This window comes from Drosophila serrata, unplaced genomic scaffold, assembly GCF_035046125.1.
Source record: "Drosophila serrata isolate PLE 108 unplaced genomic scaffold, ASM3504612v1 contig_382, whole genome shotgun sequence".
In the NCBI taxonomy this organism is placed as follows: Eukaryota; Metazoa; Arthropoda; class Insecta; order Diptera; family Drosophilidae; genus Drosophila; species Drosophila serrata.
This window is the reverse complement of record NW_028257280.1, coordinates 2,640,410-2,770,708: the sequence shown is the minus strand read 5'-3', so window position 1 is coordinate 2,770,708 and position 130,299 is coordinate 2,640,410. Positions and strand designations below refer to the sequence as shown.

Below are 130,299 nucleotides of genomic sequence, written 5' to 3'. Positions count from 1 at the left end.
TCCTCGTCCACGTCCACATCCTGGGATTGAATGGCAAATGGAGAATTCAAACGAAGAAAATTATAATGAGTTCTTTCTCGCCGACAAGCAGCAAGTTTTCGTATTCGTTTTCGTTTTTTGGATGGGAATTTCGAATTTCCAGTGCCAATCGCATTCGCATTCGGATTCGCATTCCGCAGTGTGCCTTGGCAGGACTACAGCCATCAGGATATCTGTCTGTTGAGCTGTCGCCATGATGTTAATTGCATGTACATACATCCCCCCGATGTCGAAGCCGCTGCAATGGCGATGTTGGTGCGCTTTTCTTTCGCTGGGACTCAACTCGACCCTTGCCTCGTATGCGAATTGGTATCGACATACACACAATTTGCATAATTGAAGTGAGCGAGAAATTGCAGCGCATGTAAAATGAGAATTTTCCCTTTTAAGCGAGACAAGAAAAACATCATTTTCATACGAGCCGTCGAGGTGTTATGTTAATGCTTCTTCGTCTTGTTGTTGTTGATGATGATGATGATGTCCTGGCACAAAGACATTCAGCAATTGCATCCGCATCCATATTCGCAGCACATTCCATGTCCTGGGGAATCACAAGGTAACACACGTCTGTCAGGGATTGCAGTGAAAATTGATTTTCTGGTAACCAAGTAGAGCCTCACACATTCCGTTAATAACCAAATTATGTGTAAACAATATTAACAGACAGCAGACAGAAGCTCGAGTGGATTTCAGAGTCAGAGCTGAGACCATCATTGTTGCACAGCTGGCAATCGCGTCTTAAAATTGCTTTAATTAATTTCAGGCAACCGCTAGGCTATCAGCTTGCGGTCAGGCGATGGAGCTTTCCACCATCAAATATTGATAGGAGGAAAACTCTTGCCAGGCAGCTCAATTTCAAGCAGCTAGTCAAATATTTCACACTCCAGGGGTCACCCGAGGGGTAAAAGTTTGGTGATTCTAGAGGAAAACGGGGGGCTTAAATTCGGTACAGGGGAAAACTGGGGAAAAACAGCTCCTCTATTGTTGTGTGTGTGTATGCTTTTATTGCAGTTTGGCAAACTTTTATCCTATCAAATATTAACAAGTTTTGGATATTTGCATATCTCACATCTAACAGCAGCAGGGAGATGCTTCCGGCCTGTGAGAACACGAGGGGAAAATATCATCAAGTTTTTAGACAATTTAGAAATATTTAAACTATGTTTCAGGGTTCTATATAGGTTTCAGTCGGTTGAAATCATTTTAAAGAGCATCTGAAAGTAAATACTTTAAGTTGCATCTCATAAACAACTTACTAAAAAGGTTTACATTATAATTATTTCTGTAAAAACTCTCCTTACACCTTTCTTTGTGCTCTTAACTTATTTAACTTCGCCGTATTTTTCCCAGTGCACCCTTCAACCTCTTCTTTCCACCATCTCCTACCTTCAATAACAAGACATGCGCATGAGTTGAGACCATTTGTGGCCATTTGTAGGAATGCTTTTACGCCACTTTAACGCCAAATTCGATTGAAACTTTCACGCCAGCTGTCGCACGAAAAAAAGGGAGAGACAAGCTTCGCATTTTGTGTCGACTTTCAATTTGTCGATTATAATTTAATACTGATGATCGGCGATGCTGCAGCACACGGGTCGTATGCGCAACGTGATGCTTTGTAACTGCCGTTGTTGCTGCGGTTGCAATTGTGTTGCATTCATTGCTTGTTGCTGCGCGATCTGGTTCTGGCCACATAAATCACTTGCAGGCAAACAAGCGCGCAACTTGGTTGCATTAAATTTGCATAAACTTTCCACTGTTGCTTCAACCCAGCCCAACTCAGCCCTACCCGTTTTAAACTTGGCCAACTTTTATAGCATTCGTTAGTTGGCCAACTTTATGGGAAGCATACACCAGGAATATCAAATTTTGCTGACTTTAAATAAATATATAGAAAACGGAAAACGAAATAGTATTAAAAACAGTATACAAAATATTCGTATCTTAATTTAGTGTACTTAAAAGTATATATCTTGCTGAATACTAAAACTAAACTCTCCTAAACAAATTTTTTTGAGTACATCACTCTCTTACCTCCGGTCGCTGACAAGCAACAAATGTTTGCGGAAATCTGTGGAAATCTAAGGGAAATCTGGGGGAAATGCACTTGCCATTAAGAACTGCCATGGGAAGACAAGTTTAATTTGAATTTTGCCACCCACTTTTATTGGCAAACTTCAATAAATTACACTACCATTAATCCTGGCTGGCTGACTTGCTGGCGGAACGTGACGCAGGAAGCGAGCGATTCCTTAGCCAAATGACTTCAATTTCCATGTGTGTGTTTTGTTTGTTTGTTTGCATTTTCAATGTAACCGTCACAAAAAGGGGATGTGGATTGGGTAAACAATTTTGCACAGCAGAACGAATTTCGCAAATTGATAATCATCAGAGAAGCACACACACATGCCAGTTAGTTCATTTGGATTGCTTGCTGGAATTGGTAATGGCCTTTTCTGGACCCTAAAAAAAACTGCGGAATCCAGTCCTTGTCCTTGGTTAAAACTGCATCATCTGCATAATGAAGCCCATCCCCCCGTTGATGGTAATGATAAGCAAGTAAAAACAAAGCAGCGGAAAAGCGCATTAAAATTAATTATGCTTTTTCATTCATTTTGAAAAGCGCAAAGCTCACTGAGAAACGAAAGAGAAATTAACACTTTTTGCTGTATTTTACTATCTATTGTTGTGACAGCAGCAGCAGCAGCAAATGAATGCCATAAATATATCACAAAGCTTTGAGCTCACAAAAAATGAAAGTACATATCTTATTGCATAAATTAATAGACAAAAACCGGCAGAAATTATGACATAAATTCAATTAGTGATTGTTGAGAACGTTCTCAGGTTAATGAAATAACAACGTTGGCAATAGAAGAGGCGGCAATTAATAGCGAACGTGTCCTGGCATTAGTCCTAACTGCCACAAAAGCCGCTCCATGCACGAGTTGATCAAGAAATACAAGCGGAAATAACTACTCATTAAGCGCGATGGCCACGTAAACGGCCAACAGTCCATTGGGAGCTGGAGTTGGCAACTGCAGCTGCAGCAAACTATGGTGTGTGTGGTAATAGAAATCATTACAATAAAACTAAATGGGCCCAAAGCAACAGCCAAACGAGGCAATGGCCAAGAAAAGAAAGTCATTTGGCTACCCCCCCCAAAAGCCTGAGCCTCAAACTCGGCCAAAATGAAGGCGCAGACAAATGGCAGACACGTAGCGGGCATCACGAATCCCAAGGATACCCAACTCCAGGACCAAGTCCAAGTCCAAAGGAGACCAAGGCGGCAGACAATCAAAATCCATTTGAGTCGGAAATGAGCGAAATCAACAACGCCTTTGCCTTATCCTTATGCGGATACTCTCTATCCTTACACTTGAAGAACTTTCACAGCTCTTTTTAAGACAGGAAATTCTCAATACTTATACCTTGAAGTACTCCTTAAGTTATACAATTCCATTCAGTTTAAATTATTTTTCCCTCTGTATAAACGAGCAGCAGTCACTGCAGCATGCCATACCATAACTTCACATAAGAAGACAGCGCATTTTTGTGGCTGAAGCTGAATTATTTTTGGGAAAATGTCAAGGCGCCTTGTCGGTGGCTTTAAAATAATTACGATATGGCCAGGAGGCAACCAGAGGGACAGGCAGAGATTGAGGGGGAAGTTATATAGTGGGACAAAAACAGGGTGGAGCTCATGGAGATAGGGGACAAGATGAACGCTTCATCGCCTCCATTCGACTTGCTTGCTTCTCTTAAGCTTTTGAGCGCATTCCTCAGCTTCTTCGGCATGCAAGTAAAATATGTTTTGATATTAAATTATTGTCGGCACGCCCCAGCAGCCACAGCAACAGACCCAACACCCAACACCCAAGATATACACACCCTGGAAACACACACACCCCGATTATATGGGGCACGTGCAGTTCAGGACGCATAATAATTGCCGGTTGATAGCTCGAGCAGCCCGCTTGGGATGCTGCGTATCCCATCGTATCCTGCCGTATCCTTTCGCCATCCTCGGCTTTCCTTTTGCCGGAAAAGCCGCAAGGCCACAAGCCAGAGCTGTGCTGTAGCTGGTGTAGCTTAGCCTGGAGAACTGAATTCCGAAAAGCAAAACTGGAATTTTTATTGCAAATTGCGAAATTGTTAACTAAAAAAACAGAACGCAGCCAGCGAAAGCGATGGCCATCGTCATAGTCCCAGCACCCCATTGTTTGGCAAAATGTCTCACAAAATGTTCAATGTCACTGCACGAAATTGCTACTCATGGCTTTTTAGATCAATGCACATCAAGAAAAAGTTTATTAAAACGTATATTTCATATTATCTTGGCTGGGATGTCCTGCTCTCTATGGAACTTTTTGATAAAAGAAAGTTTTATCTGAATTTTAACACCGATATATGTGATTATATCAGGAATATTCTAAAGTTCCTATTATATTACATATCTTTTAACGATTTCCGTCATTAGATAAAGGTCAATCATAGAAGAAATCCTTTATGTTATGTATTGTCAGCGTCAAAACTTTATAAACAATGTTTTATAAACAAAAATACTAACTTTTCCTGAGGATATCTATTTAAAACTATAATCCGTAGGTCAGTAAAACCAATACAAATAAAGTTTCATTATAAATCATATTCAACCAATTCTAGATACCAGAATTAAATAACATAGAATTTATAAAAACTCACTTATATACCTTATTAATAAATTATAATGCAACAAAAATAACATCCTTCCCTGGCAAATACAGATTAAATTGTTGCATTATCATAACTCTAAGCTATACATTTTTGATATTAGAGAATACAAACTAATAAGAATTGTTATGTGAATGTTCATAAATAGCCACAAATGGCCTCAATAATTCCGAATATATAACAATAATAATAAAAAACATAATAATGCAACATTCCCTGAGGATAATAAACTAAAACTGTGGTGAAATTGTTGTCCGTGTGCTATGGAAACCAATAATAATATCTCCCCAAGCACTTTCTTGTGCATTTCATGCTGCAGATCAAAGTTGTAATTTGAATAATTTATTAAGGTTGAACTTTTTGTGTGACGGTCAAGAAGTTGGGCAAAGCGCCTTAAAGGTAATAAACAAAACTCTTTTCGTTTTATTCTTTTCTTTTTTGCTCGTTTTGTTTATGAATCGCTGCACGAAGGGCGGCGCAAAAGGAAAAGCCGGAAGCAAATCATTGAAATGTTTCATTTCCTCAATTTGAGGTTGGCCAAAGCAGAGGGAAAATCTTTTTTCCTTCGAGCCAAAGAGACGGAAAGCGGATTGAGCACAAAAATATATATAATTCCAAAGTAGCGCAGCAGGAGGGCGGGAGGAAAGGCAGGGAAGGGAAGGGATGGCAGGTGCATCAACAAAAGGTAAAATCTATGCAAAGAATATTCTCAATATACGTGAATCGTCAGCGTTTTTCACTCAATTTCGTATTGCAGCATCATGCCTCGCTTTCCTCCATCTCCTGCGGATTCTTTCCATTTCCATCTTTCGATTCGCTTTGTCCTTCGGCACGTTCAAGTGCAGCCATTAAATAATTTTTACTTGAGTGCGTCCAAAAATTGTGTGGAAATTAAAGACGACAAATCACAAAATCGCCAAATTGGTCAAAACAAGTGGAACACGAAAAACAAAATCACAAATTGTGGTCGCAACAACCGAAACGTGGCCAAGAGGATAAACTCGTTGGAGCGCAGAGTATTTTTATATATATATATTTCTCGCATCCTGGCATTGCTTTTTTTAATCTCCTTTTTTTTTGGGCTGACATCCCGATCCCGATTGATTAGGATGCCACACATTTGAGTATTGATTTCCCCTGCGTTGATATATCACGTATACGCAGTGTGGCCTAATCTGGAGTGTGTTACATCGACGACAACTTCATCAGCTCTTCCACTTGACTTGGCCTGCTATATATTATATATACCTGCTACCGTTTTTAGTTAAGACTTCCGATTTGTGTTTCAAACACATCCTCTGCGAAGTTTTAGTCTTCCGTTTGGTGTAATTTTCATGATTTCCCCCTTGATGGGTTTTGAATTTTCGTGCAAAAGGGTTTTTATACAACATTTTTGGAAAAGCTGAGATTAAAATGTGAGGGAAAAATGAAATTTCATACAAGTAGCTAGGTGTTTTGTGATTTGTTGTTGCCAGTATGGATTGCTTAGAATATTGTAATAAATTGCTTAGAATATAGTTAAGAAATTCTTTTAGTAGAGATTTCTTGTATTAGGAATTGAATTTTGAGTAAAATTATGAATAGATTGTGATTTAAAACGTGATTAAAAGAGTGTTTATTAAATACTTTAAAGACAAATAAAACCTAATTGGAAATGTGTGTTTAAAATACTAAATATATTAATATAAGTAAATTTATTTTGTGCGGAGTGCGGAATACTTACCAGATTTAATGATAATTTTACCTAAGTTTTTTACAATATACACTTTATTGTATTTTTAATATGCAAAACCTATAAAAATGACAATACCAATTCCAATTATTGTGTTAGAATTAATATTCATTAGTCACCGCTTGACTTGCCTTCCAGTTTTTAATTTCTTTGGCAATTGTGAATTTCCCAGAGTTTTCCCCTTTTCCCTTTGCTAACCCTCAAAAAGGAGTGGGAGGCTGGCTGTCTAATGCCATTCGCGCCATATGACACCATTTCGCGAATTCTCTTTGATGCGTCAGAGTGTCCAAAGTGTGTCCAAAAGATATACAAAACAATTCTTTTTTTAATTCTCTCCCGGCGAATCCAATACGCTTGATGACCGACCCAACTTCTTTTATGCACGCAGCGCATTAAATTGAATTTTAAATGAAGATTGATTTTTGCGCTCGTCTCGCAATAAAAAACAAAAACAACAATGGCCAGAAAACCAGGCCGGCCGAAAAGGAAAAATGCGAAGAAAAAAGGCGAGAATGCCGATGCCAAAGCCACTTGCCAAGAAACCAAAAATGAAAAAAAAGAGAAAAGAAGAAAACCATTTTAAAGAGGAGTAAAACCCAAAACAAATGCCGCCCATTGTAATTAGAGACAATGGAAGAGGGATCCCCTGTGACTGCAGCGGGCGACCCGGACCCTTTTCGCCCTTTTTGCCCTGCTCTCTTATCTAAATTAATTCAAATGCCTGAAAGAAACACAAATAATTAAAATTAATTATGTGGAAAATATTCAATAAGTTGAAAATTATGCAAACGAGCGCAAAGTAAACGCCCCAAAGATAAAACTAAGTGCAATTTCGTTTCGTCTTTCGCCGGGGAAGCATCAAACATTTTGTTGACCAAAAATATCTTCTCCTACTTAGCATTGATGGACACGGGCCGTTGAATGAATGGATGGATGGATGGATGGATAAATGGAGGGATGGACCAATGGATGGATATGCGTATTAGAAATAACATACCAGATTGTCAAGCTGACAATGCTCAATATATGCATATATATTCGCTTGAATTTTCGAAGAGAAAGAAAACTATCTGGCGAATGGGGAACGTTCGTTCGTGTTCGAGTTAGCAACAATTTCCGGCATTTTCGTATAGACGAACTGAACCCAAGTGAGTGAGAGTGAGTGTGTTCCCAACCGAAAGTAGCGCAAATTACTTAAAAATACCAAACCAAAAAAATCGAAATTGGAACAAAGATTTTTCAGAGCCGATCCCAGTACAGATTCTCCCGACTCGGCGGCGGCGGCAGCAGCATTTTCCGTTCGCATCGCATCGCATTGGATCGCATCTGTTCCTCATTCCGCATCTGTCCGTCGCGCGAAAAACATGAAATTGAAAATCAATCTGACGTTGCTCTGTGCGACACTCGTCGGCCTCCTGTCCATCATCCTATTGACACAGACAACGGGCATCGAGGCCTTTGGCGGGGCTGGGAGCAGTTCCTCAGGGAATGGGGCCACGTCATGCAAAGAGCTGAGTAAGTTTTGCAGAAAAAAATCCATTACAATTGTTCTAAAAAAAAGTGTAATTGCAATTCAGGATAGTCCACAGATTCAATATAAAAGTGAAACTTGGCTTTACAAACTTTAATCTTTCAATTAATAATGAGCAAATGATATTGTTGTATGAGAAAATGTTTAGTAAAGTGTGTTCTGTTCAATTTCAACTTTGTAATTCAAAGAAATCTCACTTATGTTCCATAAAAGCTGTCACATTACTTTGTTATTAATTTATAGCTACGGTAAATAGCAATTACAGCATTCGGCATATTTAATAATGAGATATCTCAGTACTTGCCAAGTTTTTTCCCGCTCGTCTTTTCTTTCTTTCTTTTTTGTTGTGTCTGGGAAATTGTTCTATTTTCCCGCTTATGACTACAGCAGCGTGGCCAGCGGGAAATTATGAAATATCTGTCGCATGGCTGCTCGAGGCCCATATAAACAAACAAAATGTAATTGCATTTAATGAGGCCAGACGAAGCGATCTCAACGGAAATGAACCCATTCCAGGCAGCAATTAATCAAGGAATATTTTATAATATATACAAATCTTCTCCAGACAATGTCAACTGCTATGTGGGACGCAACGAGGGAAACTTCTGTAATAGCAAGGATCAGACCAAGTCTGTCACCCGTTGGTACTATGACAAGGGTCTGTGCAAACCCTTCAACTACAAGGGTTGCAATGGCAATCGTAATCGATTCTGCACACAGGAGAGCTGTGAATCGCGGTGTGGCGACGATTGATTGGCATTAACCCATTGGATATATATATATGTGTATATATATACAGAAAATATATCCCTCCGTACTTAGCTGATAAGTTTGTACGTGTATGTTTAGGCTAAGAGCAAATAGAGATCACCATGCACACTCAACAAAATCATACATATATTTCAGTTAATTGGGATTTTTTATTATGGATTTTAGTTTAGCATTTTTTTTTATTTGTTTTGAAATGTCTGTCGTAAATTTATTGGTAATTTAAACATTTTTATCTGACATTTATAGCAAGTAAGTGCTAAATAATAAATCACAATGCTTTACAAATGAATTTTTTTTAGTATTTTGGGAATTGGGAACATAATTGTATAATGTGTCTTTGTGTTTTTATGATTTTTATTATTCTTATTATTATTTTGTGTTGGATAGTTTTTAAACTTATTCATTTATTTAACCTAAGATTGATTATTAATATTGTTTTCATTAATAGTTTTTATATTTCATTTCCTCACATTTCCTTTAAAATATTTTATTATTCAACAGAAGTCTCACCTAATTAGTAAGCCTTTAAATTGGTATTAATTATTGCCAATCGATTCAAAAGGAAGAATAGTTTATGAAATATTTTGGGAAATATTTCTTATCTATAAAAGAATTCTTTAGTCTTTAGTTGCATACATTGTACCCCATTCTCCAAAGATATTCTTCAAGTGCAAAGACTCACCAAGCCCCAGACTTTAAGTGTTTTTACCTTTGATCAAACAGTTTTTGACTAAATGCCGCCCAAAAATAGACACTCAAATGTTGTAAGCTGTCAGCGGTGGATCGGCACTTTGTTCACTGTCAGGGCTGTATAAAAAGCCAAAAAAAAAGAATATAAATAAGTAGAGGGGAAAAAATCGAGTGCCTGGGGAAAAAATGCGCCAAATGTGCTAACTGTCAGTGGCATATCAAATGGCCCCTTGACATGGCACTGACAGTGTCGCCAAGATTGTGACTGCCACCCATTCCGCCGGCTTTTAATGCTCATCTCCCATCGCAATCACCATGATGCTGACGTACTCCGCCTGGACTTTGTCAGGGAGACAGAGAGCAGAGGTGGGATCAGGGTAACATCCGAGGAGATCCACCACCAGCAGCAGCAGCTGGCCATTGTCAGGGGGCATCAAAGAGCTGTCATCAGTGGCCCTTTTTTGCTGCTATCGACTTACAGCTAATTAAAATGGTCTACATTTGCATTTACCTTTTGCCATTTACCTGTTGACTCACCCGGGCAGGTGAAACGAACGGCATTAATCGCGATGCCGGCATGCTTCGGTTTTGACAGGCCTTTGTTTTAGACGAGAGATCGCTTGATTGCTGTGCACAAACAAATGCCAATCAAATGCATAATAGCATCGACACACCCAGCAAACGAGATGGGAACATGACATGCCAATAATGGCAGCACATTAATCTGTTTAAATGACAGCTCTTAGAGCGTCGAGAAAAACAAAAACTGGATGAAAAGCGTTGGAATTTTCCTCCCCCTGAGAAAACCATGCGAGTCATGTGCCAAAACTTCGCTTTCGATGTCGGCAATTTTCACTCAAAATACTAATGAGTTTGAAGTCGACAGCACCGACCATTAAATACCCAACTTTTGCTTTTTATAGCCCACCATTATTGCGAATATTTTACTGAAAGTTTTCTTTTCTGGCATTTTAGACTAAAGGAAAAATAAGCAAGGAAAATAATAAGTCAATAGATGGTACCGACCATGAAATACCTCGAGTATTTTTTTGTTTAATAAAAGGAAAGGTAAAAATAATTATATTATAAATAGGACTATTATTTCTATAGTTTTATAGTTTTGCTTTCAAAGCCTTCATAGTCTATACCTTTGCCTTTAATGAATTAGTAAATTATATGTTTATAGGAACTGTTATGTGACAATTTTTTCTACAAATCAACAACGCATAACTAAGCCAAAAATGGGTTCATTTTAATTCAGAAAGCTTTTCTATGTTAGTTTTTCCTAGGTTAATAACTCTGCATACTCAATTTAATATGTAAAAAATTTTAATTTTTTGTCATATTTTTTGACAATTTTAAGCCGTTAAAATTTTATTAAAAAAAAAAAAAAAAATTTCCTAAAACATGGCTAGATCGACTCGGCTTTTGATGCTGATCAATAATATATATGATTTATAGGGTCGGAAATGACTCCTTCACTGCGATACAAGCTGCTGAATACAATTATATTACCACTTTTTAGTAGATTTTTATCTATAATTTTATATACCAAATTTAAAGTTTAAATAACGTATAACTAAGCCAAAAATTGGTTAATTTTCATTCGGAAAGCTTTCCTATGTTAGTTTTTCTTAGGATTATAAATCTGCATACTCAATTTAAAATGTAAAAAAAATATTTTTTTTTCATATTTTTTTGGCAATTTTAAGCCATAAAAAATTTTTTTTTAAAATTAAAAAAAAAATTCTTTAAAACATGGCTAGATCGACTCGGATTTTGATGCTGATCAAGAATATATATGATTTATAGGGTCGGAAATGACTCCTTCACTGCGTTACAACCTGCAAAGGGGGTAATAATATAAAGTTACTCATTATGATATTCACTATACTTTATAGTATTTTCCACAATGCTAATCACAAAAGGCGCATAGTTTTTCCAACTACCCAACTCATATTTTTCGACAGGTAAAAAATTCGCAGAGCACAAAAGAAAAGCCAGCCAAGTTTGGCGTTCGGGGATCTAATTGGAAATTTAAAACGAGAACTCACGCACACGGCAATGAAGGCGAATTGCCGGTTAGATGGACAAAGGCAGGCCACTTTCCACTTTCGTGCTATAATTGAAAAATGGGAAATCCACTAGGCATTAGAGATGCAAGGCGAATAATCAGCGATGGCGGCATAAATGATGCATGAGACGGCAAAAAAGATGAATGAAAAATCATGAAAATCACGCAGAAGCAAAAAGCATCGTAAAAACGTTAAAGCCCACAAATCTGGGACCGCGACATTAAATGCATGTAATTTGATTATTTATCACATTTTTGTACATTTAACGACTCAATTGAGTTTTATGTGACCCAAAGAAGTGGGCCATTTTCCCGTTTTTGGATGATGATGAGATGGAAATTTCGGTTTGTGTCTGTTTTGGTTTCATTTCCCATGCCTCGTTTGTCTCCTGGACGTTCCTGGTCTCTCCTGTAACGTTGCAATTTTGTAAAAATCGGAAAAGTTTCGTACAGCAAACGAACTTTGACAATGCTCGCAAAAGTATGCTATGCTAAATGTTTTGCTTAGATGGAAAACTGAAATGTTTCTCCTGATGCCGCACAGGAGCTCCTCCTGTTTGTTTGTTTGCTCACTCGTTTTCGTACGGCATAAATGGAAGTATGCCATAAAGCAGGCTAAAGCCATGAACCAAAGGAATTTATAAAACGCAAAAATTGCTTTTGTTTGCCCCCAGTCAGAGTCCACAAAAGAGTCCGCACACAGGGCAGAGGTAAGGCCAAAGCCGGAGGGATTCAGAAAGGGGAATTTGGTTGTCCACCCCAGGGACCACTTTCGCTCCATTCCTAATCTGTCTTGCATGTGTTCATATAAATTGTGTGTTTATTCGAGTGCATTTCCACTGCATCGCACCCTCAGCAGCCGCATTCGGGCCACGTTTAGTGGCCATGCTGCCAGGCCAGGCCAGAAGCACACAAACATTCGACACACACACACTTTTAGACTCCGGGCTTTGCCCTTTTCCACTGGCTTCATTTATATGTGTGAGTAGAGGAGATTCTGGCCCGAACTTTAACTATATTCCAGTTTAAACAATTCTAAGGTGCCTCTTAGTGGTTAAGTCTTAGTTATGTTCTCGACCCTTTCCCTTCAATTGAATTAAAATACCTTCTGAACCGAAAAAAAGAAAGTTACCCATGAAATTTATTGCCATTGACTTGCCAGCGACTTATAGAAAAAGTTTTCACTGCTTTTAGCTGTGTTTTCGACTGACTTCACCTTCAAAATGCGCGGACTTTTTATATATTTTTGGAAGCTGTGGAAAAAGTTAAACCCTTTGGCCAATTTAATTTCGTTGCTGCGGTTCTCGTTGTTGTTGTTGCTATTGGTGCCTTTGTGTTTTCCACACAAATTGGTTTCTCATTCTGCTTGATTTCATGCACAATCTGGAGACGAGTTTCTTCAGGTGCCACACACACACCAAACACACACACACTAGGTACAGTACATAAACCGGGAGAAATATTATGAGTAAATAACTCAAAATTCAATTTTAAACTATTGAAGTTGTGGTCTTTAAGCTTAAATAAAATAACTTGTATTTATTTAAGACTTTAGCTTAGGAAGCTGAAGGCAACTTTCTACTTTTCTTGTATAAATACATTTAGAAATTTCTTGATTTTTTTCTGTGTCCCTCGCAGTTGAAGCAGCCAGCACCTTGACTGGCACCTGCTCTCGGTCTCACTCTCGGCCCACTTGACTTGTTATCTGCACTTGGCCGATCAGCCCACTTACACTTGTTGCCACTCGAGCTTCTCGTTTCGTGTGGGCGTGGCCTTATCTAGTCCTTTTCGTGGCTATATGCACACGTCTTCATATGTATTTACTATATATGGGTACATATATAGCCCCATGGCGCGCATTTATTTATCTAGAAATTTTTGCTCTCCTGATGCGTGTTCACGCATTGGAAGTGTGTGACAGGAGCAAACAAAACTGGTGCAACAGCAACTGCAGCACCATTATCCTGGAGCCACGTTTGCTATCCACCGAAATGCATCCAGCAGGATTGTCTTTCGTCCTTTCCTGCTCGACATGTTGGCAGTGGAGCTTACATGGGAGTGCCAAGTCAGGGGATTCGGATCTTAATGGGCGAGCAAGCAGCTCTCAACGGTAGCTTAAAGGTTTACGTCACCAATCGTAAGGACTTTTTTAATATCCTTTTTCTGAAATGCGCTAAAGTTTCTCACATAAATGGGCTTACAGTTTCCTGACCATTTTACTTTTCAAGCCCCCATTTGATTGGCACAGATTGCTGTGTCAATTCTTTCGTTTTTTAAGGACAAAACGAAAAGTTTTCTAATAGTTATACTGCTTAAAATTTTTATTGACTTTATAAGAAGTTATTTCAATTATTATTCTTTTAAGTAGTTACTGAAACAGCCCAAAAGTTTTTAATGGGGTTTTTTGATGGCCATTTAGTAATAAATACAAATATTTTAGTTAAACAAACTTATTCAATTGAAAATTGAAAAAAATAAATAGTGTTTAATTTATTTCTAAGGATTTTGAGGTATTAAATTTATATATTTAATTAATTAAATACTATTACCCATGAATTTTGATTTCCTTTTCTCTTAATTGTATTATTTTTTTAACACATGAATAATGCCAGTTACTTAGTTCAGTTACCCCTCTTTCTGCTCTGCCAACAAATTAAAATATTTATAGACTTACACTCTCTGAAAGCAACGAACCAAAGGCAGAGACTCGCATATTAAATTAAATATGAACCTACTCCAAATAACATCAACATGCTATTTCTATTTAAATTTCGCCTTGGGTCCATTGCTGCACGTAGAAGATAAAAATATATGTATGTATGTATTAAGTAAGTACGAAAAAAGCACGAAGGGAAGGATGTGATGTGATGGTGAAGTACGTGTGGGTGGCGTTGGGATTTGGGGCGTGGCAACAAACATATTGCTGACAGAGTTAAGCAACAGCTCGGTCTCAGAGTGAATGAATGAGCGAACGAGTGTGTGTGTGTGTGTGTGTGTGTGTGTGTGTGTGTGTGTGTTGACTGGCTGTGCGTGTGAGTTAGTGTCAAGTCAGGGACATTTAGTAATTCCGCAGGCATATCAAGGACAACGTACTCATAAATACCAAAGGCAAATGCCACAGCAGCAGCGGCAGTGGCAGCAACAAAAACAACTGCATCCTTGTCCCTGTAGGACCCTGTAGTTCCCCCTTCTCCTGTCTGTTTGTATTTGTATGTATGGAATTTTTAACTTCATTATCGAACCCGTCTGCCATTTCCCCCGTTTTCGCGTTTCCTTTTACAGGGAAAGAAAAATGTTCAGGCCAAGTGGTACTTAAATATATATTCCTCATAATATCTAGCGATTAAAAGTTAAGGAAAGTATGTAAAGTACATATTTAGTTCGTCAATTTTTGCCTCAAAATTTTAAATAAGGTTATTTCTCAATTTTCCAATTATTTCCAATTATATATTATTGTTAAGAAACATTTTGTTAACATATTGTGATTGCTTTTAAGACTATCAATAATGGGAGCTAGGATTTTGCAAGATTATAGTTAAGGGAAGTGCTTACTTTTGATATTTAATATTTAATAACTTTATTTAATTTCTTTTAATCTTTTACTAAAGATTGCTAGCAAATTTCTTGCCGTGTAGCCATTGTCTCTAGTCGCATTGCTCAACATCTTTCGCATTGCGAGGCACAACGGCATGCATACCTAATGCCCAATGATGTGCACACGGGACTCGACCCTCGACTCCAAGCGAAAGGCCTGACTTCTTTCCATCATTGTCGCTGCCAGTTGTCAGTTCTCAGAGGGAAAGGAAGAAAGCTCCGGCGGACTCCTTTGAATTCCCCGAGCGGCTTCGGCTTCGCCTTGGCAAGACATTTAAAAAATCATTAATCTCATTTCTGGACCAGAGGCAGTGCGAATCGAGTGGCGGAACGGAGACTTGGTTGGGAGATCTCTGTCTATCATCCACACTGGCCTTTTCCTAATCCAATTGCTTGAAAATTTTTCACTTTTTTGTGTGTTCACCGGGCCCATAAATTCATTTGCTGTCCGCCAATGTTTTGTTATTTATTTGACTTTAGCACGTTTTCCTGCGTGGCACTTTCTTTGCCCTTTTCTGTTATTTCTGTTTCTTTTTTGCGAACCTGAAACCTGAATCGAAACCTTAAAATGATATGATGCCACGCCCGGAACGGAGGACTCAGAACTCAGAAGTCGGGAACTCGGAACAGCTGTACGGTGTGTCAGCAGTCGAGCGGCACAGAAACTGAAGGAGCACGCGATTTATAGCACACCTAAGCGAAAGTTTTGCATGGCAGGAGCATGTATTTCGAGCACGTTTGCTCAATGAGCAAACAAATAGGGGATTGGGATTGGGAAATGGGATTGGGATTGCAGACGTTGAGAATTCTCGACCGCGAGAATGGGAATTGAATTTATAGCGTCTATTTATTTGTGCGTATGTCAATGCCAAGTGTCGGTTCGGTTCGGTTCGTTTTGGTGGTGGCGCCACGTCTACGCTCAAGGACGTCGACCACAGTGCGTATGAGTGATATTTTGCTAGGGATGCCGGCTGTAAAAGTGAAATTTAATTAATTATGTGCCGCTGGCTGGAAAATTGTGTGCTATGCTCTGTATGTCAGAGTCTCTGCTTGGCTTCGAAATGTATGCAATGATTTATGGACATTCCCCCTGGGATCGTTTCGCTATTTTCATGTCTGTTTTGCTTTCGCTTCTGTGTTTTGTATTCTGCTTTCACTTTCTGCCTGTGCAATTTTGACGACGACGACGACTACGACTCAAAAGCGCAACATGAGAATTTATTTGGCTCACATTTGTCTTCCGGCGGCATCTCGCATGCACTCACTCACATTTCACCCACACATACCCTAAGCTCCTCCTGCCCACATGGCACATTATTAATAGTTCTGGTGGCGCCTGCAATATCCTGTCAAATTAATTTCAATTTAATTAAATTTTTTCACAACCCAACGAAAAAAAAGAAATGAAAATTTCTGTCAAATAAATGTTAAAAAATTGACTCATTGCAAGGCATTTCGCGTTGCTTCCTTCGGGTGAAAAAGTCAGGGTAAAGGAATCACAGCTGCAGAAATATTTACCAGCATTTGTTTTGCACCCCTGACGCGACTCGGTGCGTGTGTGTGCGAAGTTGGGAATTTCTCACGCTTGGCACTGAAGCCATTTTTCGCCGGAAAACCCGCCATTTCCCGCCGTTCGCTCTCTCTCTCTCTCTGTGTTCACCCGAAACTTTGACTTGAGCCATTTGCCAAACGGAATAGTTCAGCTTGCCGCCTGCTGCCTTTGCTGCTGCTATCCCGCTGCTGGTTCAGCGCTTTGAAAATGCTCTCATTTATCAATATGTCAGCTGTTGTATAACTATTAATGTTGCCAGTGCCCCTGAAACCCTCCACAAATGCTCCGCGGCCACGTGTATATGGATGCACTGAGAAAATTAGGTTTTATTAGCAAATAGTTTCTAAATAATGAAAAAAGGAGAAGTGATAAAGAGTATTGATATCGATACAAGTTCGATATTCGACACGACGACCGATATATAAATCGATATTCGACACGACGACCGATATATAAATCGATATTTGACACGAAGACCGATATATAAATCGATATTTGACATGACGACCGATGTATAAATCGATATATTACTCGAAGACCGATATATAAATCGATATTTGACTCAAAGGTCTATATAACAATCAATATTTTAACATTGTCATTTAAGAATAGTTAAATCAACAAGAGCTAACACTGTTTAAATAAAAACAAACCATTAAGGCTTTATATATGTATTTAGAGATCAGTTAAAGTAAACTCTAAACCCTCGTTAAGACATGCTTTATATAAACCATAAATCTTAATTATTGATATTAATTAACTATACTAGATTTTCCCGAGTGCCTAGCCCATTGAGCTAGCTAAAGCTCTAAAGGCATCAAATGCGTTTGAACTAATTTTCAGCAATTTATTTTCATTCCGCCAGCCGCCCGATGCATCAAGTTGGTTTTTCGAGACATATCTCGGGATTAATGGGAAATGCATTAGCATTAATAAATGATTGCGCTCTGGCTTTGGCTTGAATGATTGGCTGCTCCATTCCACTGCCTTTTGGCCTATTAATCATGCAGAGGGACCGCCGAGTCGGACCCGGGGACCAATTTGAATCGAATGTCAACGCTGCGTATGAGTGACGCGGTACAAAGGACTCACGTGATTGAATTGCGCATTTGCCTTGATTCATTTAACAAAACACTCGATGCAAAATGAATGCGCCCAAAGTGCAAATAAATGCATTCACCTTTAAACGGATTACCAGCTTAATAGACCAGACTGCCATGGAAATTAAAAATGCTTTTTCATAAATGCAGCTGGGGTAACAAGGGGTGTCTGTCAATTCTCCAGCTGCCTGGCATTTCATTTGATTGCAACAAATGGTGCTTCTGGGACCAGGACCCACCCATATACTACATATCTATATATATACAAATATGTGCTCTATATGGCCGACTCTTTTGTGTTTATTTTATTTTCGCTACACCCGCCGACCGGCATTCTTGCCATCTTATTTGCTTGTCAAACTCATCTGCGGCCCCCGAGTATGGGGCTCGTTGTCATTCGGCATGTGGGTAGGAAAAATAAAAAGAGAATAATACAAATTATGGCAAATGGGAGAAAATTTTAATAAAATTCAGCAACAACAAATAACAGTGAAAAATGAAAGCAGACAGGACAGAAAACGAGGAAAATGTCAACAACGAATTGTGGAAAAATCGGCAATGGTAAATCTCAGCAATATTTGTTAAAAAAATAAAAGAAGATGCTGTTCTTATAGGCTTTCAGGAAAATGGTCTTCTCTTTAAAACTGTTTCCAAGTCCTTTATCAGCAATTGATTTGTTATTGAATATTAATTATTTATGAACTGTTGCTGATACGATAAGAGGGTAAAACATCTCAACAAAACGTAAATGAAATAATAACATATCACGTATCAGATTCGTGACCAGCAAAGCACATCAGAAACGGAGCCAAACAGGCGGTGGCATTAATTCATGAGGTTGCTGTCAATGGGATTTCCGGTTTGCAACTTCCGCTTTTCACGCTCTCCACCTGACAGGCAGCGGCACGCACACACACGCACACGCACTGTAAGGCCATCTCTCATTCACTATTAATGCAAAAATGTGTATTGGTAAAGGCAAATTGAAAATTTAAATGAAAATTCCATTGTCAACATGTCACAGCAAATTAATGCGGCCAAGCCAAATCCGCAGATTTCTGGTCGCAACCTTGTGAATTATTTAAAATTAAAAGTCAAACAGGGTTTTGACTTCAGTTACACAGTATCATTCGATGCTAATAATATGATTTTTTCACAAAATGTGGTCATCATTCACAAAGGGATCCAATTAACTTTGGTTAATCAATGATTTATTTGCATTAGTTAACACGATAAAGCTAACGCATTTAATATTAAACGAGTCAAGCCTCGTTGACAGAGATTGTTTTTCTTGCATAAATTAAGGCAATTACAATTGCCTCTTTTAATTAATTTTTAAAGATGATCAGGCAATAGGAGCGAATATGCCTTCCCCACCGTATATCGTTCGACATTTTGTTATCCTTCTTATAATGGTAAAATGCAAGTAACCGGGAATTAAAAGCAAATATTTTGCCACCCACGAAATTACAAAAACAAAACAGAAACACAAGGCAGCGAAACACATTTCAAAAACCAAGCGAGCAAAAAGCCATACATACTCCGGAAAGCTAAAATATTTGCTTAAACGCATATTTACTTGCCAAAAAAAAAAGCGAAGGAAAAAGGAAAACCGAGGAAAATTGGTTTGCAAACAGAGGCGGAACAAAAACACATCAGCAACGCCAGCATCATTTGGCGAAATCAATTTTCCTTCCAACCAACCAGGGAAAAAGTATAAAGTGCAGCAAACAAATCAAAATTACCAAATACAAATGTGGGGGGCGGAGGCAGGCGTGGCACACACACCCCCCCTGAGTCACATGTGCAGTAAAAACAGTAAAAACACACCAACCAAATAAACACAACTCTGGCTTCATGTGGCGAGAGCGGAAATTGCAAGTGATTGCTTAAGCCTGCGTTAAAGCCCCAGCGAAAATGGAAATTTAACCCAAACGCTTAATCAGTAAAAGGGGGGTGGGGATGGGGCCCTCCAGCTGCATCGCCACAGGGTGCATCTGCGATTGCTTGTAAGCTTAGTCAGTCATTCAGTCAGCTCTCCTCCTCCACCTCCACCTCCTTCTCTTCCCCTAAACCATGTTGCATCCTCACTGCATTATGTTTCCCCTTAGCCGCGGGCAATCCAAAATTTTGAAGCATGTCATGCATTTTAAATTGCGCAATCGGGGTCACAATTAAATCCTGCAGCAAAATGCATTTTAATTAACCAATAAGCACTTGGAAAAATGTACAAAGTTTAAAGGTTTATTATGAAATTAAATGTTAAATTAAATTATAAGAAATATGATCTTGATTGAAATTGCAAATAACTATATAAAGTCCGAGGATTATAATTATAATTAATATGTCAAGAAAAATTGCACTTTAAATAGGACTATATTGTAAGACGTTTAAGATATTTAATCAGTTGATAAATAACAAGCTTAAGCTTCATTTGTATTATTTATTTAAGCATATATAAGCACGATCTTTAGCTCATTTTCTATATATGTAGATATAATTTATCCCAGTGCCCAACAGTGCGTATGTTTGATTGGACAAGCAATTCAATTATATATCCAACCATGCAGCTCCTTTTGGCGATGACCTGCCCGATACAGGGTGGTTCATGGTGCAGAAGTGAAGAGAACGTTGCTGCGGGCCAAAGGTCAACGCTTGGCTGGCTCCGCACCTGGAGTGGCTGCTATTACCGTGGCCGCTGCTGTGGTCAGCCGACCGCAATGCAAATAATTCACGTTAAGTCCGTGCAGTGCATCAAAAGGGGGCTCCAACCCATTCCCAATCCCATTCCCAATCCCTTTTCCATCCCCAAACTCCCAGTCAACCCTCTCGATGGCCGTCAGTGGGATATCGCGTATACGCCTGCGAAGGGCGACCGCATGTGGTCTCGGTCGTAATTTATGATTATAGGCACCTCAGAGCCATGCCAGCGTGATTCCCACTCGAATGTGAATGTGGGAGTGGGAGTCCAGAGTGGTTTTCCGATGCTGTCACACACCGCCGAGAAGGGTGGCGGTGGTCGTCGTCGTCGTCAACACTTTACGGCTATTAAAGGACTCGGCTTAGGCCTGAATTAATGGCGGCGCATTAAAATCACAGATTAATGCCGGGCCCAGCGATTTGTTTCACGGCTCCTTAACGATTTCAATAAAACACAACAAAACTCAAATAGAAATGGAATAACAACTGCGAAAGTTTCCTCCCCTCCAAAAACAAAACAGCACAAAAAACCCTCCGAGAGAAAGTATAAAACTTTTGCCAACCTCATCGATGAGCTGATAAGTGGCAATTGAGACGACACGCGTGTGTATCTGTGTATCTGTGTTGGGGGCGCGGGCGCCAAGTGCCAAAGTTGAAAAAGTTATTTGCATGTAAATTTGTTGTTAAGATCACAAATGTAATACAAATAGCGGCAAAAAAAGCTCGAAGAAAACGAGGAAACTTTACACAAAAGTCAAATGATTAGAAAAGGCGGGGTGCCGAAGATAAAGGAGACGGGTTCAAAGGGGAAAAGTTTTAAGAAAAAGAGTTTCATTAGCAATTGCTACGTGGAAAACCCTTCACACTCGCTTGCACCCTTTCAATGTGTTTTGTTTTTGCCGCGCCCACACATCGCGAAATAGGCGCTGTATTTCCGTTTCCGCTCAACTGGGAAAATTCATTAAGCCCGGCCAAGTGGCCGCCCCCAAGGATCACTCCATCACTCCATCACCCATTCAATTCCCTTTCCCCACGATGGCTCAATCAATGCCGTGTGCTCAATAAACTTTCATTAACTTCATTCGTCAGTCATTCAGCCAGTTTTGTTCGTCTCCCAGTCCGGGGTGCTGCCTGCGATTTGTAAGTGTTTTGTAAACATGACTTATACAATTGCCTGCCAATATTTTTGCAGCAAATGCATTGGCCCAGGGTCTACACATCAATAAACTATAAGTTTTCCCACCCAACAGTAATAGGATCAGTGCACATAAAGAATATTAAGAGTATCAGTAAATATTTAACTATTAGAATGATCTATATTATTAAACAATAAAATAGCAACCTACAGATCATTAGGCGAATCTTTTAAACCTTATTATCTTGGTATTGATATTTTATTTTCTATACTTAAAGAAAATCTACTATTTATTAAAAAACTTTTCATAAAATATAACAACAAGCACAATTGAAATTTCTCTTAGTGCCTGAGGCCCAGTTAAAGTGAATAATTCATGAGGTGCCAGCAATAAACTTACTCCAACAGCGGATTGCTGGTGGGTCAAAAAGCGTCTGTCAAGTGGCAAAAGGCAAATGCAAAAATCCCAATTACAATCCGATTTCGTGGGATCCTGACCCCGGTCCCGGTCCCGATCCCATTCCCGGGCTCAAAGCGAATCAGTCGAAAATTTAATTGAGCATTCAAAGACGCATTGACACGTGCGACAGACGAAATGCGGCGCCAGGAGTTGCAGGACTCCCAGCCCCAAAAGGACTCGGCTCTAAGCAGGAGTGGCAGTGGTATGGATGATGGTAGGGCATCAGGTTCAATCCCAATGGCAGAACTCGAATTGCTGCTCCAGCTCTTGTTGCTGCTGTCAAATGGGGGAATGAGAATGGGAAACGTTTCCAGGGAAAATTTATCCCACAGTTTGTGTTTGTCACTCTATTCCTGGTTGAACTCCGGATTCTGGCTGATGCTGCTCCTCCCGGGCGTCGGAGGTCCTTGTGTTTTTGCCAGCGGACATCTTGTTATCGAAGCTGTCTGCACGAGCTCTCGGTTTGGGACTCCGTCTGAATGATTGGCAGTTCGGATTCAGGTTCAGGCTTAGCCTCCAGTAGCCCAACCCCCTTCCCAGAATGTCCGAAATGCAACCATGTACCGGTAACTTGACAATTTCACTCGTCTAAAACTGGCACCCTGAATTTCCCCATTTCCTTTTAAAAAGATGTCAGCTCACTGTCAACAAGGGCACTGGAAAAAAGCGTAATCATTCCTTAAGTGTTTAGGTCATCAAATTTGTTGGATTTGTAAACAATCTAAGGAAATATTTGGTGTCACTCCTGAACAGGTGTCACTATATCTTATAAATCATATAGATAGCTGCCATAGGAACGATCGTTAAATGTGTTGATAACTCTCTCTTATATCTCTAAAGATCTCTTACTCTCTTTAGCTTTCTCTGCCTATTGAGGTAGCCCTTACTCTCTACCTCTCTCTATCTATCTCACTTTCTCAGTCATTCTCTTTCCTCGGAGAGAATAAATACAGGCACTCCATTCCCGCTGACCTCATTCTGTCCGCGGCCTTCCCAGTGTTAACATCTATGGTGATCGTGATAGTTAATAGTGATTACCCTCCGATCTTAATAATATCACCTGACCAATGCAATCAGGAAGAAGTCAAGTCTTAGCCATGACAATTATATCAAGTGTTTATTTTCCAATTAATTCAACACACACATGTACATGTGTCAAATATTTATATGCAACTATAGTAATTTAAGCTAATTTGCATTTGCAATTATTTATTCAAATAGGAAAACAAATTTTATGCAAGCTTAAAATACCCTTTTACATTATTAAGGTGTGTTATGTCTAGTAATCAAATTTACTTCTAATTAGTTTAATCTCTGAATAAATAAAGGATAAAGGATTTTAATTAGGTACTAATTATGCTTACTTAAAGCTATATGCATTTAACTTACATCTTATTTGTTCATTGAAGTAATTTTCTTAGAGCTATTTTCTTTGGCACCTTCCCTAGATTAATGGCAAATGATTTACTTGGTTGAATGAGAATTTCATGTTCATATAATTAAGTAATTATATTAATAGATTATGAATACTAAACACATGTAAGCAATAAGGGTTCTGTTGTCTATTCATTGCTTTTTAACATTCTTATGTAATAATTTATTAACAGGAGTTAACTAAAATTCCTCAAACACTACAAAAGGAAATCATCATTTTAATAGATATATTATTAGCAATAAATCGAATCAGATAGAAATAAGATGTGCCTTTAATTCATTAGTTGTATTTGTAATATAATGATACAAATTACATTTAAAATCTAGATATCTTTAGACTTTTTCGCTGACTTCAAATATTTTTCTTTCCGTGTTATTCCCCAACTCCTCTGGGGGAAAAAGATCAACGCTCGAAACGGCCAAGTTTCGTTGGCCAATTCCAGGCCGCCGAGGGCAGCTTCAAAGCCGTCACGTCGCCAACTAATTATCAACATAATTAAAAGGTGCCGTGACAATCCCCGGCGGGGCCACTGACTGATTATTGGCAGAAAGTGTTTAAGTATATTTCATTTTATTTTCTGCAGCATGGTATTTTTCTTTTCTAATTGAATCACGTTCGTCAGTGGACTGGGACTTTGCGCCAAAATTGGTAGCCGTCGCCTATATTTTCTTATTTTCCTTATTTTTTTCTTGATAGTTGCTTTGACGCAGGCACGCCCACATCAGTGCTCAATCAACACGCCCCCCAATGGGGAAGGGTCCTAGGGAGACGAACAACTTAATCATCATCAAGTCAACATTAGTCACACTCCTCGCAGCGCGTTATCCTTCGGCCTCGGAGTCGACATCGGCATCGGAATGAGAGCTCAAATGTCATTGCGAATGCCATTTGCAAGTCTCTTTGATGGCCACGACAATGAAGACATTTGGCCAAGAAAGCCCAGCCTTGTGGCCGTGGCAGCGATACTTGCATTAAACTGATAATTATGCTTAATGCCATTTGTTCATAGTTCAGGGGAGAGTCAGTGGAGTCTATTGTGTGGCATTTAGATTAGCGCCATCAGAGGACGGCGGCGGCGCCAATTTCCCTTCGAACGTGCAGCATTTGTGGCCCCTCGCTTGGGAAATATATGGGCATATGTATAAATACACTGAAAAGTTATAAAAACGCACAAATAATTTACAGAAATATTATGAAATATATTTTAGGAAAATATTTCACTGAAAGCTAATCATAATGTTTAAAGAACTTGCTGCTTTAGTCTTATTAGAAACAATCTAAAGTAAGGTAATGTTTTTTATTTGAAAAATTTTAAAATGTTTGATTTAATATTGGATTGATATTATAATTATATTAAACAAATTGCAGTTTAGCTCTTGAAGTATTTAAATAACTGAAATAACTCATTTAAGATTGATATTTCTTATAAAATGATTTTCTTGAATTTTTCACTGTACTTTAATACACCTGCAATCGGTAAAGCTACTTTTCAGTGGGGTATATCTCTTACCTGGGCGCCTATTTCAAAAGGTTAATTACGCACGTTTGCATATCACGCGCCACATGCTGCCGCCATTGTTTATCTAAATTGTTATTGCCTCCGGCATCGGTACAATATCAAGGGAGAAGGGTGGAGAAGTAAAAGGATAATGCCGCGTCTCCCTTCGATAACATTGCAATTTAATTAAGTCACGCAGCATTTCGATTTGAGCTTTAAATTAAACATGCAACCAGAATGTGATTTCCCCCTAATGAGGCCGAACATGGTTGGACATTCGATTGGATTCCATGACAAAATTTTGTCATTAAATTGGCAACTTTTTGGCGAGACACATGTGCAAACAAATGTGGACAGTAGGGGCAGTAATTGATTCACGGAATCAAATCAGATATATGCTATTTTCGGACTGACTTTAGATTGGTTTGGATTTAGACATTAATACTTGATGAGCTTAAGGTTTGTGGTTTGTCTACACTATACTATTTGGAAAATTCTTTTGGAAACTATGGTATTCTTTTCATGTCTTTAACTCCCCTCTTACCTCGTTTCTTTGTTGCCCTGGCACCTCAACCAACATAGGCAACAAACAGAGGAGCTCAAATATGCAAACAAGGGCCAAATTTTGCATGCCTCAATGTTGCTGCTGTCGTTGGTGTTGCTGATGTTGCTGATGTTGTTGCTGCTGCTGCTGTTGCTGCTGCTGCTGCTGCTGTTACTGTTGCTGCCACTGTGTCGGGTGCCTTGGTTTTGCCTTGTTAACCTGGTTGTCTGCCTCTGAGTGTCGTCGTTGCCACGTTTGTTAGACGAGGCAGGCGAGCGTAAGGCATTTGCCTCCTTGACTTTGGCACGTGCATCCAAACTCGCTCGTTTTTGTTCCAGCTCCTGCTCCCGGCTCCAACTCCTGTGCCTTTGCCTTTGCTCCTTCTGATGCAATTTGCTTGCACAGACAACTCGTTATTTTATTGTTTGCCAGCATTTGCAGCATAAATTTCCGCTGCAGCAGGTTTCCAGCTTTGCCATTTTCCATTGACTGCCTCGTAGAAGTGCCGCCCCAAAGAAGTGACTAATTTCGCTGCTGTTTTTGTTGATTGCTTATTTGCCATTACCGCGCAAATAACAATTTGTTACACCTGTCCTGGGAAGGCAAGTGCCCCTCATTTTATGCCCGTCCAATGCAAATTTCCTGAGTTTTCTTTGTTCAATTATGGGAGCGACTACTGCCGCTGACTGCATTTCAAACTGCAAAATCCTTTTAGCGGAAAACAGCTCAGCACATTAGAGACATTTTATTTTCCGACAGTCCGGGAGTGTTGTGTACATGGCTGAAACTGAAAATGAAAATGAAAAACGGGGGCCAAGCAGTGCTAAAAGTGTGGCAATTGAAGCGGCTGCTTTGGGTTAAGGTTTTCTTTTTTCCTCTCGTTTTGCTGTTGACTGCTTAAGAGCTTAAGTGATATTACACTTGAAGCGCAGCAATTTCATTCGCCAAATGACGCAGAGTGGGTATGAGATTGAGATGGAGGCGGAGACGAAGACGAAGACGGAGGACAAGTGCCAGGGCGAAGGCTAAAAGCTTTTCCGCCCCGAAAATGAGGAAATTTTTGCGAAAAAAAGCTAAAGTGACATTGCGATAATCGCGTAATCGATGAAGTCTGTCATTATCACGAACCAGGCGACATTGGGTGTCAATAAATGAAACATACAATGGCTGAAAAGTCAGCGAAGGCAATAACATCACTCATGTGAGAGGTCGGCCATTTCTAAAAACATTTATTGTCCTTAAGTTTTGCCCATAAAATAACAGATTAAAAATATTCTGGGTGTGGCTTTTAAGGCAAAAATAAATAATAAATAATAATAATAAACAAGATTCATAGTAATAACAAGTGTATTTCAAGTATTTTGTATACACTTTATATCTTAATTGAGATATAGCATATTATATTATTCTAGAAGTTCGATTTAAATTTTAAGAAAATCTGATTAAAATATCATGTGTTGCCATAGAAACGTTCCGGAAATTAAAACAGCAAAAATTATAACTTCGATTGTTTTTTTACATATTTTTATCTCCTCTGAGAAAAAGCAATTTTTTATTTATTCAGAATATCGGTTTGAGGTTTATGAAAATCGAGCCATATATATAGCTGCCATAGAAACGTCCGTTAATAAATGTGTAACTCTCTCTGTGTATCTCTAGAGATGTGTTCCTCTTTATAGCGCTCTCTGCCTATTGAGGTAACTCTTACTCTCTATCTATCTCTGGCGGTACCTCTTTCTCTATTGCTCTCTCGGTTTCACTTTCTCAGTTCCTCTCAGTACTCGGAGAGTATAAATACAGGCATTAGGATCCCGCTGAACTCATTCTGTCCGCGGCCTCCGCAGTGTTAACATCTATAGTGATCGTGGTAGTGATAGTGATTGCCAAAATACATCACCTGAGAAAGGCAATACATCTGGTTAATCAGGAAGAAGCTTACGAGTGGCCCCTACTGAGGTAAGTACAATGACAATTAGTATTTATTAATTTATTTAATTACATAATAATATAAAATTATGTATACCCCTGACAATTATTTATTAATTTATTTATTTACATAATTATCTAAAATAATATATATAGACAAAATTTTCATATAAAAATATATATATTATCATTTTAGTCAGAACCATGTAACGCAGTGAAGGAGTCGTCTTCGACCCTATAAATCATATATATTCTTGCTCAGCATCAACAGGTGAGTTGATCCAGACATGTTATAGCAAAAAAAATTGTATAATTTTATAGTTGTAAAATTGTCAAAAATTTGAAACAAAAAGTTTATTATTTTTTAATTTTAAATTGAGCACTCACATTTATAACCCCAATAAAAACTAACATAGGACAGCTTTCCGAACTAAAATCAATTTATTTTGGCAGAGTTATGGTGTTATAAAATTTGATTTGTTGGAAAAAATTTCATATAATATTAATGTCTATAAGTATTGGTTTAAAGAGCATGAATATATTAAACTTAGTTATGATAGATTTTTGATTCGATACCATAACTCAATTGCAAAATACGATTTGGCTTCCCGAAGATTGTTTCCTTTTCTGTTTAGTTGATACAAATATTCTAGTTTTAATATTTTAAAATATGTTTTTTTTTAACCAAGTTTCAAACAGAAAAATAAAGTACTCCTCTACGGCTTATTTCCCTTTAGCCAGATAAGTTCAAGTTTTGATTCCACGACTGGATTCGGGGCAGGCTCGCAGGCAAATTCAATTTGACAGTTGCAAGAATTCAATTTTCTTGTCGTCATGTTGCGGATTAGTTTCGTGCTCGTCCAAGGGTCGGCACCACAGTTGGACATCGTGGCAAAGGGTGTGGCACAAAGGGACAGCAGAGGATGATGGTGGTGGTGGTGGTGTGTTGCAACTTACCAATGCACACGCACAAATGAGAAAAGTTGCAAGTTCCGAAAAGTGCAGGGAAACTTTAGCCAACGGCTGCTGCCGCTTCAGATTCAGATTTTAGATGTGCTTGCCATGGTTTTGTGGCTGCTGGCCTGGCCCTCGACTCGTGGCAAATAGCAAAGTTTGCGGCCAAGTCATGTGCGTGCGGCATTGAAATTGACGCGGCAACAATAAGAACAATAAAAAGATAACACCACCAGAAGCAGTCTCAGCTGCAATCAAAATGGGAAGATTGACAACTTTGATGGTGAAAGACATGATGCAGCTTGCAGCAGTCCAAAGAGAGACAAAGAAATCCTCAAACTAATGGAAACTATGTTAATTAAGCCACATGCTTTGGCCAAGTACTCTGGCCTCAAACAGTGCTGATCCAGTTACTTAAAAAATATCTCACCTAATTTCATAATTATTAAAAATCTTGATAGCTAATGGTGTTGTGATTTTTTTTCGATATTTTCCAAAGATTAAGTATACTTATTAAACCCGTCAGCACCAGCACAGCCACCGCTCCAAAACTGAAACAAAAGCCTGTGCCTCGGCTTGGGGGCTTAATTTGTCACATGTACCGCATTGAATTCATTTCAGCCACAAAGGCTTTCGACTGACCGGAGAATCGGAGTGGGGAAACGGAACTGAACTGATGATGAAATGACAACCGAAATGAGTGATAGAAGCTCAGCAGAGTGACTAAATGCTTAAATGCCTAAAACACCGAACGGAAGCTGGGAACAACACGCACCAGCAGGCCACAATCCGGAGAATGGAAAACAATTTGCCGGCGTCGTTTTGGTCCCTTTGTGGACCCGTCCAGGCCTACAGCATCTCCATCTCCATCTTCAGTTCAGCTCCTCCTCTGAAAAAGGAAACCCTTTTTCGGTAGAAGCCACCTCTGCCGTTTGTTTGCTGTATTTGTTGTGACAGTGGCCCGAATCAAAACCGAAGCTGGTTGATGGATTACAACCAAAAGGCGGCAGCCTTCCCAAATCCGCTCCCCCTGTATTCTTTTGGAGGCGTAACTGGGAAAATGAGTGGAGGTGGAGCTGGAGCTGGGGGATAAAACAGAGCCAGCTGCACGATTAGGCTTTTGTTTGGCTATATGTCGAATTTCTATGGCCACACCCAATCCAATCCTAGCCAGCCTTTTGTATCTGTGGCCAAAGTGATTTGTGTGCCCTTGGGGTATCGGCAAGTACGTTTAATGAAGTGAAGGGTTAAATTTGCCAGGAACTCGTCCAGGGACCAGGGCATCGAAGACGAAGCAATAGAAAATGCCAAGTGGAAGCCGCTTACAAATACACAAAAGCCCTGCCCTGCCCTGCCAGCAAACGAAATCAAGACGGTAAAATCTCATCCCACTCGAGGTACTCAATTGAAGAAAGTGTCGGCTCTTAAAGTGAGATGTCAATACTTAAAGGCTAAGCGATGAGGCTGTATAATTGCTTCAGGCGAAAAGTGCTTCCAAGTTCTTGGAAAAAAATATGTACTTGATTTTGGTACTCAAGTTTTAATAATTCGTATCCTCCAAAGATTATGTCACTTTTGCTGAACTCTATTAATAAGAGTAGCGGGATATTGTGTAAAACAATTGCTTAAGTCTTACCAGTTTCCGAATAAGGGAAGTATACTGAATACTTATTGTGAGTTCATGACTTTTACAAGAGCTTATTATATTTAATGTTTTATGACACTAAAATAAGGTTTTTAATTTCCTTGGATTTGTATATGATGCTGAAGAAAAACTTTCCTTATATAAACTGTTGCATTATTTTATTAAATGGTTCAAACATATTTGCTTCAGACTCAACTGCTCTAAATATCTGCTACCATACTTATATGCATTTGTATTTTTTAAAAAACTATACTTAGTTTATGAGGTTATGACACTGTAGCAAAAGTATCTTTAATAAGAGCTGCCAGATGATCTTGTATAATGTTTAAATACTTAATGGTGAAGCTTGGGTTGTGCAATACTAGTCCTTAGCAGGTTTTAAAGCAGGTTGAGTTGATTTCTCTGTCCCTTTAGGGTCACTTTAAGTTGTTTTTTTGTACCCAATTACCCAGTATATGACTTTCAATGTGACCTTCACACACACACACACTATTGATGTGGAGTGGGAACATGCATTTCAGATGGCTGCCGACAAAATCATTTATCATAACGAAAGCGGCCGCAGCGCATTTCTCTCAAGTGGCGTATGTGATTGCGGCAAAAGGCCTGGCCAGGCCAAAACCATGACTGGCCGTCGAAGTTGAGCCCCCCTCCCCTCTCTCTGATGGCCATAAATCTGCGGACTGGCCCAAAGTTGCGGATATGCGAAACGGCAAACGGCAATGGCAACCATTTGTCTAATTTTAATGGGCATGCTAATAGAGCCATTGCCTGGTCAGCCGTCGGACACCTGACCCTGACCCCAGATGGGATTCCCCCTTGGGAGCTGAGGCACTGCTCCTCAGGTTGCCTGATGCCGGCTGCCTGATGCCAGTCGACTTTTAATTTATGTGCGGCCAAAAGTTTTTGGCTCATTAAATACCTCAAAATGTTAAATGACTTACGAGCTCCAGATTCGGGCCGGAGCCGTAGCCAGAAGATGAAGATGCCGCTCCAGACGATTGACTTGACTTGGCCATGGAACGTGCTCCGTGCCCCTCTTCCTGTCCTGTCCTGCATCATTTGCTGAATTGCCGCTACGTGCGGCATTATCGGCCACAAAAAATCTCGGCCAGACGACTTTGCAACCCGGCTGGCATTTGCTGTTGCTATTGATGAGGTCGAATTTAAGGTTGAGGAAATTGCAGAGACGACCGACCATATTTGCCTTTGGCTTTTTAATGAGACCCTCGGTTCGTTTGGGTTTCTTTCGGTCGGATCCGCCTATCTTAGGTCAGTTTCCGCTTTTCCACGCTGCCCGCCGCATCATTTGTTAATGTTTTCCCCCAAGACATTTAGCAAAGGGGCCCCCATTTGAAACCCCAAAAGTATACAGCACGATATGATTGTTATTTATCTATTTAAAAAAAATTATTCCACAGATAAGATAACGCACTCAAAAGGAAATACATTTCTGATACCCTTGAGATTATCGTAGGAGAAAAATATGTTTTCATTTTAAATAAAATAGCATGTTCAACAATTTTACATCAGTAATAAACCATACTTTCTGTTAGAACATGTTATATGATATTGTATAATAAAAATTTTCTTTATTTTGTTATATAAACATTTAATAAAAAAGTAAACCAGCTTCGGGAATCTTTAGTTTATATAATTTTGCAGATTACAATCGAATAATAATATCGATTTCGAAATCGATCATTTCTAAGCTTATAATATTCGAATTTAATTTATATTTTTAAAATTATTTAATTTACAAAAAAATTAAAGTAAAATCCACTTATAAAAAGCTAATTTCAATTTAGAAAACTTTACTATGTATTTTTTCATGAAGTTAAGAAAATTGCATACTCTACTTTAAGTTTAAAAACTTTCGAAATTTTTGAAATTTTTTTTGACAATTTTGACAATGTAAACTTAAAAATTTTTTGGAAAAAACATTTATTTTAATTTCTTGTCTAACATGGCTGATCAAGAATATATTATTTATAGGGTCGGAAATGATTCCTTCACTGAGTTTTAAGCTTTTGACTTAAGATTAAATACCCCTGCAAAGGAATACAAATATAATCTATAATTTTCTGTCAGTGCATACAATCTTAAGGCTTTCAACTCGTAATCTTTAAATGATAGAGTTTAATCTTTCCCCTTGTTTGACCTGCAATTCTGCTTTTGTCTGATGAAAACGTTATAATTGAAAGCCGCTTGTTTTCTTAGTGCCAACAATTAATATTTATTGAGGCTGCCCACAGCCAAAACACATATGAAATTATCCTGCAAATCGGCCACGCCCATTTCTGGCGGACATTCTAATTTATTTATAACACCTCAGGAAAACACACACCGAAAAGCGCGCCTCACAAAAAGGTTTATTTAGGAGAAAGCAACTGCTCGAGGCAATTGCATATTCTGACAAATTTAAAGCAAATTTAATTTTAAAAAGCAATACAGAAATTACACACATTTAGGTACGCTGAACCTGAATCAGCGGAAAAATGGCCACAAACACACAGCGAACAGTACACCTGACACACACCTGTCTGCCCATTGAGTGTGTGCCTAATTGCATGTACTTGTGTTTGGCGAAAACTATGAGGATGCTGCTGATGTGTGTGCTGCGTTGCATTGCTGCTTTTGTTGCAGCAATTGTTGCTCCTGGTCAGTTAGTTTAAAAACATATTTCCTGCTTCCCTGTTTTATTAGTTTCTTCTTGACCGCCTGCGTTCCACCACCGATTGTGTGGGGCCTGTGAATTGCATTTGTGGTCAACACAAAAAGCATTCTGCTAGCCTTAGTTTTATTTTCATTTAAATTTCCATTAGGTGTGGCTTTGGCTGGACTCATAGTTTAATTTGGGCGAATTGCCACAGCATTACGATGGCAGCCACACCTACTTATTTCCCATTTGTACATATGTATCTGTAAGATAGTCGCACATTTCCGTCTGCCCGTTGGGTTTTCTTTGCGGGGATGTTGCCAACCACCCATTTTTCCTATTTTTTCTGTTTTTCCTCAGCTTTGCACTAAATATGCAGCACTACAGACACACCCCAGCCTGCCTCTCAGGTTGCTCACTTTGGCTTTAGTTTTCTTCCTTTTTTTTGTTGCTACTGCTGCTCCCGGTTGCCGTTGGTGCTGTTTTTGTCGGGCCAACAGCTCGGGAGGTTTGTTTTTAATTAAAACAACAATGCAGTGCCAGAGCCACACTTCCGTCCGTCCGGCATCTAACCCGCTTTTCCACATATTATTTCCCGCTCGCCCGGTGACTGACTGACTTGTTGCTGTTGCTGTTTTTCCTGCTGTTTGCTGCTCGTGTGTTTTACTTTTGCGCTTACAATTTCATTTTGCCCCGTTTTTTTTGTCCCTTTCTCTGACCCTCTGCAACAGCATCCCTCTTTGTTTTGGCCTGCCCCTGTGTGTGTGTGTGTGTGTGTGTGTGTTTTTGTGTGAAAAGTGATAAGTGAAATATGCTTTTTCAGTTGCATTTTCAATTTAGTCGTTCAATGCAATTCGAATTGGATATTGCCAATGGCCAAGTTACAACGGGGCCAACTCTCAGCTCGCCATGGAAAATGGAAAAAAAGAAAATAAAAAGAACTGTGGCTCCTCGATGGTGGCTAGCTGTTTGCCCCACTGAAATGTTCAAAATTGATCCGTTCACACAGAACTCGTTTAATTGAGACTGAAATAAAATGAATTCCCGCTGCATTGTGTGGCTTGCACCTTTATGACATGACAACTGCATAAAAGGGACTTTCATCAATCACGATTACACAGGGAGAAATACGAATTAAAGTTGCCTAAGAGCTGCCTAAGAGACCTAAGATGGAAAGAGATAGAGAGTTAGGACACCATGTAGAATTAAGGGAGCAAAAACTGCTTTCGCACTTAAAACATTTAAGGATTGAAATAGGAAATTCCTAAACTAATTTGTTATTTTTATTCCCTTGTTAATTATCCCAGTTTTTAGGAGATATTTTACAAAGATTCTCAGACTTATTAGCCCCATATACTTAGAAGTTTAATTAAATCCATAACCCAATGAATCAATATATTCAGACAAAGAGACAAGACCCGAGTCTTATATTAAGACCAGAAACAGGGACTTGAAGCTTTCATATCTATGTTGATTTGTGTCTCAAACACAGTGCATGTTTCCAAGAAATTTACCATATGAGGGTGGGATTGGCACTCGCCTCATCCAATTGCAATTCCAATTTCCCCCTGCCACAAGCAAGTTCGCTGAACTTGTTGGCTAATTTCGAATGCAGCTCGCGACACGACGTGGCCAACACCAGCACCTGACAGCCACGTGACACTATCTGGTGCTCTAGCAGCTCCTCCTCCTCCTCCACCTGCTCCTTGACTGCAGGACTCCAATCTAGTGGGTGGCCAAGTGCTGTAAAAAGTGCATTAGTGCGGATAATAATCTGGGGAAATGATCATTTACTGTCATTTTGAATTCGGACGGAAACAAAGTAGCCTTGCAGTTTAAGGATTTCGAGTCGACATGTAGATTCGATAGAAATAGGTGGTCGTCATTCAAAAATAGCTTAAACCAGGAACGGAAGCTTACAAAATTTTACAAGTTTTATTACATGATAGGAAAATAACCGAAATAAACGAAACAAGCCCGTATACGCTAAGAAACGCTAAGATGTCTTTCAAGAAGCTTCTATTCGTGTGCATGGGTAGGTCTCTATCGCATTGTGACTTTGTGGGAATCTAATAATGTCCTTCCGGTGAACCAGGCAACTCCTGTAGCTCGCCCATGGCCGAGGCCATCATGCAGAATCTGATGGTTAAGACCAGCATCTACTGGGAGGTGGACAGCGCCGGCCTGAGGACTTGGAACACTGGACGCAGACCGGACCAGCGCTGCCTGCGAGTGCTGCGCGAGCACGGTCTGCGTTCGGATCACTTCTGCCGACAGGTGGGTTCAAATTTCTATATACATTATATTATAGATGATACATGTTTCCTTCTTTAGTTCTCTACCGATGACTTTGAGTACTTCGATTACGTGGTGGCCTTGGACGAGGCCGTGTTTAAGGAACTGCAGCATTGGTCTACTGCTACCTCTAGGTCGAACTGTGAGTTGCTCCTGCTTAGTTCCTTTGGACGGGATGGCAAGCCGGCCTTTATTCACAACCTAACTCCAGTGAGTTCGAATCCTTATTCTTATCCCTATCCAATTGGGATCCTAATTCCTCTTGGTTATGCAGACCTCCAAGCAAAGATTGTTCAGAGCCGCCTACTACCAGATCAAGGAGTGTTGCAAGCAGCTCATCCTCCTCCAAAAGGTGGACATTGTTAAGTACGAGTTGCCCAGCTCCGATGAGGATGCGTACTATGCCAACCAGACCGGGATTGCTGAGGGTATCCGATCCACTGGCGGGCAAAGGACACCATCTAATGTGGAGCTCAACTACTCGAAGTCCACGCTAAAAACACTGCACTGTCCACCTTCTATGACCGAGATGAGTTGCTGCCAAGAGGAGGGGACACGACGAAAGCTGTGCCAGAAATGTGGCCAGAAATTCCTCGCGACGCTATAATTTTCAGCTGGGAATGCTTTCAAAACCCGGACAAGCCACCACCCCCAATTTAGATCGATTCAGAGGCTTTTCTGAACTTGGACATTGATTGTTTAGCGTATGCAACTCAGACTGAGGCTGGCAATGAGTTTATACCAAAAAAGAAATATAAAAATTAACTTTTATCTGGCAGCTGTCGGCCGTCGTATTAGTCTTTTGCACCACCACCTTCCGTCTGGATAAATGTATGCCTAATTGGCTTAAAAACCCGCCTATAAAGGGCTGCATTTTGAGAAGTCCGTCTCAGATAGAATTCGATGAGCATTCGAGTAGCCAAAGGGGCTGCGGGCAGCTGAGCATGGAGCGCAGTCATTTCCCAGAGACGACATTGGCCGTGGCCCTATCTGGCCCACGGTTTGAGGCCCAGTCGGGTAGCAATGGTTCCGTGCTGGATAATGTGCGTATAGACCAAGATGCTAGTGTATCTGCAAGATATATTTTATTTTCCCTCTTTCCTTTCCAGGTGCTGCCCGACATGGCGCACCTCGTGAACCCTTATTGGAGCCGCTTCTCCCCCATGGATCCCATGATGAGCAAGATCCTTGGCCTGTTTACCTTGATCATCCTGATCATATCCTGCTGCGGCAATGGAGTGGTTGTCTACATTTTCGGAGGAACCAAGTCGCTGCGCACGCCGGCTAACCTTCTCGTCCTTAACCTGGCCTTCTCGGACTTTTGCATGATGGCCTCCCAGTCGCCGGTGATGATCATTAACTTTTACTACGAAACCTGGGTCCTGGGACCTTTGTGGTGTGACATTTACGCGGCCTGCGGTTCCCTTTTTGGATGCGTCTCCATCTGGTCGATGTGCATGATCGCCTTCGATCGCTACAATGTGATTGTGAAGGGAATTAATGGTACTCCAATGACCATCAAGACATCGATAATGAAAATCCTCTTCATCTGGCTGATGGCTGTCTTCTGGACCGTCATGCCTCTGGTGGGATGGAGCAGCTATGTGCCGGAGGGGAATCTTACCGCCTGCAGCATTGACTACATGACGCGCCTGTGGAATCCTAGATCCTATCTGATAACCTACTCCCTGTTCGTTTACTACACGCCGCTCTTCCTTATTTGCTACTCCTACTGGTTCATCATCGCCGCCGTTGCTGCCCACGAGAAGGCGATGCGAGAGCAGGCCAAGAAGATGAATGTCAAGTCGCTGCGGAGCTCTGAGGATTGTGACAAGAGTGCCGAGGGCAAGCTGGCCAAGGTGGCCTTAACCACCATCTCTTTGTGGTTTATGGCCTGGACCCCGTACCTGGTTATCTGCTATTTTGGCCTCTTCAAGATCGATGGCCTGACTCCGCTGACCACCATTTGGGGAGCAACCTTTGCCAAGACGAGTGCGGTATACAATCCCATTGTGTATGGCATTAGGTGAGATATTATATAATGATCAACGCATAATTTTACCAAACTTTTTTGGTTTGCCTTTAGCCATCCCAAATACCGAATAGTTCTCAAGGAAAAGGTAAGACCTGCAAGTCTTGTATTGTTCATATTTTACACTAATTATTTATCCTTCTTGCAGTGTCCCATGTGTGTGTGCGGCAACACTGATGAACCCAAACCGGATGCTCCTGCTTCTGATACGGAAACCACATCTGAGGCTGAGTCCAAGGCTTAGGGCCTCAAGAAAGTTATATGCAATTGCCTAAAATAGGCACGAAAATGTAAAAAAAAAAAGCAAGTGAAATGCAAGTATCATAAAATGGTACAAAAATGTAAAAAAAAAAAGTGTATTAAAATTAAGTGAAAGAAAGATATATAGATAGAAATCGATCAATCCTATAACAAACTGCAAGGTTATTCCAACTTTGGCATGCCAAAGTAAGCTTCCTTTCTCGTTAGGTTTGAAATTAAAGTAGAACAAATAATTGAACACCGAAATGGGAATTCCCACACACACACATAAGCAGATAGCTACGCGATGCATGGCACTCTCATTAGGGCCTGCCTGGGGATTCAAGCTTTCCGAGGAGTGCCCTCCAATGTCACGAGGAGCAGTGCAGAGCCAGTCGTGGGTCTAAAGGCCCCACGATTCTGGCGTCTCAAGCAGATTCATCTTCATTGACACACATTTCCACGCAGCTAATGTCGCTATTTGCTTTGTGCGGGTTTTGTCTCGCGTCTAATGATTATAATTACGAAACGCTGCTCCCAGCTCCCGCACATTTACATAATGAGCACTAGACATGCCAGGACACAGACCAAGCCAAAGCCCTTCAAAGCTACCCCAGCCCAGGGACTTGGCCCACAAGAGTTGTCTGTCTAATTAAAGTACAAGACAGGCGATGCAGAGAGGTCACAAAGAAAAGAGACTCAGACTTAATGACAGCCAGCGATCGGATGTGGATCGGGAACAGTGTTAAGTTTTCTCACCTTCGTTTTTAAGCCTTTCGAATCATCAATCTTCATAAACCAAGAAGTTTCTTGAGCTTAGCATATAATTTTCCAACTATTCACTTTATTTTCTGTATGTTTTTCATAAACTTAAACCAATAACAATTAGTATTCCTTTTATATATTTATATATTTAGTTTCAATTAGCTTCCTAGAATCCCTTGTGATTACCAGAACAAGCGGATACGCGATGCCCCAGAGGTGGCTCCATGGATGGCCCACAGTTCACCGGCCAATTGACCCAAAGAGGCGTAATAGCCAGCTGTCAAGGCATTGACACACGTCTTGTGCTGGTCCACATTCCTGGTGGTCTTTAGCTCAGTCTCGCAATGGGTTAGGCCCAATTTGAAGGTATCCAGCATATCCTGGCCCTCCTTTTGAGCCTCAGTCGAAACAGGTAGTTTCTCTCTGGTCACAACGGCAACGGTTTGGTAAACATTGTTGGCCCAGGCAATGGCCTGATCTACGGCCTCATATTGAGCCCAGACTTGACCGCTCTTTAATAAGACTTTTGTATTAATTTAAATGGAAATTATATATTATATCTTAACCCACCAGGGAGAGCAAAACACAAACTACAATCAGCGTAACTCTCGACATCTTTGGGAAACCTTCAATTAACAACTGAGATACAATTTCTCAAAAAACTGTAGATGCCTTTTGCTATCTTTATCTGTATTTATCTCTTGTTTACTTCTTGATAGTTTTTTACTACATCTCTTATCTTTTTGTGTTTGATAACTAGATAGCCTCAACCCCATTATGTTGTATATGCTGGGAATTAGATCATATATCTTGGGATAACTTCGTGTAATTAGATTGCTTTATCAGTGGCCAACGGAAGTGACAGTAGCAGGTGGCAAGAGTAAACACCGAATGGCTAAACACTATTAAAGCCAGGGATCATTCCATTCGGACATTGGTCGAAGGGGAGATTTAAGAGATTTACTAATTTTGCAACCTACGCACCCCTTCCCCCGCCCGACATTATGGCGAACTAACGAACTCTGACAGAGGCCAAAAGCCGCAGAAATTTTTGTTGCCTACTTTGGGGGCGGCGTCCAACTTTTGCATCAAAACAAAAGCCACAAAACCCAAAACAAATTTACATACATGCACTTTCCAAAGAGTGTGTCCTGTGTGTGTGCGTGTGTGTGTCAACCCTCCCCTCCTCCTTTTTTGTTTTTGCTAACCAATTTTGGCATATATATGTATATATTTAGTTGGGCAGCCCCGAATGCGGCTGGATTTTATTTTGTGCCTCGAATTACCATTTTTTGCTGCTGTTGCGTGAATTTCAAATGCCGCAACTTTTGCATTACCAAAACAGAGCTTAGGTTTCAGTTTTGGGTTTCCTACACCCCCTCCCCCCACGAGTGGGGTGTTCGAGGAGTTCCACAACTACACAAAACTTTGCCAAGTTGCGGCGGCTGCTGCTGCTGCTGCTCATCGCCGTTGTTGTAATGACAATGGTCGTAGCCAAGTTTCAATCTTGAAATATTTCAATTAAGTGGCTCAAACTTTGCACTCCCCTTTATTTAGAGGGGTGTGTGTGCCTGTGTTTGGAAATTTACATTTAATTACACATTTCAAGTGGAATTTGAATTTAAATTCATCCTTCCTGCGGGGCTTAAGGTCGTTAAGCGAAGCCAAGTCCTTACACTGGGACCTCTTTGAATTCATATGCAAATGCTTGGAATCGAAGGACATGGCAGGATAATTGAAGCTGCATTGGCACATAAATCAACATTTGCCGCTGCAACTCAACTCTAGCCAAGCGAACTGAACTCCTGGCCCCCCAAAAATGAGGACCAATTGAGAGCCAAATCATGCACTGGAAACAATTTGGCAGCGTCAATTGATAAATGCATAAAAGGGCTGTCATAACCCGTCGTCACAAAGGAGACTAGGAAGGGGAAGGGAGGGCAGACTGCCAAAGGAGGGAAAACCCAGTTCAAATATTTGGCCAAAATGCGTCAAGTTCCAGCGATGGTCTGGACTTAAGTGTGCGTGACAGTGCTGGCCTTTTGGCCAACTAAAACCTATCAGAATATTGGAAATTAAAGGGGTTTTCAAATAGAATCCTTTAAAGAACTCTATACTCTTCTTATTTAAACAAAATACTCCTGTTTCTTTGACTTTAAAAAACATTTTATACTTAAATTAATAAAGTTTAGATTCCTCAAACTGATGACATCTCTCTTGCCACCATATTAGCATCCCTTTTGGTGACGTTATCAGCCAAGTATTTTCCTCCCGAAAAGAGTTAAAGGAGGAAAAGGAAGCAATGTTGAAGTTCGTAATTCCCGATGGGAAATTTAATAAAGCGCCGGAATGCAGAACCAAGCCGGCCAGCCACATCAAAGCGCGGCCTAGGTCAGGACCTAAGAGTCCTGTCAAGGAGTCCCCCTATTCCCCCAATGTATAAGATTCGAGAATTCCTGCGTTGAGCTTATTTAAATTTTATTGCATCTATGTTGGTCGATTGCTAAGGATTAAGGGTTATTAAATAAGGAAGCTGGGAGCAGGAAAATTGGATACTATTGGCATCGTTTTTAGGCAGGAGCCACTGTGCTGGAGGCGGCGGCCAAGCGTGCCTGCCACTCATCATCGATGGCCTTCAGCTGGTTCTTGGATGTGGTCAGCAGGGGCTTCACACAGCGGATCTGCAGCCAGGGCAAGGTGGCGTTGTTGCAGCTGCTGATCGCCTCCTCGGAGTTGGCCACCACATCCTGGACACGCTCGGCCAGATCGGCAGGGAAACCAGGCTGGGACAGCAGGCGTTCGGCCTCACGCTGCAGGACAATCGATTGGAAGAAGCTGGAAATGGAGGCGCCTCCAAAGGGAGCCGAGGGTCCAACGGGAGCGGCAACTCCAGCGGCAGCTCCAGTGCCGGCACCACCGAAAATTCCGTTCAGGAAGGGATTGAAGGCGGCGGCATAGGGATTGGCAGCGGCAAAGGGATTTCCGGTGAGGGGATTTCCAGCAGGGACAGCAGGTGGATACTTGAAAATAAAATGGAGGAAATCTTGTTACAAAATAATCCTTGCGACAGATAGAGGCACAGAGAGAGAAGGAGTGGATAATCCTCACCTGGGCACTGGCACAGGCAATGCTGGCGGCCAATAGAACAATTGCGAATTTCATGTTTCTATTTTTTTTCTGAGCTCTTTGTGGATTCTCAGTCGTTGTGGTTTTGTCGAGACTAATTGCCACCTCCTCTGAGGTGCTGGGCTTTTATATGCCATGGCAAACACGCCCAGACTTTGCTATCTCTCAGACTATATCTAAACTATATCTTTCTGCCGTGCGATTGAACTGATTTACATTGTTATTTGTTCGGCGCTGCTGCTAAGTCGCCTTCGGGGGTTATCTTTAAAGATAAATTCAAATAATATAAAGTAGTGTGTGGGGTATGTCGAAAAGTTGCTGCCTCATGCTGTGACGTCGCCGCTGTTTACGATCTCTAGAGGTTTATCTAGCACTTTCCGGTTGAAAATCGGTAGCACCTTTCGTACAGATAAGCTTAATTACCATTTTCGCATACTCTGCGGGAATGCTGATGCATAATTGCACAAAGTGACAATTATTTTTGAAATCCACATTGAGTCATCGTGGACTTATGCATCTTGCTTGGGGTATTTTTTTTACTCTTCCAGGGTATAATAATTTCAGTCATAACCTTGAAAAATAGTGAAGGTGTCATTTCCGACCCTATAAATCATATATATTATTGATCAGCATCAAAAACTGAATCGATTTAGCCATGTCCGGTGTAAAAATAAATTTTCAAAACATTTTATAATTTCATAAGGGGTTACATCGTTAAAATTGTCAAAATTTGACCAAAAAAATTAATATTTTTAAATCTAAAAGGTCATAATGCAGATTTGTTAGCTATTTAAAAACTAGCATAGAAAAGCTTTCCGAATTCAAATTAATTGATTTTTGGCTTAGTTATGATATTTGAAAAACTTTGATTAACCCAAAAAATTAGCATATAAAAATATCAATCAAAATCTTAATCAATTAAGAATGAAAAAAAAATGAATGAAAATACTAAATATTTAACTACGTTTTTATAATCTCCATTAAAACTTAGAAAATACCATACAAATTAAGATTTTTTAATATTTAGTCCAACTACAAGAACATACACACTTCGCCATCTCATAGTTAGCTTCCTTACTTGTTTTTATTATTTCCTGCGACTGAAATATATTTTTCATAATAAGCCAATAAAACTATGACTATACGCGATAGAAGTAAACCGGAAAACGTTAATAGAGAGCGCATATAATTTCCCCTTTTCACTGAAAAAATCCTTTCAAATTGGCGCCAAAAGCTATCGATTGGATTAAAATGCTATCGTTATATTCAAATGCAGTGTGGTATATTTGGTATTTTTCCGTTGAATTACCATCAAAGACCATACCATAATTTTCCGGTATATTTTCCAGTGGCCGCCACGGTCACATCGAAATTGTTGTACCCAACCGAGATATTGATTTTTTGGCAGAGGAAAAACGCGACCCCAAAAACGCCCCCGCCCCCGCCGCGCGCACGACGTGTAGTAGTAGTAACGAAGCGACGACACACCACACACACGGTCCTTCAAACATTACGCAGCCCCAAGGTCCGCGGTCCGTTACGTTCTGGAAAAAAAAATCGAATCGAAGAAAGCAGCGGGCAGAACGTGCCGAGCAAGCGAAGCGAGTGAAAGTGCCAGCGGAGAAGTAGAACTCGATTTTAACAATCGTTCCCGAAACTCTAATCAGCATTTGCGCCACAGCTTCCACGAAGGCATCGCGGGGGAGAAAGGAAGACCAAGCAAAAAAGGTACTAGAAGGCAGCAGCACCACCCGCGCAGCTCAGCAGCAGAAACGGCAGCAGCGGCAGCGGCAGCGCAGCAGGAGGAAAAGCGAGGAGAGGAAAAGTGCACGACGCGTAAGTCTTCCAAACGTTAAAAATAGCAACAACGCAGCCAGCAAGCGGCTCTGCTGATCAATTGATATTGACATTGAGGCGAATTCGAAATCGAAAACGAAATCAAAACTCGAGTCTCGACTAACCCAACCAACCCGTTCACAGCCACCGCGTCTTTTGCCCCACTGGAAAGCCAGTGATTGCAACACCAATAACACCACATCCCCCCGGCGAGCAGGAAAAACCAGCATCACCATGGCTTTCGCCGGACTAAAGAAGCAAATCAACAAGGCCAACCAGTACATGACCGAGAAGATGGGTGGCGCCGAGGGCACCAAACTGGACATGGACTTCATGGAGATGGAACGCAAGACGGACGTCACCGTGGAGCTGGTTGAGGAGCTGCAGCTGAAGACGAAGGAGTTCCTGCAACCGAATCCGACGGCGCGGGCTAAGATGGCCGCCGTGAAGGGCATCTCGAAGCTGTCCGGGCAGGCAAAGTCTAACACGTACCCGCAGCCGGAGGGGCTGCTCGCGGAATGCATGCTGACTTATGGGAAGAAGCTCGGCGAGGACAACAGCGTGTTCGCGCAGGCGCTCGTCGAATTCGGCGAGGCGCTGAAACAGATGGCCGACGTCAAGTATTCGCTGGACGACAACATCAAGCAGAACTTTTTGGAGCCACTGCACCATATGCAGACCAAAGACCTCAAGGAGGTAATGCACCATCGCAAGAAGCTGCAGGGCCGGCGGCTGGACTTTGACTGCAAGCGTCGCCGGCAGGCCAAGGACGATGAGATTCGGGGTGCCGAGGACAAGTTTGGTGAGTCGCTCCAGCTGGCGCAGGTTGGCATGTTCAATCTGCTCGAGAACGACACAGAGCATGTGTCCCAGCTGGTCACCTTCGCCGAGGCACTCTACGACTTTCACTCGCAGTGCGCCGACGTACTACGCGGCCTGCAGGAGACGCTGCAGGAGAAGCGCTCCGAGGCGGAGAGCCGGCCACGCAATGAGTTTGTGCCCAAGACGCTGCTCGATCTGAACTTGGACGGCGGTGGCGGCGGCCTCAACGAAGATGGCACGCCGTCTCACATTAGTTCGAGCGCCTCGCCGTTGCCCTCGCCGATGCGCTCGCCCGCCAAGTCGATGGCCGTAACGCCGCAGCGCCAGCAGCAGCCCTGCTGCCAGGCCCTCTACGATTTCGAGCCGGAGAATCCCGGTGAGCTGGGCTTCAAGGAGAACGACATCATAACCCTGTTGAATCGCGTCGACGATAACTGGTACGAGGGTGCGGTAAATGGCCGTACCGGCTACTTCCCGCAGTCCTACGTCCAGGTCCAGGTCCCGCTGCCCAATGGCAACTAAAGCGGAGGATCCTGTCTCCCTGCAACCGCTACTCCCATCCCAATTATCCTCCCATATCCTATCAAAACTGAGCTGAAAACGTACGTAGAGATCGTGGAAGGGATTGGAGAACAATAATGTTGGTTTCGCCGCCATCAGAGGCGCAGCAGCGGCGCACATGCAAGCAAATATATAGTATATATATACATATATACACAGATAGTTGAATTAGAAGAGCGGGTTACTACGGATTACGGATTACGATATTACGAAATACGGCTTAGCTAGCACACAGAGCAGCACGTTGCGGCTAAATATTCTTGGTGGCCATACAGCAAGCTAACTAAATTTTATGTGCGACAAATTTTACCAGTTGGCAACACAATAATTAACAAATTAATTACGAGTTAAATTAATGTACTATACGTATGTATAACTAACTAAATTTACGAGAAATGTTACGCGCCCCATAAGCGACTTCCTTGCGTTTTCAATTTTGATTCTCAAACAGAAGCAGCAACGTCTTAGTGCTAACTAACTACACACAATAGATCAGCCGCCGTTCTATTAGCACACGTATTAGAACAGCTGGTCGAAAGCAAAGCAACCACTTAGCCAATTAACTAACTACCCATACTTTATCTTATCGATCATGCGTCTCCGTTTTTCGATCTTATTATGCCCTATGTTGTTCCTTCCGGTCTCATTGTTGTAATTTAAGCCCAACTTACCCTACCTACGACTACACCAAAGCGCTCTCTATGCTGGGTCCCATTGAAGACCTTGTAATGTTCAAGATGCGTAGCGCTCTCTTAGGCAAATTTGAGATCCTTTAAAGAAAGCCTTGAGCTGAGCGCGACGCATCTTGAAGCTTATACTGTCTTTGCTAATAAGGCTATAATGCTACCTATCCACATCATACGCCCCGCATATAAATATATATTTATTGTATACCCAAGAATACCTATACCTACTCTACCTACGTATATATATTTGTGCGAAAACAATACTCCCCACACTCTATTCAAACGTTCTCTCGATGTTCGTTGTAAAATTGTAAAGAATAATTCAGAAATTCTTCTTCAAAGGATGGAGACAAGCGAGAAATTTGTATCCTACTTTTTGCTCCTTTTTATGTGTGTTGTTTTTTTTGTTAATTATATACATAACAACTATATATTAAAATGAAATCAAATATATATAAATATATATATTTATTAAGCGTATTATCTACATGTATATTTATTATTATGTATTTATTATAAATTATACTGAGCAGCAAAATAATGAAGTAAATACGAAACCAATATTAAAGTATATGAAAGCAAAGTAATGATGTAACAGAATCCTCCTAAACAATACCAACAAGCAGCATAACTCTAGTTAAACGATTTCCAGACAAAATGTTGATAATAATAAATGTAAACGTAAGCGAAACCAGTCAAGTCAATCGAAGAAGCATAGCAACACTTACAAAAACCTACTAACTAAAGCGTTTACTAACCGCAACTCTAGATCAAATATTTATGTATTTAAAGAGGAACCCAAAAAAAAAAACGAAATAAACAAAACAGACAAGAATGCTATAAAAATATTAAAATAGTCTCATGTTGGCATATAAACGAAACAAGCAAGTGTGCATATATCACCGATGTTCCCGTTTTCGATTCCGATCAAATGATGTGAAATCGGTTTTCATTCATTCGAGACATCTATTGATATTTATCTAAATCGTTAATCCAATTTAAATACTCCGGATTTAAAAATAAGAATACAAAAAACAATTAAGGATTATTGCAAAAACTAAACTTGTTACAAGCAAAGACCTCATAGTAACACGATGCATAACGCCCATTATTATAAGGTCTTTCTTATAACTTCCGATTCCGCCTAATTGGATTGGAACGTCAGCGGGAACAGGGCCGTATAAAAATAATAATATATACAAAGATATACACAGAAAGCGAAATTGAATTGAAATCCATGCAACTTGTGTTGATAATAAATTAGTTAAAATGCCGAAAAGGCGACGAAAACAATTTAACAGAATTATATTTGAGAGCGAAGATGAAACATTTGCCCCAAGCCAGACCGAACATTTCCAGAGGGGCTCCATCTGGGGACCCTCAGCATCGGACTTATCTGGACAATATCGACGCAGTGACGAGGGCCAGAAGAAGTGTAAACAATAATAATTGTAATTATGCATTTTGTGTGGGCGGAACCTTAATAATATACATTATAAACTATATAATAATTACGCTAAAAACTGATGACCTAATTTATGCAAACCAAAATTAATAAAATTTAATTTTTAATGTGTCTTTCGTTCAAAGTCATAAATGCGAAAAAGAGCCAAACCATCGTGTGTGTGTTTCCTTTTATACTCTTTGATATTTACGAGCTGACCTTAAAGCACGTCCGTTCCGCCCATTTCCCGCCCAATTAACAGCCTTGGCCCAGACATTCGGTCTTGTTGTGTAACACTGACTCGGATTTCGGATGCTGCAGGGTCATAAGGAGGAGGGGAGGATAACAGCGGCGCCACCAATAAACCCGAGCAGCATTGAAATTTTCGATTTTTCACACAGACACACAAGTACGAGCCACCTCCCCCAAGGCGAGAGCAGCAACAGCCTCCATCTCTTCCAACCCCCCTGCATCCCCAAAGGCTTCCCAATGGGCATGACATTGAAACGTGACGCATCCACCCCATGAATCTCCCGACGCCACCCCAAAGTGGCTGAGGTCATGCCGCCAGGATACGAGTGTTTGTCAGTCTGGGACTGATGCAACCTCTCGGATGCTAGCTGAAAAATTTGCCCTTTTCCGAGAACTAGATGTGTGACGAGTGCTGTGGCCACTTGGGAAATGGAAAATCAAGGGAAAACGGCGCCAGGAGGGCAAACCTTTAAAGAGGTAATTGAATTTTAAAATTATGGTAAACAAAGTTTATTTGAAATAATATTACTTCAAGGCTCTTTCTTTCTTAATTCTTGGTAAAAAGTCAAATTGTTTACACTTACACTTTTTCTGGTTAAACAGTGTACCTAAAAGTAGTATTAGAAGAGACATTAGAATTCATTTTATAAAATTTTTATAATTATGATCATTTACATCAATAGGCAAGACGATCTAGACAAATCTGACCTTTGGCTGTCTTTAGAAAATATAAAGCTATAGTAAAATGTAATACTAAATTTTAAAATCTATAGAAATATTTAATAGTTACCTTGCATTCCTCTTACATTTGAAATACTTATTTCAACAGGGCGTATACGTAATTTAGCTTCCTTTTGTCAAGAATAAAATAGTTGAAACTGCACTTTAGCGCACGAAACGTTAAAAAAAGAAGTATTTTCATATAAACTAAGATATTAAAATTTTTTTTTTTTTATTTATTCTGCTGTCCATATTTATAATTGTTTTTATTAAATCCTTGGTTTTAACGCATTTAAATGGTATTAAGCTAACCCAAATTTAAACCTCCATAAGATTTAGTTCAATAATATTTACCTATTTTCCTGGTAATCATTGTAACCACTTTAGTAGTGAAAAACAGTGAAATGTTTATGTTATCAGCACTTGGGATTGTTGTTTTATTTTAGGTGCGATAAGACTGTGACCATTATCTAAAGAATACTTAATTGTACGTACATAGAGTGAGATAGGGGGTCTAGACAATTTCATACTCCTCGTACTGACCGAGGATCCTGGGCTTGGGCCTCTGCAGGGCCTCGTGTCCCAGGGTCAAGCAGACGGGTTCCTCTTTAAAGACGCCCTGTTCCTGGAGCACGGCATGGGGGGCACAACGCCAGGGATCCTTTGTGGCCACCTGCCAGTCGAAGAGCTGCTGCCGGAGCTGCTTGAGAGTGCCACTGAACTTGGGTTTCTCGGCCAGATTGACTCGCTCCAAGGGATCTGCTTTGATGTCGAATAGCTCCCATTCGGGTCTCTGGTAATATTGCAATAGAGATCGGTACCAGGGCAGCGGTTGTTTGGTATTGGTGGCATTCAGTATCTGCTGGAAGGTGGGCGAGGTGTAGAAGTCCTGGTCGATGGGGAAGTCAGCCCAGTAGTTGAGGTTGTGTATGAGCTTGTAGCGTCTATTCCTCACCATCCTCATGGGATAGGACATGGTAACTTCATGCAGGTTATGACTGCCAAACACGGAATCACTCTCCTTAATGGCAGGTTCCTCTTTTAGAACGGGAAGTATAGACTTTCCAGCAATCTTGGTGTTATTCGGTTCGGGTATCTCCAGGGCATCGAGCACAGTGGGGTATATGTCCAAGAGACTAACCATGGCAGCGGTGGTCTCATGGCGGCGATTCTCCTTATTGGGCGAACTGATAATCAGTGGTGAGCGAATGCCGTGCTCGTAGAGGTTCGTCCTGCCGCCCGGAAAGGGTGGTCCATTATCAGAGGTGTAGATCACAAGGGTCTCCTCTGCCAGGCCAGCCTGTTCCAGCTCCCGGAGCATCAGTCCCACACCTTGATCCAACCTAGAGATGGTCATGTACTGGGCAGCCAGCTCTTGACGCACCACATCCGTGTCAGGCAGCCACGGTGGCACCTCCAGATTGCGCCAGTCGTAGTAGATGGGGCGCCAGTCGGGAATGCTGCCCATTTCCTCCTCTCCGCTGCCCCAGCGCTCGCAGAATTCTCCAAACTGCGGAGTGATGTGACCACAACGATGCGGATCGTGGAAACCCACCATCAAGAAGAAGGGCTTCTTCTCGTCCTTGGCCTGTTTCAGGAACTGCCGGGCATATTCCTTCATCCGGGTGATATTCCTTCCAATCTGGTTGATCGAATGCTGCTCCTCGGTTTGCTCGAAATCGAATCGGAAGTTTGCTGCTGCTCCCACATGTTTCTTTCCAATAATGCCACTCAAGATCTGACCTCCACTTTGATCTCGCAGCAAGTTTGGCAACGAACCCGTCTCCGGCAGCACATTAAAGTTGTGCTCTGCATTATGGAGTCCGTACATGCCGCTGGAGTGACTGGCCTGGCCGGTGAGCAATTGAGCGCGACTGGGACTACAACTGCTCACCGAGGTGAAGGCGTTGTTGAATACCAGTCCCCGCTTGGCCAGAGCATCCAGATTGGGCGTCTGACAGAATTTGTTCAGATAAACTCCCGACTCAAAGCCGGCATCGTCGGCCAAAAGAAGTAGCACATTCTGGGGAGCAGAGGAGCCACCTCCAATCACCAGGAGAAGTGGCCACAGCCACGATAGCAACTGCATGGAAAATAAATTCAGTTAATAATCCAAAAAATGAAATGTACTAGGGTTTGTCCTAGGAAAGAAAGCAATCCACTGGACGTCGTCACCACACTGAAGTCCGGCTCAAGAGAGTCCGATACTTTTCAAGTAATCTTAAACACACAAACCGAGTCTCTCATTTCTCCGTCTCAGCTCAAGTCTTATTCAATTCCAGTTCCAGTCTTAATCTCTCTAACACAACAAGAGCTCAGCGGGAGAGCGTCCCTAGGTACATTCACTGTGACCCGACTTTCATTCCGAGGCAGTTTGACTACAGTGAGCATTCATTAAGGTAAACCAACGATGCAATGAAATTGTATCAAATCATGTAACTGCTTCAAAAAATATCTGTGGATCAGGAAAAATTTATTTGTGACAACTTCTTGTATATCTTTATGGTATGAAATATAAGACTTGTAATACTTGTAAGCTGTACTTAATGCATTTTGATCATAAGTCCCCCTACGGTAACTCTTCTTCTTAACTGAAAAGTTATCACCTTCTTTCTAAATTAATTTTAAATATTTTCTCTTTATATTCACGTGAACATTTATTTATTTAAAACGAATGTTGCGTGCAAAATTAAAGGCACCAGCTCTTTAGCGACCTATACTTTCGTGACTGAAATGTTTATATGTCTGTCCATTAAAAATAATTTCTGTCTGTATATTTTAATAAGATGTTTGGCTGACACTGGCCATTAGTTGGCCAACACGTTGCTGTTTTTCTGATTGTATCATGACACACAAAAATGATAAAAACATGCCCAGAGCCCAATTGGAACCACGTCAGGGTTCGCTGCTGTTGCGCCAATCCCAAAGTGTGATGCTAAATGTGCAAAAATATATGCACATATGTACATATATAGATATATATTTATATATATCTTTATGTGTGTATTCTGGGAAAATTACAAAAATGATGACTTGTAAACAAACCTTGACGCTTAAGCATTCTTCTTTCAATTCCAAACCAACAGAGTTCAGTATAAAGCCTTACCTGGAGTCCTTAAAATGGACTGTTCTTAGTAAGTATTTTGAAAATCCTTAAAAAAATTTAATAAATAACATAATACATTTAAATACAAGAATCTTTCAGCTAAGAAAATATAGATTGCATTATTATATCCCTGCAGGGTTTTATAATTTTAGTCAGAAGCTTGTAACTCGGAGAAGGAATCATTTACGACCCTATAAATCATATATATTCTTGATCAGCATCAATAGCCGAGTCAATCTAGCCGTGTCCGACAGAAAAAAAGTGTACCATTTTTTCGACATTTTATAAGGGGTTACATCATTAAAATTGATAAAAATTAAAAAAAAAATCAATTTGTGTTAAATTTTAAATTGAGGATGCAAATTTATTACTTCAATAATAACTAACTTAGGACAGCTTTCCAAATTGATTTTAATGATTTTTTGCTATTCTTATGAACAATTTCCAATTAGATCAAATTATCAAATTGATAACTTTAATGCTATATAAACATCGGCTGACCGAAATTAGCTTCCATTTTGGTTTTTATATTGAGTTTATAAATTGTAAGGTATTTTAATGAATTGAAGCCACATAGCACCTTTTCAAAATTTAAATTAAAATTTTTAAATGTGGACCAAGGCACATTTTCCTCCAATTAGCTTTGTCGACGCGCTGGGTTATGTAAGTTGGTCAACACCCCCAAAAGTGAATCATGTACCGGCTAATTTTAGCGCCTAGTTGCTACCCCTTTTTGACCGGCTCAAAAAGGGGAAAGAAAAATCGTGCCAGAACTTTCCATCAAAATGTTTATCAACATTACGGTTGAGTTTTCCTCATGTGCTAGCAACATGTTGCCGAGAGAGATTTCCTCTGATTTTGGCAACATGCCAGCAGCTATCAGCTGTGCCCCAAAACAGCTGTTGCAATGCGTGGCAAATGTTGCATCAGCCATTTGACCCACACACAAAGGAGTGAAAGAGAGTGAGAGTCTCAACAAGTTTGATTCACGAGGGAGCAAAAGAGTGCGAATGTTGTACGTGGTTGTTGTTGTTTTTTTCTCTCGGAAAGCAGCCAAGCAAGTTCCCCTACATTTTGGAGTCGGCATATGCGACAGCTAAAAAAAGATAAACCAAGTTCATTTTATGTGATCCTAATATTCTGTGAAAGAAAGTTGGAATTTTATCTACTTAACTGACTTAATGTACATCTTAATTACTCTTTTTGTAGTAATTTACAAACATTGCACCGAAACATTTCCATATTATCTAAACATAGAGCTATTTTTAATCTCTTTTAGCTTCCTTATCAGTCTTTTCGTCGGTGCTTCTGATAAGGCAAAGCGTCGCCATAATGTAATCTGTGCCATTTTCATACCAGCTGGCACGAGTCAAAGGCATTTTAGGGTTATCATTAAACCGGGTTCGATTTTCACACTGGATTTATGATATTGCGTAGTCGCAATAAGGAAGTAGGGGTCTAGCAATAGCAATTAAATTCTAAAGTTTTTCTAATGCAAAAAAAAAATTATGAAATTTATTTTTATACCTTTGCAGAGGGTACTATAAATTTATAAAGTGGCCCTATAAACCATAGATATTCTTGATCAGCATTGACAAGTGAAAGTTTTGGAAAGAAACAAATATTTTCAGATTTTGTCCACATTTTATAAGATGTTACATCGCCTAGTAGAGATACACCTATTTATATGACAAGCTGTAGTTTAATATAATGTCGAACCAAAACTTTGGTTGATGCTTAAGTGTCAAAACAAACCATAAATTGATTAATACTTTCAACACCTTTGAGAACTACCCTGAACTTCTGCGAACCAGTTTGGACCCTGACTAACCTCAAAAGAAGATTGAACCTGTCGATGTGGCCGCTCTTCGGCATCACGAGCAGGACGTGGAAATCTTTTTGGGGGCACGGCCATAGAAATAGACACAGCAGCCGAGAGAGAGAGAGATAGAGAGAGAATAGACAAAAGGGAAGGGTATATAGACACGGAGATGGTGGAGACGCAGAAGTCCAACGACGTCAGCAATGTTTTTATATCAACCCCAACGAGCGGCAATCCGTCCAGCGCTCGCAGCTGTGCCGTCGGTTAGTAACAATACTTCAGTCGTCGCGAACAGAACAACATTTTCAGTGAGTCAAGTCAGCAAAAAGCTTTCGAGTGTGCAAATCATCGTGAAATTTGTGAAATTTGTTTTCGATTTCGAGTTTAATAAATCCAAACCGAGAGATTCTTAATGGCATCATCAGCTGAATTCCGTTATAACGATTTCTTATTCATAGAACAATAATTTATATATATTTTTGTGTGAAAATTACAAAGATAAACCCAGCAACAAGTGCAAAGTTCAGAGCGATTAATCGAGGTTTGCCTGAAAAAAACATTTGCGAGAGACGCAATAAATCCCCAAAATAAAAAACAACAAAAACATTTCCATATACTCTACATATAGTATCTGAGATAAGAGTTGTATCTAGATGCTATAAAGATAACACCGCGTGTGAACTTACACTTGACGAGAACATTAACAACCGATTGCTATAGCCGCCACCCAGCTAGCCATCTGTGTGCGAAAATCCATCAAAAGGCTTTTTGGCCCAAATATTATGTTCGCTGTGTCCGCGGTTGGTGCTACAAGTACGACAGCGAGGAAAAGCGGAAAATCTCCTTCCAAGACGAGCAACAACGTCATGCAAGCTTCGCCTGCCGTTGTCTTCATGTGTGTGCAACATTCGCAGCAGCAGGTTCCCATGCTCAACAACTTTATGTGTATGCGTATGCGCGGCTGGCATAATAACAAGTATTATTGCAACAACCACGTCACTACCCTCAAGATCGGCACCGGCACTGGTACGGCCACCAAGGTCCTAAAGCGCTCCAAGTTTCTACGGAAGAAGCGGGACTGCATCTGCATTCGTCGCTGCGCCACTATTATTCGTTTTTGAGGCACGAAACAGACAAGTTAATCCAGCGGAAATAAGGAAACACAGCCCGTGCAACATATTTGTGTCGTCATCATTGGAACCTGCTCACCAAGGCAGCAACATGATGGAGGGTGAGCATTTATAAACTATGTTCCCTTACCCAATGCATCTAGTCACTAGCAACATTTCGTATATTTCCCTAGCAACAAATGTTGCTGCCTAATAGCCGTGTCATTGACATTGGCACTTCTTACATGGGGGCTATATAGACGAGCCCACTCAGCTAGGCCTTTAGTAAACTTACAAAACTGATAGGGCATGCCCTACAGGGTATTACGTTTCAATGGGGTCTATTGGTTTTACCAAGGATTTATTATATAGAAATAGGTACTGCTGAAAGGTTAAATTCAATGCAGGGAAATGAGGGAAGTACTACTACGCTCTAGGAATTATGCTCTAAAACAGCTTAACCTACCCTAAGATAATTTATCTTAGGGCATTCCACTAGTCTTGTAGCATATTTTCCTCTCATCAATCATTGCCCTTCCTCAATTTACACCATATACCCTACGTTTGCGGCATTTCAATTCAACTAACCTCAAGTTTAGTCTTTGAAAAATAGGTAGACAGCCTTCAAAAATGAGCACACCAAAACTGGCTTAAAAAACTTCCCAAAATTGGCAACACAGACATTTTGATCATCATTAAATATCTTGAAACTTAGTCATGTTACGGCAGCCACCACGCTTAAGTTCACACTGCAGATAAGCCAAATTGATAGCGAAAAGTAGCAGATAAGATAGTAAAATCGAACAAGGAAGAGTCTTTGTGAGCCAATAATAATAACTTAGGTGCATGGAAAGCAGTATCTTTGGCCAGACCCTTGGGGGAGTAAATATCGCGCAGTCATCGTGAAAAAGTCGAAAAGGCAAACAAGAAGGTTTGCCTGTTGTTTTGGCCATTTATTTTCTTTTCTTTTTTTTTTTGGCTAGCGTTCGTCTTCGATTCCAAGATCTCGTGCCAGCCGGTGCTCGGTGCCAAAAGATTAGCATTCGAAATTCAGCGTGTGCGTTTGCCTTCAGGGGAAAATTTCCACGAATTCCGTCTAATAAAGCTTTCGTACGTGGCCAAAATAGTATGAAAACCCCACGCCAAGTACTTGTCTGCATTCAGGGGGCCCATTACAAATATCACATGATGACAGATTTTTTTTTGTTTTTGTTTTTGCTAACCGCTCACAGCTCATTTTGTGCTTCGGTGATTTCTGAGTTTCAGCGTGACTCATGGATTTCTTTAATTATCAGTCAAAGCTTGAGATACTTATGTCTGTAGGCTTGCAGACATACGGAAGCTTTTCAATTCCGAGAAAACAAATAGCTTTTATCTGCCGCACACCACCAAATGCGACTAATACTATTGAATGGAAGCTTTTTCATACTGAAATGTGTGGGTAGAAAGCTTTTAGAAAGAAAAGAGAAAGACTATATGAATAAATTTCCCCTGTTTGAAATACTCAACGTATCTTGACTTGTTGTGGACTTCAGAATCTTCCTCTGATGTCTTGAAAAAGAGATATAATTGAGGGTTGAACTGAATTTCACAATGCTAAGAAGTCAATAGTAACTCCTGAATAAACCACCCTTTGGCAAATGTTTAGGTATTTCCATATATGAAAACAAAACATTTATTAAAAAATATTTACCTATTTTGGTTTTATTTTATTTATACAAAATAATTAGAGTAGAAATAGTATGGGATTATTTAATTCTTATTACATCCAGGTATTAGTTCTCCATATTTTAAGTATTTTCATTTAATTACATATTTGTGACTTAGTCAGTTCTATTCTATATGAATATAACACCTTCAAAGTTTACAAGCCCCAATTACCTTTATTAATTATAATCAATTACTTCAAAAGCAACAATTATAAGCTCATTTGCTTATCCCAGCTTACGGATTATTCAAATCTTTTCTATAGCTTTGTGCTAGGTCAGTTGACAAGTATCTGCGATGCTGAGATTTTCGTTGTCTCCAAACCAAACAAAGTATGAGTCACACCGCAAATGCTCCCAATAGAATAATGTCTAAAAGCGGTTTAGTGACTGTATTACTTGCCACACTATATGTATATATAAATATACATCTACAATTGTGTCCCAGCAATGTTTTGCTTTCGAAAGAAACACCGGCCGGCTGTGGGGACAAAGGCCTTCAACTTGTGGCTCGCACAGATGGCAGGGAAATTTCACTGTGGGTAAATTTTAGCCTTGTCCCGCTCTCGCTGAAAAGTATCTGACAGCACGAACATGTGTTGTGTATAAGCTCAAAGCTTCAACGCATACACTCGTAGTCGCTACGACACCGATAAGAAAGAGTATCTCGATATGGCAAACTGGTTTCTGCGGGTGCTTTTTGAATTTCACAACGAATGAAATTCGTAGAAGGCCTGTGAAGCCCACAGTTTCGATTCTGTTTGTCGCTTGAAGCATACCAACGACGGTTCGTTCGATTCAATACGCAGTGAATTCTTGTAGCAGTCGGTTGACTCACTTCCAACAGATCCACACCAAGTGAACAGTTCTCTATATAGAAAAAAGTGCAAATTTAAAATCAAATTACCACCATCGTTTTCGATTCCTGTCACAAGGAGTCGCAGTGCAAATAGTTTAGCAAATCGTTGTTGTTCTCTGAGGAGCAACAACTGGACACTTTTGTCGGTGGCGAAAAGTATCTAGCAGATCCGAGCAACGGCCGGACGTGAACCAAATACCCAGTGGTGGTGCGAGGAGCCACCCAACCAATTGCGTAGCAGCAAAGACAAGTGAATTTCGCGGTCGGGTTTTCTACAAAACCAGACCCCCCGCACTTGGAGACACATTCACCGAATTTATGTAAGTTTTAAAAGCCAGTTTAGTACTTGAAAAATACAAAATTCAGCTAGCTAAGTGTATATAAGATATACTATATTTTAAAGACTTGCACCGAAAGCTCTTTAGTTGTTTTTGCGCCGCCATATTGAATCGCTTAAGTGAGCCATTGACGTCACTTGCCCTCGAAGCCACACACAGACACAAAAAAAAAAAACAATCTAAAAGAAATAACTAACAAAAAAAAAAGTTACATTAGGGGATTTTTTTTTTTGTATAAATTATAGGGTGACATTTATTAGTGTGTAATTAGCCAGAGCTTGCGTGAGCTTTTCGTGGGGGATTTTCCATCGGTCGTTAATTGCTTTCTGGTGTTGTTTTTGCCGGCCGCACGGTTTCTGATATCTGAGCAGCGATAATGTACTGGCACGAAGGTGTGCCTTAATTATCTAAGTGAGGAAGGGAGCAGCAGGGGGGTGAGGTGGTTGCCAATCGCTGATTAGACCCCCCAACCACAGAGCCAACCCTATCAGCAACCCATCACTGGCGAACAAGAGACCTGTTGCCATATTGTTGTTGTTTTTGCCTGCCGCCGCCTGTTGTGAAATTCGAAAAAAGAGCTTTTCACAGTAGGCGTGTGCCCGAGAGATTGTTATCTGAAAGTCAGCTACGTATCGAATGAGGAACCATTTGCTGTTTAGGGTGGAAAAATACACAAAATTATCTGTAATTGTAACTGAAGGGTACTTAGGAAAATCCTACCCTATGTACCCAGGCCCCTTATCATCATCAAAACCATAGATATACATATCTGCAATCACCAGTTGGGGCCTATAAGTAATGTGCGTTCTCCGTTTCTTTGCTTACAGCTTAAGGGGAACTTGTGTCGACGACTCTTTTAGAGCTTGTTTAGAGGGACCCTAACAATTTCATTGTTTCTTTCTAACGGTCAATTAAAAGTGAGTATACCATGTCCTTTTTTCTGTCTACTAGCATTAAGCCTCATGACTCTCAAGTCCTTGCACGAACCACAAGTCCATAATGTTGTTTGAAAAAAGGAGTAATTCCAACTAAAAAAAGGAGCAATTCCAATAAAAAAAGGAGTAATTCCAAACAAAAAAGGAGTAAATCCAACTAAAAAAGGAGTAATTCCAAACGAAAAAAGGAGTAATTCCAAACAAAAAAGGAGTAATTCCAAACACAAAAAAGGAGCAATTCCATAAAAAATAACTAAAAAAAATACACACAAAAGAAAAAGATTTGTAAAATACACAGAAAGAAAATGGGAAAAAAGCAAAAAAAAAAAAATAATTAATGGCTAACGAAAAAAAGGAAAAGCAAACTAACAAAAAAATTAAAACAAGGCCTATTGAAAAAAAACACAACTCACCCAACCAACCAAGCAACCACTTAACCAACCATCCAAACACAATGCATCCAAGCTGTTGTAAATCGCCAACAAAACACGATGGTCTAAAGGAGCAGTGGCCAGGATATACCAGTTATGTCCTGCGCCACTGAGGCCCACAGCCCCACAACTTGTACATTTGCTAACCCACCCAAGCCACAAGAATATACTGGGGGCGCGATCCCTAAGGAAACAGGATCGCGCCTCTGCCCGTCGTCGATCTGTGTAATAACAAAATCTTTTTTCTTTTGTCTATTTTCTTTCACATAAAAATCAAAACAAAATATTACGAACACTCTTAACTGCGCTTGCTCCACTCATCCACCAAATCCTGAAATGCCAAAAATAATGCGATTTAAATCGTTGAAATTTTTGAAAATCCTGTCGTACCCAAAAATCGAAACCGTATGAAAAACGAACCGTACACCAAACCGTATATTTTGCCACGAACGAATTGATTTGATTGTTGTTACTGAAATACAAAAAAAAAACAAAAAAACAGCCACGTTCAAAATGGCATTCTCCGTCGAAGCCCAAACCAGCCAAGCCAGGCCCAAGAGCGAATCAAACCAGAGCAACCCAATCAACCAAGAGCCCAGCAGCAGCATCTGCAACAACACCCCCAAGAGCAGCTCCCCGAGCAACCCAGATCGTGTTTACAGCACCGCCAACTCAAGCAACAGCAACGAGAAGGAGTACCGAAAATCTCAGAGATATAATATTGACGATCCAGGAGCCAGCACGACGACAGGTACCAACATACGAGGCGACAATCCAGGCAGAGCAGAATCCAGCAACATCCACCACAACAACTTACCAGGATCCAGAAGCAACGCTTGGCGCGACAAACTTGTGGCCGAACTGTTGCTGCTCTCAGAGGAGAACCAGGCCAACGGAGCGTATGAGGGATTCGCCTATTTCGAGGATAACCACCATACCGATCGTGATAGACAGCAAGCCAAATCCCAGAATTCTGCTGATCAAAGTACCCACAAGCAGCAGCAACAACAGAAATTGCAGCAATTGCAACGTGACAGAGCCCAGAGCGCCTCGAACTCGCGTTATCAGAATACCCTTTTTACCAGGGTCGGTACCAACGCGTCCGCCAGCCAACCGGGCTTCGCCTGCAACGAGGCCTATAGTAAATCCGACAGATTCGGTGACGCCAACCCGTATCGCAACGTACACCACGACTGGGACTGCAACATCCCATACGCCCAAACAGACGCTGGCAGGTTTACCGACTACGGAAATGGTGAACCAAACGGTCCCGGTTTCGATCCCGCCTCCGGCACAGACCCTGGCGTCCATGGCTGGTATCCAGCTGACAGGTGCGGACGAGCCGCCATCCCGCCGGGATATGAGTGGAGCAATGCCTACTGCCACAGTTGAAGAGATAGACGTTCCGGTGTTCATTGATGGTGAGTACTGTGTTTTGTGTGTGTGCGTTGCCTATGTACCCAGCACTCTCTCATTACTGTTGCTAAGCGCATTCAGCGATCAGCGATCACGAAAGATACACAATCAGTTGGAGAAAGAGTCAGATAGCAGGCATTGAGCGCGGCCCGGGTCCTGGGTCCCCCAACCCCCCCATCTGGGTCCCGGTGCCGTCGCTCTGCCAAGGACGTCGAGGTACAGTGTAACCACGTAGCGGGCGAAAGGCGAAGATCACAGTGCAATGACCCATTGAAGAAACGAGTGGAAGATCGTGGCGGGTGACAGGGGGAGGCTAACCTGGCCCGCCCCCCTTCCCCGTTCCGCATTTGTTGCCGGTAAATGGCAACGTAATAATTCGTACGTTCGATATCTTTTAGATATTTGAACTATGTACTTCCATTTATCGGCTTCTTTCTTTCTATATCGATAACGATCTCTCAAATATTAGCTTTCCTTTTAAATTATTTTCTCTTTCTTACCTTGGTTCTTCCTATTTTTATACCCTTGCAGGGTATTATAATTTCAGTCAGAAGTTTGCAACGCAGTGAAGGAGGCACCTCCGACCATATAAAGTATATATATTCTTGATCAGGATCAACAGCCGAGTCGATCTAGCCATGTCCGTCTGTCCGTCTGTCCGTCTGTCCGTCTGTCCGTCTGTCCGTCTGTCCTTCTGTCCGTCTGTCCGTCTGTCCGTCTGTCCGTCTGTCCGTCTGTCCGTTTCTACGCAAACTAGTCTCTCAGTTTTGAAGCTATCTGAATGAAACTTTGTAGTTAGCCTTCTATATACTCTCACTCGTATATATGTCGGAACGGGCCGGATCGGACGACTATATCATATAGCTGCCATAGGAATGATCGGAAAATTTTTACAAAAAAAATTTTAACATTTTCAGTTTTCAATAGAATTGGATCAAATTTGAGATATAGCCATTTTATTATACTCTACAATTTTGTATAAAATTTTATGAAAATCGGACTACTATATCATATAGCTCCCATAGGAACGATAGAGAAATTAATACAATTAAAAATTATAACTTTTTCAGTTTTCAACAGATTTTCATCAAATTTGAGGTGTAGCCATTTTATATTAGTCTTAAATTTTGTGTCAAATTTCATGAAAATCGGACGACTATATCATATAGGTGCCATACAAACTATTGTTTGATGTAGAAGAAAAATGGAAATCTGTGAACGAAAAGCTGCAAATATAATATGTATAGGTGAATGAAATGAAAGCAGGTATTACTTCATTGTTTTTTAACACAAATATATATAATTTATATTGTATGGATTCCTAGTCATAGAATTTCTATCTGCAAGGGTATATAAACTTCGGCGTGCCGAAGTTAGCTTCCTTTCTTGTTTTGTCCTGAAATTAATTCTGAGTTGTATCTTCCAGTTTATTTTTTCTTCAATGCGTTGCACAATTCCAGTTATAAGGGCTTAATCTTTCCAGTTATGTTACTTTCGTTTTGCTAGAAAATAATATTTGATTTATATAGGGCTTTTTTAATATAATTTTTCTTCTCTTACAAAAATCCATACAACTTTATTGGTTAGATAATTATTTCACAATTCTCTTTGTACATTTTTCACACTATTCCAATCAGAAGATTCTCATTTCCGAATCTAGGTGTTGCCTTTTAAACACATAAAAAAATAGACTAGCATGCTGATTTCTGCATTAAGCTCCAATATAACAGTTATTACCTATGTATCATTTAGTCTATTTAGACTAACAGGCACTAATTTTTAATAGATCGCAATTAGGGCGTTTAATCAGAAACTAACAAATCATTCTAATATTTATTATATATACTATATAGAAATTAAGTATTTTTATTCAGTGTCAGTGCCGCACTATTTTTTCAAAGAAATGTGAGGTATATAAAGAATAGGCGACGTGTTCTTCTGATATTAATAAGCATCTCGCATTTCTCCATTTTCAACTTCTTCCTTCTTATAAATAAAATATCTTTATACCAGATACTGTACTAAAAGAGGTACCTTTTTTTAAAACATATGTTTACTTTCCATTTAGAAGTCACTCCCAAAATGATGTTGCTCATTTTAGTTCACAATTGTATAATAGATATAAATGTATCTACAAGATACTTTGGGCTTCCAAACTAGAACAATGTTTAATCAATTGATTAGATGAGGACTTTCTAACTCCCTTAAAATTCCGTAAAATTTTTAGAAGAAAGTACCAATTTTGTTTACTTTTTGACAGAAAGTTAATTGATTTGGCTTTATTAAAAACCTAAAACAGATTTTAAGCTAATTCAAGTTCTAAAGTCACACAACTATACATTTCATCTTAGAATTAAATTGGCTGCGTAACTAGAATGCACCTAATTCCGACGTTTAACGTTAAAAAGTGGCTCCATGATTCTGCCTGGCAACGAATGTATGTGTTTTTTTTTTTTGTAGCTCTTTGTTACAAGCTCTTATCGATAAAGTTGATGCTCTCGCTCAGTGACTGGAGTGAATCATTTGAATGGTACCATCTCAAACTAATTGCGCAGTTTTCTTGTCGTTTGATTTTTTTTAAACTCTCACACGTAAGCAATGGGCAAAATTATGCGATAAGCGTAATTAAACTATATACGATTGAACATCGTATGTATCTTGTGTGATGGCCTCGAAATTACAAATATATATCACAAATATGTGTAGCTACTTAAATGTGTGTAAGCCTTTGTCTTCGATTGTCCAATCAGAAATAGAGGTAACGTCATGCCACCTATTTTTTAAATGCATCTACATTTCCAATCTATATCTATAAATTTTTTATTTACCTCAATATGCCCTTATAAGGCTATGAACTTTGGGGTGTAGTATCTTTCATGTATTATTACCTCTACTTCAAAGCGTAACCTGTTTGATAAAATAATGTTTGTTATTTGGCGAAATATACACTCGTTTTCTATATAAAAATAGTAATTTAGGGGGATGCCCAGTGAGAGAGCAAGCAGCTGATTCATGACCCAAATTTTCGTAGCACATGTTTTCTAGCCAGCAAATAGCAACAATCGGCCAAAAGGCCATATTATATTTACTTATTTATTTATTTAGTCGTGTTTGCCAATTTTCAAACTGTTCCTTAAACAAAGACATGGATTAAATTAAATAGTTGTCAGTAGGCTCGTTTCTTTTTCACGGCTAAAATATTTAATTCATTTGTTGTGAAATTCAATCACAATGATCTGCAGAAATTGAGAGAGTATAATTTGCCCCTCACACAAACACCTGCTGTATGAGAGTATGAGTATCGTGCCCCAGTCTCTACCGGTTCCTATACCTCGCTCGCTCTAACTTTCGTTTATATGTCACTCTCTCAGCAAAAGGGATAGCTATACTAAACAACCGGCAGGGGAAATGGAGCTCACAGATACAGATACAATGAAACCGAAACACACTCTCACAAACACATAATGAGAGTGCTCTCTCTGCCTTGTCTTTTAGAAAAGTGCATTGCGTATACGCAATATTGCAGTTTGAGGGAGTTAAAGATACTGTTTTAAATTAAATTTTGTTGTTTTTAATACATGAAATTATGTCCTTTCAATGCACTTCTGCAAATTTATTTGTTTTTTAAGCCTTAAAATTTCTTGACACTTACTCCGATCGGAATTTAATTATCCCATTGAATTGGTCTGTTCTTATTGGTACTCAATTTGTACTACAAAACGCATGTGTTTAAATATAATAATTATTATTCGCGAACCTTCGCTGCTCTGGTGAAATTCGAGTGGCATTGTATTTGTGCATATTCCAAACGGTTAACTTATTTCCACGGCCTATAGCGGTCAAAAATCTATGTAATTGGCAGAAGAACAAATCGCTCCTGCGCAGCAGCAGAGCGACCAGCCTCTCGTTCTCACCCCTGACCATGTACTTGAGTGGGTGAGAGCGAGAAGACGCTAGGGCCTCTCACTTGTTGCGCAGTCAGCTGTTGGAGCTCTTTCTCGCTCTCACTCACACCAGTGCGAGACCCGGTTTGATATTGCCGGGTCTTGAGCGCTGCTCTCGCATTTCTGTTCAAGTCTTTGCGCGCTTTGGTTGTCTTTCCGGATAAGCGGATAAATCAAATCAAATAGATATTCAGCGCCGAAATCAACACTGCCCTAGGTGAATATTGTTGGAGCTAAAATAATACAATTATATTATTTCAATTCCGAATATAATTTTTTTTATTAATTCGCCTCATGCCATTTAAAGATTATTTTTTGTTTTTCTTTTTGCATTTCTTTCATTTTTAGATCAATTAGATTTTGTGTCAGATTTCGGGATTCCGAAAACAGCAAATGTGTGTTTGTGTTGCCATCCCCTAACTTGGCACACACACACTCAGCCGACAAAAGCGAGCACGATCGTTCCTGTTCAATTTTCTTGTGGTTGTTGTCAGTGCGCGCTATGCGTCATGCAACTGTATGTCGGAAATGCCGGCTATGAATGTTGACAAAATTCAAATGTTTAATTTTCCCGATTCGTAGTTATTTATTTATGTTAAAATAATTAAATGCATCCATAATATTTATAAAATTTTTTGTTTATTTAGGTAGCATACTCATTTATCCATTAGAAATATTTTTATTTTATTTGTTTTGTTGTATTTTTTTAAAATTATTTTTCTATACAAAAATTTGTTGTCTTATTTCATACTAAATTACTGGATGTATATTATTATTTATTAAGAATCGGCTTTGTTTGCTCCGATTTTCATCATTTTCCTTCGCGATTTTGTTTAGTTTTCTTTCTTTTCGCGTTTTCTCATTTCCCTTTCGTTTGTTTAATTTCACAACAAATTGTGCGAGCGAGACAACTAGTGACTCACATTGCTTAGTTCGATAAACGGCCGTGTAAAAAAAGCCGGTGGCGCCGCCACTTCTTATACGGGTAAACTTCGAATAAAGATGGCGTCCAGCAGCGCCACTATGTAAAAACAATATGGGATAGAAAGAATGTAGAATACAGAGGAAAAATAACAACTTGTTGCTTTAAATTTATTTAACTGAACTAAAACTATAGCTGCTTAAAATAAATGCAGTATATATAAATTTAATACCTTTTAATGGTATTCATTTTCATAATAATACTTACAAATTATACAGCTTTCTCCAAAATCAAAATATGGGTACTTAGATGTTTATCTTACACACACTCATCTAGCACAAGCTTCTGAATTTTATTTATCCTTCGATACTAATAGTATTTTTTCTTTGCCACAGAATACCTGCAAGATATAGAAGCAACGTCATCTACGTGCAGCAGCGAAAACGGAAAGGAGATTTTTACTGAGACGGATATTCTTGACTTTGATATAAACATGTTTGCCGAGGAGGATTTTTTCGAGTTGGACGGCAAGAAGATGGATCCCTACAGTCCGACGATGGACGAGATGAACAACGACACACTAAACGACGACTACCAACTAATGGATGGACTTGACTTGCCCCTGCACGGCGAGGAGGAGACCCTGGACATGACGACGATGTGCGGCATCGACATCCCCCATCAGAACGAGGACTTCGACCTCACCTCCATACTCACTGGTTCGCAGGACCCCATGATGACCACATTCTCACAGCCTTCATTCACAACAACTAAAATCTTCACCGAGGAGCCCCTCATCTCTGACGGGGCCAGCTACGCCGGCAGCACCTACGGCTGCAGCCAGGAGTCGCTCGGCTTCGGCCTAGTGGAGGACGTCAAGCCCAGCGGCAGCATTGCCAGCACTGGCGACGACCTCGCAGTGGCCATCCCAGCACCCATCCATCACATTGCCTCGCTGAAGCGCTGCGCTCCCGCCCCAGTGGTGGAGACCCAGGCGAAGAAGCGCAGCCGGCTGGCGGTCCAGATTAACACCCAATTGGAACCAGTTGCCAGCGAGCCGAGCACTCCCGACATCATCGAGCAACTATTGAAGTTCGATAGGGTAAGTTTAACACCCCACACTGGACTTGGGAACTTCCTGGACGTCCTTAACAACCAGCTAGATGCTAATCTCGATCAATTCTGGAACTTTCAGCTCGAGCCCGCCACCACCAGCACCAGCAACAGCAACACCTCCAATGTCACCTTCACTACTGCCATCATTAGCCAAGCCGACATCGTTAGGGAGCTGCGCAGCGCCGAGGAGGAGACCACCAACGACTTCTCCCCGCCTAACACTCCGCACAGCAACTACTCGGCCAGCTCCAGCAGTATGGCGCCCACCTGCCAAACCGGCTTTGGTGGCTTCCTCACTGCACCCGCCTCACCTGCCTATTCTGTGGCCAGTACCTCCCAGTTCAGCAACTTCGCTTCGTCCAACAAGCGGAAGCGCGGCCGTCCTGCCAAAGATCATGCCGACGGTCCCGATCCCGAGCTCATGTCCCGCATGAGCGGCGACGAACGGAAGGCGTACCAGGACAGGATCAAGAACAACGAGGCCAGCCGCATCTCGCGCCGGAAGACGAAGAAGCGCGAAGAGGAGGAGAAGGAGGCGGAGGACAAGCTGATGGCCGAGAATCTGAGTCTGCGCGCCCAGGCCGATGAGGTGGCGCTCATGGAACGCAAGTACAAGAAGTACCTGATGGAGCGCCAGCGGAAGAACAGTACCTACATCAAGAAGGAGTAGCATTGAGATTCTCGTAGCCATTTAGCCATAAAGATAGCATAACTGTCGTTACCTACCGATGTCGCATATTGCGGTTCATAGCCTTAGTCCGAGGACCTAATCCCTCGTCGTCGTCATCCATTCGTTTAGTTACTTAAGTTGTCGTAGTCGTTGTAGAAGTCGAGAGAAAGAGAAGAAAGCAGAAATCCAATTTCCAACATGGACATCAATCCCAAGCGGTTGATGTAAAACGTAAACCATAATAAGCCACATACATAGGCATAGAAGAAGAGGCGCCCATCGAGCGCGAGGAGTTTTTAATTATAATTGTACTTTTATTATGTTTGAGAAAATTTTAATTGTTTTTGTACCCACACACAACATATATTTTTCGTCCTAAGTGTAATCTGCAAAAAAAAAGTTTGAAAAATCCAAAAAAAAAAGATCTATGTAAAGATTACAACTTTATTTTTTTAACCCCCATTGATGAACAAAAAAAGTTACAAAAATGTCAACAAAAAAATAAAATATTGTTAAAAACAATTGAAAGGAATATTTTACAAGATATAAATATTTAACCGTAATTGTTTCAATAAAGCGCATGTTTACATAGCATGACAAAATCAAAAAACAATTTATCATTGCGTATTTAATTACATCTTTGATTTGACCAGGTATACAGCTATTCGCCGGGTAGTCATTAATTAAAATGACACCATTTATAAACATCCATTGTGGGGCTACATGTTTCATGTTTCTCTTTATTTAAATTTTAACAATATTCCATTTACACGCAGGCCAATAGTATAAAAAATATTCTATGCTCATTACCTAAGGATTGCACCAACTAGAAATTTTTGATCAACTGCCGAAAGGGAATTAACTATATAGGGTAGAACCAGGCTAGACTCATACGGAATTGGGATTGGGATGGAACCCGAGAATTCGAGATTCAGCCAATTGGTGTGCGGGTGTGATTCACTGCCATTACTGTCACCACTTTGTGATTTCGGGCTCAGTGGGGGCAGTGCAATTTGCTTAATTTTTGTTGCGTGTGTTTAGTGGCAGTAAATTGCAGTAACTGCTGCTGCTGTTGGGTAAACATTTGAAGTATCAGCGCACGTCGTTCCTGGGAGGGGGTGTCAAGGCGCATCTCCATTATTTACGCCTCCTGCTCCTTGGCTCCGTAATTGTAGTGCAGGAAACGAATGCCTTGAATTGTTTGAGCGGTGGCATTGGTGGCATGGCAGGCGAAGAGCAGCCAGTTCCTGGGCTGGACCTTGTAGGCGAAGCGCATGAAGATGCACGAGTAGAGGGTCAGAGCTGCAAAAAACAAATACAAGTTAAATAAGGGAAGTTCTTGAAATATACATATATAAAAAAATAGAATTTAAAGAGCCTCGAAATACTCATTTAAACGTAGTTGAAGACTCTCTAAATAGGATTTCTCTGCTGCTCTTGAAGTTGTCTTATCGGCAGCTGCTTCGACAGTTTCCGTATCTGGCTTATCAGGCCGCGCAGGCAGCGATTTGCCAGGAACATATCACAGCCACTCTGATTACGACATCTTTAGCGGAAACTTTCGATGCCGCGTCGCGTGTCTGGGAATCAGGTTTTTCAGCCAAAAACCCAAAAAACTCCCCTCTCCCCTCACCTAGTGTCATTTTGCCAGAGATGAACTTGGGACTCTTTTGTGTGTCGGCGAGAGCAGCCACGGGAATGCCCCAGTTGGCCACCGGTCCCCAAAAGTGGGTGCTGTGAATAAGCCAAATAAGTAGTAATATATAGCGATTGCTATTATCTATATCTGAACAAACCTCATGAAGTAATCCCTCCACTCCTTGCTGGCCGTGTTGGCCGTGCTGGCCATGGTCCTCCGGATCGACATGATGCTTCAAACTGCCACTTGATAAACGCCAACAGTGAATATTAATCAGAATACACCCACCTGGTTGAATAATTTAGATTAGATTGTCTGTCTGTCGTATTAATGCAAATAACAAAAAAAAATCCCCTCAAGGTCTTACAGGTTGTTTTTGTCTTTTTGTTGTTGCTGGTTCTACTGTGTCTGGAACGTTGATCTAAAATACCACGAATTTAGGTCTACGGCATTGGAAACAAAGTTTGGGGAATAAGAACAACACTTGGGTAGCTGGAATATGTGGTTTGTTTACCTGTCACTGGGTGTATTTTTTATTTTGGAGCTTATATAAAAAAATTTGTTAAACGAAAGTGCAGTGTGCCCGCCGCATTTTCCGTTAATAAAAAGTTATTTTTCAATAGCGACAATAAAATTTTCGCTTTTTCGACTTCCGGTCACACTAAACGATCTAAAACGTAATCCAGCTACGTAAGTGGAGAAAAACTAACAGTTTTTTACGTAATTGAATAGACGATTTTTGCGTGATAAAAATGCAAAGAGTCTGTTTAATATAATAATAATTAATAATCAGATAAAAGGGTGTTTAGATATCGAAAAACAAATTCGTATTTTAAAATATTATCAAATCCAGATATCGTAACAACTACCAAAGTTTCCTACCAGTTCCAAAGTTCTCCACCTTGATTTTCGTGAGTTTTCTCAACACCAAAAAGCATGCTTCTCTTCGAGTTGCCGAGCGATTCTCAAAATACCAATTGGAAGATTAAAAGTTGTATCCTTTCCAAGTGTTGCCAAGTTTAGCTTATTTCATGCTCATAAGATATCCATATAGCTTAAATCCTAAAAATGGGGTTCTCCCTTCTTAAGTTAAAGACCTTTGTAGATAGTAAAAAAGGTGTATGTAACATACATATGTCCGTAAATACAGATTTTAAATATAATATATTATAGAATATGCTAGATTAATATTAAATTAAGCAATAAGCTAGTTGGAAATTTCACAAGCTTTCCATTTGCAAATATGCCAGAATTAGCTTGAAGTTAGCTAAGCTGGCAACACTGAAACACGCGCAAGTTCAAAATTATACAGTTAAAAACTTTCACTCAACGAAGGCGGTTGTGCCGCCGACGAATGCGGCTCAAAGGAAACTTGGTTCGGTAAAATGGTGGAAAAGTGGCACCAACCACAACAACAACAACAACAACGACTATACAGCATCTGACAGAACAACAAAAAGTAGCGGAATAGGCAAATGGAAGTGGTAGCGCAGTCGCTGGCTCTGTCGGCGTCGCAGCCTCTGCCAGCTTGTAATCCCCGTGTCTGTGTGCGTGTGTGTGCGTGCGTGCGAGTGTTTATGTGTGGTCAGTGTGCCATTTTGCAAGCATTTTCCATGTGCGGTCCAGCAAATAGCAAAAGGAAAAGCGAATTGTGATGAAAAAGCCAAAGCATTAAAAATATGAAAAACAACAAAAAATATATTTTTTTAAACATGAAAAAGTCCTTTTTTTCTAAAGACAACGCGTCATCAAATTTCATGCTCGCCCTCCCCTTGGAAAAAAAACCCCGCGCCCTGAGAAAGGAACCCCAGAAAAATCAATCCCCCGAACAACGTGGGAGGTTTTTCTTTAAAAAATATTTCCCCCCGTCTAATTTGTTATTAGTTAGCGTAAAATTATCTTACATTTTCCACCAAAAAGTCTGCCAAAAGGTTTTCGCACGCGAGAAAGAAGAAAAAAACGGAAAAGTTTAAGAGAAAAGCAAATGAGCCGCTCCCAAAAAATCCGAATTTATCAACAACAACAAGAGCAAAGGCAGGGCGAGGAAGAAGAAGAAGATGGAGATGAAGCAGCAGCAGCAGGACGAAAAGAAAGAGCAACCACAACAACAGACAAAGAAACGCGAAAATAATAAGGCGAAACCTTAAAAATAGGACTTAGTAAAACAACAAGGGTTTTGTGAAAATTAAATCAAAAGGAAATGTTAAATATAAATGCGAAATAAGAAAGAATTATAAAAAAAGAGAAAACAGAAATACGGAAATTAAAAGGAAGCAAAAGTTAATCAAAGTAGAGGAAAAATAAAATTTAACAGACGAATAAAACAAATTAAATAGTAAAATCTATTATATACAGCGCATGATAGAGACAGAAAAGTTTAAAATATAAAGTAAACCTGATAAATTTTATAAGGATATAACTTTAAAAGGTTTCAAAGTAACTGAAATTTATTAATTTCATTAATTTATAATGAAATGAATAAAGGAAAAATGAAATTAATACATTTATTGAATTTGAATTACAAACTAGCCGAAAAGTAAAACAAAAGTTGAATGTGCTAAAGTTGTTAAAACATGTCAAAACAAACATGTACATTTTTGATTTAATTAAAAATTGCTTTCTAAATCGTAAAAGTACATAGTTCTTTTAAATTAAGTTAAAAAAAACTAACATTTTCTATATAAAGTAACGTTAATATATTTTAGGTTTATTCTTCATAGCTGAATGGAACCTTATTAAACTTCATAAATTGTTTAGAAATATATGCTTAGTTAAGGTTAAGTTTACAATCGGGTAAATTAGTCCTTGTTACTAAAAACCATAGAAACAATAGAACGACCCAGTTGCTTCCTTCTGAAGGTCTCGCTTTCTTTTCTCAAGAATTATAGAAATATATAATTACTTGCTCCTGTTTGGTGCTATCGTCGTTGTCGCAGAACTGGCGAAAATGCCCCCAAAACGCCTCAATTGAATAAGTGCCAAATAGAGGCAAATAGAGGCCCCTTAAGAGCACTAATCCAGTGCGACTAGTTAAAGTGTCCGAGCCGAGAACCGAATCTAAATCTGTTCACTTGTTTGCCGTTGATTCAATCAAGCGCAGGCCAGGCACAGGCACAGGCACAGGCACTTGAGAACGAAAACAAACACTCGCACAATGCAGAGCGTCTTCTCAATGCAAATTGAGTTTATTGTTCGGTCAATTGAGGGAAATTTGCTTAGGTGCCCCCTTGTAGAACGTCGAAAGACGTTTTATGGCCCATAAGCAGATGAGGTGACTGGTGATTTGCGTTTTAGTTGCTTTTGGACAGTCGGCGGTGCGGAATCGTAATCGGGAATCGAGTTCGGGATAAAATATATAAGTGATGAATCAAGAAATATAGTTTCAATTTCCACACCAGGAAAGTGTCTCGAGTGTGAAATGCCAAGCTGAGAAAGCTGCGAAAGCCAGAAACTCAAGCCCCAGTGCGTGTACAAGGATATACAAATAAGAAAATAACAAAAATATAAATAAATACCAAACAAACGAAAGTGTTCAGCAACAAAAGACTCCTCACAGGATCATCAGGATACCTAAAGCGCCTACGAGAGGATTTACACAGGAGCTGCACAGATGCAGCCCTAAGTAAGTAAGACTAAGTACGCCTGCAATTAGCATTTACATAGCCACTAAGTCGACAGTCGAGTGCTTTTCAGTCAGAGGCATTTTCCGACCAAAAGGGCGTGTGTTCTATCTCCGTCTCTCAGCATCTCTTTTGTGGGTGTGCGGCGGCTTTACAAGAGTGTGTGTGTGTGTGTGTGGCGCTCTCCTGTGAATTTTGTTGTTGCTGCTCCTCGCTCTTGGCGTTTTTCATTGATGTTGATGGCCTGGTACATCATCAACTTGCTGCTCGGCTGCGCCTCTTTACTTTGTGTGTAATAAAATTGATGATAAAATAAAAATGGATAATGGGCGATTTTCGGTCTTCGTATCCGTCTTCTCCGAGAGGTTTTGGAGCCGAGCCAGAAGACTCGAAACTCGAAACTCGAGAGTCAAGAGTCTGTTGTTTACCGTCTCTCACTTTTGTGGTAACTCCCCCTCCCCCCACAACACACACACACACACCTAGCAGCTGGTTCTCTTTGTCTCTTTTCTGGGCTTTCCACATCTCATCACCCCCCAAAAACCGCACACATTTTCTCTTCGCAGGACTCTCTCTTTCTCTGGGGCTTTGTGTGTGTGTGGTATGTGTGTGTGGCCCGGGGGGTGGCTGTGACGACGGGGTGCATCCTGTGGCTGATAACAATGCTGCACAGTTGTTAATGGCTCTGGAAAGCTCGCCTCCAAATTGCAATGCTTTAATCGCGATAATGCGGGCCACCGATAAAAAAATAAATAGCAAGCACACGCCCTCGCACATGAACTCTGAAATACACTTGAAATTAAAAACAAGAAGGCATATTATTAGTCAAAGTTTATATATATACCCCCTTATTATTAAATTGAAACTATGGAATAATATGATCGAGTAGGATATCAATCATATCGAAGAATATTAGTATTATTTTAACGATAATCAAAGTTTAAAAATCCCATAAATTAGCCAAAAAGGCATTAAATTCAATTCGAAAAGCTTTCCCATGTTAGTTTTTATTACGATAATAAATCTGCATACTCAATTTAAAATTTTTGGCAATTTTTGATCAATTTAACAATGTAACCACTTAGAAAAATTGAAAAAAAAGGTTAACAAATTTTTTCTTTCCCACATGCTTAGAAAGATTCGCCTTTTGATGCTGATCAAGAATATATATGAATTATAGGGGCGGAAATGACTCCTTCATAGAGTAATAAGCTTCTGACTAAAATTATAATAACATTTTTTAGTAGATATTTATGTATATTTTTATAGGACAATTTTTTACAGAAATCTAAGTTTAAAAAACTCATAGCTAATTCAAAACAGCACTAATTTTAATTCGGAAAGCTGCTATATATTAGTTTTTACTAGGTTAATAAATCTGCATACTTATTTAAAAATGTTAAATTTTTGTCTTTTTTTTTGAAAATTTTAACGATTATACCCCTTATAACATTTTTAAAAAATTTATATATTTTAATATAAAAGGGATAGATATTCAGATGCGGATCCAAGATGTTAGGATTAAACATTTTAGAAATATTTACAAAACTACATGAAATGCATATCATTGAAGTTTTCTTAAAAAGGGGTACATGTTTTATGAATTTATTACCTTACTATTAAAAATAAACTAGTTACGTTGATGTCTCATATATATATTATAAGGGTTATTATGTTTAATAGGAGTTCAAATAGGCACTTTATAATAATATTAGCTTTTTTAATCGTCGACTCCCAAAACCGCTTTTAAATTAAGCATAGATTTTGTTTTTATATTTTTCATAATTTTATATACATACATAAAACTAGAAAAATTTATTTTAGAATGTATGGACTGGTATTATTCCCTTTCAGGGTATTATAATTATCTGAGAAGCTTGTAACGCAGTGAAGGAATCATTTCCGACCCTATAAACCATATATATTCTTGATCAGAATTAAAATCTGAATCGATCCGAATAAAAAATAATTTTTTTTTAAATTTGTCTTAAATTTTAAAATTTTATAAGGGGTTACATCATTAAAATATTCAAAAATCGACAAAAATTTGAATTTTTTAACATTTTAAATTCAGTATGCAGAACAATAAATCTAATAAAAACTAACATAGGAAAGCTTTTCGAACTATAATTAATGATTTTTTGGCAAAGTTATGAGTATTTTTAACTTTGATTTGTCGAATAAATTTTCATATAAATATTAATATTTATTCACAGAATGCGATCATTTTAAGCTTCTGTAATTAATAAGTTTCCATGGAACATTTCTATAAGCAAAGTAATAGTTTGTTAGTAATTAGCCCTCTAAAGGACATCCTATTAAGGTATATCCCTTTTCATTAACCCAAACTAAGAGTAGAAACTAATTAGGACTTGTTCGCTTCAATTCCTATTAAGAAATATATATGTGTATGTATTTCAACAGCACTAAAATGGATATAATAGTAACCAAATTTAACCAGATAACAAAAAATGTAGTAGCTATTTAATAATGGAGATGGGTTCAGATAAATACGTGTCATTAGAGGGAGCGGAGGCTGTGGAGGTTTAGGAAGTGCCCCGCCCACACCCCCAAAGGAAGCTATTCGTAGGACATTAAGGGAGCACACGTTCCATCTTGGCCTGAGCCCGGGCCTCAGTCAGGCATAATTTGGTCGTCGTATCGTATTTAGCCGGGTTAATTACCGAACATTGTGTTGATGGCTTAAGCGTTTCATGGGGCGCCATAATGTGGCCGGCGTGTCCTGGAGGCGCTTTTTAAAACGCTGCCAATTGTTGTCCTGCGTGGCATTGCTGTTGTTGTTTCGTTTGGTAATTGTAGATGGTTTCTTGGCCGCATTGAGACTTCCTGGTCGACTCGGTGGAAATGGCTGCGATAAGGTTAAATATTTAATAGGTTTGTTGTTTGCGAGACTCCTGCAACTCTTGCTCTCTCTTCTCTCCAACCTCTCAGATAATTTCTCCAGCGACAACTGTCTGTCTGTCAGTCAGTCAGTCAGTCAGTCAGTCAGTCAGTCAGTCAGTCAGTCTGTCCGTCCGTCAGTTGGTCCTGTGAGTCCCTTTTCTCCAACTCTCTGTCCCTGTCACTTTGGAAAAGTTTTTGCAGCTGCCTCGCCTCGCTTCGCCTTTTGTTTTTGTGTGTTTCCTATTTTTTTCCTTGTTGGCTTAGCTCCCTTTTGCCGCCTTCCTCCTTGACTATTGGCAATGGCAGCATTTTAGAAATAAATTAAAATTTCATTTAAGTGCCTTTCAGCAGCGAAAACTTTCTTAATTACAAATGTTTTGTTGTCTGTTGCTGCTGTGTCACTCTTGAGTCCGCATCCCTTCCACGAATGGGCACCAATCGATGTCCGTGTTTGCATGGACAGTTCAAGGTTAATCCTGGGGGCCCATTACGCTTTTTTCGATCGGTTAAATGTGTCAAGGTGCCCGAAGCAGGAGCAGCAGCAGTATTTCGGTTCTGGCCAAACCGCACTTGAGATAAATTGCCTGCAAAATGGCCACAGAGCCACACAGAGAATATGCCAGGGTTGTGTACAAAGGACCAGGCTGACATCTCTTAGTCATGAGCAGGTGGGTGGATGGACCTGGCCCCGGAACTCAGCTAGTCGCATGCAAAAATAATCATGCACAAATGGATCCCCAGCAGCAACAAGCCAGCCATGCACTCAGTCTCACCGGGGGGAAAATGCTGTGACTCTGACTGTGGATGTGGACTGAGCAAAAAATAGACAAAAAAATAGAAAAGGACTTGGAGCGCTCTTCGCATGCACTTAGATGAAAACGACAGCACCAGCAGCGTCCACAACAAAGAGCAGCAAAAACAACGGGCAACGAGCAGCGAGCAACGAGCAACTCGAGTAATGACAGCAGCAACATCAGGCAGCAGCAACATCAGGCAGCAGCCAGCAGCCACCGCAGCAACAATGGGGCCAACCGCTGGCCACGCCCCTCACATGCTGGCTTGTCTGGCTGCCAGTGGCGATTCAGGGATTCATTCATCCATTCATGCGCTCTGGCCATGTCGCCGGATGTGTGTATGAGTGTGTGCCAGTGGGTGGCCTACACAGTGGGAAATGCTACGACATAAATTCAAACTGAGTTTGGTCTCGGGATCTCCTTCTCAGCCCAGCTGCAAAATCTCGTTAAGTCATCGTAAACTTGTTAGACAACTTATGTCCCAAAATCCGTATTCCATCATTCTTGAAATACGTGATGAGAATTTGAAACTAACTCATTAATATTAAACCCCCCATCAATAATTGAGAACAACAGAAGCTAGTCAATGGAGATATGGTTTGAACTAGGAATGTTAAGCGAAAGGAAGATATATTGTATAATTATTATAGGTTTGATATAAGAAATTTTTCAATAGCTTAACAAATATTATCAATTACATTAATATTATCTTTGGAAGTAGTATTTCCAGAATAGTCTTTAATATGCAGGCAGGAGTAGCTTGGTAGCTCATAGATCTTAGTTTCCTTGTTCTTGTTTCTCTGCGTGTAAGACTTGCATCTTTGCCACACCGTTGTTGCCACTGATGATGTTGTTGGTCCTTCTGCTGACTGTGCTGCTGCTGCTGCTGCCGTTGCCGTTGTTGGGGGAACACACTTAAGTGGTCGTTTAGAGTGTGCCACGCTGTTGTTGCTTGTTTATGAATAAAAAATAGTTTATTTGCAAAACGTTTAGCCCAGGGGTGCTCGAGCGGAGGCGGCTGGAAGGGGGATCTGGAACGGGAGCGGCGGTCAATTAGGGAGTTTCATCGAGTTAAGCTTCCGTTGGGCGCTAATGGACTGGAATCCGCTTGCCAAGTGCCAGGGAGTTGTTTCATAATTGAAAAAGTTTTCAATAAGGCATATATAATGTGAGCCATCCTAAGCCACAACGTGACATCCTTGCGGGGGCTTTGGCATGAGAGTTGTGTGTACTTGTGTGTGTGTGTGTGTGTGTGTGTGCTTTGCTGGCAATTTCAATTGGCAAGCTCGGGATGCTGCAGTAAGCGCACCCGTGAGTGCCATAAGCATGCGTCCAAAGATAATTGTTACGTCATTAAGCGACTGCCAGTAAAAGGCCCAGGACAACACAGCAAACAAAATAAATAAATAAGAGACAATCACACAAGCACACACACCTAAGCAAGCACACACTCATACGCACGCACACGCACAGCGTATGGGTAAGCAGAAATTATCGTTGCCTACTTTTGTGCGCAGTTCACAATTAAATACATTGGCAGCGACATATGCGGCAAAGCGTAAACAACAAGCCTGGCCAAAAACAAAAACGACGTTTTTGCTCCGCCAACTCCCCGAACTCCCCTCCTGCAGCATCCCTCTCCCCCCGCCCCACCACCATAGGAAAAAGGGCGGCTCAGCAGAGAGGAAAGTTAGCTTTCTCTGCGTGTCTATCCTGGCGACTCTTATTCGTTGGTGTAAGCCGCCCAGCGCAGGCGCTCTCTCTCACTTTCTTCCACAGTCTCTTCGGTTCTCTTTTGCCGCACACTAACACACATGCACTCACACCCACACACCCACACACACACACAATGGTGGGCAATGTCAATGTAACTTTTATCCAGCTGCCGCTTCACTGGTTTCCTTTGCTGCAGCGCCGCCGCCGCTTCGCTAGCTGATGGTGTGTGCGTGTGTGTGTGTTTATGCTCTGATTTGAATGCCACTGATAAGGTGGCATTACGCGTAACTGCTTGGGGCAGGGGGGGGCTTGAGCGAGCGGTATCTGTTTTCAGGGGGGAGGCAGAGCGGAGAGGAAGTTCAAGGAAGCTGAGGGGAAGTTGCTTTTTTGCATTATAATTCGATCTGCCTTAGTCACACGATGGCTTTAAGTGTGTGTGTTATTTCACTGTGAAAAATGTAAAATTTTTTAGAACTTGAAACTTTCATAATATACATTATTAAAATATATATTCCATTAAAAAAATCTATAGATATTAATTAAAAAATCTTGAAAGAAACTGGGCTTTTCGGAATGAGTCTATGGTTGATATAGGATTTATTGTTAAAACCTTTTCTGTGGATTCAAGACTTCCCCTAGGAATCCTTGATGAACAATTTACCTATTTATTATTGTATATTGAATAAATATATATATTTCTATTCTAAAGAGTATATAAATTAGCCTTCATTATTAATAATAAGCAGTAACTACAGATATCATGACTAATGAGAAATCATTTCCAAAGTATGATAAATATAATTTGCCCTCAAAAGCACCTACCCTTCTTGCTTTATTTCATTTCCTCTCTTTCTGTAATTTATAACAATTACTGAGACAAATATTTAAAATTAAAAATCTCATCAAATTTTGTTGCGGTGCCTAAATAGTTGCGAATTGTGTGTGCCTTTGAGCGCGCAAGTTTACAATTGACTTTTAACGATACGACTCGCAGCAGAAACACACACTGTAGACAAACTTGTGTGTGCGAATTTATGTGTTATCATTTATTGTGTCTTTTGTGTGAAAACGTGCGCGCCGGGCGCAGATAGACGGATAGACAGACGCATATATAGTCCTGCCACGCCCCAAAAAAAGGAAGCCGCATCGCCCCTTGCCAGCGCCATTTTGTGATAATATGATGCTGCGCCTTTTGTTTTCACAGCAATAAAAATTGGTTGTAATTTAGTTGCCTCCCATCATTGCCAGCGTGTGTATCTGAATCCGAATCTGTATTTGTATCTGTATCTGTGTTTGTATCTGTATCTGTATCTGTTGGTGTGTCTGTGTGTTTGCCTTGTTGTGATTGATACGGAGCCTGTGGGAGAGCTTTGTTTGCCTTGTCTTTCCTGTCCCTTGGCAGGAGCCTAGGCTCCTTTCTAGGCTTCCAATTAACTTTCGTTGATGCGTGTTTCATTTTAATGCCATTTGCGGCTCCACTATTTGTATGGCATACTTTGCGGCCAGTGGCAATTTACATAGTCATAGGCCAATTATGGCCATCTATGCACACACACACACGCACACGCAGCACCTTGTACGTGAGTTGCATAATTGGTTCGTTTCGGGAAACTGGAAGCTAATGTTTTATGAATCACTATCACTGCACTGTGCACCGGAATGCAACGTGCAAGTTTCATGTAAAAATTGCAAATACAATATTTATGATGTTGGCAACAGCATATGGGTCAGTCAGGTTCATAAATAATTTCACAAAAACTAATTTCAAAACTGGAAAATAAACAACAATTTATGTAGTGAGAATTCACAGAAGATAGAGTTCATTTTAATGACCTAATGACTTATTTAACTGCTGCTTGTTAATGGCATACAATTAAATTGCACATCATAAATATTAAAAAAACTATAGTTTATCGTAGAGATGATAAAATAAGCATAGATTTTGACTTAGGATTTTGTTTTTAATCAGATGAATATTTTAAATATGCAAGTTTGCTAAAAAGGGAAATGTGTTGTTTTAATATCTATAGGCGCTTCTATTTAATTATGCTTTGTTTTATTTCATACAAATTATTTAATAAAAACGTTTAAGTTACCTTTTAATTATGTTTTTCTTTTTAAGCATTTCATGACCCACCTGCAGGTCTCATTAAAGCTTAAAAATCCATAACTAAGTCAAAATTTCATTAATTTCAATTCGGAAAGATATTCTATGCTAGTTATAATTAGGTTAACAAATATGCATACTAAATTACATATTTTAAAGTTATGAAATTTTTGTCAATTTTTGACTTTTTTAATGATGTAACCCCTTATCGTTTTTTGCAAAAATCGAAAAAATTTTCAAAATTTCTTTTTCAACCGGACATAGCTAGATCGATTCGGCTTTTAATTCTGATCAAGAATATATATGGTTTATGGGGTCGAAAATGAGTTTTTCACCGAGTAGCAAGCTTCTGACTTAAATACAAATAAATATACATAAATAGTTAATAAATATTTAAAAATGCTTTAAAAATAATTGATGAAGATGAAAAGGATGGGAAGAGGGTATTTTTGCCCAATATATCGTTGGAATTTTCCTCTCAATCTCCATTTCTATATTTTACTGAACTTTTAATCTCGATACACATCCCTAGCATAACCCACATACTACCAGCATGATTTAGTGCATCTCCTTCTTTTTGGAATTCTACTCTCTCGGTTGCCACTTTTGTGGTGGTTTAGCTTCACCTCCTCCTCCCCATCCGAAACATGATTTGTTGCCACTGCAAATTGCACTTACTTACACAAAATATGCGTACTAACCTCATTTCCATTTGCATGGCTTTCATTGCAGCGCAGAGGAAGGATCTCGTCTTCGTCGCCCGGCTGAAGCAATTAACTGAAAATGTAGCAGGGGAAAGAACATGGCCCAACTGGAACAGCAAATGCCATGCGATGCAACTAGCATAAACGTGAGTACAGAGCCCCGCAAGGAAATGCGAAAATTCTAATGAAAATAATGAAAAGGGAAACGGGTCTGGTGTCGCGGCTAATTGCTCGAAGGGTCTAATACTAGAATCTTGGCTTTTTCTGTGGGGTGTAGGGGTAGTGTAGGGGCCGGGGCATTTCATTTGCTTTCAATTTGGCTGCCGTCTAATTGCTTGGCACTAATTTGGCGTCTCACATTTCATTCGCCGTCGTTTCCCGGCCATTATTAAAGTTTCTCCTTGGCAGCGGCCTCATTGTGTCCTCAGCCTCATTCTCATCCTCATCCTTATCCCCATCTTCATCCTCATCCTCATCCTCGTCCTTTCCTTAATCAACTGATATGAAATGCAGCTCAGGCTTGCCAAATAGCCGGAGGATGGATTCGGATTCGGATGCGGATTTGGATTTGGATTTTGGTGGGCTGGCTGGGCCCTGGGCCCTGGGCTCGAAAACTTATTGAATCGGCAGCAAATAGATTCTTGGCACAAAAGAAAATGCCATGTTTGCTTGGCCCAAAAATGGTAATTTGATGGCGCTTTGCAAGTGCATCGATCGAAGTGCCAAAAACGAGATTGATTTACGAACACTGCCACCCCAGTAGAACTGATTGTGTAACGAGTGTTTCAACAGCTCCTAATAATCGTCTTAGGGTGTGTCAATAGTATGCTAGTTTGCACTCAATCAGTAGCAGCAGACCTGAAGTAGATATATTCTTGGGATTAAAGAACATGAAACTAGTAAATTTTAAAGATTTTAAGAAGTGTTTCAAAGTTATTTTGACTTTTATATGTTCTAGATAGGAAAAGTTATCTTTTAAATATGATAGTTAACGCAAAAGCATAGTTAAGTAACAACAGAACTAAACCCAAACTTACCAATTTGACCTTCACATTTCATCAACTCCCTTTATGCTCAATTTGAGGCCTTCTTAAGTTTATGTTCCCAGTAACAGCAACCAGTTTCTGTCATCTCCTAGCGTCTTAAATTGCTAAGCTGAAATTTGATTTGATTTTTAATATCGTCGCACAATCCGCGTGTGTGTGTGCCTTGGCTAAATCAGTTTTACAACTTTTATGCGAATCCTTCACCTGCTTTATTGTTGTCGTTGTCGTCGCCGTTGCCTCCGAGGAGTATAAAAAGCCGTGTAACATTACCGGGGACAACGGCAAAATGGCAATGACAGCAACGACAGCAACGACAGCAACGACAGGAGCAGCAGCAGCGCCAACAACGTCAATAGTTAAACTCAAGCGGGCTCCGAAGTACAAGATTGTTAGCATAGCGCAGGACACAGCAGGAGCCAGGACAACGCTCAGCGGCGGCACAAAGGCAAACACAAATGCACAACATTCTTTAGCGGATACACTGGGGTAAACGAAATGTTCATAAAGAAATTATTAAACAATAAAGAAAGGAAACTAACTTCGGAATATTATTGCATCTAAATTAAAGAATATAATCGGAATCAATATACATACATATTTATATGACAATTTTTTCGACAAATCAAAGTTTAAAAACCTCATAACTAAGCCAAAAAAGAATTAATTTCACTTCGGAAAGCACTCCTTAGTCAGTTTTAATTAGTTTAAGTTAGTTTTTTTTTTTGCCGATTTTTGTCAATTTTAATGATGTAACCCCTTATAAAATTTTGAAAATTGTGAAAAAATTAAATTTTCGTCTGACATGGCAAAAAAAATTCGCCTGTTGATGCTGATCAAGAATATATATGATTTATGGGGTCGGAAATGAGTCCTTCACAGTTTTACAAGCTTTTCACTAAAATAAGCATACCCTGCAAGGGTGTTAAAACGATTTTTTTTAAATTGACCGATTTTTGTAAAAATGTTGTTTAAAATGTTCAAGAAATTTAGGAAAATATTAAAAATAGCTTAGAGAGGCAAGCAGAGGATTATTTATCTTAAGCTTCTTTTATGGTTTTAATTAAACACTTAAAAATTATCTAACTTTATCATAAACTAACCGAATTTTAGAGAATTTTTCAAGTGTCCTTCAGGCATCTCTAATTGTATTATTTATTTTTCCAGTTCACATTGGGTTTTCATCTATGTTTTCCTTGGTTCTTTGTATTCTCGTTGACATTTTCATTTACCTTCCTTCCTTATTTTCCTCAATGTAGGGATTCTGGGAAATGGGGACAAGTGACGTTGCCCGCTGGGCATCGTGTTGGCCAGAGGAATGAGGATGGCCTCGACTCCTGTGGCTCCTCGCAGGTCCTGTGGCCTGCTCCTGCTGCATCTGAAATGCGGAGAAATGATGCATTTAATCGGATCCCAGGGTGGTGGTGCTAAGCAAAAGGAATAAACCAGAAGGCAGCACCTGGGCGTGGCTGGCGGAAGTTGACACGCCAGCAAAGGTCTCCTCTTAGCCCAAACAGGCGATGGCGTTGGCGTTGTCCTGGGCGGTAACGAGTCCGTGGTTGTGGGTGTTTTGGGTGTCACCTGCTTTGCATGTGACACACGCCCCCAACGTGCCATGGATACCTGAGTGTATGTGTACATGCACTGAGGGAAAATAACTAATAACTATGCTAAATTCTGAGGTGAAAAGTTAAAATACAACTTATTTATTCTCACTGATCATTAAGATATTTATACAATGAGATGAGATTTTATAGGTCCTTGACTTGAAGAACCCCAACTAACATAGTTGCTTACCTTTCAGTGTGCACATAGTTCGAACTATGGAAGGTAGCTCTTTGAGTTTTCTTTTTTTCCCTCGGCGAGTGTTCGGGATTTCCTTTCATATCGCAACGGCACGTAAATTCGTAATAAATTTGAAATTATGTGCACATTTCGTGCCGCAGGCTGAAGGCCAAGCAATTTGCAACTTGCACTTTGATAATTTATGTTGCAGGCTCCCAGGCAACGGTGGCCATAAGCATATATCACATCTGCCATCCGGCCAGTCAGCTTCCCGGCTTCCTCTGCCCTATCTGCCAGGGGATCCTGCTAGGTCCCAGGATGGCGTTGTCAACCCGGTTTGCCGAGTAAAATGAATTTTTTTCTTTTTCAATTTCCACGAACGCGAGCGCGGCACAAAGGACATGGATTGATTATGCCGACTGTCAAGGACACTCACTCACACTCACTTCTCTTACGGGGCTTCAGTTTCGTTTTCAATTGGACACATCCTGTCACACGCTCTGTCAGCTGGCCAAGGACGAAAAGGAAGGCAGGGAAATATCGAGAGAGGGAAAGGCAGTGAGAAGGAGCAGGAATCATCGATAGCTTTTTGTTCAATCGCCCGCACAAATTGATGGTCAGTGCGAGTGACGCTGTCTAATAACACTCATTACGGCTCCATTCATCATCTCGCCGCGCATTGCATCTGCCACATGCCACATGCCACATGCCACTTGCCACTGGCCATTTCTCTCCCCCATCCGCCTGCCATTGACAGCTGCAATCGATATGCATTTCGCTTTTGATGCGAAACTTGATTTGCCAATTGCCATAGCTCCGGGGGGCTGCGGCTTAAATGCTTCAGGTAAATTCAGCCTATAAACCTAACCCAATCAGAGGTCAGCTTAATTGGGCTTTTACCTGGCTGAGCAATAGGACATGGGGGGTCTTGCAGTTTAAATCGTTTTTAAGGCTACTAAATTGCAGTTCGAGACATATTAGTTCCTATTAAATAAGCTCAACATTCCCAATTTTTGATTTTACGTTTTGATATACTCTTATATTGTTAAATACAATTTAATATTTGTACTTTCTGATCCTTTTTGATTCTCCAAAAATGTTATTTTTCCCCTGAAACCACTTGCCAATCAATTAGTTGAGCAATTTTAGACTTTTCCAAACTCCAACTGTTACCGCAAAGAGTTTCTCTTAAATTAAATGCGATTTGTTAAATGTTTGGGGAAATGCTCCCTGCAGTGTCGCTTCGCTTTGCAGAAAGTTGATTCAATTTGCTGACTTGGCATTGGTTTCATTAGTCCCTCGTTCTGGGCTGGAATCGCTTGCCGCTGGCCACTGCAGCATATGCATATTTTATGCATGCAACCAACCCAATCATGATTATTCCACGAATTGCAAACTGCTCCTGTCGTGTCCTTTTCCGCTTTACTCTACTTTCGTCTGGCCACTTCCGGCCGCCAATCCATGGATCTTCGCAATGCCAGGGTTTTGGTTTTTGTTTTCGAGTTCTCTTTTTGGAGTTTTGTACCCAGTATTCTGAAGCATATTAAGGATAGTTGGATATCGAGGTATAATATATCTTTCAATTGGGAAATATGTTGATTTATTTCGTAAAAATGTACTAAATATAGGATTATAAATATTGTAAAAGTGATTTCAACTTGATTTCACACTTTAATGTAGATCCCGAATTGAGTACTAACGATGTGAAGAAAAAGGGAAATTCATTCGTAGTCACAGCCTTTCCACTTGATTTCCAATGCTGTTTGTTTGCCCGGCAACAACAGTGGCAATCGTAAACAATTTGATTTTGAGGCACGCGGGACAGGAAGAGAAGGCACCGAGGGGGGCAGCAGCAAAGAGGAGGGAGGCGGAAGGGACAGTGCAGGAATTCTAATCGGATTTCGTTGCAGCTGCGGCCGGAGCTGCCAGCGAAACAAAAGCTTTTGCCAGGAAATTGATATCGAAAGCAATTTGGCACCGCTGCCCTCTGCGGATGAAAGATACGGACGGACGGGTGTGGGGCGATGGCTACAGAGGGTGGATTGTGGATTATGGACTAAAGCGTGGTCGTGTGGGTGGGTGTGTGGGAGATGAGGTCGGGGGTCGGAGGGTGTAATTCAATTTTTGCCACTGTTAGTGCGGCCCACGCTGCGTATGCGCAACGCAACTGCAGGCACAGCATAATCTCTGGCACTTTAGTTTGATCGCCTGGCATTTGTAAGGCCTTCGACGGCAGCTCTAGTCCTGCTGGTACTGTTTGGTCCTGCTGGTCCTGCTGCTACCGCTGCTCCTATGGCTGCTCCTAGTTCCTTGCAGGCCGACGTTGATGAATATTGCTACAGCGATAAATTCAATTACAAGAGCCGAGTGGGGCCAAGTCGAGCGCTATAACTCAACTGACAGCGGCAGCAAAGGAATCCTGGCCGCCTCCGCCACTTTATCCACTTGACTTGGTCCTTAAAGTGCTGCTGCTGCTGCTGCAAGAAAAAAAAGGGGGAAACGCGCAAGGAAAACAGTTAAAAGTAAACAGAAAAAGGAGCCAGAACAACATAAAATAAATGTAATAAATTTTAAACATAGAGATGATAAATTGCTCTGGGACTCGACTCAAGGCGCTGCCAATGCGCGATTCTCGGTCCCAGTCCCACTCTCTTTCTCTTTCTCTGTCTCGGTTCTCCTTTCTGGGTTTTCCCCTACATTTTTACAATTTGTTTGTGGCTTCGCGCGTCCTGTTCCTGCCCTGTTTCGTCCCGTCCCTCGTCCTCGCTTTTGGCACGTGTGTTTGGCATTTTTATCTATTTGGCAGCTGCTTTGGCTTGTCGTTGTTTAATTTAGTTTTCTGCGAAATTGATTTGCTGCAAAGTTTCCGCACTTTCCCCCTTGTTTTTTTTGTGTTTCTTTTTTATTCGAAGCAGACTTTACAATCTTTTTGACACGCCCACACGCCTTTTGCCGTGTCGAAAGTTTTTGCAACTTTCGACCCAAGTCGCATTAATGCTGCAGTTGCAAATGTTTCGCGCAACTGGCAACTTTTACTTAAGCGCTGCCAGCTGTCGGTGGATGGTTGGATCTATTTCACAACGCAACTAGGCTAAAGTTAAACTTAAGTCCTGCCAGCCGTCTGTCACCTTGTACAGTTCTCCAAACGCTTCTCTCTTTGCAGAAACTCAGAAAATTCCGTGATTAGGACGTGTTGTACCCTAACGCTCTAAATGCAGACGATATGGTGAGTGGCCCAATCAAATTTATTTAAGATACATGTTGGGAAAGTATTTAATACAAGTTTAAAGTTACGGTGTGTAAAATTTGAAGGCTTAGTTAATTACTTAACACTTTGTTACATTATAGCGAAAGAATAGATGGATAGTTGACAGAAAAAATATCCTCTGGCTAGATTATTGGGTATACAAATATGTATATAAAATTAATCGGATATTAAGCTTATTAAATACCCAAGCAATTTCCCTGAGAAAATATTATTTTTCGCGCTTCAACATGCGATAACCCTTTAGTTAATACTTTGATTGGCCTAAAGTGTGGTTCAACAAGTTGAGCTTCTGGCTGATTAACTTGAAATGCAGCTTCTTCTTGCCTATACACAACACTTACATCCAAACACCGAAACACACACAAATACAGACATCGTGCCACATCAGACAGACGATGTTATTATAAATCATGCATTACGTATACGCCGCATATGCCCAGAACTATTAACAAGCACATTGCATATTCATGAATTTGTTTTTGATGTGCCTGGAGTGCAGGTTGTTGCAAGGAGCAAGGAGCAAGCAACACACAAGCACACACATAAGCAGATAACAGAAATAGAGGGCGACGAGCCAAGTTTTCTAATTAAAAACTACAAATAATTGTGAGACTCGTAATGAGCGCGCACCCATACAGAAGAGGCAAGTGCGCTGCATCCGCGAAAGCCAAATTTAAATTGCAATTTGTCACTGCTGCGGTGGCATGCGACATGCTCTATACATGCAACATGTGCGTACAAGGCTCTCTGTCCTGGCTAATTTCCATTCCAGCTGGCTTCTCTTCTCCTGCTGAATGATGATGATGACGATGATGAAGTTCTTTGGCAAACTAAAATGGGAAAAAGGCATGCCTGCATTTCATTTTTCACAAAAACGTGTGACAGCCTTTGTTGATGTTGGCCGCATGCAAACAACTTTTTAAACTTTAATTCCAACAGAATGTTAATCAACCAAGTGAATGCATATTGTGGCTCCCTTCCTAACCATGCCGCAGCACTGGGAATCAGCAAATGTAAATTCCCGAGGGTGGAATGCATAAATGCATCTGTAGTCGGTAGTACAGCCAACGCGGATACAGATACAGATATGGCTAAATTTATGCCCGAGACTCGCGGCGTTGAAGTGTAGACTTGCTGCGGTTCTGGTTTCTGGTTGCTGCTGCTCCCACTCCTTTCGATGCTGCTGCTGTTGATGATGATGATGCTGCGAATGCTGCAACTTTTTGTGCACCATCGAGCGCCATTTGTTTCAGCCAAGAGCCACCCCATGGCCGGGCACTCAGAGCCCTAGCTTCTCTAAGGGTTTAATAACTATTTTGGAGTGTTTGCAACGCTCCAGATTGCAGAGTGGAGAAGACATTAAGTTGCAACGGAGTTGCAGCTGAGGCAAGATGTATATAATAAAGAAAAACAAAGGGGAAAATCCTTTCCTAAGATGAGTTAGTTAAGTTTAGAGTGAGTAATATCAGCTTATATTTTACAAGAGTTTAGAATATTAGCATTCTCGTGATTTATTAAATATCATAATATTTACTACTCTACTTTTAAAGAACTCAATCTGTTAGTGCATCGCATCACCTTTAGCATCTGTATCGCTGTTGCGGCTGCCCTTTTATTTGCTGCGTTTTCTCCACTTTTTGCGCCGCTTTGAAGTGGTTCCTGCGCTTTAGTCCATTCTAATTGGCTCTGGCTGCCTTTTAATTTTTTACTTTATTTTTTATTTGTTTGCCAGCTTTATTATTTTCGCATTCGCTGGCTTTGAGCGAACAGGAGGAGCACTCATTAAACTGCTGGCCAAGTGCACAATTAGCAGGGGCCACAGATACGGGTCAAAGTATCGTCCGTCTGACTAATTGCGAGAGAAACAGAAACAGGTCAGCCGCAGGTGGGTAAACACTGGGAAATGGGAAATGGGAATGAAAACGTGCATTTGAATAAACATTAGCCTCAACAAATTGCAATTTATTTGCGTCCGTTGTCCATTGTTGCGGCTATTACTTTCGACTGCAATTAGCATTTTACAGTTGTCCCATTGTCGAGTGCAGCACATAATTTCCAATTATGTGGCAGCCGCAGTTTGCAGTTGACAGTTCGCCAAAGTTCCATGGCTCCATGGCCAACTCGACTCGGTTTTGCTCTGTTCTGCTCCGTTCTGACTGCCTGGCAGGCTCCTTAATTATTCAGCAGGATACACACATGAGCACACACACATCCTTTGCTGCCAGCTGCCCGGAATTAATGGATACAGCTGAAACGTAACAGAAAACTCCACTCAGCTTCGAAGCCCCTCCCACCCTGCCCCGCTATAAGCTCAGGCCGGAAAATTCCGCACTCCGCACTCGACATTCACCTAGTTACGCATACGCCCTGATGACATTAGTGCAGCATTGCAGACAATTTTCGTTGGCGAAATGGGAAAGCCACCGGCCAGTGGCCAGCAAAGAACATACGCAAAATGTGCACTGAAAGAAAAGTTAGACGAAGTCAGGACTTATTTATAACATTAAAAGTTTTATATTTAAGAAGTTTATAAGAATTCCTTGGTTTCTCCAGTGTCTGAAATATATATTTTATATATTAAACCTCTTTGTTTATGGCTTATATTTACTAACTTCTTTGGGTGGCAAAGTGTTATATGTTTTGAATTCATAAATAAATTCCCAAGGTTTTTATATGACCTACATTTAATTTGTAGCCTAGAAAGACATTTTTCTGTTACTGTTTATACAAACTCAACTCAATGGAGAATACAAACTTGCAAAAAAGGGTATTTTTTTTCCTAACTAAAATCTTTTTTTTCTCTGTGCACACACTCTCCCATCAGCAATTCCTCTATAAATGTGTGTGCGTGCGACGCAGTTTCACGTTGATTACGAGCACTTTATGGCTCCGTGCTACGTGTGGGCGTTGCTGCTGGCTGCTGGTTCTGGCCAACAGACCGTGGACTGCCATAGACATGATGTCTATGCGTTCATTGTTGCAATTTTTACTTTATTATCAACGTCTGTAATCACTACAAGAACAACACCGCGCAGGAAGCAGCCGGGAGAGCAGCCCCTCTCTGATGGATGTGGCAGAGCGAAACTTGTTTCGGCGTCTGTTATTGCGGCCAGAAAACATTTCGAGTGGCGGAAATTTGATAAATGCCGGTCCCTGACCCAATGGGCGTGGCACTCGCCAAGGGTTTATCTAGTGTACTTGTAGGTTATTTATGATTATTTCACATATTTTTATGGCTTGCAAATGAGGAATGTGTTTGCGCTACTCAGGGGCGTAGTTAGTTAGGAGAAAGTAGGGTATGAGTGAGGGTTTAAGGGGGGCACTTAACTAGATAATACATATTCGAACAAAAGTTATATACATATTCCAGTTTCAGGCAATTTCTTATCATTCGTTGTTGTGTGTGAGTCCTTGGCCCTTTGGGTATGTGTGTCAAAGAGAGCTTTTTGTAACAGTAGAAGCTTCCTGTTAACAGTTATAGTAGAATTACGTATACGTAAAGCGTACTTTTTGTTTGTAACTCAGCTAGAAAGCTTTTAGTTTCATCCGATAAGCTTTCGAGACATTTAAGGGATTGCAAGTTACACGTTTTACAGTAAAAAGCTCCCAAGGATGTGCTATAAATGTGTGCTAGGTACTTTTGCCATAACACACGGCGTATGCGTAATGTTGGAAATAAAAAAGGAATTTAAATTACAAGAGTTTAAAAGAACTTACAACATGAAAATAAATATAAATAATATAAAATTATGGTAAAACTAACTACGATTTCAATATTAAGTAACAAATACCTTATTTATCCCATTTTAAATTCCTCTTAAATGCAAAATAAAACACACAAAGGGAAGCTAGCGTAACAAAATAAAAACGAAAACAAACAGAAAGAATTGAACTCTCAGTCGAGGACCCTTTGAACATGAGTTGGGGTAGTTTGTAGAGAAAAAAAAGCTGGACAATCCTTTGCCTGACGGCGTTAACCGAAATGGGCGGGACCACGGGAATTGATTAAAAAGACAAGAAACCCCGAATGCTGTCCGTAATCCTCGAAAAGCGCTCCAGGAATCGATAATCAAAGTGAAGCTGGACAAACAATTTCCTTATGGCTTTTTAAGCATTTACTTGATGCTTTTTGTTTTCTTTTTATTCCAAATCTTATTTCAGGGCACAACATGGCCTCAGCACAGATACGACATTTCTATAACACACCAACAACAATTTCTTCAACAACAACAACAACGACACGCCAACTCTTACAACAACAGCAGCACACGAACAACTGCAGCAGCAGCAGCAACAGCAACAAGCGAAAGCAATTTTCAAGCGTTACGTTTCTGGGCCACACACAAAAACACAGAGATTCGGAGGCAGTTACAGGAGCAGAAGCCAGAGCATCAGGAGCAACATTATGCCAGGCAACAGCATCAGCAACACGAACAGGAGCAGCAACAGCAGGAGGCAGAGCAACGACAGCAGATGATGTACGTGAGTCCTGGTCCGCAGATGAGATCACTGCTAGCCTCAAGACCCAGCCCAGGATGCAACATCCCTTGGCCAGCAGTGCTGCTACATTGCATGTTGCTGCTCCTACTGCTAAACAGCAGCAGCAGCACGAACAGCAGCAGCAACACAAATGCCCTCATCCTGCTGCTCCTGCCGGCCTGGCAGCTCATGCAGGGACTTCGGAGCGGAATTGCTATGCCACGAGCACTTCTTGCCTATCACGTCTATCTTCCAAAGTCAGTCTCAGTCAGGACTCTACGAAACCTCACCATAAAGAACAGCCACAACAACGAAAGCCCCTTCAACACGTCGCCAGCACAAGGGACTCGGATGCTTCCACTTCGACGAATCCGGCTGTCAGCATCCTTATGGATATGCAAAAGTTTGCACGCTCTATATTTCCGCTGGTTATCATCTTCAATCTGCTGCCTTTATTCTATGCAGGTAAGTCATATTTTTATATATTTCCAAGGGTACTATACATATAGTCAGAAGCATGTAACTATGTAAAGGAATCATTTCCGACCCTATAAATTATATATATTATTGATCAGCATTAACAGCTTAATCGATCTTGCCTTGTCCGGTCGAAAAATAATTTTTCGAAATTTTTTGGATTTTTTGAAATTTTTATAAGGGGTAACATCGTTAAAATTGGCAAAATTTTGAATTTTTTTTAACATTTTCAACAGAGTATGCAGATTTTTTATACTACTAAAAACTTACACAGGAGTGCTTCCCGAATTGAAATTAAGGAATTTTTGGCTTAGTTATGATCGATTGAACATTGGAACACATGGTCTTATGACTAACTATGAGAGTATACAAACTTCGGCTTTCTAGCTTCTTTTAACTAGTTATTCCTGACTTTATACAAATTTTAACTAGGGAGAAACATTGTTAATGTCGACTGAAATGTAAACTTTTAAACAAAAAACAAAAGTCAACAAGTTTTATTACTAAAGTTCATTTAAAATCTTTCTGAAAGGAAATTAATACCAATTAACCCTGAATAAGTTACGAAATTTATTTACTCAAATTGCAAAGACGAAAGCAACAGTTTTTCTTTGTTTCTTTTTTCCTTTAAAGCTTTTGCGTAAGACTTTTAATTCTGTTGAAAGTTTTTGCCTTCTCGCATAGCACCCTGTGAACTGTATATCCTGTCAGCAATTTTCCCCTGGCTCTAATTGCCAGCCTCGAGTGGCAGCTCTAGCCTCGTGCTCGGGCAGCTTTAAGGACCTCGTTCACAGTGCCCACTGTAGTCGCTCGGGTTGGTAAATAAATAATTGCAACTGTCGAAGAACATTTGCAAATCTGGCCAAACAACAACTGAGCTCATTATTTATGTACGCGGGGCAAATATGTATTGACTGCCAAAGGCAATGACGAAAAAAATTTAATGACCGACAAAGTGTGCGTCCCTTGACAGGAAGGAAACAATCCCCGCTCGTCGCCCCTTCACATTCCCTTTGGATTTCCATTTTTCTCTTTCATTTTCCCTTTTTTTTTTCAAAACTCTTTGTGTGACAGTTTTTTTTTGCATTCTTGCTGCTCATTTTTTTAAAGGCAAACATTATTACAAAGTTAGAGGGGGTCAAGCGAGGTTGGAGCCTAGAAGACAATATGCTAGGGGCCTTAATTGCTTGCCAGCCAAAACAATATGCTTGCAGACCCTTCTCGTGGCCTTTGTTAATGCTGCAAACTTATTAATTAAATGCGAACATAATTATTTAAGACAAGCTGGAGCTGTCGCCGGAGCAAATTCAATTTGTGATCAGTGCCTGATAGCTGGAGTTGCATTAGTGGCAGGGGGGGATGCCCCTGCTCGGCTGCCTAATGTGGCAGAAGCGAAAGCAAACAAAAGCGGCACCATTTCAAAAGAAATCAATGACAATTCGTTAAAGGTCCCCCTCAACTTTTGCCAGCCCCAGGACATCAGGGAGAACATCCAGGACCTGCCATCATCATCGACATTTTAGCAGCGATTAAAGACAATTGAAGCCGCAGATGCAGGCTTTCTTATCAGTTCGCTCGGAAAATGAGAACTACGGATTTTCCTCTCTCTCTCTCTCTTCGTCTCGCTCATGGAGGAAAGCTCGCGCCTGCGTTAAGGCTTTCCATGTTATCAATTTTGCTCTCTCTCTTAAGCTGTTATCACTCAGACACGAAATGTTTGCTGGGTTAACCTTCCTTGGCCCCTTTGTTTAGGCCAAATAAATCGCTGACTTGGCAGGCCGGACCTCGAATAATGGGGGAACAACGGAAAACGAAGAAAAGCGGGAAAGTCAAGACTTAGACACTGCCCCGGGCACAGGTCAAAGTATCTGCAATTTGAACACATTCCCATTTATCTTGTCTCCTTGCTCGGCGTAATGAGATTTTCGCCAAAATTAAATGAAATCGAAAATTGAGCGCTCCCAAGTTTTGTGCCAAATTTAAATTAGCAAAAGCCTAGCCAGCAATTATCCACACAAAGGAGCCGGCATAATGAGCGGAAGCCAAAGTCAAACGGGACTCTTCACCTGTCAGCTTTCGGCCACCTTTCTGAACTCTGGCAACTGGCAACTGCCACCTGCCACCTGCCAGGTGGCGTCTCAAGTGGCGGCTTTTGGGCGGCGATTAAGGCGGCATCTCCTGCCTTGGCGGCCACTCGAACAAACAGAATCGACGGCTCATTGAGCGACTGAAATGAAATGAAATCCCGGGGCAAACAACTCCAAGGATCCGCCACTCCAGAAGGAATCGGTGGAGGGGAATCAAGAGGAGGAGTATGAGGTTCCGGGCCAAATCCAAGGAAAATAAGAAGTGCACAAAAACGAAATCATAAATTCAATTTGATTTATTTCAGCTGTACAGTATTGGCGGTGGGCTAACCGCCTCCAGATTCAAATGCTGTCAAAGGATGCACTGTAAGAAAATTATTATGAGTGCAATCATATGGAATTAATACAAAGAATGAAAGGTTCTTTACTAAAATATGAAGTTATTTCAATTTGAACTTTAACAGTTTAGTTTTTAACATATTTAAGCAGATCAAATATATTCTGTTTATCTTAAAACATATCTGTTTATATATACATTATTCTATAATAATATTATAACATAAAAAACCAGAAATATCCAGTCTTCTATTAACATTATTTTGTAATAATTTGCTCATGATTTCCTTTTCGTGTAGCAAAAGCTTTCGCTTGATGTCATCGCCGAGAGCACCCATCGTTCTCTCGGCACTCGCATTTCCCATTTCCCGCTTTTCTGGCCTTTATCGGAGTCTCTCGCGTTCTCTTTGAATCTTTGCCTTAAAAGCCGTGGCAGCTGCCGAATGTGTTCAGTCGATTTCTGTCGGCCGTGCCGCATACACGCATACAGTTTGCTTTTCAGCTAACGCCGCAATCCAACGCTTCAGATTCAGCTTCAAAGGCAGCATTATTTCGGGAAATCGCGTCCTTTGTAATCGCAACGTGTGACAGACCCCACGAAAACCGTTTTCCCAGCAACGCGCGCACTTTTCCCCCACGCGAACGGACAGGCGAAAGGTCCTTCGGACGGACCCTTTGTGTGCTTCCGCCTTATCGCTCCTATTTTGCATATTTATGTTTGCTTAACCATTCCGTTTCGGTGTCAAAAAGCGTGCCCCAATCCCGGCAATAACAGCCAGCGAGCCAAAAAGGAGAGCTTAACTGGAAATTGTACAACACAAAAGTGAATTACAAATCAATTGAGAAAGCAGCAGCCCCTCCTCGTCAGCGAGACGTAAATATTCAAATGGAACTTATGCCTGATTTACATATTCTTTTGAAATTGCCTTGGTCGTCGTGGTGCACAATTGAGATATTGGGGCGTTTATAGTATAGAGAGGGATTTTAGGGGGTCACGAGATAAAATGTTGGGTTTAAAAATAGGTACTTAAATACTAATCTTATGAGTAGGATTTTCCACAATAATTACTTTGCTTTCTCTAGAATATTGCAAGCCATTAATTCATAACATATTTATCAAGTATAGAACTAGATAGAAAATTACGCAGAATCCATTTCCATTCAAACTCAATCCCCATTGTTTGTCTTCAATGCATATACATGAGATGAATGCATATTCGGGATACCTCTCCTTCTCTTCCATTGAAAGCATACACAATTGCGTTATTAGCTCACATACACAGCCACCATATATTTCTAATCGTTAACCCTGAGAGTGCTCTCCTTGGAGCGTCCTTACACAGGACATATGATAACATAACAACGAAAGGCAGAAGCAATTGTTGAGGGATTTACAAGGTGGCTTTTCTTCTCTCTCAAATCGTTCGCAATGCAGCAATAAAAATCCAGCTAAGGAAAAGGTAGAGGAAAGGATGGAAATGTGTCCACAACCAGTTATGACAACTGGCGAGGATGCTGCTCTCAGCTGTTCCCTTCAGCTCCTTAATTGGAGTCAATGTCTGGGAGAACTTTCCAATTCTTTCTTTCGGCCCTGTAGCGTCTGCCACTGACAAGTGACAACTTTGACAAAGGATAACCCCTTCTGTTCATATCTAGAAAATATAAAGATGCACAGGAAGAAATAAGGAAATTATTGTATTTTCAAACAAATATAGCAATAATATGGAAAATACAAAAACATATCTTTCAACCAGTTAACAAAACTTAGGAAAAATAAAGTTTACTGTCTTTAACTTTATTATTCACTCTACCTTTTCTCTGCTTCCAAAGAAAGTTCAGTTCAAACTTTCTTTGCCAGACCAAAGGAGCTTAGGTGTTCTGAAAATTCAAAAAAAGAAATCGTCAGGATTTATACTTGCAATTTGCATGCACTTCGGCAATGGCCGTGTGATTGAAACCTGCCAAATGTGCAAACAGTGGGGAAATAGCCTACGTTCTTTACCTTTGGCTGGGCAGCTTGGCCAGGTGATAAGTAAACAGATGAGAGCCCAACCCTTTTTTTTTTGTTTTTGTTTGATCCCAGCCCAGACATTGCCACTAAATCAAGCTGCTGCTCCTGCTGCCAGGTAATAGAGAGATAAAATTTGCTACGTGTGGAAAGTGTGTTAAAAAGCAAAGGAGCACAGTAAAGTCGCAAATAATGTCGGCGGCAGCCACTCGAGTCGAGTGTTTAGGACCCTCACGCATAAATTATTTATTCATTTGCCGTCGCTGGGTTTTTATATGCATCATTAAAATTTCTTTTGGGGCCTCAAAGTGAATTTTTGGGGGTTCGAGGACGGCTGGCTCTCCTTTGACCCGCCTCCGAATTGAAAATGGGGGTTTCACTTTGGCTATTTTTTATAATGAGCCCGTTCCAGGCTCCTCGAGCCAACCCTTTGCTCACATGGTTGGCCTTTGCCCCATTGTTCGGCTTCCCGCCGGCTGAGCCCGAGGAGAACTGGGGTCGGAGGGCGTGGTCGGTTGGGTTTCCGCAGAAAGTGTTTATTTATTTTTCGTTTGTTGGCCATTCGTGCTGGTAGCATTCGCAAAAGTATTCAAATTTTTTGCTCCTCTGTTTCCGTTTTAGCTATTTGCACCACAGAAATTATAATAATACCCCATGGACGCGGGCCAACGTTGCGTATGAGCAATGTGTGCTTTCCCGTATTTTTTTCTCTCTAAATATTTTTTGTATTTAATCCCCGACTCGAAACTAATTAGCGCCCTGTGCAGAGAGTGCTGGTTGTTTTGAAGGCTTTCTGCAGGAGCAGCAGCAGCAGCAGCGTCCACGTCATGTGATATGGGATGAGGAATATTGTTAGGAAAAGGCTGCAACTTTTTCATTACATCAACTTGACGGCTGCCAAGTGAAAACTTTTCACCAACCAGCCCCAGCAGGAGCGAAATATAACTGGGGAAAGCGAGGAAAATGGGGGGAAAGCAACGGACTTTTGCCAGCTGTGGATGCTGTTTCTTTAATTTGTCTTTAGTTAGCGGACGATGCTAATGAGTTTGTTGTTTAAAAAAGGACCGTCTTTTGATGTCAGGCTAATAGAATTTAATTTTCATAGAATTTAAAGGTTTATACGGGTAATGAATTCATGTTGCAGTCCATAACTTATTAGGTGTTGGCCCCAGAATTTACCAAAGTCAATCAATTATGGTTCAGTTAAGTTTAGTTCAGTGACTTCATCACTTAGCTGCAGCCTGGTCCATCAATCTTTTGATCAATCTCGACACAGTAAATAGCTCAGTAAAAGTTTCTTTTGCTCCGTCCCCCCCTGGGCATTATTTATTTATGGGTAAGCCAAGCGAAAACTATGCCGATTTCAATAAAAATCATTAACCGAGCACTCAAAGAACGATTCGATTCGATGGGATTTGCTTGAGTTCTCTCTGTTGTTTCTGTGTGGGCAAGCAGAACTTTCCGACACATTAAATATGAATGAAATACCTCGGTAATTAAGCTAAACACACTAAGAGAGAGGGTGCGAGGGGTTGATAAACAAACCGCAAATAGTCATAAAATGAGATGAGGTGGCGCCATCGAAATGAACCTCGTCTTGGCCAAACACATTTCCAATCGAATTATAAATAAACAGAAGCTGCCTGGCACAAAATAAACCCGCAACAGGAAGCCAATTCGAATAGTCCGAGTCAGCGTTCAGCGTTCAGCAAATTCCTAATTTATAATGGAAATGGCAAACAGAGAACTGCCATTACTTTGGCATAATGGCTGATTACCCAATTTGAATTTACAATATTTCCGGGAAATTTCATTTGGCTTTCTTTTACACAAAAATTCGCACTGTTTTCGGCCAAATGAAATGAATTCACTTACTCCAAGAGATGGCTCTTTAAGCCGGGAATTTCATTAATCTTTGTCGCACGTTCCTTGGCATATTAAAATATCTCTTTTGTGATACGTGAATGTTCAGAAAAAGGACAAACGAGAGCCGAGAGCGAGCAGCATCTTTGTGTGTAAGCTTTAAAAGTCTCCACCCACCCCTCCTCACCTCCCTGTAAAAGGCAGCGTGAAACATGCAACAAGCTGGGTCAGGAAGCGGGCCAGGAGAAGGCCATCCCAGCTACTACCAGCTACTATGTCGAGGTTACACCCACACCCTCGGCGAACACACACGCCACTATGCGAGTATAAATCTGCCATTCATGTGGGGTACAATGAGGCGGCCCAGACGCTTGGCCAAGGAACTAAGACAAAAGATACACAGAAATCAAGTTTAAGTGCAGTTGAAGGCGGAAATGTGAGGCTGCCACATACTACACAGCAAAAAAATTCAATTAACTGGGAGTAGCGTAGTGTGCAATATCAATATAATTATGGATAATAGTATCACGATTATGTATATCGAGAGAGAAAGTTCCTCATGATAAATTATGATAAATAATATCCAAGTTGTAGTAGGGTCTTATATTAAACAGACTTTTAAATGGAAAACAATTTTGTTACATTAAATATCGGTTTAAAATTCAGCCTTGGCGTGCAATATAGATGCAGGATTTAACTGCTTTCTCTACAAGAAAGTGTCATGATCTTATAACAAGTCCTCATTATATGGAAACACTTTAAACTCTGAAAACCAATACAATTTTTGTATTTAATGTTTTCCTTTGAATATAAAACAATATATTTATACTTTTCCTAGTTTATAATGATTGATTTTATTAATTATAAAGATCTAGTCAAGGCCGATGAGGTTCACCTGACCGTGGATTATTACGCGCTTATAAATCAGAACCGCTTGCTGGCAGTTGCCAAGGGCCGCCTAAACAAGTGCAATTATTTTAATGCACTTTTGACTTTTGACGTGCCAAGACAGGCCAACAACGGGCTTTAAGCCCTGTTCAAGCATTTATGCGGCTATTGTCTCACCAAAACACACACACAATACACACTCACGAATACACGGCTCTTGGCGGAGAGGACTCCTTGAGTCGCATCCAAGCCAAGGTCGTGGGCCGTGCATTTGAACTTGACAAAGGATTTCTGGAGGCTGGTCTTTAATTTTATATGCAATTCCATAAACGTTTTTTTTTCCACCGCCCTCAAACGCGAGCAATTTTCTGTAATTTTTCGCGCTCTACTCGTGGGGGGGTTAAGTTAAGTTAACCCTTCTATGATTCGCGAGGGAAACAAATTGAATTTGTGTGCTGCGAGAGCACGCAGAAAATGTGTGTGTTTCCTTTTTTGGCAACGTCACTGGCAGCGCTGTCGACAATGGGAAAAGCGATGCCTACGATGCCACTCCCTTTCCCTTGGCCACGTCATGGCCCATTTGTTCTATGGCCTCTCACACCCACGCAACCCGCTTTTTGGCATGGCATAAACAAATTTTGCAAATGTGCGCATAAAACTTACGAAATTGCAAAAATTTATTTTATTTCACAAAACACACACACACACTCATTGTGTGACAAGGCCTTTTCCTGGCGCTTCCTTTCGCCCGCCTTTTGTCTCGTATCCTGTCATCTTGGCTTCTCTGTTTATCTGCGTTTGTGGCTCGCCTCGTCGCCTTCTGGCGCTAATTTAATTAAGCCTCATAGACAAAGACTGACTAACGGACGGACTGAAGGAAGGAAAGGACAGCAAAACAGACAGCAATATGTGTCAGTGCAATGTGTTGTAAATCTTTTCAAGTGACTCCCCGCTCCTGTCTTCGAGACAATAAACAAATATAAAATATCATTTGGCTTTCGCTTTTTATCGCCATGCCGTAAAACACAAGCACTTGGCCACGTTGCGCATACGCCACGTTGGACCGTACAAGGGCTGCATTTCATTTAATTTTACGCCTGCCGCTCGGCAAACATAATTTGATTGATGCGCCCGCGGCTTACATGTGTAAGCCAGAAATAAACTGATAAATTGACTTATTACAACTTAATTCGTCTGACATGGTGAATTTTTCAGTTTTGTGTACTGTGTGTGCCTTTTTTCGGAGGAAAAATATGTATATTCTTGTTTGTGCTGGAGAAGGAAAATTTATGCCCAGGTAAAATGTTTTCCAGAGGGCAGAGCATTTCATTAATATTAATTGACCAATTCAGAGGGACAGTAACAAAGAACAATTGAGTCACGAAAATGAGGCATAATAAAGAGGCCAAAACAGCCAGTTAGAGCCTGGTCGTATTTATAACATTTTTTTGTAAACGGCGACACCGAGCACCGCAGACAAATGAACCCAAATAAATAAAAATAAATATTTAAATAGTCAAGCCTTTTAAAAACAGGGAATCCACTTAACTTAGTTTCGCAGAGCTCAGACGAAAGGAAAATTATTTTGCGTGAATGGCATAATTAAAAGGACGCTAATAGAGATCGCACGAACCGTCGTCGAGCGATTAAAGTCCTGGGTAGTGGCTTAAAGCCGCTCCTTCTTAAGCTCTCTGAATTTCGTTATATTTTTTTGTGCCACTTTGAATGGAATTTGTGCCGCCATTGATAGCGACAGACAGCACAGCTGTGGCCATTTATGCGAGAACTGGGTCTGCATTAGTTTTTATATTTCAATTCCGTTCACCTTCCATTTGGCATTGCAAAAACTTATCAAAAGTCTGCTGTAGCTGCTGGTTCCTGTTTTGGCCAGCAATGTCACCGAGGTTTCAATGGACCAAGAGCCATTTTCAGTAGCGACAAAAAAACATTTATTTGATTTGTTCATACTCTTCGAAGAAAAATGGGTATTTGGACTTTGAATATAAGCTAAGAGACGTTCGATTTTAAAATTTTCAAAGCTTAACAAATGGCTTCGCTTTAGAAATACTAAAAGAAATGTAGTTAAAAATAATTTAAACTTATTCTTATTGAATAATTCCCCTTTAAATAAGAGTATCAAAACTTCAACTTGCACTAACTCAACCTTGGATTCAATTGCTTCGTTATTATTTTCATGTTTTATTTTCATTTCTCATTGAATCGAATGGACGACGGCTTGTCAAGTTTTGTTTCGAAGTAATTGAATTTTTGCCCGCCCCTCTGGACGGGACCAAGCTCCCCGATAATTAAGTGAACGTGTCGTCCTGCCATGTCAGGACTCATAATGCACTCTACCGACGAGATGAGATGAGCAGTTCAGGTCGAATGGGCAGCTATTAGGCAGCAGGATAAAGGGCCCTTGAAGCTGCATTCAGTTGACTGGCAGGAAGTGCAAGGCTCCGGTCCCACTCCGGCTCCGGACAGCATTAATCATGTGTCAGTGGCAGACAAAAGGACCCTTCCTCCTCCTCGTCCCCGTCCCCATCTTCCGTATTGGTTGTGATTTTTTGGCAAATTCCCACTCAAGGGAGGGATACGGCCGATGAAGTGTGTATGTGTCATCGGAAGAAAAGGGGGGTGGGGAGGTGCCAAATATCACTCATACGCACCGTCGGAAGGTCGCATTTCACACACATACGCACTGTGGGCGACAAGTTTTGGGCTGTCCACAGGCTGTCGGGGCATTTCATGCACAGTCGAGCGGCTGATAGGCAGTCCTCGCAATTTATGGCAGGCAATTTGTTTCCAATGGTGATGTGGTATCGGGGTTGGAGGCAGAGTGAGGGGTTCCCCATTTGTCAGTGCCAGGCGGGGTGTTGGTTATGACAAGTGATGGCCCAGTGGATGCCCCGGTAATCTCAACTGTGCACCGAAAGACCAACCCAATCACAGGCCCTCGAAATATGCAAATATCCACTCTCTTGACAGATTGAAGCCGATTGAAGTGAGCTCCTAAGGGGAAAGGAAGAGCAAACAACAGATCCCGCATGAGTAACAGCGCCATGGTGGCCGTGGCCATTTGCTGCATTCTCGTCCTGCTGGCCGTCTTCATTGTGATCATCATAGTCGTCGGCCAGACGATCGAGGAGCCCAAGTGAGACATGCTCCAGCTGGGACCTGGCAACTTCCCAGATGGATAACAGAGGCCCCCCAACTGTTAGTTTGCCGGGGCCGCCAGCAAAAATCATCGCCACCTCATCATCCGCCAGCATCATCAACATATTTCGCCCCAGAGAAAATTAGCCCAGGAAACCCAGCGCGCAGGAGTAGAAGGAGCAGGAGGAGCTGAGTAAATGCGTCCCATCGTCAGTATCCATTGGCTGTGATGTGAAATTTTTAGAATTTGTGAAGCAAAAAAAACCAATCGAGAAATCAACCCAAGAACACATAATTTCGGAACATTACGCCTCCCGATAACAACAGCAACACATACACATCGTCATGTAGCGCATTTCAGTGTGTGTTTGGTGTTGTCAATATATATAAAACATAAATGTATATAAATACAAGATATATATAGAGAGATATCTAGAGAGATATATATGTGTAACCCAACCGTCGTAACGTTGCGTTCTTTTTTATAAAAGTGTTGTTAACAAACCGATTTTTATTGATGTTTTATTGATGTTGAATACAACGTATATACATGCATATATATACCACAAGAATAGGTGGAATAAGTATACTTAAAATGTCCAGCGAGTGCCAAGGATCAAAAGGATAAGGATCGAGAAAAGGATCGGATGGAGCAGGACAATAGGGAATGCAACCGGAGAGCTCAATTGTTTAAATATATATTTATATCATATCAAGTGGAAAGGATGCCAGCAATTGCACTTGTTAATTGCACAGCAGAGCAGCAAGGAGGCGATGTCCTGGAGCATAGATATAAATATAAATATAAATATATATACCTACAACATATATAGGAGATATGAATTATATAGCGGAGATATGCATTTTATATATCAAACAACTTTTGGATAAGTTTTACGTGTGCGTGTAACTAGAACTAGACAACTATGGAAATACTGAACAAAAAAATTCGACAACTTAATCCCTATTGCAACATTATGAATCCTGAATAAGCCATTGAATGTTATTCACCACAACCCAGACTCCAATTAAATCTCTTCAATGTAAAACGTACGTGCGCTATTTATAAATCGATAAAAAAAAACGAATTAAAATATAAAACCCGCGCCAATTCAACTCAATTTTAATCGTTGCAAATGCCAAAATCAGCAAACACAATATGCAACAAATGATCAACCATGCGCTGCATAAATTAATAAATTAATTAAATATAAACATCAACAACAATGGCCATTGTCGGAGCACAGACAAAGAGGTAAGCACATATATGCATTAAAGTACTTTCCCGGAACACTCTCACTCGCCACTCGAGTTGCAGTTTCCATGGGGGAAAAAAGAGAAATGGCAATCAAATTCAATTTAAATACACAAGGACCTCCTCTCGAAGCTTAAAGCAGCCACAAATCGTGGCACCTGCTCCTGCGAGTGAGTGCGAAAGTGGGTAATAAAGTTTTATTGGTGCCTGTCAATTTGATTAAAATTGATATGCCCAGTTCGTAGTGACTAGTTTCTCCGGTATCCAGGAACCGGAGTCGGAAACCTTGAAACCTTGGAGCCAAAACAAATTTGGCCAAAAACCCAGACTCCACAGTCTTCGGACAAAAGTCATCTTGATGAATATTTCCATCTCAGTCCGCATCAAGTAATCATAAAGTGATGGAAATTCAATTTACACTGTATTAAATATGGCAAAATGGGTGCCCATCTTGAGGGTGGCAATTTATGCTGTTGTATATGTTTTTCCATGTTTGTGTTTGTGAGGTTTATTATTATGCAGATTAGACCAAGGCTCTACCTGTACCTTTACCTTTACCTCTTAGCTTCAGCTCTTACCTCACTCACTTGATTCCGGGCATTGAAAGCCAACGAGCGCCCGTGTGTCTGAGTGTGCATAAAAAACTGCCCCCGAGCAGCTTGAACACGCCCCCTCAACCTTTCGCCCTTCCTCATATGCAAATTACATTTCATTTTGAAATTTTGCTACCTTTTTGCCCTGCCAGAGAAAGGCACACACACACACATACACACTTTATGGCCATTCAATGCCTTGGCCAAATTGAAGCTGACAGCAAATGTCACGTTTTATGACTGCGTTTGCATATCAACAGTTTCATTGCACTGAGAAAATAATCCCTATTTAAGGGTGATTCAGAAATACGTAGCAGAAAATAAGACCAAGTATTACATTTTAGTTTTAGGCCAAGCAAAAGAGAGATAGATTTTCCCCTGTTAATCCTAGGTTACTAATAATTTTTCTCTGTATATGGCAGTGTGTTCCAAGTGTATGTTTTAGCTGCATTCCGCTCGAGTGCTCACCTGACTCACCTCATCCACTCCCTCCCTCTTTCACTTAGTCAGCATTATGCAAATGGCCCGCTTCTCCCAATTTCAATTTGTTTGTTTATGAATTGCTAACACAGACAGACATTAATTGTCCAATTCCAGGGCAGGATTGTCAGGCATTGGTGGCCAGATTGGTGGGCGCGGAAGTGAATCTGAATCGGAATGCGAATCCAAATCCAGATCCGGCAGTGCGCAAAAGCAATTATCTGAAGGAAATTGCTCAATTAGAAAGTCCAAATCGAAAACCAAACTAAACACACACAGAAATGTGGAAAGGAAAAAGGGGAGAACCCTAGGGAGAATCAGATGCTTAAATAGACATACAAGTAGAGTAAAAGTACACGGGAATAAAGATTAACTAAGACTTAAAATATGGCAAGACTTTCCTTTATAGTATTTCCTTTATATTGCCACTCGATTTACACATTCCTCTCATTTATCAGGAATGGTAAATTCCCCAAGCAAAACGATGATTTGAAAAATGAAAATGGCAATATAAAAATGTCATTTCTTCACCCAATCTTCTATGCAAGTTTGTCTCTTTCACTCTGTCCCTTTTCCTGTCTCCTTTCCCTTTCTTCTCTCGATGATTGCGCATAAGAAAAACTAGGTTTTTTATTTTCCCCGACATTTGCATGATGATGAACGCTCCTCCACAATGGCAGGGCGATAGCTACAAGAATTGCAGTCAGCGATGTGTAAAGCGCAGATAGAAAATGTCCAGCCAATGTTGGCAATTGTCAGATACTGCTATATATTAGGAGGAAACGGAAGGGCGGAAAAGTACTATAAACTGCTGCCTAATGACTCGAAGTTTAATGCAGTTTTGTGAAATGTGGCACAAACCAATTGGTCGGCCCTATTTTCGGGCCATGACACTCGCACAAGTCATGGAAAATAACGCTGAGTAAACTGTCAATTAATCAATTTAGGGCAAGTCCTCAGGCTGGCTGGGCCATCAATTTAATGTGGCCACGTTAAGAGCATGGAGCCCAGGATGTAACAAATGTTGGTGTTTTTAAAACCAAATTACACTCTACTTTGGCGGCGAGCCGTGGAAAATGATTCGACAAAACAAACGACAAACGGAGATTTGGCCCACGCACACATTGGGCATATTTTTCATTTGTAGCTCCTGTTCCTGATGTTTCTGCCAATGTTTTTTCGGGTTTTTGTTTTCTTCTGGGTTTTGTGTTCCTGCGCCGTCTCGTTACGCATTTTAATGCCGCCAACAAGTCGGGCCCAGATTTATGGCCATTTATTGAGCATAAGTGTTGGCAATTTATGAACACAGCCGCGCCAGTTAGCCATCCAGCCAGCCATCTAGCCAGTTCCCCCGCCCCAAAATGGCATTTTAATAAGCGACTAAGATCTAGGGGTTGAAATGAAGATTTATAAACCAGCCTCGAGCAGTTTCAACTCCCAAAAGTCGCACACATGACGCTGCCACTAGTGTGTGCGCGGGTTCAGCATACCCATAAATCTTGGCCAGAATCTTGTTTGGTTTATTGAATTATCAGCGTAACAGCGGGCGGATGTGTATGAGTGTGTGTGTGTTGGGTGGAATGACATTGTCTGACATAAAACTAAGGGAAATACCAAACACGTGCGCCAGTCACAGGGCACTTATGTAAATACATTCTCCCTGCCCTTCCTCTCCCGGCACCATCTTGTATATTTATAGTTTTATTTGTCTAAGGTTGCTCTGCTGGAGTGGCATTAAAATTTGCCCCGCTTCGACTTATCTACATCTCGCGTATTTTGCTCATTTCCCCCCCTGTCATATACACAGGGGCACACGCATTTCCACTTAATTTTCCTGACTCATTTAAATAAATTTGTTTGGTTTCGGTTGCCCTTAAATATGCGGAACACGTTTTTGTGTAGAAATCTGTGGGGAAATAATTTTCTCTAGCATACTTTTTGGGGCCAAAAAACATTGACTTGCAATTATGAACATTTTGCTGTAAAATGTATTTATATTTATTTTTGTTGAACAGAAGTCCTAGAAGAGCTTTCGAAAATAAAGATAGAAAGAATGAAAAACATTGAAAACCTCAGGACACAGCGACACAGAAGCCCATAAAGTGCTGCAACGAACAACAAATTAAAACTTTAAGCTTCGTGGCCCCGCAAAGGGAATAATTTCAATGTCTAAAATCTTAACATTGACAGCAGATGCTGCAGAAAAGGGGCACTAGATCAGGGTTACAACCAAGCCCAGTGCAGGCCACTTCAGCGGCAACACCGAGTGCATTTCCCACGTCCTCCGCATCCTTGCCAGCGATGTGCACTTGGCATCAATCAATAATTGCCCATTGAAGGCAGCTGCTGGAAGAGCATTCGCTGGCAACTCACTAAGCTGAGAAAAAATATAATCAAATCAGTTGAACAGCGGAAAAATACTAATATTTATCACAAAGTAATATCTCTTTATGAATTTGCAAAACTCCCTTTTTGAGGGATTAAAAAAGATGTTAAAATAGATTTAGATTTAAAAAATATACCAAAAGTTAGGAGCTACAAGTAGAAACTATAACACATGATTGTTTTAGGAAGTTTATCTATTAGACAAGTCAGAAGTCTATAGACTTTTTCCCCTAGTGTTATCCTTTGCCCTGTCATGATTGATTAGCACCATGCAACACGAGGTGCTTCAGCAGAAACCCGACCAGACAGCATAATATGACGCTTACCGAGTCCTTTGGTCCTTTGGCCGCCTTGCCATTTTCTCGTTCCTTTCTTTTCCGTGCCACGGCCACTATGGAACTGGCCTGTTAATGATATTGCATTGTATCTTTGGAATCGCCACTGCAGGCCAGGACACTGAAGGATGCTCGAGTGGCTGTCGGTGTTCTTATCCGCACCCCTCGATCTCTTTGACTGTCTTCCATGATGTCAATTTTCCTCCATTTTCCTGCCACCAGGCCACCATTTAATTGCAGGCACTACTATTAACCCCACTGTCATTGGAGGCGTCTTCGAAAGGAAATACATTTAATTCATATTGACTCTCTCCTCTTCTCTGTTTCGTTGCAGGTACGTTCACAAGAGTCAATCAAAAGCGTGAGTAGCTGCTGCCACAGCCAATTTTCTTTTTTGCCACTTATCGATAAAAGTTTAAAAGTTCAGAGTTGAAGCGGCGCCTCAATTGCAGTTAGCGAGCTAAGTAAAAAGCATAAATAAATGCAGAAGAGCAATTTGGGGGCCAAAAGAGATTTCAAATGCAATATATAAAGTTGGAAGCTTTTTGGCTCTTGGACCCACAGAAAGTTGGACTAACTTTTCGTCCGCAGAGTGTCTCTTTCCCTTGGTGACCCCTGTGGCGTATGCGTGATATTAATTATAAATTTAACACACTCGGGTCGGCCAGGCAGAAAGGCAGGAACAGCTATTAATGAACCATAAGATAAGCACTTGAATTTAATCGCCGTGCTAATTGCCAATAAATTAGGATCAATTTACCTGATAGCCTACACAAATATGCACTTAAGACCATGCAACATAATATGCATAATTATTATGCCCACCTACCTCGAAATCCGTAACCGTAACCCGAATCCATGCCAGAACACCAGCTTGGCAGGCATCTGTGTTTGAGATGCTTATCCATTGCCAAAGAGGCTCATCACCTGCCTGCTTCCTCTTCGTCTTAATCAACGCATTTTATCGCCATGATTTTATTTTTCGGGCCAGAATAAACTATTAGGAAAACTCATTTTCATGAAAATCCACTTTAATTGCTGTTACGGTTACGCCACCGTTGTTGTTGCTGGTGCGCTGCGCTGGTATTGCCATTGGCCCATCTGGGGATGTGGTTAAAGCAGTGAGATATAATACACTGAAGGGAATTAAGGGTTACGATTTTTTTTACTGTTTTACCTTTAAAAATACTTTAAATTAGTACCAAACGTGAACTAGATTTTCTCATATAATAACATATATCCAAGAGAATTTTATGCATAAATTCGTAATCATTCTTCGTGTTTAATAAATCTCTGACGATTATGAGATTAGTTATCTCAGCATATTTGATCAATTTTTTACTGATAAAAAGAAGATGGAATATTTTACCTTATTTAAATTACTTATTACACATACTTTTCCCTCAGTGAAATCAATGCTTTTTCTGGCTATATCACAGCGGCATGCCATGCACCAATAAAACAACATAGGGCGCTCCGCCGTCTCTGGTTTTGGCCTGGCATTCGGGAAACGGTGTTACTTGTAAATTTAACGCAAATTGTCTGTAACATGAGCTCCTCCACAAAAGGTGTCAGAGGGTATTTCGCGGCGGGGAGTGGAATTGGTGAATGGTCCTGTGGTTGGGATTGGGTTCGGGTTTGGGCGAAGAAGGTGTCTTGAGGGGCGGCAGTGTAAGTGCCAACAGCAGAGGCAGCCATTAAATTTTCAAGAAGTGTGTGTACTCGACAAGGAAACCCAGGCAGACAGCAATGGGGGGCAGCTGGAGAAGAGGAATGAAAAGGAGCATGGGCAGGATCAGGGCCATACACAGACAGGACCACTAAAGATTATATGAGCGAATGGGCGACAAAAGTGTCGCAATGAAATGAATGAAGAAAGGTTTGATTTGAAAGCTTCAACACATGACTCTCGTTACTATTATAGTTTTCTCATAACCGAAAACTTTTCCCAAACTCACTCTCAGCAAAGTTAAGCTCAAGGACTTAAAGTTTATTTTGCCAGAGTTTATGAGTAAGTGAAAATGTGCAGCTTATATAGAAATATATTGAAAGATAAACTTGGCTTAGCAGCACTTAAAGAAATTTGTATGAGACAAGAGTTTAATTATTAAAATAAGTTAAAGCTATCATAAAATACTTCTCTAAGGATTTTTTAACTTTCTAGTTGAAGCGCCTAAAAACCTCTGAAGGTTTAGAGGGATTATTTAGATATTTGACCCCTTTTTCTAAAAGTGTATAAATAGCTTACGAGTGTGAATTTCTGTTTATGAATTATTAAATTCCACACAATCCAGGATAAATTCCCCTTCGCTTGATTGTCGCCTGGCAGGACTCAGTTTGTGTGTGTGTGTGTGGGAGCTGTGGTTATTAGTATTAGGTATTACGTTCCTCCTGGGGAAACAGTTCCGTCATCGACATCATTATGCATCTCGGTTTCAGTTTCGGTCGGGGAGCATTTAGTGATACGCATCCTTCGGGCGTCATTTGAGCTCAAGGATCCCAAGGATGCGGCTGCTGGCTGCTGGATGCCTTGGCAATTACACCTGTTCGCAGAACGGTAAATATATTTAGCAGACAACTTGTTTGCACAGCGGAATGGCTGCCATTTAGCAGCTTTTCATTGCTTCAGTTAGTTTTTACGGCTCGCAATTAAAATCTGTATTGTTCGAGCAAGCTGCTGTGGCATTGAAACTGAGGTGCGGCCAACAAAAGGTGTAAATTAACATAATGACAGACAGAGTGCGAGTGGGTGGTGGCAGGGAAACAAATGCCAGAGAAAAACACAACGGCAAAGCGCACCGCGCACTCGCGGAACCCAACAAAAATATTTATGGCAATGCAAATGGCGTCTGCATAAAATTTATTGACACTTTACTGCGCATTGTCATTGCGGTGGCCCAGCGCAGGGGGGGCGGTGCAGGTGCAGCATCCGTTTGCCAGCATTTTTATGCTGCGGTTGACATTGTTACGCCCACCTTCAGGGCCACACCCCCCTCCCTTAAAGCGTTTTTGCACCCAATACACGAGTGAGTTACAAGGGTATTATCGTACACCAGGGAATTTGTGTAGCATAATTGCAGGCAGTATATCAGGCTTTATAATATATAATTCCTAAAAGTTCATTAAGAGGTTTATTCCTACTTTTTCAATGAAGAATTCATTTGCTTAAATTTATTAAACATTCAATACTTAATATGTTATAGAGGGACTTACTTTATGACTTTTAATGAATATTTACTCAGGCAAAATATCAAACAAAATATTAAACACATCATAAAGTTTGCATTTATATTTCCAACAATGATTGCTTGTAGTAAGTTTTGACACAGCCTGATATATGGATATTTTCTCAGCTTTCTTTAAATCAGAGTATTCAATAGTCGGTTTAAAATAACTTTGTTCTCCCTTTTTTATACTATATCTCTTTGAGCAGATGCACGCAACGTGAGGTGTGTGTTGTGTGCACTCAAGTTCGAGTGTGTGTGTGTGTGGGTGGGTGTGTTTCGCACAAATCCGCTCTCATTTTAATGAGCAAACTTTGTGCTTGTGCACCATTTATTTGCTGTTTAGTAAACTGCATTTGAGATAAAATGTCGCCGTGTGCGTGGTCCCGGGGTTTTTCGAAAATTAATTTAAAATACCGCCCAAACGACACCCGCGGGGGGATAATCGCCCTGATCGCTTGCCTAAAGGGATTCTATTTGGTTGCGTGAATAATTAAGTGGAAATTATGTAAACGGCTTAGTTGGGGCTTTAGTCGACACAGTGTTGACATGGAATTTTGGTGGCAACATCGCAAAATCAATAGACAGCAAACCGTTTATCCAGTCGATAGTGGTGAGGAGGCATGTCATTATTTATCGTCGAGCCCCCCCTGGCCCCCTGGGCTCTTTTTGGGTTTTCCCCAGAACTGCGAATTTGATTTCCGCCCCCCAAAACTACTCTGCCAGAGACCGCAGCAGCTGCAGCTGAGCAACCCACAAAAGCCAACACAAAGCGTGCCCTAGACCGACCTTTCCTCCGATCCCGGAACATCAAACACATCTCTCGGCCAAGCTCATTTATTATGTGTTCTGTTTCGAAACGAATTTAATTAGAAACGGAGCCCGCAAGGCGTCGGTTAATGTTCAACCGAAGCGGCAGCCAGTTATGTGTAATTCACGGCGGTTACTTCTGGGGAACTGTGGGGGATCAATCATTTACATATCCTTAAGGAAGATGTCATTTGAATTTTAAGCAGGAAATGTGATTTATTTAATTTGCTTGTGAGCTGTTTAATAATTCAATAACTCCAGGGGCGGGCAGGGATTTTTCTTCTGGGATGTTTACAAGGTTTTTGATTTTGATTGTTATAAAGGAGTTCAATCGGAAGCTGTGTGGGGAAAATCAAATCAAAAGCTTAAAGGCTTACAAATTTATATATAGTGATACTGTATCGATATTTAAAGCGATATTAGTTTAAAATAAGTTGAAATATACGTGTAATAGCTTAATATTTATATGTTTAATAGATGAATATTTCGTAATATATTTTAAATTTCGATATAAATCCTACTGCCTGGTAACCTTCTCGCTGCGCTGAATAATTTCCGCTATCTTTGGGGCACTCACACCTACACACACACCCCACAACACACACACCCACCCACGGCACATATTGCGTATACGCCACGAGTACACAAATTTCCTCTTGGAGGTGCACTTTCAGCAGCGGTTATCCGAGTCCCCCAGCTGGATGGATAGATAGATAACATGGCGGAGCGTGCGAGCTGCTGGCAGGCAAACAAATAGACAAACAGATGGACAGGCGGACAGACGGACAGACGGACTGACAGCTGTCATAAAGTCGGGAAGCTCATTTCCATGTTGGGTGTCACGTGAGGAGGGAACAGCATCCGCATTCCATGCTAAATCAAAATCATTAACACTGTGTATTTGTCTACCTTCCCAACCCTCCCCCCCCCTTGAACCCACCTTCCCTGGCTAAACACACCACCTCCTCCTCTCTCCCCCTCTCGGTACAAAGGTGGCGCTCATCTAAAGTCGAACGGCGCTGACGGCGAGCCTTGGATGCAGCCGGTGGTGGCCTATTTGGAGGTGTCGTCGCGTCCCACCAAATCGCCAAGTAGGTGGCGCCATCTCACTCTCTCTGTCTCTCTTTCGCCTTCTCTCTCACACACCCACACACACTCACACACAGTTTTACTACCCCGCTCTTGATGTGTGTGTGTGTGTGTGGGCCGTGTGTGTTTGCAGTTTTTTGGTGTGTGCGTGGGCCCGTAGTTGTAACAGTTACGTTTCAATGTCCACCCGTAGTTGAAGTTGCCATAGTTGACCAACCAAAAACGCTTCTAGTTGTACACCACACACATAGTTCAATTGCCAGAAAACCAAGACCACTGCCACACAGAGAAAAGATCATAAAGTCAAAAGACCACCTTAAATTCCTGTCCAATCTTAGCTATTTTCAGATGTGTATAATGTTCTGAAGAAAAGTTAAATCTAGATATGATAAATAATAAATATTGATATATATATTTATCTGAATTACGAATATGCTTTGGAGAAGTGATTGTCACATTTAGTGTATATGTAAATATAGATTCAATTCTTATATTTATACCCTTGCAAGAGTATTATACTTTTAGTCAGAAGCTTGTTTCGCAGTGAAGGAGTCATTTCCGACCCCATAAATCATATATATTCTTGATCAGCATCAACAGACGAATCTTTTAAGCCATGTCCGAGGAAATTTTAATTTTTTCGAAAATTTTCAAAATTTTATAAGGGGTTATATCATGAAAATTGTCAAAAATTTGCAAAAATGTTGATTTTTCAAAATTGTAAATTGAGTATGCAGATTTATTAACCTTATAAAAACTAGCATAGGAATGGTTTCCGATTTGAAATTAATGAATTTTTGGCTTAGTTATGAGTTTTTTAAACTTTGATTCGTCGAACAAAATATTATTCAAATATCTATCAATATCCTTTAAAGAATGCAAATATTTTTAGCTTCAATAAGATTGATTTCCGATTCCATCCTATTTTACGATTCCTACCTGCAAAAGTATTTCAACTTTAACTTTCCAAAGTGAATCTCTCTTTTCTTGTTATAACTAAAAATCGCGGGCAAATCTTTATGATATTTTTCTCTGCCCCCTCACACACACAAATATAAACATTCTACACAACAACAACAACCAACTCTGAAATGCCATGTTAAGAGCTCTTGTTGCGATGCTACGTTCTGTGTATGTGTTCTGTATTGTTGTGTGTGTCTATGTCTAACCCATAAGTTAACCGGAAGTAAGATCACTAAGCTCACCGGAAACGCTGCCGTTGGCGCCGCTCTCTTTCCATCTCTCTCTCTTCCTCAACAGAGTGTGATCAGACATTTGTGTCGCGGATCGGCGGTCCCCAGAATGGCAGCTTCTCGGCCCCGCTATTGCACAACCATCGCAATCATTCACGCCAATGCCTCTACACCTTCCTAGCAGGACCTGGACAGCGCGTCGAAGTAGTTTTTAAATCGTTTAATTTAAGAGGAAGTCCGCCAGAGTGAGTATATATATTGGAGGCTGTACGAAAAGGTAGACGAAATGCTAATTTTGTTCTGTTTTTTTGTATTCTACCTTGCAGCGGTTCGGCCGTCGGTGAATTACCAAGGTAAGTATTCAGAAATTTGCATGAGAATGAATAAAATTAACTTTTTCTTTACCCTCTACAGTTGTGTTCATGAGTATATGGATATCTACTCGGAGGTGCAGTCGTCGGAACCGGCGGAACTGATCAATTCGCCATTCGGTGGCCGCTACTGTGGCACCATTCCGCCTCGTCGTCGTATTTCCATGTACCGGGCAGTTGCGATTTCGTTTTTTAGTAACAAAAACGTGACCACGGACCTCTTCGAGGGCACGTTTAGGTTTATAAATGCATGTGAGTACAGATACAGCCTTTAAATTATATAGCAAATTTTTCCTTGACCTTTGTTATTTATCCTCAAAAAGCGGAATATGAAATCGGCATTCCCATTGCGGGTTCGCCATGTTCCTACACGATAACGCCAAGCATGAGCGTCAACAAAACTGGTGCGCTCATATCGCCAACCTATCCAGGTGCCTATCCGAAGGATATGTCATGCACATATCAATTTCTTGGTGAATCGAATCAGAGAGTTAGATTAGAGTTTCGCGATTTTGATCTGTTTTTTGGTGGACCACAGTGAGTACCTCTAATGCTGCACAATTAAGAAATACACAAACATACACACACCACTTATGATGAGTCAAGATCAGAGCAAGTCCTGGCCTGATCCTGGGACTTGCTCTGTTTAGCAGCGGACACCCACACACACATAAACCGGAAACACACCTAATCTTTGGCCTATCTAAAACAAAAATTCTTCTCTATCCCATCTCCCAACTGCTATTCCATCTGCAATATTATCAACAACAAAATTTCAACAATCAACACAATAACAACAATTATAAAAAATACTATAAACAGCTGCCCATTTGACTATGTGAAAGTGTACGATGGTCCAGATAATTCGTCAGCATTAATCGGTACATATTGCGGACAGCAAAGAAACTTAGTTTTGTATTCGAGCGAGTCGAGCCTTTTCGTTCATTTTTATACGTTACCGCGCACCGCAAATACCCAAAATCGTGGCTTTAAAGGAATTTATGAATTTAGCGAGAGTTTTGTTAAATTAGATTTTATACGTAAGTATTATCGTTACTCAATACCAATTGTTTATCGTTGCAGTTCTGCCAATTTGTTGTATTTTGGTGTCCTCGAAGGCGGTCTATTGCCTACTTTCGAGGGCATCAAAATAGTAGCATTTATGTGCTAATTGTATGTGCTTGTACCCACCTATTCACTGGCTTTGTTTGAGTTTTGATGCCATTTTTATTTCAATTTAACCCTTTTCCCTCTTTCGACACAAAAATTCTAACCTTTCACAATTTCTCTCTATAAAAATAAAAACAAAAACTATCTCTGCGCTCTAACTGGTGACCTCTGCTAAATACTACAATCTGGCTATGATCTGACCTCTTGAAATTTCCTCAAAATCTTTACAATAAAAATGCCAACATCAGGTGAAAATGATGGCATTCACATACGTGGCTCTGAATGTGATCAAAAGATTTTATCGAAGAAGGAATCCACTGGCTTTGTGCTCTCACCCAACTATCCCTATCCCTATATACCAAAAACTGTGTGTAGGTGAGTGTGAAATAATTCAAAATTTAATTACGAAAAAGAATGTATCTTAATGTGCGTGAATCTCCTTTAGATATTTCATCTATGGCATGCAGGATGCCCAGCATCTGGAGCGTGTACGCCTCGAGTTTAACGCTTTCAATATTCCCAAGGTGGAGCACAAGGACAAGAGCGAGTAAGATTTATAAATGCTTATACTTTTTAAACTTTGTTGGATATAATATTGGCAATCCCTTCTCCTCTAAGGTCCAACTGCACGGACGGCTATCTGAAGATCTATCTAAAGGGCCAGGAGACGGCAGATGCCTATGACAAGTTCGACTATGAGCTCTGTGGCAACGAGACGCAGCGCGTCATTAGCGAGGGACCCCGCCTGGCCATGGTCTTTAGTTCCGGTGAGCTTCAAGGTCGCGGCTTCAAGGGCAAGTACACCTTTGAGACGGAGTACAAGATCCCGGGTACGGCTGCGCCGGATGGTACCTGCAGCTTCACCTATGTGAGCAGCTCCAAGAAGCGAGGCGAACTAAACAGTCCAAGGTATCCCTCCAATTATCCTTCGGATACGAACTGCTCGTACCTCTTCCTGGCCGAGGCCGATGAGCAGGTGACCATAGTGTTCGATCATTTCAAGATCAAGGCGGACAACAATGCGAATGCCACGGCAGGAGCTTATGGGTAATAATAATTCTTTATAACTTTTCCTTGAAGAACCTTTCCATATAACCAACTCGCTTCCCTTTCCAGTTCCGGTGCCTGCTTTGAGGACTGGCTGGAGATGTATGTCGTCTATCGGGACAACAATGACCGCCTGCTGGGCCGCTACTGCGGTCAGACAGCCCCCGGACCCGTCGAGAGCCCCCGGGGAGCGGTGGGGCTGCGCATCACTTTGCACACGGACCAGGAGAGCGTGGCCAGCGGCTTCAAGGCGCGCTACTTCTTCGAGTCGGCCAAATCGGATGCCGGCGACTGTGGCGGTAACTTCAGTAACCAGGACTCAGGACTAATCACCTCGCCCAACTGGCCGGCAGGCTACAAGGCGCCCGGACGGGGCATGGCATCCAATGCCTGCAACTGGGTGATGAAGGCACGTCCCGGCTACAAGCTGTCCATTCACTTTGAGCAGTTTGGCCTCGAAGGAGACCCAGCTAGTAAGGCACTGGAATGTTCATCCTAAACCATATTTATATGTGATGTACTCTCTAGATCGCGGCTGTCCTGCTGCTGTACTGCGGCTGTGGATGGATGTGGACTCCGACCAGCCGCCGTTGGAGCTGTGCGGCGAGAAGCCACCCGTGGAGCACTGGCACTACACCTCAACCGGTCAGACGGCGCGCATCAGCTTCACCACCAGTGACAAGACAGTGGGAGCCCAGGTGAGCTTGGCAACCCCTCCTTCTACAGGTGGGAAGGATTTGTAAACTATTTGTTTTCTCAGGGTTTCCGCATCGTGTGGACCGAGATACAGGACTCGGGCCCGGGACCGCCGTCCGTGGGACTCCACTGCGAGTCCACGTATCACTTTCAGTGCGGCGCCGGATACTGCATCTCCGACAAGCTGCGCTGCGACGGCGTCAAGAACTGCGGGCCCGGCGACGACACTGACGAATTGCACTGTGAGTCGTGAGTGAGTCGAACGGTTCAGTTCAATTTTTTATTTGCTTTTCTTCGCCTAAGTTTAAGTAACTTGATTTTACTCTTACGTTTTGTTTCGTGTTTGTGTTTCCAGTGCGTCCATGGGGGCCAATATATGGTTTCCAATTTCATTAAACTCGGTTTGGTACCTCATCTAATTATGATTCTGTTCCTTACACTTTTCATTTTGATGCGTAAAGAAAACTTGAACCCGACGAAACACTTGCAAAGCGTTAACCACTAAATATATAGCAACTAAAATAATCCATACTAACCTAAATACCAGCTAAAGGCCCAGCCGAAGCTATCCTGTATTTATTCTCTAAGTCTTCTTGCACCTAAGTATTCGTGTTTTTGAACTCTAACTACATTTTACTAGCTGTTTTGTGTTTTGGCCAGAGACCATTTGTACATACATTCTGAGCTCAGATTCCCCCAAAAAAACCCCCTTCATTAGGTCCCCCACCATTCACCTGACTTTTCTCACCTTGAATGGCATACAATACACTCAGTAATACAGACTAGGGATTGTGGATCGACAAGTTGAGAAGGCCGATATATAAATCTATGTTTTGCAGTTACGATATATATTCTGTTGCCAAAATATATATCGAGCCTATCTAAAATATTGCTGTCTATATCGGTCTTTTCTTCTCTCTCTCGATATACATCCCAAATACAGACACTCTATCAGACTTCCCGATCATGTCACACCCGGTGATTCTACACTAAGCTCATCTTTCTCTATTTCTCTCTCTCTCTCTACTTGTCTAATTCTCCCTCTATTTCTCTCTGTTCTTTCTTTTGTCTCCACTAACCAAAACCAACTACAAACTGTGAAACTATTTTATAAACAAAATAAACCCTTCCTCGAATCTGAACTTAAACCCCAAACCTTTGGCACAGGTGACGCAAGGTCCACGCATTTGCCCACATTTCTACAGACATTTGTTTTAGCAATTACGGCATTAGTATTAAATACTTACAACTAAAACTTAAAAAACAAACCAAATGAAAACTGAAAAATCAAAATTTTTAAATCGGAATTGGAATTGCCACGAGAATCAAAAGCGAGCAACATTATTAAGAGAACATATTAACATAAATGAAACATTCTGATAGCGCGCAAATTCGTACTCACTTTTCTAACAACAAGCAAAGCGACAAAATAAAACAAAAAACTAAATAAAAAACAAAAGAATATTAACTCTTATACATAAGTAAAGAAACTGTTTGGTCACAATTAACACGTGAGTTCTGCATAAGCTTGTCTACAATCGTTCCACACTCCACGCCACGCTCATGACATGCACAGAGTTCAATCCAGAGATAGATCCAATCACACTCGAACATAATCTTATTCTAGAACCGAGGGATCTATATGTATACCCCGATATTGAATCGAGAGAAGGTCGAAATTGATCATTTCCGATGTGCGATAAATCTATTTACCAAACTATACCATATTTTCGGTATTGATATATTGATATTGATCATATCGGACTTATCCACTCGATATACATCCCTGCTCGAACCCCCTTGAACCCCAGTAGATGTCCTGACCAGCAGAAGTTCACTGTTCACACTCGAACATACTCATACTCGAACATACCCCTTGTTTCTCTTCAGTTGCAGCTTTGAGTTCATTTCGATCGCATTGTAAGAGTTGTTGAGTTGACGAGCATGCAAAAGTTATTGGGTCTGTTTTTTGGTTCTGGCTTCTTTAAGTTCTGCACCCTTCCCCAAACCACTTGTCATGTGCACCGCACGTAGTCCATTTGTTTATACCTTCCTGGTGCCGCCGCTGATAAACTGAACTGAATATATATATTAAACTGTCTAACCCTAAATCTATTGCTAATTATAAACGTGTGAAGCCTAGGTTAACAGCCGACACCACAGCACTCAAAACAAGAACATCAAGTTCATGACACACCCAAGACTCTCTCGGATAAGTTTCTCCAGAGATCTACACACACATGCCCAACTGTATTCCATCCTATTACTAAAGATTCGTATTTAATCTTTATTATTCACTAACGAATCCACCATTTCTATGCTCTTGCCTTTTCCCCCCACAACGCTTACATTCCTGCAGGTACCACGGAAGCGGCCGAGGAGGACTACGACGTTCTAATAATTATAACACTTCTCGTCGTCTCGTCCCTAATCTGTCTCCTATGCATACTCTGTCACTCCAGAAGAAACCGTAGGAACCATGTCCGCCAGTTGGGCCTACATCGCAATGCACATTACGATTCGCAGACGAGTGCCACAGGTGAGTTCTCCACAGGATATAGAAACACAATCAAATATTTAATCTAACTATATTATTGCATTATGATTTCTTCAGGTTTTCTTTGAGTTTGGTTTTATTTACATTATTTCAAGGTAATTTTGTATGTTCTCCTTACGTTTTCCTTTCTTTCCTTAAGAAAATGAATAAATTAAATGTTATACTTCAGAAAGTAATGCATACTATTGCCCCCTTAGTGGTGTACAATTTTTATACCCATGCAGGGTATTAAACTTTTAGTCAGAAGCTTGTTACGAAGTGAAGGAGTCAATTCCGACCCTATAAATCATATATATTAATGATCAGCATCGACAGCTGAATCGATCTAGCCATATCTGGTCGAAAAAAAAGTTGAATTTTTTTTTTTTCAATTTTTTGACATTTTTGTAAGGGGTTACATCATTAAAATTGTCAAAAATTGGAAATTTTTAAAATTTTTTAAAACTTTAAATTGAGTATGCAGATTTATTACCATAATAAAAACTAGCATAGGAATGGTTTCCGAATCGAAATTAATGCATTTTTGGCTTAGTAATGAGTTTTTTAACCTTTGATTTTTCGACAAGAATTCCATACAAAAAGGTCTATTAAAAATGTTAAAAGAATACAAATATTTTAAGCTTCAATATGATTGATTTCCTATTTAATGCTTTTAATCAATTGCAAACTGCATGGCTATATAAACTTCGGCTTCCCAAAGATAGTTTCTTTTCTCTTTTAACTACGAAATAAAATAATACCACTTTTTTTTTAAACAGCAGGTCTCAGCTCCAGTCGGCGGCATCTGCAGAGCGGCGGTGCCAGCATCGCGGGCAGCTTGCATGGGATCAACAGCGGCAACCTGATCATACCGCCCGCTCCCCTGCCGCCCACCAGTGTGCCGCCGCCGCCACACATCTGCATCGCCGGCGTGGACATGGGCCATGGACTGATGAGCGGGGAGGACGACGACGAGGACGACCTGGAGCTGGACGAGGACCAGCTGGCCGCGGACATTTTCATCAACGATGTGCATTTCGATGAAGATAATATCGACCATGTCAACCAAATGGCGAACGTCTAACGATGGTTCGGCGGAAGTGGAGTCTTAGGCACTTTTATCGCAACCTTCAGTTTCGGTTTTAAAACGCATTTAGAATAAGGCTACAAATAGGAAATGGCGAACAAAGCAACTTTGCAGAGCAAGAGTAGTAGTTTACACAGGATACACAGCCTCATACAGCGACACAGAAGAGGAATCAGCAGAAGGAGGAGAACCGGAAACGGAAACAGAAACAGAAATTCAAAAGTTAACAATACCTAAAAGACAAGAAATTATGCAAAAATGCGAATTGATTAAGACATAATTATAATGGCGATCAAAGCGGGCGCGATTAGTAGGAATTATAGAAGAAAAGGAGCGCCAGCGACGCTATAAAAGTAAAGTAGGGTGCGCATATTGTAGTTGCGATAACACGATTAGCCAGATGCGTTTCACATAAGTAAGGAAAGTAAAGGAAGGCGGGACGGGGAGAATAAGCAACAAATAATAGCTACATTTAATTAACTATATTATACACATAGCGCAATACGTATGGCGAAGAGTGGGAGGAATATGTAGAAAGCAGGGAGAAGGGGAAGCGGAAACGGGCAAGATAGAACAAGGCGGAAGTGCAGGAACGAATCATTTTCACAGCCACAGGAGACGACCGCAGACAGGACGAAGAAGAAATAAAATAATGTTGTTGATTTTTATATTTGATACGAGTAATATTTAGGTGAAGCATAAATTGAATTAATTATACAAACAGGAGAATCGAAGAGCGTAAGCGTAAATAAAACAATACTCACACAAATTCGCAAACCGATAGATAAACTGATAACGAATAACGGCAGCAACATACTAAAGGGCATAAAACAATAATGATTAACTACCTATACATACGCGCATGACTTTTTATTTATACATTTTGTACAAAAAAACAAAATTAAAAGAATAATCTTCGACCCTTGAAGCTACACAAATCAAACATACAACAACAAAGAGGAGAAGTTGAAGATGAAATAATGCATAAATAAAAGAATTAGTGACTATCAAAACTGTATCTTCCAGCAAAGAATAAAAGCAAAGAGTTAAATGACGCTAAATCGATTGAGAGGGAGTTTATATGAGAATAAAAGAGGAAATTTAATAAACATTAGCGGCCCGCAGATGGAAAATGAAATGAAAAGCGATAGAGAAATGGAAAGAAAATAAATTCAAAGATTTTTGTCTATTTAAGCACATTTTTATAAACATTTAAGGCGAACAAGAATATTTATAAAAATGTATACGCTAAAGGGAACGATAATAATAAAATAAATTATACAAGAAGCTAAACAAAAGAGATCTAAAAACACAAGGAAACCAAATATTTAATTCCCTTTAAGTTTGTGTATGATATATTTTACGTTTAGCGTTATTTTATCAACATTATACATATGCAAAACCCATTTTGAATTTAATAACAATTTTAGTTCATATCAGTTTTCTCCTTTTTGGAGTCGAATGATGATAAATTCCCTGAAATTTCGTCTAATAAATAATAATTATTGGTTTCATAGCGCACGTACGTTTTGCAAAGAAAACAAATTGAGAAAAATTAAATAATATGGCTTAAATCAGCGATGGAAACTTAAACCCGTTTAACGTAAAAACCCCATTTATAAAAAAACGTATGTAGGTGTTACAAAAAATGCTACATTAATAAAATAAAATAAAAGAAAAAATAAAAATCGATATATAAAAAAACTAAAAAAAAAAAAAATAAAGTAAATAAATACAATTACATTGAAGAAGTAAAACGTTGTTAAATTGTTGCATAAAAAAGCATAATGATCAAGTAATTCCTAAGAATTAATTCATGAAAATAAACCTTAGTTTAAGTGTACAAATTTTGTTGTTGTATTACATTAAAACCGAAAAACGAATTCAATTAGTTAATAATAAAAAAGAAAACTCTGAATTTGTGTTCTAGCAATAAAAATTAAACATAAATTTAAAGAAAAATAGTACTAAAGCCTAAAGCAAATAAAATGTTTGAGAAGTAAAGTCCCCAGAAAGAAAAGAAACCTGCCCCAAAAACCAAAATGTTCTTAACTAAAAAGAAAACGTTTACTAAAGTAACACAAGGTTAAATTAAAACACCCCCAAAAAAGAGCAAATGTTAAAATTACAATTAAACCTATAAATAAGCCACGCAACGGAGAGTCAAACACATATTTGAATTGAGAAAAGAGACGTTTTTCAAAACCAAATCCATTAACAGAAGCCAGGAAAACCAAATTATTGGCACATAAAGAAATATGGTGGCGAGCGATAAAGAGAATCCGAATAACAAAATAGTTGAATAATAAAATGCAGAACAGCAAATTTCAAATTAAAAGGAAACACCTACAAAAACAATTCCATGTTAACATTAAATATAAATAAAGGTAATTAAATAAATGAATACTAAAACCAATTTAATGAATGATTTTTAAATCGAATGCTAAAACCAGCGAGTAATTAAAACTTATACTTTATATATTTTTTGTGTTTTAAATTTAATGTTTATTGTTTAATTGTGATTTATGCAATTTATATGGGGCGGCTGACGATGGGATAATTTTTAATATACTTCGCAAAAAAAATATTTAATGCCGTCGATGTTTATCTAATTACATTGGAAATATTTTTTTCGGTTATAATGATATTTTAATGTTAAATGCTGTCTGTTCCCATTTTACATATTTATATATAGTTATAAAACGTAATATTTTCGATATGTTACATCCCTAGTTCTGCGTATTTATACGAAACTTCTCCAGCATCTTGTTTATGGCTTCCTCGTCGCCGTCTATCTTTGCCTTTTCCTGCTGCAGAATCTCCTGGAAAGTCTTCTGCTTCGTTCCCACCAAGTAGAAATCATCATCAGAAATGGTCACTTGTCCATCCGCGTTTGAGGTACACCCCTCGTAGATGTCCAGGGCTTTGAAATCAAAGACTGCGATAAGACGATAAGCCTTAACTTATCCAAAATAGGGGACCAGCACCGCACTCACCCATGCTCTTAATGAGATTGCCATCCGAGTCGGTAAAGTTAAACTGAAAAGTATTGACCACGGTCCGCCGAGAAGGATCGGATTCCTTCAACTTGTTCCGGATTTTCTCAATGATCTCGTCGCTCTTCATGCTGGCAAGTGAACCTGCTGAGTGTCGTTGCTCGACTAAATTAAGCGCTGAGGCCCAGCAATTGAGGCAAACTCTGCGGATTAGCGCTTTGCATAATTTTTAATTAAAGTCAATTTGTTTCATATAGAGAGACATGATTGAAGATATTGATGGGGCTATGGCTGGGGGCTTGAGAAAATACAAAACCGTAACTACTTTCGGGGGCAGTAGGTATATTTTGGTGGTTAAACTAAAACTAGGAGTAAAAGTCAATTGCTTATATAATTTAGGGCTTCCAAATCTTCAGCAGGCCATCCTCGCTGTAGCTGGCCAGCAAATTCTGGTGCGGATGATGCGTTAAACCAATGACGTCCTTTTCATGAACCTACGGAAAAATTAACATAAACAAACAATTCCAAAAGCCCTTCGGTAAATTCCCAACTCACATTCAAAGTACGTTCCAGTTTTCCCGATGAGACGGAGAAGCAGTAGAGTACCTGATCCTCACCAGCGCAGTAGATGAACTCGCCGCGGGGCGAAAGAGTGGCCGAGATAAAGGAGCCGCCCTCTCTTTTACCCGACGAGAAGGATCGTACAATCTGTCCCTGCATGTTCATAATGACCACCGTATTGGATCTATTGCAGACGATAAAGTGCTCTGGATTCTTGGGCAATATAAGGACGGTGTTAACGGCCAGTTCGTTGCCCAAAGGCTTGTAAGTGGCCACACACTCGGTTGTCTTCAGGGACCACACTTTTACAGTTCCATCAGAGGAGGCGCTGAGCACGCTGTGGCCATCGGGAGTGAAGGTGGCCTCGTTTACAAAGGATGAGTGGCCCTTGAACTCCTTTAGCATCTTTCCCGACTTTAGGCCATGTAACCTTACAGTATAGTCGAATGAGGCACTGAGCACCTGGCTGTTGTCGCGCGAAAACTGCAGGCAGGTGATTCCCTTAGTGTGAGCCTTCTCGAACTTACGCAGGCATTGCCCGGTAATGATACGCCACACCTTGATTTGACCGTCTTGCGCGCCAGAAGCCACCATCTCAGAGTCACGGGAGAAGTTAAGCGCCAGCACTGCTTGCTCCATCATCATGAACTGGTCCTGCGCCTGATACTTCAAATCCTTTCGCACCTTGCCGGTGGTGAAGTTCCACACCTCGAGGAAGCCATCAACACTACCTGTGATCAGGTATTGGCCATCGGGTGAGAACTGGGCGCACTCCACATGCGATTTCTGGCCAAACTTGATCTGCCGGAAAAGCTGTGTGGGATACATCTCCTCCTCCTGATCTTTCATGGCTGCCTTGCCGCGGAACAAATCGATGGTGGTGCCGGGCGGCAGTAATCCCTGGTGCTGTTGCCACTTGAGAGCCTGTCCCAGGAGGGCCAACAGCCTGGAAGAGGGCACCACGTGCACCTCGCCACTCAGCTCCTGGGAAATAGCCGTGCGTCGCTTCTCCTTGCTGCTGCCCTCCGCATAGGCTTCCCTGGGATCAAAATAGGCTCGCTGCAGCATGTTTTCTGGAATTGTGGATTTTTAAATAATGAAAATAAAGTTTAAACTAGTAAATGAGCTTAATCCTACCCAGATGAATGTATCTCTCTGGCTCCTGCTGCTTCAACATGCTCATTGGATCCGTTTGGCGGAGCAAAGATCTGGCGGCACCCAATTCCCTCAGCTCTATCAGTTCCAGCACGATCTGCTCGTACAAATTGAGCAGCTTTTTGTCCGGCAGCTTGAGCGACTGCGTCACCTTTAGCACAGTGTCCCAGTGGCCATTGGATATATCCTGCACAAAGCCATCCACGCTGTCCACTGTATTGAGAGAGACGCCCGTTTCCTCCTAGTATAAACCTGGGATTAAATGGGTTTCAGTGCAGGAGCCGGACTCACCTGTAGGGTTTGCAGGGTCTTCATCAAATTGGACTCCTTGAGATACTGCTGGATAAGCCGGATCACACTTTGGAAGGAAGAGGAAATCCAGAATGGCTCAAAACTGTTTTTCCAGCTTATGAAATTATATTTTATAGTACTCACTCGGCTGATTCGATTTCTATGGACATGACTAGTCAAGTGCCTGCCTACAATTACCCCTTAAAATAAGTTTTAATTTAGGTTTTTATAAAAGTTTACAAATATTGATAAAAAAAATGCGTCTTCTTAGTGATGGCCAAAGACCGATAGTACAAATATTCGATAGCTGACCATTAAACAGCTGTTCGGAGATCGACTAGTCAGCTGTTCTGCCGATGTGAAAACAAAACGCATTTTGTGAAATTAAGAAAAAGACAAAAATAAAGAGGAAACCGGCTAATTATAAATATTAAAATGCTTCTCGTTTTGCATTTCATAAAGTACATTTGATAATGTACTAATTTTATTTTCCTACGCACACCATCGATGGCCGGTATGTGGAAACGGGAGATATTACATTTTATTGGTAAATCAAACTTTATTTAAACATTAAACTTTGAGCACGCACATTGACGCAACACAGCCACACACACACAGACACACATTCGTGTCAGCTGGGGTAGACAAAAACAAACACAACGATCGAGAAAAAAAAACCCGATTGAAGAAGAAATGGCGGTTCCCGCTCTTTTGGAATATCGGCGGTAAAACGATCGCTGTCGCTCTGGCGGGGAGGTTTAGTCAGAATTCTCCCGCCACCTCGTGCAGTACTTTACACTTCCCTGTTTCTGGAAAAACTGAGCGGAGCTGTACCTACCAAATCGAACTTCATTATCTCAATCTTAACGTGCAGATCGCGGTTTGTCCGGACTCATGGCGGCGGCAGCATCCAGTTCCCGGCAGGGACGCAAGTTCGCCGAGGGCACGCAGCCCTTCACAGTGCTCATCGAGGGCAACATCGGGAGTGGAAAGACTACGTATCTGAATCACTTTGAGAAGTACAAGAACGACATATGCCTGCTCACCGAGCCCGTGGAGAAGTGGCGCAACGTCAACGGCGTCAATCTTCTGGAGCTGATGTACAAAGACCCCAAAAAGTGGGCCATGCCCTTTCAGAGTTATGTCACATTGACGATGCTGCAGGCGCACACGGCGCCCACCGACAAGAAGTTAAAAATAATGGAGCGCTCCATTTTTAGCTCGCGGTAAGTGCATCCGTAATCTGGTTTGGCAAGGCTATTAATCGAGGTCCTTTTGCAGTTACTGCTTTGTGGAGAACATGCATCGCAATGGCTCCCTGGAGGAGGGCATGTTCAATACTCTGCAGGAATGGTACAAGTTCATCGATGAGTCCATTCACGTGCAAGCCGATCTCATCATCTACCTACGCACCTCGCCCGAGGTGGCGCACGAGCGCATACGTCAGCGAGCCCGCTCCGAGGAGAGCTGTGTGCCGCTGAAGTACCTGCAAGAACTGCACGAGCTGCACGAGGATTGGCTAATACATCAACGTCGCCCGCAGAACTGCAAAGTAAAGATGCAACTCTAAAGAAATTGTTAAGTCAAAGCACTAACTCATTATTTTAACCTCCAGGTCCTGGTTCTCGATGCCGATTTGAATCTTGAAAACATTGGCAGTGAGTACCGGCGCTCGGAGACCAGCATTTTTGACGCCATCTCCAGCAACCACCAACCATCTCCCGTGCTGGTCTCGCCCAGCAAGCGGCAGCGTCTCGGCAGTTAGTCCTGACAATTTTCGAAACATTTATCGTATCCTAAGTGTGTGTGTGTAGTAACTATTTAGTTTAAGTGGCGCCTTCGCGGGACAATGGCCAGGAAATCATACTGCTACCCAACTAACACTTCAAGCCCGAAACGCATACGTATTTTAACAATTATAATTCCCATTATATTCTCTCTATGTAAACTTAACTAGTAAGACAAAAATTGTAATAAAAACTGTTAGACAACCGTATTTTAGACAAAGGGCAATTGCATTTGCAAATACTGTTTAAACGTTTTCCAAATATATCCATTATTGTGTAAAAATTTATTCTTCCCGAACTGCCCACTTTTAAAACAACAATTTCTTGATAAGACTTCCTTTTTTATATCAATTTACATAATTTGTTTTGGTTGCAATAATTGTTACTTAAAGGCTACGACTTAATTAGGCCACCTCAAGAAGTGGGCTGCTTACGAGCGCTGGATATCCCAGATTTCTGTCAATTGGGTCCGTTCATGATGGACGGACGCACGCCAGGAATAGTGCCCAACGGTGGCGGTGGTCCCATCATGGCCATTGGATTCATTATCGGCGGCGGACGCATGCCTGTCATCATGGGATTCATCATTGGTGGCATGTACGGCATTCCTGGCATTCCCGGACGTGGAGGAGCACCCATGTTGGGCGGCGGTATGGAGACACCCGCCGGCTTGGGAGGAGCCGCAGATGGTCCGCCGGCAAATGGATTATTTGTGATCTTTCCGGCTTTGAAGGCAGCGGTGGTGGCGTCGATTAAATGCTGGGCCTGCTCCTCCATCCACTTCTGGTAGTAGAATTTTACATTGTCGCGATGCTTGCGGCCGGTGCAGTGAGTTTTCCGCACCGAAGGCGAATCGTGAGTTAAGTAGGTGTCGCAGTAGTCGCAATAGTACTTCGGCATCGCTCTATTTATTTAAGTTGATGTAGAAAAACTGATTTTTAATTATTTACTTTTTTCACAGCAATGTGACCTTACTCGCCTAGGGTTGTCAGGCTTAGAGAATGTTAAGCTATTTTATTGCTAAATTTGGCTATTAAATGCTATTGGCTAGAATTTTTTACACTTGTCATATGTGTATACGCTGGCAGAGTAATATATTTTCAGGCATTTGTTTTCCTGAATTCATAAAAATTCATAAATTTGCTTTCCGACCCCATAAACCATAAATATTATTTATCAAAAGATGAGTCCATCTAGCTATGTCCGGTAGAAAAATAAATAATAGAAATGATAAAAAATTGTCGAAATTTTCAAAATTTGGCAATTTTTTCTGGTGGCATATAACGCCAAAAAAAACTAATATTTGTAAAACTCATATATATTTCTACGCATTATATTAATATTAAGATTAACAAGAAAGGAAGCTTTATATGTTAGAAACAATTAAGTAATGCCGGCTTTCATTTCATTCACCTATATATATATAATATATTTACAGTCTTACATTATCTAACGAACATTTGTATGGCAGCTAAACGATATATTAGTCCGATTTTCATAAAACTTTACACAAAATTAAAGAATAATTTAAATGGCTATATCTAAAATTTGATAAAATACTGTTGAAAATTGAAAAATTTATATTTTTTTGTACAAATTTTTCGATTGTTCCTATGGCTGATCGACTCGGCTGTTGATACTGATCAAGAATTGACTCCTTCATTGCGTTGCAAACTGTCAAATGGAAAACAATTTTGCTAGGAACTCACTGAATCTTTACAAATAAATTATTAAAATTATAATAAATAAAACTATTTTCAAAATTATACAATTTAAATATAATGGAAACTGCCATAGATAATATTTCAGAGTTAAAATGTATACATTTTTGGCTTAGTTATGCTTAGTTAATTCAGTACCATAAACATATAAGGAATAATGTTGTTGTTATACCATAGTTCAATATGCTGATGGAACCAATCCGTCCAAAAATGGAAGCCGATGAAAGATTGAGTTAAATACGTAGGGGAGGTAAAGGGAGCTATTCTGCTTTATTACGCGCCAAGCACACTGGGAGAAAGTTAGATAGTTTTCGATTTACTCTTACTAGTACTTATTTTTCGGACGACTATATCATAGAGATCCTTACATCCGGGTCTTCCAAAGCAAGTTCCTGAGAAGAATTACTGGTGCTGAGTGGTTTATTCGGAACACTGACCTAGCGAGGGACCTTAAAGTTCCCTTGTTAGGGGATATTATCAATGAACAAGCCGAACATTACAAAAATAAGCTCATGTCTCACCCAAACATTCTAGCCAGGAGACTTGCGTCTCGGCGGGCAAGGCGGAGACTTAAAAGGATTCATCCCTCGGACCTACCAAGAAGGAAAATTTATTAAACACTAACTAAACTCCCTGCCACTTGTTACTTCTTCACTTCTTACACTTTTGTAATAATCCAATGAACTCCTCCGCTCACTATTGCATAAGTTGCTACACTACAGTAATTTGCAATAATAAATTCAGTCAAAATGGAAAACCCCTTCTCGGGTCTGATACAATATAAAAAAAAAAAAAAAAAAACCAACTTATATTATTTGTATATTAGAGTTATTCTTGTTAAATTCCGTTTTATTTTACTTGTTTAGCTATTTAGCTATTTAAGTCCATAAAATTTGAGAAATTAGACGAGTCTAAAAAACTAGCGGAGGTAGCGATAGTGTAGTGTGACCAAGGTTTAGGTATTTGTTGGTATTTTCTGCGCCTACCACTTGCAGTCACATAACGCACACGTAAAAGTAAAATAAATTTCCCGGTTTTCCAAAATGCCGAAAAAGAAAACTGGACAGCGAAAGAAAGCTGAGAAGCAGAAGCTGCGCCTCAAAGAGATCCGTAGCCGTGAAGTGCCTCTGGCCGATCTGCCCTGCAATGCTCCGATGGAGTGCGACAAGTGCGAGAAGAAGCAGAAGTCGCGAGCTTTTTGTTACTTCTGCCAGAGCCTCCAGCGCCTGCCCATTTGCGCCCAGTGCGGCAAGATCAAGTGCATGCTGAAGACTGGAGATTGTGTGGTGAAGCATCCCGGAGTCTACACCACCGGTCTGGGCATGGTGGGCGCCATCTGTGACTTCTGCGAGGCTTGGGTGTGCCACGGACGCAAGTGCTTACAAAATCACGCCTGCACGTGTCCGCTCCTGAATGCAGTGTGCCTGGAATGCGAGCGTGGGGTGTGGGAGCACGGCGGGCGCATCTTCAAGTGCTCCTTCTGTAATGGCTTCCTGTGTGAGGACGATCAGTTCGAGCACCAGGCCAGCTGTCAGGTACGCTCCTTTGGTTCTCCTTTTGAACTCTTTACCCATTTTCGATCATTTCCAGGTGCTGGAATCTGAGAACTACAAGTGCCAGTCGTGCAACCGACTAGGCCAGTACTCCTGTCTGCGCTGCAAGACCTGCTACTGCGAGGACCATGTGCGTCGCAAGGGCTTCAAGTACGACAAGAACAAGGCCATTCCCTGCCCGAAGTGCAACTACGACACCTCGGTGACTAAGGATCTGAGCATGTCCACGCGCTCGCACAAGTTCGGTCGCCAGCAACAGGGCGGCGGCAGCGACGACGAGGACAGCTACGGTGGCTACTACGGAGGCGGTGGCAGTGGATACTATGGCGGCGGAGCTAGCGGGGGTTACTCCTATGGCGATGATGACGATGAGGATGAGTCCGATGGGGACTATGAGGAGGATAGCGATGAAGATGACGACGAGGATGATGAGGAAGATGAAGGCGAGACCACCGAAAGCGAGCCAGAGAAGGAGAAGAATAAGGAAGCTGGCAAGAAGGCCGTCAAATAAAGTCATTGGGGTTGCGGAAACTGTTATTATCTGGCCTTAGAATGACCCACTTAGTGAGTTCGTTGGCTGTGCACTCGTTGCTCTAATTGTATAAGTGAATAAATTCTTTGTCAGACCATAATCGGGATGCAACAAGCGCCATAAGCTTCGGCTCTTGGCCAAAGGATATCAGGTAGCCAGCTACACTACATGTACATCACAATGTTCAAGGGAGCATGTATATCTGGGGACCCGGCTGGGGTGTACGCATATGATGATGGCCATGCCAGAGGCTCTGCCTGCTGCGACGCCGGCTTCTCTGTTGATAGACTCATCCATCTCCAATCCACTTACGAGCGCAAATATTTACACAATTTACTCGAAAACGGAGGTATGAGCATATAATATTTCCAAAAACGATGGCAAACACACCACACACACTCATACACAGGCAGACACACGCACTCCGGCATTTCGGAATGTTTGACAGTTAGGCAGAGCGGAACAGCAACAGCAGCAGCGATGGAGGAAGAAGGATGGGGGCCAGGAAGGGGACTCCCATCATCAGGCTGAAACATTTTAGGCATTGCAAATCAATGATGGGCCCTTCTACAGGAAGGAGGAGCGTAGTTCTTCTGCATATGAATGAAATCATATGTGGCGTTACTTATGTAGGGGATGTCCTGGTTATGTGG

The 130,299-nt window shown here is 40.8% G+C and overlaps 16 protein-coding genes and 1 long non-coding RNA gene across 76 annotated transcripts; 9 read left to right on the top strand and 8 right to left on the bottom strand.

The window, feature by feature from the left end:
• Positions 1 to 7,310: 7,310 nt before the first annotated feature.
• Positions 7,311 to 9,071, top strand: LOC110186818 (major allergen Ani s 1). Of its 2 annotated transcripts, XM_086840370.1 has the most exons (3): positions 7,311 to 7,642; positions 7,719 to 7,999; positions 8,581 to 9,071. In XM_086840370.1, exons 2-3 carry the CDS (start codon positions 7,849 to 7,851, stop codon positions 8,766 to 8,768), a joined length of 339 nt encoding a protein of 112 aa, XP_086696496.1. In that variant the 5' UTR covers positions 7,311 to 7,642; positions 7,719 to 7,848; the 3' UTR covers positions 8,769 to 9,071. The 2 variants fall into 2 exon arrangements, with proteins under 2 accessions (XP_086696496.1, XP_020811765.1); XM_020956106.2 differs by having other exon boundaries at positions 7,311 to 7,999.
• Positions 9,072 to 22,222: 13,151 nt separating this feature from the next.
• LOC147642557 (uncharacterized) lies at positions 22,223 to 30,318 on the bottom strand. Of its 2 annotated transcripts, XR_015273362.1 has the most exons (4): positions 30,085 to 30,318; positions 25,569 to 26,349; positions 22,422 to 22,747; positions 22,223 to 22,364 (listed from the first exon to the last, which is right to left on the bottom strand). It is a non-coding gene; the product is annotated as an uncharacterized LOC147642557 (long non-coding RNA). The 2 variants fall into 2 exon arrangements; XR_015273361.1 differs by having other exon boundaries at positions 22,227 to 22,747.
• A 4,226-nt stretch (positions 30,319 to 34,544) lies between these two features.
• LOC110186846 (low molecular weight phosphotyrosine protein phosphatase) lies at positions 34,545 to 35,825 on the top strand. Its single transcript, XM_020956135.2, has 4 exons — positions 34,545 to 34,787; positions 34,848 to 35,029; positions 35,087 to 35,257; positions 35,322 to 35,825. Exons 1-4 carry the CDS (start codon positions 34,754 to 34,756, stop codon positions 35,652 to 35,654), a joined length of 720 nt encoding a protein of 239 aa, XP_020811794.1. The 5' UTR covers positions 34,545 to 34,753; the 3' UTR covers positions 35,655 to 35,825.
• Positions 35,826 to 35,880: 55 nt separating this feature from the next.
• Positions 35,881 to 37,494, top strand: Rh2 (Rhodopsin 2). Its single transcript, XM_020956133.2, has 4 exons — positions 35,881 to 36,090; positions 36,157 to 37,073; positions 37,134 to 37,167; positions 37,228 to 37,494. The coding sequence occupies exons 1-4, from the start codon at positions 35,881 to 35,883 to the stop codon at positions 37,321 to 37,323; spliced, it is 1,257 nt and encodes a 418-aa protein (XP_020811792.2). The 3' UTR covers positions 37,324 to 37,494.
• A 649-nt stretch (positions 37,495 to 38,143) lies between these two features.
• LOC110186848 (uncharacterized) lies at positions 38,144 to 38,729 on the bottom strand. Its single transcript, XM_020956137.2, has 2 exons — positions 38,655 to 38,729; positions 38,144 to 38,596 (listed from the first exon to the last, which is right to left on the bottom strand). Exons 1-2 carry the CDS (start codon positions 38,697 to 38,699, stop codon positions 38,267 to 38,269), a joined length of 375 nt encoding a protein of 124 aa, XP_020811796.2. The 5' UTR covers positions 38,700 to 38,729; the 3' UTR covers positions 38,144 to 38,266.
• A 1,808-nt stretch (positions 38,730 to 40,537) lies between these two features.
• On the bottom strand, positions 40,538 to 42,990 carry LOC110186847 (uncharacterized). 2 transcript variants are annotated; one of them, XM_020956136.2, is made up of 3 exons: positions 42,535 to 42,990; positions 41,193 to 41,472; positions 40,538 to 41,104 (listed from the first exon to the last, which is right to left on the bottom strand). In XM_020956136.2, exons 2-3 carry the CDS (start codon positions 41,244 to 41,246, stop codon positions 40,655 to 40,657), a joined length of 504 nt encoding a protein of 167 aa, XP_020811795.2. In that variant the 5' UTR covers positions 41,247 to 41,472; positions 42,535 to 42,990; the 3' UTR covers positions 40,538 to 40,654. The 2 variants fall into 2 exon arrangements, with proteins under 2 accessions (XP_020811795.2, XP_086696494.1); XM_086840368.1 differs by having other exon boundaries at positions 42,520 to 42,857.
• EndoA (SH3 domain containing GRB2 like, endophilin-A) lies at positions 42,576 to 46,729 on the top strand. The gene is made up of 3 exons (XM_020955518.2): positions 42,576 to 42,835; positions 42,892 to 43,046; positions 43,191 to 46,729. The coding sequence occupies exon 3, from the start codon at positions 43,281 to 43,283 to the stop codon at positions 44,388 to 44,390; it is 1,110 nt and encodes a 369-aa protein (XP_020811177.1). The 5' UTR covers positions 42,576 to 42,835; positions 42,892 to 43,046; positions 43,191 to 43,280; the 3' UTR covers positions 44,391 to 46,729.
• Positions 45,132 to 49,910, bottom strand: Sgsh (N-sulfoglucosamine sulfohydrolase). The gene has a single exon (XM_020955919.2). The coding sequence runs from the start codon at positions 49,618 to 49,620 to the stop codon at positions 48,046 to 48,048; it is 1,575 nt and encodes a 524-aa protein (XP_020811578.2). The 5' UTR covers positions 49,621 to 49,910; the 3' UTR covers positions 45,132 to 48,045.
• Positions 49,911 to 52,061: 2,151 nt separating this feature from the next.
• Xrp1 (transcription factor Xrp1) lies at positions 52,062 to 66,518 on the top strand. Of its 3 annotated transcripts, none has more exons than XM_086840361.1 (5): positions 52,062 to 53,690; positions 57,299 to 57,388; positions 58,340 to 59,258; positions 64,515 to 65,221; positions 65,315 to 66,518. In XM_086840361.1, the coding sequence occupies exons 3-5, from the start codon at positions 58,739 to 58,741 to the stop codon at positions 65,903 to 65,905; spliced, it is 1,818 nt and encodes a 605-aa protein (XP_086696487.1). In that variant the 5' UTR covers positions 52,062 to 53,690; positions 57,299 to 57,388; positions 58,340 to 58,738; the 3' UTR covers positions 65,906 to 66,518. The 3 variants fall into 3 exon arrangements, with proteins under 3 accessions (XP_086696487.1, XP_086696486.1, XP_086696488.1); XM_086840360.1 differs by lacking the exon at positions 52,062 to 53,690 and adding an exon at positions 55,939 to 56,453; XM_086840362.1 differs by lacking the exons at positions 52,062 to 53,690; positions 57,299 to 57,388; positions 58,340 to 59,258 and adding an exon at positions 63,290 to 63,414.
• Positions 66,519 to 66,625: 107 nt separating this feature from the next.
• Positions 66,626 to 68,240, bottom strand: Mpc1 (mitochondrial pyruvate carrier). Of its 4 annotated transcripts, XM_086840365.1 has the most exons (5): positions 68,059 to 68,228; positions 67,833 to 67,987; positions 67,702 to 67,783; positions 67,539 to 67,639; positions 66,626 to 67,207 (listed from the first exon to the last, which is right to left on the bottom strand). In XM_086840365.1, exons 3-5 carry the CDS (start codon positions 67,770 to 67,772, stop codon positions 67,047 to 67,049), a joined length of 333 nt encoding a protein of 110 aa, XP_086696491.1. In that variant the 5' UTR covers positions 67,773 to 67,783; positions 67,833 to 67,987; positions 68,059 to 68,228; the 3' UTR covers positions 66,626 to 67,046. The 4 variants fall into 4 exon arrangements, with proteins under 4 accessions (XP_086696491.1, XP_086696492.1, XP_086696489.1 ...); XM_086840366.1 differs by lacking the exon at positions 67,833 to 67,987 and having other exon boundaries at positions 68,059 to 68,240; XM_086840363.1 differs by having other exon boundaries at positions 67,702 to 67,987.
• A 553-nt stretch (positions 68,241 to 68,793) lies between these two features.
• On the top strand, positions 68,794 to 121,466 carry LOC110186325 (cubilin). Of its 50 annotated transcripts, none has more exons than XR_015273350.1 (20): positions 68,851 to 68,924; positions 70,943 to 71,166; positions 79,418 to 79,535; positions 85,381 to 85,443; positions 89,647 to 90,429; positions 110,854 to 110,952; positions 112,211 to 112,388; positions 112,470 to 112,496; positions 112,558 to 112,766; positions 112,838 to 113,051; positions 113,337 to 113,554; positions 113,933 to 114,059; positions 114,130 to 114,231; positions 114,303 to 114,731; positions 114,801 to 115,204; positions 115,260 to 115,429; positions 115,492 to 115,669; positions 116,595 to 116,938; positions 117,787 to 117,966; positions 118,743 to 121,466. XR_015273350.1 is itself a non-coding variant. In XM_086840347.1 (20 exons), exons 5-19 carry the CDS (start codon positions 89,655 to 89,657, stop codon positions 118,050 to 118,052), a joined length of 3,321 nt encoding a protein of 1,106 aa, XP_086696473.1. In that variant the 5' UTR covers positions 68,855 to 68,924; positions 70,839 to 71,166; positions 79,418 to 79,535; positions 85,381 to 85,443; positions 89,647 to 89,654; the 3' UTR covers positions 118,053 to 118,079; positions 118,743 to 121,466. The 50 variants fall into 50 exon arrangements, 35 of the variants coding, with proteins under 35 accessions (XP_086696464.1, XP_086696477.1, XP_086696459.1 ...); XR_015273351.1 differs by having other exon boundaries at positions 68,855 to 68,924; positions 70,839 to 71,166; positions 118,746 to 121,466; XR_015273349.1 differs by having other exon boundaries at positions 68,855 to 68,924; positions 70,839 to 71,166.
• LOC110186328 (uncharacterized) lies at positions 100,671 to 101,287 on the top strand. The gene has a single exon (XM_086840359.1). The coding sequence runs from the start codon at positions 100,671 to 100,673 to the stop codon at positions 100,779 to 100,781; it is 111 nt and encodes a 36-aa protein (XP_086696485.1). The 3' UTR covers positions 100,782 to 101,287.
• A 65-nt stretch (positions 121,467 to 121,531) lies between the features above and the next one.
• On the bottom strand, positions 121,532 to 122,213 carry euc (eucalyptus). Of its 2 annotated transcripts, none has more exons than XM_020956092.2 (2): positions 122,047 to 122,213; positions 121,532 to 121,988 (listed from the first exon to the last, which is right to left on the bottom strand). In XM_020956092.2, the coding sequence occupies exons 1-2, from the start codon at positions 122,174 to 122,176 to the stop codon at positions 121,780 to 121,782; spliced, it is 339 nt and encodes a 112-aa protein (XP_020811751.2). In that variant the 5' UTR covers positions 122,177 to 122,213; the 3' UTR covers positions 121,532 to 121,779. The 2 variants fall into 2 exon arrangements, with proteins under 2 accessions (XP_020811751.2, XP_020811752.2); XM_020956093.2 differs by having other exon boundaries at positions 121,532 to 121,973.
• A 158-nt stretch (positions 122,214 to 122,371) lies between these two features.
• Smu1 (Smu1 spliceosomal factor) lies at positions 122,372 to 124,358 on the bottom strand. Its single transcript, XM_020955929.2, has 5 exons — positions 124,198 to 124,358; positions 124,054 to 124,120; positions 123,745 to 124,003; positions 122,602 to 123,680; positions 122,372 to 122,540 (listed from the first exon to the last, which is right to left on the bottom strand). Exons 1-5 carry the CDS (start codon positions 124,221 to 124,223, stop codon positions 122,442 to 122,444), a joined length of 1,530 nt encoding a protein of 509 aa, XP_020811588.1. The 5' UTR covers positions 124,224 to 124,358; the 3' UTR covers positions 122,372 to 122,441.
• dnk (deoxynucleoside kinase) lies at positions 124,343 to 126,123 on the top strand. 2 transcript variants are annotated; one of them, XM_086840356.1, is made up of 4 exons: positions 124,343 to 124,567; positions 124,928 to 125,279; positions 125,335 to 125,605; positions 125,669 to 126,123. In XM_086840356.1, the coding sequence occupies exons 1-4, from the start codon at positions 124,561 to 124,563 to the stop codon at positions 125,816 to 125,818; spliced, it is 780 nt and encodes a 259-aa protein (XP_086696482.1). In that variant the 5' UTR covers positions 124,343 to 124,560; the 3' UTR covers positions 125,819 to 126,123. The 2 variants fall into 2 exon arrangements, with proteins under 2 accessions (XP_086696482.1, XP_020811589.2); XM_020955930.2 differs by having other exon boundaries at positions 124,367 to 124,600.
• A 37-nt stretch (positions 126,124 to 126,160) lies between these two features.
• snRNP-U1-C (small ribonucleoprotein particle U1 subunit C) lies at positions 126,161 to 126,854 on the bottom strand. Its single transcript, XM_086840357.1, has one exon. The coding sequence runs from the start codon at positions 126,738 to 126,740 to the stop codon at positions 126,300 to 126,302; it is 441 nt and encodes a 146-aa protein (XP_086696483.1). The 5' UTR covers positions 126,741 to 126,854; the 3' UTR covers positions 126,161 to 126,299.
• Positions 126,855 to 128,548: 1,694 nt separating this feature from the next.
• Noa36 (zinc finger protein 330 homolog Noa36) lies at positions 128,549 to 129,746 on the top strand. Its single transcript, XM_020955313.2, has 2 exons — positions 128,549 to 129,096; positions 129,152 to 129,746. Exons 1-2 carry the CDS (start codon positions 128,605 to 128,607, stop codon positions 129,623 to 129,625), a joined length of 966 nt encoding a protein of 321 aa, XP_020810972.2. The 5' UTR covers positions 128,549 to 128,604; the 3' UTR covers positions 129,626 to 129,746.
• The last annotated feature ends 553 nt before the right edge of the window (positions 129,747 to 130,299 follow it).

Coding starts and splice junctions, on each gene's coding strand:
- Mpc1 (XM_086840366.1), bottom strand. CDS start 67,772: ATGTCGATCCGGAGGACCATGGCCAGCACGGCCAACACGGCCAGCAAG. Junction 67,640..67,701: donor TGGAGGGATTACTTCATGAG/GTTTGTTCAGAT, acceptor GCTTATTCACAG/CACCCACTTTTGGGGACCGG. Junction 67,208..67,538: donor CTCTGGCAAAATGACACTAG/GTGAGGGGAGAG, acceptor TGTTTTTTGCAG/CTCTGACCCTCTACTCGTGC.
- LOC110186847 (XM_020956136.2), bottom strand. CDS start 41,246: ATGAAATTCGCAATTGTTCTATTGGCCGCCAGCATTGCCTGTGCCAGT. Junction 41,105..41,192: donor TTGCCTGTGCCAGTGCCCAG/GTGAGGATTATC, acceptor TTTATTTTCAAG/TATCCACCTGCTGTCCCTGC.
- LOC110186325 (XM_086840323.1), top strand. CDS start 89,655: ATGGCCTCAGCACAGATACGACATTTCTATAACACACCAACAACAATT. Junction 114,060..114,129: donor ATACCAAAAACTGTGTGTAG/GTGAGTGTGAAA, acceptor AATCTCCTTTAG/ATATTTCATCTATGGCATGC. Junction 117,967..118,742: donor TTCGCAGACGAGTGCCACAG/GTGAGTTCTCCA, acceptor TTTTTTAAACAG/CAGGTCTCAGCTCCAGTCGG.
- Xrp1 (XM_086840361.1), top strand. CDS start 58,739: ATGAGGGATTCGCCTATTTCGAGGATAACCACCATACCGATCGTGATA. Junction 59,259..64,514: donor CGTTCCGGTGTTCATTGATG/GTGAGTACTGTG, acceptor TCTTTGCCACAG/AATACCTGCAAGATATAGAA. Junction 65,222..65,314: donor AACTATTGAAGTTCGATAGG/GTAAGTTTAACA, acceptor TGGAACTTTCAG/CTCGAGCCCGCCACCACCAG.
- Sgsh (XM_020955919.2), bottom strand. CDS start 49,620: ATGCAGTTGCTATCGTGGCTGTGGCCACTTCTCCTGGTGATTGGAGGT.
- snRNP-U1-C (XM_086840357.1), bottom strand. CDS start 126,740: ATGCCGAAGTACTATTGCGACTACTGCGACACCTACTTAACTCACGAT.
- LOC110186328 (XM_086840359.1), top strand. CDS start 100,671: ATGAGTAACAGCGCCATGGTGGCCGTGGCCATTTGCTGCATTCTCGTC.
- LOC110186848 (XM_020956137.2), bottom strand. CDS start 38,699: ATGTCGAGAGTTACGCTGATTGTAGTTTGTGTTTTGCTCTCCCTG. Junction 38,597..38,654: donor TTTGTGTTTTGCTCTCCCTG/GTGGGTTAAGAT, acceptor GTCTTATTAAAG/AGCGGTCAAGTCTGGGCTCA.
- euc (XM_020956092.2), bottom strand. CDS start 122,176: ATGAAGAGCGACGAGATCATTGAGAAAATCCGGAACAAGTTGAAGGAA. Junction 121,989..122,046: donor CAATCTCATTAAGAGCATGG/GTGAGTGCGGTG, acceptor GTCTTATCGCAG/TCTTTGATTTCAAAGCCCTG.
- EndoA (XM_020955518.2), top strand. CDS start 43,281: ATGGCTTTCGCCGGACTAAAGAAGCAAATCAACAAGGCCAACCAGTAC.
- LOC110186846 (XM_020956135.2), top strand. CDS start 34,754: ATGTCTTTCAAGAAGCTTCTATTCGTGTGCATGG. Junction 35,030..35,086: donor CGGATCACTTCTGCCGACAG/GTGGGTTCAAAT, acceptor TTCCTTCTTTAG/TTCTCTACCGATGACTTTGA. Junction 35,258..35,321: donor TTATTCACAACCTAACTCCA/GTGAGTTCGAAT, acceptor TTGGTTATGCAG/ACCTCCAAGCAAAGATTGTT.
- Noa36 (XM_020955313.2), top strand. CDS start 128,605: ATGCCGAAAAAGAAAACTGGACAGCGAAAGAAAGCTGAGAAGCAGAAG. Junction 129,097..129,151: donor AGCACCAGGCCAGCTGTCAG/GTACGCTCCTTT, acceptor GATCATTTCCAG/GTGCTGGAATCTGAGAACTA.
- Smu1 (XM_020955929.2), bottom strand. CDS start 124,223: ATGTCCATAGAAATCGAATCAGCCGA. Junction 124,121..124,197: donor ATAGAAATCGAATCAGCCGA/GTGAGTACTATA, acceptor TTCCTTCCAAAG/TGTGATCCGGCTTATCCAGC. Junction 122,541..122,601: donor AACTGGAACGTACTTTGAAT/GTGAGTTGGGAA, acceptor ATTTTTCCGTAG/GTTCATGAAAAGGACGTCAT.
- Rh2 (XM_020956133.2), top strand. CDS start 35,881: ATGCCTAATTGGCTTAAAAACCCGCCTATAAAGGGCTGCATTTTGAGA. Junction 36,091..36,156: donor ATGGTTCCGTGCTGGATAAT/GTGCGTATAGAC, acceptor TTTCCTTTCCAG/GTGCTGCCCGACATGGCGCA. Junction 37,168..37,227: donor GAATAGTTCTCAAGGAAAAG/GTAAGACCTGCA, acceptor TCCTTCTTGCAG/TGTCCCATGTGTGTGTGCGG.
- dnk (XM_020955930.2), top strand. CDS start 124,561: ATGGCCGGTATGTGGAAACGGGAGATATTACATTTTATTG. Junction 124,601..124,927: donor GGAGATATTACATTTTATTG/GTAAATCAAACT, acceptor CTTAACGTGCAG/ATCGCGGTTTGTCCGGACTC. Junction 125,280..125,334: donor CGCTCCATTTTTAGCTCGCG/GTAAGTGCATCC, acceptor GTCCTTTTGCAG/TTACTGCTTTGTGGAGAACA.
- LOC110186818 (XM_086840370.1), top strand. CDS start 7,849: ATGAAATTGAAAATCAATCTGACGTTGCTCTGTGCGACACTCGTCGGC. Junction 8,000..8,580: donor CACGTCATGCAAAGAGCTGA/GTAAGTTTTGCA, acceptor AATCTTCTCCAG/ACAATGTCAACTGCTATGTG.